Below are 144179 nucleotides of genomic sequence, written 5' to 3'. Positions count from 1 at the left end.
ATAATATGTTTTTATTAGAGATAGCCAACTGACACCAAGCAGTATATTTGCATAAAACACTTACGTGTATGCATGTTCTCAGCTTGAGCATAAGCGGACATCTTTAAGAGGACTTTTCATTGAGAACAGTCTCCTGTTTCTGTCACAGCCATTTTTGCACTACACAAACTCACCCTGCTGAACCATAAATCAGGGGCAGATGCAGATCCTTGACTCAAATGAACCAAAGATTCTGTTTTGGAGGAGTATGGCATTGGAATTTGGAAGCAAGAGCCTCTGATAGGTCTTGACCTGAAAAAGGACATGCATGGGAAAACACACAAAAAAGTTGATTTGTAAAGATAAGGATCAAATAAGGGAACAAGCAGAAAGAGAGGCAAAGACCAAGAAGAGAGAAAGAGGAAGTCAGCGCCTGGTGTTTTGTTTTGAAGATCTATCCAAAACTCATGAAGTCTTATAATGAATGCCCTCTTTGTTTTTTTTATTGAGATATAATTGATATATAACATTATATTAGTTTCAGGTATACAAAATAAAATTCAATATTTGTATATATTGTGAAATGATCACCACAGTAAGTCTAGTTAACATCCATCACCACACCAAAAATAGTTACACATTTTTTTTTCCCTTGTGAGAACTTTTAAGATCTACTCTCTTAGTAGATAGACTTTCAACTATATAATACAGTACATTATTCAAACAGTTTTGTATGGAGTTTTTTACTTGCATTTCATGACTAAGATATCGTCTCTTCCCTGACCTTCCCTACTCTGGCCCTCAAAGTTCACCACGTGAGCTTTACAAATAGCTGCTCTCCTAAGATTTTTTTTTAAGGCACTTTTAATGTCCTACTTTAAGGGCATTTTTTTTAAGTGTCATTTCATTCTTTTTATTACTAATAGGACAGAAACCAGAACCAAAATTGTAAAAGTGAATTAGTGTGATGCCTGGAATAATTATGCTTTTGATACTGTCCCGTCAATCATTTTCACTTATCCTGCATGTCAATCATAGGATGAACAACACTTTCATTTTAAATCTGGGTTGACACTGGCAAATGTCTGCAGTTAAAAGAAGGAAATATGTTAAAATTATGTACTGTTATCACTGATGGCAGTGCCCCAAACAATAACCGTACATTAAATATGTGTCGAAAGGAGGATTTGACTAGCACGTCCTGTGTGAGTCATGACATTTCATGGTAAAGGAAGGTGATGTTTGAGTCCCAAATAACTGACTTTTCTTTTGCAGAAACTAGAAAAAAAATGACAGTAATTCTTTGTAATTTGTGAGCATTATTTCATGGCATTGATAATGGGCAGTAAGGTACTGAGTATCATTTTTCTCAGAGGAAGAGTCAGGTTAGGCCTTTCTTAAATGAAACAATATGCATCTACCACATAAAATGGAACCATACATTGAGTTATGACTGATTCATGAATAATATTAAGATAAAATTGAATACAGTAATAGAATTCTTCAGTCAGTAAGTAAACTCTTCCTTCAATACGGAAAACAAAGCAAATTTTATTATATGAATGGGTGAAAGTTTTTGTCATAGCAGGATGCCCTGTTAAAGGCAAAGGATCGCTAGCTCAAATGCCTATAGAAATTTGACAAGTACATATATTGGTGGATCAGGCTTGGTCTAGATAATAGGAAGTGATGGTGACTGAGACAGTAGAGAAACATGCCTTACTTAAAGCTGTTCAAATTCAAAGAACAAAATAAACTAATACTGTGCCTAGAAAAAAAAAATCCCAAAACACCACTAACAAGACTTCTTTTGCCCAGATTTGGCAATGGCCACCTGTTATAGAACCTTTCTTTGAAGTTAGTAGGCATGCTGCCAACATCGAGCAGAACTGGTCTCTGATGTATTTGTGAGCATTATTTCATGGCATTGATAATGGGCAGTAAGGTACTGAGTATCATTGGTCCTTGTATTCCTCAGAGGTTGCACCTCAAACAACTTGATACTCCACTTTCTTAACTCCTTGGCTTCTGACACTCTGCTATGTTCTACTTTTGTTACGGAAGATGGTTTAGTGCTGTGCATCTCACATCTCCATACATGGGAAAGAGTTCCCATTCCACTGCCTAGAGGAATCAGTATTGGTGAAATGCTTCTGATCCCCCTCTCCACTCTCTTCATTATTTTCTCTCCATCAAGAGGAGCACACAATCTTGACAACAGCCTGATTCTCGGTGGGTGGAGTTGGCTTGTTGAAAATTGTGGTCCAGCCTGGTAGATTTCTTTGTTCCTGAGTTGAGACAAAATAGAACCTCTGTCTCCTTTGGGTCTTGATGCCTGAATGTGCCCAAGATGCTCTGTAGTTTCACTTCTACCCATATGTGTATCCCAGATCTAGACTTGAGAGAAAGTAGTAGGAAGCCCCCATGTTGACTGCAGATCAGTGCTACACCCTCCAATTCAATTTTGCGAGCAACAAAGAAGGTAATGAATTTAGACTCAGCCTTGGCTCTTATTCTATTTATTACTTGGTTCAGGTATTGTAGTGGAGAAACTGAGGAATTAGGCTCCCAGCAACCTAGGGGACCTTATAACCCTGCCTTAGCAAACCAACGGGATTTTCCTGGCCATCTGGCATGTTATATTTCTTCCTTCAATTCTGAGCACATGGACTAAGTAAACTGCTAAAAAATAGTTAAGAAAGCATGGACTAGGTCATTCTATTTCCTCAAGATAAGGGTGATTTATGTAAGATATAGCCAGGGTATGGGACAAATACATGTGATGTTCTTTTGCCTTAACATTCTATGCTTTATCATGATAATTTTTACATACTTGTTATCTTAGTATATCTCTGATGGAGAATAATGGAAGACTATCTCTTGATGCCTTAATGGGAAAGGAAAAGTTGTGTCAGATACAATTACAAGTGAGATAAGCAAATATAAGTGAGATAAGCAAATCCCCTTAAGAGGGAGAAGCAGCAACCAGGTCGTATCCATAGAAATTTGTTTGCCTCACTTAAACCAGAGACTCTGAATTATCACTATCAAGAACTAGTTTTAATGGACAGCCACACCTCAAGAAAGTCTGTTACTAGGGCCCTAGTGATTGTTGGTAAGGACACTCCCCTAAATATGGCTCTGTAAGAGTTGGATGCACTGGAGGAAATTAGTATGCTATATACTTATTCTCCTTATGGAAAATAAGTAATTGGAGATTATGATAACCCAAACTTGGGGGTGTGTGGGGACACCTCAGCCAAGGAAAACTATAAAAAGAGTCAGGGAAGTCAGTAAGGAGGATCCCTGTACTGCTAGCTAGATCAGCAGAACAGGTTTCCTCAATCACCCATATAATTAGATTCCCATTGAAATGCAAAGAAATTGGCTTCTTTACTCTTACCAGAGTACCCTCATCGTCTATATATAGCTTTTGGCTGAGACAGGGCTACTGTAGAGAATGATAATGAGAAAGACTTCAAGTAGTCTGTTTTTCTTGCCCTGTTTACATGTCAGTCACCTGGTCTGAATGGAGACAACATGGCTGGATATGGCAAATTGGTTTTGCAATATTAGCACTTCAAATCCTCAGTAAGCCTAGTGTTGAACTGATAAGGTTACAAAGGATATTGAGGCAGCACTGGAACAGTGATACTCAGGAACCATAAGCTCCTACTGAGGTGCTACAATCGGAACCAGCATCTGGTAACTGTTTACCCAAACAGTCCAAAGTTCTGGGACTGAGAAAGGAGAGTTAACATCAGTGTAAGGAAGTCAAAAATCTTAAGGGTGAAGTTCTTTCTGTACTGAAACATTAAGCTGGATATTTTAAATTTTATTTTTAAAATATCACTGTTTAATGTTTAAATCTATTTAAAACATTTTAAATGTATTCTCATCTCTCTGAATTTAAAGAGCCTTGGCCTAATAATTCCACTGTCTTTTTCCTTTAAATGTATTAAAAGATCAATCATAGGTCCTATATCTCAGTGTATTTAAGAACGACAATATATTCAAGTGTTTCAGGAATTGCAGGATTCATTGTAATTCCAGGAAACCTGGATTTGATGAGGACTAATTTGACCATTGAAGGATATGGAGGAAAAGTACCTGAATTATAAGGTTTGCTAACATTACAAGTTGGATAAAAAAGGACCAAATATATTTCTTAAGATAGATTCACCTTCTCTTGAGTGTATGATTATAATTATTTTTAAACTTTTTGGTGAAGAAGGAAAAGAGTGGATAGAGCTCACATCTTGCAAAGTACAAGCAAGTAGCTATGCCACATGGGGAGGTCTGGAGCAACACAGACCTACCAAAATAAAAATATGGAGCAGCTCCAGATTCCAGGGGAAGTGCAGGTTCTGGTAGGGAAACTGGACAAACAGAGATGGGTCAAGGGGATGAGTGGGTGCTGATCCTTCCCAACAACCCTGTCTTCATTTTCCAATTTGACCTTCAATACTCTCTATGTGAGACATTAACTAGGTTGTACTACAAGTAAAGGAAGTTGTCAACCACGGCAAATGCTATGCTTGTTGTGGTTTCTATTCAGGAAGATCTCTAAATCACTCTTAATCACTAAGTGAAGACATTCTTTCCAAGAACAATACAATTTAATTCCCAGCAGTTGTTTGCCTTTACTTGGCAGTATTAGAAGTTTATTTTCTGCTGTGCTACCACAGGGATATTTAAATTCCCCTACACCAAGTCATAATCTGATAAATAGGATTTAAACAGTGTCTTAGCCTAACTCAAATATTGAATTAACAACCTCACCAATGACATTTGGATCAGGGGTGATTCAGAAAGAATAGTGTAGACTCTCTGACTTCCCTTATTTATTTTATGACTGCAAAGGAATAGACCATTAAATAGAAAACAAATTCAGGTGTTCACCCAGATGTAACCTTTCTGGGGAAACTGGAATCTGGGGGCAACCAGCCTGCTGCAGACCTTTGGTTGATGTCTCCATTTCCAGTTTGGTTCTCCTAATCCTGTTTCTCCTAGTGATGGCTTCTACTTCTCTAGGCTGGTACTACAATTCCAAGGCTTCTGATTTTCCCAGACTTTGGCATGAATGGGTCTTGAAATGTGAAACTATTTACTCTGGTGAGAAGAAACACAATTCACAGCAAGTCTGATAACTCTGTTCTTGGTATTTACTACTCATGCCAACATGAGTACTTGATGAAAAATAGCCATAGAGTCTAATCATTGTGCATACCCAGCCACACTTTTGCAAATATTTGCTAGTGGGTGTTACACTTCTCTGAGGAAGGGATCAAACTCTTCTACTTTAGAAATTGAACAAAAATCATTGAAATATATGATAATAATGATTGGTGTGAACAGATCGCAAGGCAGACTCCAGTGAACTGGTTGACCCAAAAGCAGTTTTGGGCAAATGCCTGCCTAGTATGATCTAGCTCTGTCTGCAGAACTTTGTCAGATTCCCTGTGGCTTCTCACATAGGACCAAGCAGACTGAATGAGTGAAACCCCTGTAATTGTGAAAAATAAAAGTGTCCCATATTTAGTGATGATGAAGAATTCTGTACTAGTTAGGGCTAGATTTAATTGCATGTAACAAAAAATCCTAAGTAGCGACTTCCCTGGCTGTCCACTGGTTAAGACTCTGCACTTCCATTGCAGGGGGTGCAGGTTTGATCCCTGGTCGGGGAACTAAGATCCCACATGCCACACGGTGTGGCCAAAAATTTTAAAAAAAATTCTAAATAATCAGTAGTTTATTTCTCCAGAAGTCTGGATGTAGGGAGCACAGGACTGTAGAGTCCATGGTCATCAGGAACCCTGGCTCCTCTGTTTTGCTACTCAGGTCTTTGTATGCATGCTGCATCTTGGCCCAAGATGGCAGCTGAACCACAAGCTATCGTATTCATATTCTTTTAAGGAGACTTTCCACACAGTGTTTCCACTTTCATTTTAATTAGACAGATGCTAGTTTCATGGCTAAATCTAGCTGCATGGGAGGATTGGAAATACATTTTTCTGTCAAGTGTTCAACTGAGATCGACACTTCAGTTACTAAGAAATAAAGGGAGAATGTTTAGAGTCAATAATAAATATCTATCTCAGATGATATGAAGAAAAATATATCTGTCACATCTAAGAGCTTGACTACTTTATTTTATTTATTGTAAAACAAACTAAATTTCTCCAGGCTTGTCTCTGGAGATTTAGAAACAGGGCCACATTAAAAGTAACAGCTCATGTTGTATGGGCTCTTGGTTTTACCTGCTTTGGTATGTTCCCAGAATCTTCCACAATGTTCTCTGTATTTCTAGAAAAAATAATACCTTTTGTGCTTTCAAATAAATCTAGTCAACTTCCATGGGGCATGCTGGGGGGATTGGAAATATATTATTCTATCAAGTGTTCAACTGAGATCTGCACTTCAGTTATTAAGAAATAAAGGGAGAACAAATACTTGGAGTCAATTAGAAGTATCTAGGTTAGATGATATGAAAAAAAACTTTCTACATCTCCCTCTGCTCACTGGACACAATGCATGTGCCAAGCCATCCTGCTTATTGTTCTAACTCCTACTTCACCTCGTAGGCATCATACCTGTTTGGTTCTGTGCCTACTTAGTCATGAATATTGCACACACATGCAAAACACGTTGCACATATACAGTATTTGAGAGCAAGTTGCAGACATCATTGTTATTTATCCCTAAATATTTCAATGAATATTTCCTATGGTCAGAAATATTATTCTATATAATCACAATACAGTTGTCAATTTCAGTGTATTTATTGTTGATACAATAATTTAATTTAATCTACCTTCCACATTCCAACGTTGTCAGTTTACCCAAAACTTTCCTCCATTATAGCCAAGTTATTCACCTTTGGATTCCCCTTCCCCTAGGACTTCCAAGTTTTCAGATCTTTGCTTAGTCTCTTGGGTCTTAGTTTTCTAAATGGATATATATTCTTTCCCAATGTTTAAAAGTGTTTTTAAAGGGAAAAAATATTTTTTAAAAATTGTATTACTTGGGCTTCCCTGGTGGCACAGTGGTTGAGAGTCCACCTGCCAATGCAGGGGATGCGGGTTCGTGCCCTGGTCCGGGAAGATCCCACATGCCGTGGAGCGGCTGGGCCCGTGAGCCATGGCTGCTGGACCTGCGCGTCCGGAACCTGTGCTCCACAACGGGAGAGGCCACAACAGTGTGGGGCCCACGTACCGCAAAAAAAAAAAAAATTGTATTACTTTATAAGAAAACAATAACAAGAAGTACAACCAGAGAATATATCTTAAAGAAGACCTGATAAGAATTGTATTCCATACTTTCTTTTTGGTTCATGATACTCAAGTGTTTGTAAACCTTTAATCCCTTAACAAAGTAAACTGTCTAACCTTAAATTTCTTTACCCTAAGCAAACCTTTCTCTTCACAGATCAGTGGTTTTTAAATTTCTATTATAGAATCTCCTGGAGAGCCTATAAATAGATATAATCGACAAATTTTTGAGTGCCCAAATATGTGCTGATGCTGTTGTGTGGAAAAGAAAACCATGGAATAGCTTTGGGCTGAGCGATAACACAATATTTATTTAGAACGATTGCTCTGGCTACTGTGCTGTGAATATACAATAAGGGGGCAATGTGGGAAGCAGGGAAGAGTTACAGAGTTATTGCACACGAGCCAAGTAAGAGACGGTGGTGACTTGGATAAAGGTATAAATAATTGACAGGGTGAGAAGTAGACAGATTCTAGATGTACTTTGATTGTGGACTCAATAAGATTTGATGTTTAATTGATTGTGGGATGTGAGATTAAAAGGCAGACTCAAGAGTGACTCCAAGATTTTGGCCTGAGTAACTTTTCTCCATTTTTTAGCAATAAGGATGGACAAATATCAGGTAAATATGATGCCTTAATTGTCTGACAACCAAGTTTATCATGATGTGGTTAATTGCATAAAAATATTTTCTACTAAAATATACTTTAAAAAAACCAGGCAAACAAACAACTTGATTAAAAAAATGAGCCAAAAACCTTAACATACACCACACCAAAAAGATGTACAGATGGCAAATAAACATATGAAAAGGTGCTCCACATCATATGTCATCAGGGAGTTGCAAATTAAGACAATGAGATAGTCCTTATATACTTATATGAATGGCCAAAATCTGGAACACTGACAACACCAAATGCTGAGAAGGATGTGGTATAGTAGGAACTCTCTCTCATTACTGATGGAAATACAAAATGGTACAGTCACTTTGGAAGACAGTTTGGCAGTTTCTTACAAATCTAAACATCCTCTTACCATATGATCCAGCAGTTGCAGTATCTGGTATTTACCCCCAAAAGTTGAAAACTTATGTCCATATGAAAACCTACACATGGATGTTTATAGCAGATTTGTTTATAACTGCCAAAAGTTAGAAGCAACCAAGATGTCCATCAGTAGGTGAATGGATAAATTAACTGTGGTACGTCCAGGCAGTGGAATCTTATTCAGTGCTCAAAGGAAAAGAGCACTTTATTAGGAACCTTCTATTTGTACTGTCTTAGACACTGGGGTGATGGACAGATAGGAGGGGCATTTGTCAAGGAGGGCAACAATTAGGTGAACTACACTGTAGTCCCTCATGTTCTGTTGGAGCCAGGCTTCTGACCTTGAAGGACCCCTGGTCTGAGGTCCCAAGTCATTTACTGTGCTTTGACTGAGTGAGCTTTAACTGCTGCTGAATGAGCTGCTGCAGCTGTGTCTCCTTAGGCAAGAAGTTGCCCTGCCACTTGAGGTGTGATGGGTATGACCATGTATTTGTATATGTTTGTGACTGTACATGGTGGAATGAGGGAGTGAAGAGCAAAGAATTGTCTAATACCTCAAATTCTTTTCCTTTAATCCATTCCCTTTCTATTTTGATGAGATGTCTCTGTAGACAGAGTAGAAGGGACCTATGCTCATTTAGGAAACATTTGGGACTCCAAAGGAGTATAATGAGTAGAAGGTAGCTAGCCTCTGAATTATATAGATCTGAAGTAGAACACTGGAACCACAGGGGTCAGGAAACGGAATTGCAGCAGTCTGCTCCAAGGGCAGGGAATAGAGAAATTTAAAAACTTACTGAAAGTTGGGTACATACCTGGATTGAACCCCAGCTCTGCCACTTAATAATTACATGGCCTCTGGTACATCATTAACCTTATCAACACTCAGCTTTTTCTTCTGTTTAGCGGGGGCAATTCTATGTATATTACAAAGTTGTTGAGACATATAGCACTTGCCATTCAGTGACTGCTCAAAAAATGATAGCTACTATTATTGTATAGCATATTCTCTGACCTATCAACACAATCCCCACCTCACCTTTCCCATCAATACACTTTTGTACTTTTATTTTCTGGTGGCTGACATATTCTTGTCTTGTCTCCTCTATTTGTCCTTAAGTGTTATGAGGTTGGGATTATGTCTTTTAAAGTAGTTCTGGAAACTCTCAGCAAATTTACAAACTGGTAATGTCTAACTCTTAGCCTTCTGCATTCTGCAAAGCACATGTGTTTGCTAGGCTATTAATGTTTATCTTTTGGAAAATCAGCATGCCTTTGGTGAAGAGCCAAGAAGCTAAGTGCTGGATACAGGCCTTTGAAATGAAGAAAGAATAAAGGTCAGATGCTGAGGATGTTGATCTGGAGTTAAATCCTGTTCATAAATGGCTTCTGTAAACACATTTTGGCCAGTGGTCACTGACCTCTTCAGGATTTGATCTTGTGAGACTATTTCCTGGTCATTAGTTCATCAGACTGTGTATTCCTAGTTAGAGAAATCATACAACAACGATATTTATTTACCACATACCCCAAGTCTTTAAATAATACCTAAATATCTGTGCTCAGATTAGTAAAAGACTTCGTGACCACAGCCAGTTTTAGAGAGAAAGAAAAAGTTTACCAATTTAATAATACTTTAGAAGCTTTTTATTTATAGGACTATGATTTGAGACCATAAGTTGTATTTGGTGAGGTCTGGCGTTTTTCAATGAGGGCTAGGACTGTGCCTAAAAATTTGCTTGTGCAGGATGAGTTGAGGGACACACTGTCTTCCTCCTGATGAAAAATATCTCCTCTCCCTCTAAATCTGCACCAATCTGCCTCGAGGCCTCAAATGATTAGAGTCACTTTTTAGTGAAAACCAACAAGCATTTTTTAAAAAGCAGTTACTATGGGCTTGGTGCTTCATTGAGTGAGAATGATGATAAAAATATACAGAAGATTCAGCTCATGTCTTCAAGGATGTTGCAATTATGATTTAAGGCATTTCTTGGTAAAAGTTTTGATTCTCTTAGTTGCAAGTGAGTAAGTACAATTGAAACTAGCTTAGACCAAAAACAAAATCAAAAAAACAAAAATGCAATTTACTGGCTGATTTACATGAACAATGGGAAGGGCAGCAATTGCCTTGGAGCTCGAAAGCTTCTCTCATCTGTTTCTGTTTCTCTCTCAGAGTTGTCTTGGACAGCTTCTTCCTTGTATCTGGAACTATGGCCAGTAGCCATATAAAGACTTGTTACCAAAAAGGATAAGATGTTTTCATTAGTTCCAATTTTAGAAAGTCAAACTACTCTGATGGAATTAGCATATCTCACATGGTTTGTAAGGGTATGGGATAAAAGCCTCTCACTGGAATTACTGAGTTAAGAGAAGTTTCCCAAAACAAGAGGAGTGATGCTATCATCTGGGGACTAATAACACAATATATACTCACCAGCCTCTTCTAAATCCCCATCAATTATTGCTCTTTGTCAGGTGTTTGGAGAATGATTAAGGCAGACAATGAGGCTAACAGAAAAAATATACAGAATAATACAAATTAGCCATTAGCTAATTTACTAACTTGAAAACTATCAAAGGCCAAGGTGTCTGAAGAGAAAGTTGTTTTCTCTCCTAATTTCCTCTAATAATTGAATTCTATATACTGATTAGGTAGAGATTTTAAGGTCTGTATTAATTTTAGAACACTGAATAGGGAGCACAGTGGCAGATAATTTTATTTTTACAAGAGATAATACCAGCATTTTTTGTCCCAGAGATCTCTTAGGCTGTCTTCATTTCTTTTTATTCTTTTTTCTTTATTCTGTTCCACAGCAGTAGATTCCACCATTCTGTCTTCCAGGTCACTTATCCGTTCTTCTGCCTCAGTTATTCTGCTATTGATTCCTTCTAATGTAGTTTTCATTTCGGTTACCATATTGTTCATCTCTGTTTGTTTGTTCTTTAATTCTTCTAGGTCTTTGTTAAACATTTCTTGCATCTTCTCGATCTTTGTCTCCATTCTTTTTCCGAGGTCCTGGATCATCTTCACCATCATTATTCTGAATTCTTTTTTTGGAAGGTTGCCTATCTCCACTTCATTTAGTTGTTTTTCTGGGGTTTTTTCTTGATCCTTCATCTGGTACATAGCCCTCTGCCTTTTCATCTTGTCAATCTTCCTGTGAATGTGGTTTTTGTTCCACAGGCTGCAGGATTGTAGTTCTTCTTGCTTCTGCTGTCTGCCCTCTGGTGGATGAGGCTATCTAAGAGGCTTGTGTAAGTTTCCTGATGGGAGGGACTGGTGGTGGGTACAGCTGACTGTTGCTCTGGTGGGCAGAGCTCAGTAAAACTTTAATCCGCTTGACTGTTGATGGGTGGGGCTGGGTTCCCTCCCTGTTGGTTGTTTTGCCTGAGGCAACCCAACACTGGAGTGTACCTGGGCTCTTTGGTGGGGCTAATGACAGACTCTGGGAGGGCTCACGCCAAGGAGTACTTCCCAGAACTTCTGCTGCCAGTGTCCTTGTCCCCACGGTGAGCCACAGCCCCCCCACCCCGCCTCTGCAGGAGACCCTCCAACACTAGCAGGTAGGTCTGGTTCAGTCTCCCCTCGGGGTCACTGCTTCTTCCCCTGGGTCCCAATGCGCATACTACTTTGTGTGTGCCCTCCAAGAGTGGAGTCTCTGTTTCCCCCAGTCCTGTTGAAATCCTGCAATCAATTCCCACTAGGCTTCAAATTCTGATTCTCTAGGAATTCCTCCTCCTGTTGCCGGACCCCCAGGTTGGGAAGCCTGACGTGGGGCTCAGAACCTTCTCTCCAGTGGGTGGACTTCTGTGGTATAAGTGTTCTCTGTAAGGTCGGATCTTAACAAACGGCACCGCGAAACAGAGGAAAGCTTCAAGTGAGCTTTATTAGGGAGCGCTCCCGGGCGAGGGTCACTGGTTCGAGAGAAAGGGGCCAGAGAAGTCGCGCCCGGGCGAGGGTTGGGCAAGATTTTATAGGGGAAGAAGGGCTAACAGATTCACACACCCCTTGGTGTGGTGAATCTGGGAGGGCGCAGGGCATTTCTTATTTGGTGGTCTTTTCGGGTATCCTGGGGGACCGTTAGTCCCGCCCCTCGAATGGCGGGAAGGCTGGGCTGGTTTCAAAGTCCCCAGGTCAGTTCCTGCAACTGGGTGGTCCGGAACGTCTCCAGAGCAGTTTCTGGAACTGGGTGGTCCGGAATGTCTCCAGGGCAGTTTCTGGAACTGGTGGTCTGATGCAACCTGTGAATCTGATTGTGTTCGCCTGCCTCAGGCCAGTTGGCCTTACATTCTCCAGTCTGTGAGTCACCCACCCAGCAGTTGTGGAATTTGATTTTACTGTGATTGCACCCCTCCTATCATATCACTGTGGCTTTTCCTTTGTCTTTGGATGTGGGATGTCTTTTTTGGTGAGTTCCAGTGTCTTCCTGTCGATGATTGTCCAGCAGCTAGTTGTGATTCTGGTGTTCTCACAAGAGGGAGTGAGAGCACGTCCTTCTACTCCACCATCTTGGTTCCTCTCCTCACTGGGTGATATTGACAAGCTTCTGACTTCTCTGCCTTAGTTTTCTCAGTTGTAGACCAACCATCTCTATACTGTTTTTAGCAAGATTATGCTAACGGTCTGAGATAAAGAAATTCTCCTATTTGGTTCCTTGGAAAGCTGTATATTCTTGTTTGTTTGTTCTTGTTTTTTCTAAAAATTGTGGCACTTGCTTGTCCCACCTTCCAAAAGATCTATGATAAGGAATAGAAATGAGGAGTTGTTCTTCTTTCTGTCAGCTAGCTTAAGGCAGGACAAGGTACTGCTTCAAGCAAAGGTCATGAACCTGCCTTCTCTTTCAAAGACCTGCCTGGCAAAAAGCCAGCTTTGGCTTATGTAGGAGGAGTGACATCACCAGGCGATCAGAACAACAATACTGAGTCAGTGCCTGAATTGGCATGCTTCAGAGTACATTGAAATGGCCCCTGCTCAACAGAGAAGAATGTATGTGGCAAACATAAAAAGCTTGGAGAAAGAGTATCTTTCTTCTCGATACACCCATTCTGCAGTGTTTGTGGTGTGAAATGCTGAGTTAGGTGCAGGAATGCACAAGACATAGGATTTTGCCCTCGAGATTGCTGTTTAGTTGAGAAGACAAGAGATAAATTTGTAAAAACAAAATAGGGTAAACTAAGAATGCAAGAGCTGTACCAAGACTGCATATGATTGAGAGAGACTTGAGTGGTTCAGATATTTAGTGAGTAGGAGAAAGAAATCATCATGAGTTGGTCAATAATTGCTCATGTTTAGCAAATACTTTCAAAAAAATATTTATTAATTTATTTGGCTGCATTGGGTCTCTTTGTTGCGGTGCACAGGCTTTCCTCTAGTTGTGGTGCGTGGGCTCAGTAGTTGCAGTGCACGGGCTCCAGAGCACGTGGGTTCAGTAGTTGCGGCACGCACACTCTCTAGTTGTGGCACGTGGGCTCTAGAGCTCATGGGCTTAGTTGCCCTGCGGTATGTGGGATCTTAGTTCCGCAACCAGTGATCGAACCCACATCCCCTGCGTTGGAAGGTGGATTCTTAACCACCGGACCACCAGGGAAGTCCCGCAAATACTTTTGACAATGAAAAAGATAGTTGGCCTTCTTTGCTTGCCAGTTAGATATAACATTGATGGGGATAATTAATTTTAGGATATGAATAATAAAATTTGCTATTTATTGAGTGTCTATTAGATGTTAGGTACTTTTCATATATTAACTCTAATTGTATGCATAATTTCATCTTTCAATGGTGGGGCAGAGGGGCAACAGCTAACATTACTTGTCAACCAAAGCTATAAGTACAATCATTATCATCATTATGAATTAACATAATATTATCATCATCCTCAAGATGAGGTATTATTACAAAGACATAGACAAGTTAGGGAGATATTAAAAAAGATAAATATGTCAAGTATTGAATGCATGATAAAACGTGAAAAGTCACTGTAGGCTGCAGGAGTTCTAGAAGGTGTTATAAAGGAAGAGGAGAGATGATCTTGGCGTGGTAGACTTTAGGTAGGCAGACTGAAGCAGGAAAATCCTTCTAGGCAAGAGAGACCTGCTAAGCAAATCTGTGGCAATAAGAATGGTTATGTACCTGTGGGACATGTAAGTGATGGCCAGTTTGGTTGGAGTTGAGGGTTCTTTATAATGGCCTACAAGGCCCTATCTGATCTGGATTCCATTACCTCTCTGACCTCATTTCCTGTCAGTCTCTATCTCATTCATTCCCACACCAGCCACATTTGCCTTTTCGCTTATCCTTGAACCTGCCAGATGTCCATCATCTAAAGACCTTTGCCTTTGCTGTTCCTTAGGTTACAAATACTTTTCTCGTAGATATTTATTCTGGAATTCCTCTAAGCATTCCTGTCAAGTCTTTACTCAGATGTTACATACTTGATGGGGCCTGCCCTGATCACTCATTTATAATTTGAGGCTTCCTTGACACTCCGCATCCTTTTTTCTCTTGCACTAATTACCTTCTAATATGCTATGTAATTTACTTATTTTTGTGTGTTTAGTTATTGTCTTTCTCTTCCTACTTGACGAAAGCTCCATGGAAATAGGATGCTTTGAATTCCAATACCTAGAACAGTCCTTGGGACATTGTGATTAATTAGTATGTGTTGCTGTTGTTGCTGTTCACGTAGATTACTAGTGGGATTTAAGACTAGAAAAGTATATTGATGTGAGATGGTGAGTTACAGGAAGACCCAGGCAGAGGAAACCAGTAAAAGTGTTTGAGAGAGGGAATGACATGCATAAAGAGGAGTTTTAAGGAAATTAATATGATAGTGGTAAAGATTTTTCAGGGAGGGAATTGTGGCAGTAGTTTAGAAGCTTAGTGATCTGGGCTTATACAAAAGTATTGACAGTAGAATTGCAAAGGAAAGACTTGATTTATTTTTAAAGAGCATATTTAAAAAGGTAGATCAATCACATGTAGCAACTGATGAGACATTAATATTCTGGGTGTAGAGGTGGGGCAGGGACATGGAAGGTTCTGATTTTTCTCTCCCTTCCCCCCCCCCCCCATTATCTTCCCTCTTCTGTCATCTCTGTGCCATGGAATACTGACACCTATACCTGTCTTACCTGATCAGTAAAGAGCCAGTCCTGAAGATCTTTGGAATATGCAGGATTTGGGCAGTTCAGGCCTGCTGAGTTAACCTTTTACTGTACAAGGGGGAAGTCAAGAGTTCTGGTTTGGCAGTTTTAAGTTTGAGATGCTTCATTGATGTCCAAATGGAAATGTTAGGGGTTAGAAATATGGCTATGGGAGTTTTCAGTGCATACAGTTTATACAAGGTATTTAAAATCATGAGATTGGATGAGATTATCCAATGAGAGACTGTAGGTTAAAAAGTGAAGAGGGCCAAGGACTGAGACATAAGGCTGTCCAATATTTAAAACTTAGAGTAGGAGAATATTCCAGCAAAGAGGATAGAAGGGAAATTAGGAGATTACATAGTCACAGAAGCCATGAGCAGAGAAAGTGTCTGAAGATAAAGGAAGTCAGCTGCATTAAATGTTAATGAAATATTTAAAGGTGAAAAATAGAAGATCATGTGTGCTTGTAGTTGGGACTGACCTAGTGAAGAGGCAGACATTGATGATGCAAAAGTGAAAAAGATAATTACAGGCATTGAGCCCTTGGAAAGGTAAGAAGAGATGGAGATGTATAATGCTTGCATTGTGCAGGAGAGAATGCAGCTAACAGAGTTCAGAGCCCATGGTTTTGAATATTTGGTGGGGAGAAATTGAAGGGGTTGCTGCCAAACAGCTTGTAATCTCCCAGTGAAATAAACTTCATTTGAATTTACATATTTTTTCTTTCTGTCTGGTCAACATAATTCTCTCAATTTAAGGAGAATGGTGAGGGAAGAGAAAATTGGTTGATAAACATAATTAGAGGAATTCATCAACTGAAGATCTTGATGACAGGCAAGATATGTTGCGTTGAGTGTAGTAGACAAAGCAAGCTGGAAAATTAAGAAGGTGTAGGAGTTGCATTTATCATTTCAATGGTGAAGTAACTGCATTTGAAAACAAGACCCCAGGATGTGGCCATGGAAATGAGCACATGACCTAGAGTGAGGAAAGGTCCCTAGGGAAAGAAGGTAATGAAATCTACTGAGCAAAAATTTGAGATAGATTAGCTATGTGTCACTCAGGGTGATGATAGGAGTTAGGGATGAGAAAAAGGCTAAAGGCTTCAATTAGTAAAAGGAAGTGAGAATGATTTTGGCATGTGACAGTGAAGAGAAGGGGTAGAAGGTAGGGTTTAACAGGAGTGGAGAGGCATAATTGTCCAGAAGTCACAGTGGAGAGCACGAGGATCCTGATGTTATTTTGAGGTCTTGATATAATTGAAACATAGGAAAATGATTGAGTAGATTCAGGAAATCCATTTCCCCTGGGGAGAATGGAATTTCAGTAAATGAAAAGCATTTTAAAAAAATCTGAGTGAAGAATATGAAGATAAATGGGTTTTTAAATCTTGGAATGGGAGTTTCCAAAGGAGAATTGAGGAGTGAGCTCATCAGTGGGAGTTTTGACCATAGAAAATAAATCATATAAAGAGGAAAGGAAGGAGAATGTAGGAGACTGAGAATCTAATTGGCAGTGACCAAGAAAACCAAAACCAAAACCAAAAAACCAAACTGGAGGTCTGTGGACATTTCTGACTCTCCAGTGGCCAGGATAATAGCTGATGTTACCCTAGTGAGCATGAAGCTCAAGCATTCAGAGATTAACTGCATTCAGGATGAGCCCGCGGAGAAATGTCTCTTTATGATTCTATTTACGGTTCTTTCTAAAATGTCAGTTTGATTATAGGATCTCCTTTGTTTAAAACCCTTTCAGTGTCCAAGCTACTTAACCTTAAATGAGTAAAGAAGGAGAAAGAAGGAATAAGTTTTGGAGGAAGATGTTGAGAAATATGAAGGAAAACTGTAGAAATGCAGGTCAGTTTTAAGAAGATGGAGAATAGATGAGGAAAAGAAGAAAGATTGGATAAATATATAAACATATTTTGAAAAAAAGCTGTATGATGTTCCTATTCTTAGGATATCAATAAGGAATCAAAGGAGCTAAACCAGTATTTGTTTCTACCAGGTCTGCTCCTTCTTCTGGCTTTAAACTATGACACAGGTAAGTGGAAGAAAGAGAGAGAGTTATAATGAAAATCCACCTGACTTTTGAGTCAGACGGATTAATCTGAATTGGAACAATGGCTCTACCATATATTAGCCCTGACCTTAGACAAATCACTTTACCTCCCTGAACTATAGATTTCTCATTTGTAAAATGAGATGAACAAAATGTACTTCTAGGTTGCTTTGAAAGTTAAATGAGGAAACATGACAGAGTACAGAACATAGTACTTGACATCTGGTAAATGCTCAGCAAATGTCGATCCCACCTTTCTCTTCAGATCTATGACCTTCCAATCTGGTTTTTCTATTACTTCTGTGATCACTACTTCTAGTTTTCCTGACAGTTTCTGCTTCTACCTATCAAAATTCAGTATGATCTTGGATTTATTCTTGATCTTCTCTTTTCTTTAATGGTTCAGTTTCTCATTTTATTCTAATTACTAAATCTATGATATTTACATTGGTGGTTCAGTTTTCTTATGTGCATGTAGAACCTAGAATTACTCACTGCCTTCAGGAGAGTTTACCTGAATGTTCATCTCATCTTCTACCTAAAATTAAACGTATCAGAGAATTAAGTGCCCTGTGTCTGTCACCACATGCAGCAATACAGTCGTCCCCATTTGCTACCTGGGAGGATCCGCTTTCATATTCAATCTAACTTCAGGTGGTGGACTGTTTCCAGAAGGATTATAATTTTGTTTTTCAAATGAGTTAGACTCTTTCTTACCTCTGAGTCCTTCAGTGTTCCTGAACAAATTCATTTTCCCTTTGTCTAGTACTTGGACTTCAGGTAAGTAACTATGGACTTCTGGATCTTTTACAAATGGGAGATTGGTAGTTATTCTAGCTCAGACTATGTATGATTCTGTGAGCCTAGGGATAGCGCATCCTTTCCTGGAGGCCATACAGCTGGTCAGTAGCAGAATTAGGAAGAGAACCCACACCTCCTGGCTCAGAGAGCAGTGTGCTTTCCCATATGCCCCACTTAACTACAGGGGAATAACACCGTACGTTGCCATCTTTCCTCTTATTTTCTCATATAAAAATCAGGTCAGCTAATCAATTCTTTTCACTCTTCTTGCCACCACCCCAAATATCTGGGAATAGAAATGAAACATGGTCTTTAGGCTGCTGATGTGGAATAATGGGTTCCAGGAAACTGAGTTAAGAGGGAAGGTGGTAGAGAAAAATAAATGACAGAAAAGAGAGGTAAACAAAGGAGTTCAGAAGTCTTCTTTGGAAAGCAGGAGGGGTTGTCCAGCATAAAGCCTGGAACTCCAAGGAACTTGCCACTAATGAATTAGGATGTTGAAACACAAGCCTTTTGGTAATGTCAGCAATGTTGACCTTGGCTGTCATATCTTCTGTTTACTGTACATACATATACATAGGCCATAGATAAGTGCAAATTTGTATTTTTAAATGGGAAGATTCCCTGTGGTTTTGCTGCTCTTGGGGTGTGAATCTGAAGACAGGATTGGAACGCTCTCACAATACCCTGTGTTTGTGTTAATCATCCTTGGCATGACAAACGAACAAGAAATTGCCCTTGGGAAATCCCAGGAAAGCTAGGATGAGGGAGGGAAGTACCACATGACTGTTTACTACTGGCAAACTGATATTAGAATTAATTCTTACAGAATGGTGGATAGTGAAGACAACTGGAAAAGCAGAGGAAAAAAAGCAGAAACCAACTCTTTCTTACAGCTTTCTCTTTTGAAATCAACTACCCTTTGGGTCTATCTCTTCTCCTTCTGGGAAGTTATAACCTTTCAGGGGTAAACCCTAATGTCTCACTTGTAGGAGGTTTTATTTTATTTTATTTCATTTTTTAAAACATCTTTATTGGAGTATAATTGCTTTACAATGGTGTGTTAGTTTCTGCTGTATAACAAAGTGAATCACCTATACCTATACATATATCCCCATATCTCCTCCCTCTTGCATCTCCCTCCCACCATCCCTGTCCCACCCCTCTAGGTGGACACAAAGCACTGAGCTGATCTCCCTGTGCTATGCAGCTGCTTTCCACTAGCTAGCTATTTCACATTTGGTAGTGTATATATGTCCATGCCACTCTCTCACTTCAACCCAGCTTACCCTTCCACCTGCCTGTGTCCTCAAGTCCATTCTCTACATCTGAGTCTTTATTCCTGTCCTGCCCCTAGGTTCTTCAGAAAATTTTTTTTAAATTTTAGATTCCATATATATGTGTTAGCATACGGTATTTGTTTCTCTCTTTCTGACTTCACTGTGTATGACAGACTCTAGGTCCATCCACCTCACTACAAATAACTCAATTTCATTTCTTTTTATGGCTGAGTAATATTCCATTGTGTATATGTGCCACATCTTCTTTATCCATTCATCTGTTGATGGACACTTAGCTTGCTTCCATGACCTGGCTATTGTAAATAGAGCAGCAATGAACATTGTGGTACATGACTCTTTCTGAATTATGGTTTTCTCAGGGTATATGCCCAGTAATGGGATTGCTGGGTCATATGGTAGTTCTATTTTTAGTTTTTTAAGGAACACCCATACTGTTCTCCATACTGGCTATATGAATTTACATTCCCACCAACAGTGCAAGAGGGTTCCCTTTTCTCCACACCATATCTAGCATTATTGTTTGTAGATTTTTTGATGCTGGCCATTCTGACTGGTGTGAGGTGATACCTCATTGTAGTTTTGAGTTACATTTCTCTAATGATTAGTGATGTTGAGCATCCTTTCATCTGTTTGTTGCCAATCTGTATATCTTCTTTGGAGAAATGTCTATTTAGGTCTTCTGCCCATTTTTGGATTGGGTTGTTTGTTTTTTTGATATTGAGCTGCATGTGTTGCTTGTATATTTTGAAGATTAATCCTTTGTCAGTTGCTTCATTTGCAAATATTTTCTCCCATTTTGAGGGTTGTCATTTTCTCTTGTTTATGATTACCTTTGCTGTGCAAAAGGTTTTAAGTTTCATTAGGTCCCATTTTTTAATTTTTGTTTTTATTTCCATTTCTCTAGGAGGTGGGTCAAAAAGGATCTTGCTGTGATTTATGTCATAGAGTGTTCTGCCTATGTTTTCCTCTAAGAGTTTTATAGTGTCTGGCCTTACATTTAGGTCTTTAATCTATTTGGGGTTTATTTTTGTGTATGGTGTTAGGAAGTGTTCTAATTTCATTCTTTTACATGTAGCTGTCCAGTTCTCCCAGCACCACTTATTGAAGAGGCTGTATTTTCTCCATTGTATATTCTTGCCTCCTTTATCAAAGATAAGGTGACCATATGTGCATCGGGTTATCTCTGGGCTCTCTGTCCTATTCAATTGATCTATATTTCTGTTTTTGTACGAGTACCATACTGTCTTGATGACTGTAGCTTTGTAGTATAGTCTGAATTCAGGGAGCCTGATTCCTCCAGCTCCATTTTTCTTTCTCAAGATTGCTTTAGCTATTTGGGGTCTTTTGTGTTTCCATACAAATTATGAAATTTTTTATTCTAGTGCTGTGAAAATTGACATTGGTAGTTTGATAGGGATTGCATTGAATCTGTAGATTACTTTGAGTAGTATATTCATTTTCACAATGTTGATTCTTCCAATATAGGGGCATGGTATATCTCTCCATCTGTTTGTGTCATCTTTAATTTCTTTCATCAGTGTCTTATAGTTTTCTGCATACAGGTCTTTTGTCTCCTTAGGTAGGTATATTCCTAGGTATTTTATTCTTTTTGTCGCAGTGGTAAATGGGAGTGTTTCCTTAATTTCTCTTTCAGATTTTTCATCATTAGTATATAGGAATGCAATAGATTTCTGTGCATTAATTTTGTATCCTGCTACTTTACCAAATTCATTGATTAGCTCTAGTAATTTTCTGGTAGCATCTTTAGGATTCTCTATGTATAGTATCATGTCATCTGCAAACAATGACAGTTTTACTTCTTTTTTTCTGATTTGGATTCCTTTTATTTCTTTTTCTTCTCTGATTGCTGTGGCTAAAACTTCTAAAACTCTGTTAAGTAATAGTGGTGAGAATGGTCAACCTTGTCTTGTTCCTGATCTTAGTGGAAATGGTTTCAATTTTTCACCATTGAGAATGATGTTGGCTGTGGGTTTGTCATACAGTGGCCTTTATTATGTTGAGATAAGTTCCGTCTATGCCTACTTTCTGGAGGGGTTTTATCATAAATGGCGGTTGAATTTTGTTAAAAGCTTTTTCTGCATCTATTGAGATGATCATATGGTTTTTATTCTTCAGTTTGTTAATATGATGTATCACATTCATTGATTTGCGTATATTGAAGAATCCTTCCATTCCTGTGATAAATCCCACTTGATCATGGTGTATGATCCATTTAATGTGCTGTTGGCTTCTGTTTGGTAGTATTTTGTTGGGGATTTTTGCATCTATGTTCATCAGTGATATTTACCTGTTGTTTCCTTTCTTTGTGACATCTTTGTCTGGTTTTGGTATCAGGGTGACGGTGGCCTCATAGAATGAGTTTGGGAGTGTTCCTCCCTCTGCTATATTTTGGAAGAGTTTGATAAGGATAGGTGTTAACCCTTCTCTAAATGTTTGATAGAGTTCACCTGTGAAGCCATCTGGTCCTGGGCTTTTGTTTGTTGGAAGATTTTAATCACAGTCTCAATTTCAGTGCTTGTGATTCGTCTGTTTATAATTTCTATTTCTACCTGGTTCAGTCTTAGAAGGTTGGGCTTTTCTAAGAATTTGTCCATTTCTACCAGGTTGTCCATTTTATTGGCATAGAGTTGCTTGTAGTAATCTTTCAAGATCCTTTGTATTTCTGCAGTGTCAGTTGTTACTTCTCCTTTTTCATTTCTAATTCTATTGATTTGAGTCTTCTCCCTTTTTTTCTTGATGAGTCTGGCTAATGGTTTATCAATTTTGTTAATATTCTCAAAGAATTAGCTTTTAGTTTTATTGATCTTTGCTATCATTTTCTTCTTTTTCATTTATTTCTGATCTGATCTTTATGATTTCTTTCCTTCTGCTAACTTTGGTGTTTTTTTGTTCTTCTTTCTCTAATTGCTTTAGGTGTAAGATTAGGTTGTTGATTTGAGATGTTTCTTGTTTCTTGAGGTAGGATTGTATTGCTATAACCTTCCCTCTTATAACTGCTTTTGCTGCATCCCATAGGTTCTGGGTCATCATGTTTTCATTGTCATTTGTTTCTAGGAATTTTTTTATTTCCTCTTTGATTTCTTCAGTGATCTCTTGGTTAGTTAGTAATGTATTGTTTAGCCTCCATGTGTTTGTATTTTTTACAGTTTTTTTTTCCTGTAATTGATATCTAAGTCTCATAGCATTGTGGTTGGGAAAGATACTTGATACAATTTCAATTTTCTTAAATTTACCAAGGCTTGATTTGTGACCCAATATATGATCTATCTTGGAGAATGTTCCATGAGCACTTGAGACTAAAGTGTATTCTGTTGTTTTTGGATGGAATGTCCTATAAATATCAATTAAATCCATCTTGTTTAATGTATCATTTAAAGCTTGTGTTTATTTTCATTTTGGATGATCTGTCCATTGGTGAAAGTGGGGCGTTAAAGTCCCCTACTATGATTGTGTTACTGTTGATTTCCCCTTTCATGGTAGTTAGCATTTGCTTTATGTGTTGAGGTGCTCCTATGTTGGGTGCATAAATATTTACATTGTTATATCTTCTTCTTGGATTGATCCCTTGATCATTATGTAGTATCCTTCTTTGTCTCTTGTAATAGTCTTTATTTTAAAGTCTATTTTGTCTGATAATGAGAATCGCTACTCCAGCTTTCTTTTGATTTCCGTTTGCATGGAATATCTTTTCCCATCCCCTCACTTTCAGTGTGTATGTGTCCTAAGGTCTGAAGTGGGTATCTCGTAGACAGCCTATATATTAGTCTTGTTTTTGTATCCATTCAGCCAGTCTGTGTCTTTTGGTTGGAGCATTTAATCCATTTATATTTAAGGTAGTTATTGATATGTAAGTTCCTATTACCATTTTCTTAATTGTTTGGGGTTTGTTATTGTATGCCTTTTCCTTCTGTTGTGTTTCCTGCCTAGAGAAGTTCCTTTAACATTTGTTGTAAACCTGGTTTGTTGGTGCTGAATTCTCTTATCTTTTGCTTGTCTATAAAGGTTTTAATTTCTCTGTTTTATCTAAATGAGATCCTTGCTGGGTAGAGTAATCTTGGTTGTAGGTTATTCCCTTTCCTCACTTTACATATGTCCTGCCGTTCCCTTCTGGCTTGCAGAGTTTCTGCCGAAAGATCAGCTGTTAACATTATGGGAATTCCCTTGTATGCTATTTGTTGCTTTTCCCTTGCTGCTTTCAAAATTTTCTTCTTATTTAATTTTGGATAGTTTGAGTAATATGTGTCTTGGCACGTTTCTCCTTGGATTTATCCTGTGTGGTATTCTCTGTGCTTCCTGGACTTGGTTCACTATTTCCTTTTCCATATTAGGGAAGTTTTCAACTATAATCTCTTCAAATATTTTCTCAATCCCTCTTTTTTTCTCTTCTTCTGGGACCCCTATAATTCAAATGTTGGTGCATTTAATGTTGTCCCAGATGTCTCTGAGACTCTCCTCAATTGTTATCATTCTTTTTTCTTTATCCTGCTCTGTGGTAGTTATTTGCACTATTTTATCTTCCAGGTCACTTCTCCGTTCTTCTGCCTCAGTTATTCTCCTACTGATTCCTTCTAGAAGATTTTTAATTTCATTTATTGTGTTGTTCATCGTTGTTTGTTTCATCTTTAGTTCTTCTATGTCCTTGTTACACATTTCTTGTATTTTCTCCATTCTGTTTCCAAGATTTTGGATAATCTTTACTATCATTACTCTGAATTATTTTTCAGTTAGACTGTCTATTTCCTCTTATTTGTTTGGTCTGGTGGGTTTTTACCTTGGTCCTTCATCTGCTGTGTGTTTCTCTGTCTTCTCATTTTCCTTACCTTACGGTGTTTGGGGTTTCCTTTTTGCAGGCTGCAGGGTTGTAGTTCCTATTGTTTTTGGTGTCTGCCCCCAGTGGCTAAGATTGGTTCAGTGGTTTGTGTAGGCTTCCTGGTGGAGGGGACTTGTGGCTGTGTTCTGGTGGATGAGGCTGGTTCTTTTCTTTCTGGTGGGCAGGACTGTGTCCAGTGGTGTATTTTGGGGTGTTTGTGAACTTATGATTTTAGGCAGCCTCTGTGCTAATGGGTGGGGTGGTGTTCCTCTCTTGCTCGTTGTTTTGCATAGGATGTCCAGCACTTTAGCTTGCTGGTTGTTTAGTGGAGCTGGGTCTTAGCGTTGAAATGGAGATCTCTGGGAGAGCTTTCACCATTTGATATTAAGTGGGTCTCGGAGGTGTCTGGTGGAGCAATGTCCTGAACTCGGATCTCTCACTTCAGAGGCTCAGGTCTGACACCTGGCTGGAGCACCAAGACCCTGTCAGCCACATGGCTCAGAAGAAAAGGGAGAAAAAGAAAGAAAGAAAGAAGAAACAATAAAATAATATAAAATAAAGTCCTTAAAATTTTTAAAAATTATTAAAAAAAAATTTTAAAGTAATTAAAAAAAAAGAAAGAATAGAGCAACCAAACCAAAAAACAAATCTACCAATGATAACAAGCGCTAAAAACGAAACTAAGATAAACATAAAAATCAGAAACTAGTCAATTGCATACAGTAAACCTCAAGTCTATAGTTGCTCCCAAAGTTCACCACCTCAATTTTGGGATGAGTCTATTCAGGTATTCCACAGATGCAGGGCACATCAAGTTGTTTATGGAGATTTAATCCACTGCTCCTGAGGCTGTACGGAGAAATTTCCCTTTCTCTTCTTCGTTCGCACAGCTCCTGGGGTTCAGCTTTGGATTTGGCCCTGCTTCTGCATGTAGGTCACCCTCTGGCATTTGTTCTTTCCCCTGAAGGCGGGGGTTAAAGGAGAAGCTGATTAGGGGGCTGTGGCTCACTCAGGCCGCGGGGAGGGAGGGGTACGGAATATGGGGCAAGCCTCTGGCAGCAGAGGCCGGCATGACATCGCAGCAGCCTGAGGCGCACTGTGTGTTCTCCCAGGGAAGTTGTCCCTGGATCACGGGGCCCTGGCAGTGGCGGGCTGCACAGGCTCCTGGGAGGGGAGGTGTGGAGTGTGACCTGTGCTCGCACACAGGCTTCTTGGTGGTGGCAGCAGCAGCCTTAGCGTCTCATGCCCGTCTCTGTGGTTCGCGCTTTTAGCCGTGGCTCGCGCCCATCTCTGAAGCTCATTTAGGCGGTGCTCTGAATCCCCTCTCCTCGCACACCCCAAAACAGTGGTCTCTTGCCTCTTTGGCAGCTCCACACTTTTTCCTGGACTCCCTCCAAGCTAGCTGTGGCTCACTGGCCCCCTTCAGGTTGTGTTCACGCAAACAACCCCACTCCTCTCCCTGTGATCTGACCTTCGAAGCCTGAGCCTCAGCTCCCAGCGCCCACCCACCCCGGCAGGTGAGCAGACAAGCCTCTCAGGCTGGTGAGTGCTGGTCAGCACCGATCTGCCGCGTGGAAATCTCTCTGCTTTGCCCTCTGCACCCCTGTTGCTGTGCTCTCCTCCGTGGCTCCAAAGCTTCCCCCCTAACCCACCCACCCCGACTCCCCCAGTGGAGGGGCTTCCTAGTGTGTGGAAACTTTTCCTCCTTCACAGCTCTCTCCCACTGGTGCAGGTCCCATCCCTATTCTTTTGTCTCTGTTTTTTCCTTTTTCTTTTGTCCTACCCAGGTACGTGGGGAGTTTCTTGCCTTTTGGGAAGTCTGAGGTCTTCTGCCAGTGTCCAGTAGGTGTTCTGTAGGAGTTGTTCCACATGTAGATGTATTTTTGATGTATTTGTGGGGAGGAAGGTGATCTCCATGTCTTATTCCTCCGCCATCTTGAAGGACCCCCTGTAGGAGGTTTTAATTTCACAGAGATGTGGTTGAAATCTTGGGTTCTTCCTTTTGTCCTGGGCACTGGCTTTTCTCTGTATCAGGGTCTATGTGTTTACTGATGTTTCACATAGAAATATCCCCAATTGGTTCTGTTCTGTTTACTACTGGCCAGGGGCAAGATGTTCCCTTCATGCCTCCAATCCCACACAAGATATACAAATGCCTCTCCTCCTGTTACGGGGCTAGGAAATTTCCAGGTTTGTTGAACTGTAGGTTGTCCTTGGGTGATGACATGGGATGATGCTAACTCTTGAGTCCATTTGGTCACTGTCATCCCTTCTATTCTACTTCCTGGCATTTGAGACAAAAGATGTTTCTATTTTTTGTTTTGTTTTTTTAAAATTTTCAGAGTGTATTTGAACAAAAATCAGTTTGAATCAGGCAGCACCGAACAGGAAGTAGTTAGAATCCCTTCACCAACAGGAGCTAGAGGAAAAACTGACAGAAGGTGTTTCTTCTTCCCTCCATAAGGACTACCAGCTTTTTTTCCCCCCTCTCTCATCTATTTTTGCGTTATATTGGAATTACTCTTTGCTTTCTGTCTTACTACTCCCAACTTCTCTCTTCTATACTAGGAAGCTGGCACTGCAAGCTCAGATCTCAGAATCTTCCTCTCAGATTTGTTTGCTTCTGTTTTGTTGTAGGCTGGAGGAGGAAAGTTAGCTCTTGAATAAGAGTGAGTGAAAGGGGGAGTGAAATGCAAACAAAGCAACCATACTAATATTTTGAGCTAACATTCTACAACACCTATGCAAATGATAAAGTTAGAGTTAATATCTGCCTTTTCTTAAATGGGACCAGGTGATCTGAGACAAGATTTTTGTTTGTTTGTTTGTTTGTTTTGGTTAGTTTGGTCTACTAGTGAGATTTCCTTTGCTTGTAAGTGACATAAAGCAAATATGAATTAGCCTTATTTAGTAAGGACTTTGGAGAAATAAAATGGCATCTGGTGAGATAAAAGTTATGTTTAAGAAGGGCAGGAATTCAACTGGGTCTTGGGGAGTGCTAGCCCCAGGCTCTACAATGTCCACAGGGCTCTTTTTCTTTGCCCTGTAATTCTTTTTCCTCCGTGTACAGATTGGCTTTCTCCATGAGGTAGAAAACATGATCACTCACTGAACCTTAAATGTAATTTTATAATTGGAGGAAAGAAACTGTGTGCTGTACCTCGCCCCCCCACCCCTCGCCAAGAAAAAGAAGAGAAAAAAAAAGACAACCTGAGTAGGATATTTCTTGACCAAAAATTTATTTTAGACCTTACAAGAACAAATTTCAGAGTCTCTACTGGGGCTTTGTACAGCAAAATAAGCAGCTACTAAGAGGCATATTTTGACAAGGAGTTTTTTTTCAGTTCCAGCAGGTTGGTGGGGTAAAATTGAAAGTATAAGTTGGAGATCAAAGAAAGGAATTAGCACTGATCTGCACAGTAAGAATATTAAATACTTCATTGTGAGATTAATAGTTTTACAAAGTCTGTGGCTAGTAAGAAAAATAAATATCTTCTGCATTATAGGTTGAGATTATACTGTTTTATAAGAATTGATATTTTTACTTTGGAGGGGTGTGTGTGTATGTGTTTCTACCGCTACCTGTTAGAAATAGGAAGAATAATGAGACAAGTTCTGTGATGGCTACTCTTTCAGAGAATTTTAGACCCTTTGGGTTATTATTTCAGACTGAATAACTCAGACCTGCAAGAATATATTGCAGGGAAAAATCAGATGCATCTTAAAGCAAAATAGTTTACTGTCATACTTTCCCAAAAGGCATACAGGGCATCACAGAGAGGGACAACCTGAAGAGAAGGGCATGAGGTTATAGATAAGAGACATACACCATCCATGAGAGGCTACTCTGTCCATTTGTAACTTCTTGGTGGCTTTTCCTTTAGATGTTGTACACAACAGATGACAGTCAACAAATATAACATCTTAGAAAGCTACTTTGCTTCAAGAATATCTGTCTGTAGAAGAAACAAGATAATGTGGCAACACCATGGGTATAGGGTACAGCAAATAGGGTACAGGGAAGATCCCTGTCCATTCCTTGGTCCTGCAGAGATTCCCAAGCCGGCAGACCCATATTTCATCAGATGTTTGGAGTGACTTGCCCAGAGTAGGTTTTTGAAAATCTGAGGAATTCCTCGTCACCTTCCTTTACTATTATCTATATCCCTCCCTTGTGTGTGAGTCAGAAACACATCAGTATTTGCAATGCCCAATTAACTAAGACATATTTAAGCACATTTAACTTAGCAGAATACACGTTTGACCAAAAGTAAGTCATCTGTAACATAATTCGCTTATTCATACTTTTGGAAAATGGGCTTTGTGTGGTTCATGGTCTGGACATCTTCTCCACATAGAGTTACAAAATACTGTGGCAGATGTTATATTAATTATGTAGTTAAATTTTCTCCCTTTTTATGTTGTAATCTTTAGTTACCCCAATCCTCTGTAAAGACTGATACAGCTGTTCAACCTCATGTAGTGATACTTTGTGGAATTAAAGAATGGGCAGTACAGGAAATGCTTACTGAAACAGAGTAACCCCTTTTTTTGGTGCCAGTGCAGACAGCAGTATGCTATTGAGGTCACTATGTCCCAGCAGACAAATCGGTGACCAGCAGTGATGTGATGTTTTCTTAGGGAGGAACTGGGAATACTGGGATGAACCACAATGAGGAATGTGGTGTAATGGCTGTGTGGCCAATACAAGATAAAACATAAGAAAACCGCTTTACACATAGACTTGAGACAGGAAAAATAAACTGGGAAGGAACTTGACATTTGGAGTACATGGTATGATCAAATTCTAAGTCCCAGTTGCAAAATCCCAGGGTAGGGACTTACTGCTCAACTTGGGTAAGATGCTAAGATGCAGATCAACACTCAGAAACCAAAGCAAGGGTTACGCAATAACTTGGCTACTCCTCCAGACATATGAATGGGGAAGAAGGGAGCAGTGTTCAAAATGAGAGAGCACTTGGATGGTCAGCCCCACAGTAGTGCATTGGAGGCTTCTTCTTCCACTGTTAAGCACTGAGTGTGAGGGTATTACTATTTTTGGTGAAGATGACTTTTCCACATGCTGCTCCTCCTTATCATAAACATGGATTATGGAAAGTCGTAGATAAAAGATGATTAATTTATCAAATGGTGTAGTCTCTGTGTTTCATGCCTTTTACTATTTGTGTGAAGTCAGATTTGGACTACTCAGCTCCTTAACATGACAAATTACTAAAAGCCCTCTCACAATCCCAGGAAAAATCAAAAAGGAGACAGAAATGGAAAAATGTTTTTTTAATTCCAAAAACAATGAAGTTTTGATAAGTTCTCTCATGTACCTAATAGAAAGAAGAAAACTGGGAAAACAAAGAAATAGAAACCAAGAATCACCAACTAGAAACTTTGCCCACTGAAAATTAATAAAGGAGCAACATAAACAACTTATTTTTCTCAACTTTACTGCAGTGTAATTGACAAATAAAATTTGTATATATTTAAGGTATACACACAATGGTTTGATTTATGCATACACTGTAAAATGATTAGCACAATCAAGCTAATTAACACATCCATCACATAGTTACCATTTTTGAAGGGGGGGTGGTGAGGACATTCAAGAGCTGCTCTCTTAGCAAGTTTCAAGTATAAAATAGAGTATTATTTATCTAAAGTCACCATGCTGTACATTAGATCCTCAGAGCTTATTCATTTTATAACTGAAAGTTTGTACCCTTTGACTGATATATCCCTATTTTCCCCACCCCTTTCCCCACCCCTTTAGCCCTGGTAACCACAGTTCTCCTACCTGGTTCTATGAGTTCAATGTATTTAAATTCCACATATAAGTAAGATCATACAGTATTTCTCTTTCTCTGCCTGGCTTATTTCACATAGCATAATGTCTTCCAGGTTTAACCACATTGTAGCAAATGGCAGGATTCCTTCTTTTTTATGGCTAAATAATATTCCATTGTGTGTGTGTGTGTGTGTATACACCACATTTACTTTATCCATTCATTCATTGATGGACACCTAGGTTATTGCCATATAGTTTAAAATGGTTTTTCTTTCGTATGTTTTAATTTTATTTAAAAATAATAATAGATGACTAACATCCCCAAGGAAAGGTCTTTTCCAGATCTTTTATGGACAACTGTTCAAAAGTTTAGAGTTCTTTTTGATTTAAGTGGAGTCATATACACTAATAATCTTCATGTTTGATAGTAATTTTTTTAAAATTAATTAATTAATTAATTTGTTCATTTTTGGCTGCGTTGGGTCTCCGTTGCTGCGTGGGCTTCCTCCACTTGCGGCGAGCAGGGGCCACTCTTCGCTGTGGTGCGTGGGCCTCCCACTGAGGTGGCCTCTCCCATCACGGAGCACGGGCTCCAGGCACACAGGCTTCAGCTGTTGTGGCTCGCGGGCTCTAGAGCGCAGGCTCAGTAGTTGTGGCGCACAGGCTTAGCTGCTCTGCGGCATGTGGGATCTTCCCGGACCAGGGCTCGAACCCATGTCCCCTGCATTGGCAGGTGGGTTCTTAACCACTGTGCCACCAGGGAAGCCCCTGATAGTAATTTTAAGTAGCTGTGAGTAGGGTGGATGTTGGGGAGAGTAGAAAAGCAAAGGGGAAATCAGATCTGAGATCTCCTTTCTGTTTAGATTGAAAACAATTGCCCCTGGGCAAGAGTTGGGAGTTTAAAAATTAAACATTTATCTGATATGTAAATTCATCTGAAGATCCAGGATTAAATGGGCAAAGGGTACTATCGAATCTTGAGGTCCATTCAGAGCTTCCTTAAGTAATTTTAATTCTCTACTCACTCTGAGTACCGTGACCCCATAAAAGTCCATGTTGTAGGGAGGGTATTAGCAAAGAAGGGAGAACACTTCAAGTGTTAAGAGGATAAAGATGACACCTCTTTATCCTCTTATTTGTCCCAGCTCTTCACAAAGGGAAAAAGTGAATTCATAGGACGTGAGAGATTTGGAGACAAAATACCAGATAAAACCACTGGGTCATATTAATTAGTTAACTGGTTCATGCATAAATAAATTGTCATCAAATAACTAATGGATTATATTACTCTGCTAGATGCCATTTTGATTGTTGTGACTACAAGATGAGTATAACACATTGTGTCTTATTCAAGGAATTTGCAACCCAATTTTGTCTAGAGACAAAGTTAACATACATGAAAGTTTAAATATTACACAAGCAATAATGCAAGAGGTATCATGACCCAGTGATGCTGGTGATTTTATCATTAAATGGTGGAAGATTGGATGGGTATATAGATGGCTGTACCACTCTGAGAAACCCTATTTAAAAAGTGATGGCAATTTTGAACATAGCAGTGTTCTAAAGTAATAACTGCAGATGAGGAAGGATGGAGACAAGGTAGAAAGCACCAGGACGACTTCCTTGCCTTCAAACTGTCTCCAAAATCTGACAAATAGCATCTGTGACATAAATAATACTGTCTGTTAGGTTTTAAATGGATCACAAAATTTGTGTTTTAATTCAAATCTCACATAGTGCCATTTTCCCGTCTAAAGCATTTTTGGTGTATAGTGGTCTCCATCAGAAGCAGTGGTGACATTGCTAGTCCCAAACCATTTGAGAAGTCCTGAAGCCAGGCATATCATTTCTCCATGCAGAAGTCACTGGTTGAATCATGGCCCTCTTCATTTTCCTTCTGTGCTACTAGTCTACTCCCTTTGCAGAGTCTGCAGTCCAACAGGCCTCTCCTTTAGAGCTTAAGTTCCTCTTGAGAGTGTCTGAGTTGTTCTCTTAAATTAGGCACTCATTAAGATACTGGAACCTAAACTATTGAGTCTCCTGGTTCTCAGGCTTTTAGACCCAGACCAGAACTTATACCATTGATCTCCTGGTTCTTAGTTCTTCAAAATGCAGATCTGAGGGTTTTTAAATCTACGTAATCGCATAAGCCAATTCTTTATAATAAATCTCTTTCTCTCCCTCTCTCTCTCTTTTTCTCTCTAGGTATATGGATATGGATATGGATAGATTTGTATCATATTGATTCCGCTTCTCTGGGGAACACGGACGAACATAGATGTATTCATATAATTAGGAGATAAGATCGGAAAATATGATTTTCTGTTTAAACTAGCCTGGATCAATAAGAAACATACAAAATGAGTAATTGCTGAAATCTTCCCTAAAGTAGCCCATTCTAAGAAATGATTTTAATATGTGGCTGATGATACTGAGGTGTCTCCTACATTTAATCAAAAATAAAAAGTATGTATTGCCAAAAGTCTTTAAAGTAATGATCATAGGTAGCTCAATGGTAAATTTGATATGACATAGCCCCATAATTAAACATGAGCAAGCATCTATGAGGTTTTTTATCACATTTTTTAATAATTGAAGTATAGTTGTTTTACAATGTTGTGTTAATTTCTACTGTACAGCAAAGTGACTCAGTTATACACATGTATACATTCTTTCTGTATATTCTTTTCCATTACAGCTTATCCCAGGAGACTGGATATAGTTCCCTGTACTATACAGTAGGACCTTGTTGTTTATCCATTCTAAATGTAATAGTTTGCATCTACTAACCCCAAACACTCAGTCCATCCCTCTCCCTGCCCCCACCCCCTTGGCAACCACAAGTCTGTTCTCTATGTCTGTGAGTCTGTTTTGTAGATAAGTTCATTTGTGCCATATTTTAGATTCCACATATAAGCGATATCATATGGTATTTGTCTTTCTCTTTCTGACTTAGTTCACTTAGCATGATAATCTCTAGTTGCATCCATGCTGCTGCAAATGGCATTACTTCATCCTTTTTTATGGCTGAGTAGTATTCCATTGTATATATGTAACACGTCTTTATCTATTCATCTGGCAATGGACATTAGGTTGTTTCCATATCTTGGCTATTGTGAATAGTGCTGCTATGAACATAGGGGTGCATGTATCTTTTTGAATTATAGTTTTGTCTGGGTATACTGGCATAGGTTTTTAATTGAGGGAGAAACATAATCAGATTTGGATTTTAAAAAGATATGTTCAGAGAGTTTGTGGGCAGGGGTTTTCAGTTAGGAGACATTTGACTGAGGGAAACCAGTTAGGAAATTATTTTAACAGTTTAAATGAGATGATAAGGAGTTGAATCAAAGCAATAAGAATGGGTAAACAGAGGAAAATTAAGAGGTTTGATTTTATGAGTCACTTCCCTAGAACTCAGTCAGACACATTAATAGGTAAAGCTGATAGCAATCAAAATATTATTGAAGGGGAGCAGAATATGCCACCCCAAAATATGCTACTTTTGCATGCTGATTATTTTAAAGTTACTTAAGGAACAGCTGGTGCAAGGAGGACACTCTGACCTCCTTTGTCCCACTGAAAGCAGGAGATAAATTTCCCTTGTTAAAAGTACCTCTCGGGCTTCCCTGATGGCCCAGTGGTTGAGGATCCGCCTGCCGATGCAGGGGACACGGGTTCGTGCCCCGATCCGGGTAGATCCCACATGCCGCGGAGCGGCTAGGTCCGTGAGCCATGGCCGCTGAGCCTGCGCATCCGGAGCCTGTGCTTCGCAAGAGGTAAAAAAAGTACCTCTCTATACCAGGAAGTAGAGACATGCTTATCACTGGAGATAGGGAATTCAGGGCTGAGAAGGCTTTATAAACAAATCTCATTACTTCACTCATTTGCTACCCCAAGCCCAAATCCCTTTGTCTTGTCAGTGTTTCACAAATGTATTGTCTCCTCATCAAAAAGGTATAAAATCTGCCTGCTCTGGTCACTTCTTTGAGTCTCCTATTTTTAAGGGATCCTGTACCTAGAAAATTAAATTTGTTTTTCTCCTGTTAATCTGTCTTTGTCAATTTAATTATTACCAGCCAAAGAGCCTAGAAGGGAAGAAGGGAAAAGTTTTTCTCCCTGACATTATCTCTGGTGATTCTCTCAATGTATATATACCAAACAAGGTTGTGTTCAGCAGTTTGCATTCTCCACTCTGCAGATAAATAAGAACAATGCTAATATAATATCTTAAATTGAATCTTAGTTCATTTTTGAGCAAACTTCGCCCTTATTCCTATAAAATATTTTTGTTTCTTCATTTTTTGGGGGGGTTTGTTTCCTCTTGGGAAGCATGCTTGCTAGAGCTCTAGAGCTCTGTGAGGTTTAAGGTACTAGTAAACTGTGTCCAAGTAAAAGACTGGAACTATTAGAGGGATTTTTTTTTTTTTTTTTTTTTTTCGGTACGCGGGCCTCTCACTGTTGTGGCCTCTCCCATTGTGGAGCACAGGCTCCGGACGTGCAGGCTCAGTGGCCATGGCTCACGGGCCCAGCCGCTCCGCGGCATGTGGGATCTTCCCGGACCGGGGCACAAACCCGTGTCCCCTGCATCGGCAGGCGGACTCTCCACCACTGCGCCACCAGGGAAGCCCTAGAGGGATTTTAAAAATGGTTGGCTCTGACAAAGGGTGATGTTTAGGGTGATCGACTTGATCTGTATGGTACTTGGGTGTTGGGCAGATTACTCTGTACACTTGTTAAGACCCATAGAACTGTACACCATAAAGAGTGAACTTTATGTAAAATTTAAAAAATCAACCAGAATTTTGGGTTAGGAGAACCCAAGATACTGGGAGAACCCAGACTGTGACAAATTAATTTAACTGTATAACAAATGTAAGGGGTTAGGGATAAAAGGAGCTGACATAAAGAACTTTGGAAAGTAGTGTTTTGATTGGATAATCTAAGTCTAAAGACAAAAAAGAACTATTCACAAGCAGTACACTGGTTGGTAGATTTGTTTCTTATACCAGTATTTCAGCAATTCTGAAACTACGTTATTGGTATACTAGGGATGAACAAATAAATTAATATATTGTTGATAATGAGAGCCAGATTTCTCACTATCAGAGAAAGAAGTTACAAAGGAATTAGAGAGGGCAAGGGAAAGGCTAAAATGAACCCTATGTTGCTAGATTATAGAGTTGGTAATATCATTATTAACTCATTTATTTTAATAGCTATACAGTTATAAATACAGAAATAAACATACATATGTGTGTATACATGGGGTAGTATACATACATATATTTCTTAGGCCTGTCTACTAATGGGACCTAGAAAGAGTGACACTCCAGTAGTAACAAATATATCTAATTCCCAGATCTTGGTTTCTATATACTATTCTTCAATAAAAAGAATCAGGTCTCCTTAGAGAAATGGCTGACTCTCAGTCTGGGGCAAGGAGAATATAAGATTCTGGAGCATCTTATATAGTCAGAAAGTAAGGCCAAAAAAAGAGAAAAATACAAAAAAGGAAGGTAGGGGCATGCCAAAAGGACACAGGAGCCAGTATAAAATAGCTGGAATGGCTAAAGCTGGAATAATTTGAGCAACATAATAAGTAAAAATAGTATAGAGTTATAACCCAGAGAAATAAAATAAACATACATAAGTCCATATTTATACAAATAAATGATTGAGTAACTAAATAATTAATGAACACATAGATGGGGTAGATGGGGAAGAAGGGACTTTCCTTACAAAAGAATTCGATTAATAAGTGCAGAAGATATGAAGGAAATAGAAAGTCACCATTAGAACACCATAGTAATGACTGCTGCAGGCAAGATCTGCTGATAAATGCTAATGTTAGTAGATGCAACTTTAAGAAGAAAGAGAATATTTGCATAGTCTCAAAATGTTTCCTCTAAATATTTATTAGTTTACTGGAGTGGTTTTAATAATTCCCACAAATTGTTTGATATTGTTCTCTCCAGGAGATGGAATTAGTTCCCCTCCTCTTGAGCGTGGGTTGGAAGAGAATATGGAAAAGGAAAGATAACTGTAGAGTGGAGAGAATGGGGCGCTTAACACTTTAATCAAATTATCAAAGTTAACATCACCTAAAATAAGTCATACTGATATCATCACCCCCTGAAATGATATAGTCAGAAGAGCACTTCACTTCTATGGTGGGAAGAGCACTTCACTTCTATGGGAAGAGCACTTCACTTCTATGGTGGGAAGAGCACTTCACTTCTATGGTGATCTTCCCCAAAGAGCACTTCACTTCTATGGTGATCTTCCCCAAAATCCATTACCCAAGTTTAGTCGTGGGAAAACATCAGACACAACATGAGGGACAGTCTACAAGCTACCTGACCAGTACTCCTCAAAATTTTCAAGGACATGAAGACAAAGAAAGATCAAGAATCTCTCTTGTTCAGAGGAGACCAAGGAGACATGGTAACTAAATCAATGGGCAGTCCTAGATTGGATCCTGGGACAGAAAAAAACAATGATTAGAAAAAAATAGCAAAATCAGAATAAAGCCTGCAGTTCAGTTAATAGTATTGTACTAATGTTCATTTCTTAGTTTTTTGTGTGTGTGTGGTTCGCAGGCCTCTTATTGCTGTGGCCTCTCCCGTTGCAGAGCACAGGCTCTGGACGCGCAGGCCCAGTGGCCATGGCTCATGGGCCCAGCCGCTCCGCGGCATATGGGATCTTCCCAGACCGGGGCACGAAGCTGTGTCCCCTGCATTGGCAGGCGGACTCTCAACCACTCGCCACCAGGGAAGCCCAGTTTCTTAGTTTTGATGAATGTGTCACAGCTGTGTAACTTAGGGGAAGCTGGGTGAAGAGTATATGGGACCTATCACTGCGATTCTTCAAATCTAAAATTATTTCAAAATAAAGTTTATTAAAAATTATTGGTTCCAAACAGCTTTCTTGTTCACTGTAAAATAATGTCAGTTTCCGAGGTTCTGGAAGTAGCTCTAAGGACAAGGCAAAGATAAAATTGAATTCTAGAATAGATCAAGAGGCTTTTATCTAGAAATCCTGCCAGAAATGATTCATATATTACCTAATCGTGAGACTTTGATGTCAAAACTTCAAGGAAAATGTTTTTAAATCTAAAAATATCTAAAAGTAAAATGAATACTCAATGATTTAATAAGACACATAAATACTTTGAATTCTCCTAATTATGAATTCTGTCTGAAAGTTTTATAAGCTTTATAAATTTATAAGTTTTGCTCACAAGGCCAATGAAACCCCACTGAAAAAAATGAGACGTTATTCTTGTATTTTTGATAAAACTATATCACCTGACTAATGCTCCACAGTGAACAAAAGGTTTCTAAAAATTTCTGAAATTATCTTGACTGAATGGATGGGTAAAACCAACAGTTTGATAATCGGCATTAAAATAAATGCCAAAGCCTGTTTATATTTAACCCCCAAATGTGAAAAACTAATACTTCCCTTATCAATCTTGCATGCTATTTAAAAAATCCCCAGGAACATGCTGGACATATCTCTAAGATGCTTTTCTTAATATGCAATGAATAAGTTGTTCAAGGTGGATCCTGTACTGCTTCTAAATGCTACTAAGTTCCTTAGAAGATGAAATTCTTATCCCATTTTTTTCTAGGATTTGATCACTTTTTATGGGACTTCTCAGCCATATGGTGCATATAGACTCTTTCAGATTAAAAGAGCAAGGGAGGTTCTCCTGAAGCAGAAGGAGGTATTCCCCTATATTGCCCTGTTTGCCTTTCATACCTGCTTCATCTCTTACATCAAAGTGAAACCCCCCCACCCTTCCTAGAAATGTGTCAAAAAATTTCCCACGTAGTCACAATAATGCATTCTCAAAGCTTGGCAACCTGTTGTGGAGGAGCATTCTTACATGTGATGTAGCCTCAGTCTATAATTGACAGAATGTAATGATTTCAAGACCATTTCCATTATTAAACTGATAACTACACTATAGTACATGGGACAGTAATAAAAGAGAAATACTTGGCCCAATGACTGCTACTCAGGAGCTTACAGTTGAAGACTAATGAAATTGATGTATTTTGTAAAGGTCATAAAATGCATCCACTGCCAGAATGGACAATTAGGTGTTTGTATTTGACATACGCAATAATGGACATGCTCTAAGTGCCATTGATGAGCAGTTTTTCAGTCATCTACATGCTAGATCCAGGGCTAGGCTCTAGAGCTGGATATGATCATATATAATTCACCTTCTTTATCATTAAGGGGTGAGAAAGGCAATACCACCAAGGCTGGTCTCAAGGATGATGACTTGGTTTTGAGCAACACAGCATTCACTTTGTTCAGCTACCAAATTAAGCAAGGAAGTAACGCAAATAAGACAGCCAGATCTAGCATACTTGATGGCTTGCATGCTTCCCGTTGCTTCCTTCTTGCTTATGGAAGCACACTTGAAAGTTCAGCAGGCTTTTCCATCTTCATAGAGTGAGAGATCCACTTAGAGGCACCTAGGACCACTGGCTCACTGCCTTTTATACTTTTATTGTGGGTTGTGGGTGGGAATAGTGAGGCGGCCATGTAGTCCTTAAGGATTGGTATTAATACCATAGAAGGATATGATTTTATTCTACTTAAGCCTTGTACCCCAACATCTGGAATCTGGGTTCCTAGCTCTTTTCTGGGCCAAGCTGCATAATTATGTGACACTTGAAGAGAATGGATGATAAACTAATTTCTTCTGTGTTTTATTTCTTACTGAGCCATTAGATCTACTTAGTACAGTAGGCCTGGCCAGATTCTACCACAGTCCACCACTTGGTTGAGGACATAGGTGGCCAGTCCTTGTTCCTAATTGATTTCTTACAACTCTCAATTGTATATATAGATGCAATTGCCTCTGCAAATTGGCAGCATTACCTTCATTTTCCACTTAAAAAAGTAAGGGGTAAGGAATAGAAGAGAGCTGTTTTAATGCCTTATCCCAACAGATATGACTAAAGTGAAGTCATTATATCTGTCAATATAAGAGCTAAAAATTTATGAACAAACCAACATAAGTCTTAGTGTTACTTTAAAATCTCTGAGAGTAATTTTATTCTCAAACTTTGAAATAAATCATAATGTAGATCACTGCAACCAGATAATATTGTCTCTGAACACGGCTGAGACAGTATTATTTTTTTGGTGTTGTTAAAAAAAAAAAAAAACTTGTCATCCGTTTTCAGAAAAGTTAGCAAATTGCACCCATTTTTATTTCTGATTTTGTATTTGTAATTTTTTTAAATAAAAATTCTATAAGCTTCAGACCCATCCCTAAAAAAATTTGAACCCATCCCTAAAAAAATGTGAACTTTGAATCCATCCCTAAAAAAATTAATAATATTCTATTTTATTAATTTGACACTTTGACACTTTGAACCCATCCCTAAAAAAATTAACAATATTCTATTTTTTGCCTGTTTCCAAATATCTCAGTTTATTCAATATTTTACTTTTTACTATTTTACATTTAATTGTTAATATCCAACAAGGATAAAGTTATCATTATTATTAGTTGATACTTATAACTAAGTACTATGCATTGTTCTACATGCATTACTTGAACACTAACTTAATCCTTTTAATGATCCTATGAGATAGATACTATTATAGTCTGTGTTTTACATGTGAGAAAACAAACATGGAAAGGCTATGGTCTAAAAATCACACAGTAAGTGGCAGAGCTGCGATTTGAACTAAGGCTGTCTGGCTCTACAATCCATGCACTTAAGCTCTACTGCTATGTATATATGGAAGCTTTCAAAGAAATATAAAATATAGAAAGATAATAATATTAGAAAGCAAAAATAGGCATTTTTCATAAAATGGAACCAAAACTAAAGTTATTACTCAAAACGAATACTGTAGAATAAAGTATGTTAAGGGAAAATATGAGCTAAATTTAGCTCTTTCTTTGCAATTCAGGAAGTATGATAAATTTATCACTCACAGGACTGGTGGGAAAGCTGTTGCTTTCCATAGACAAATTGAGGTAAATCTGTACATTTAGGGCCCTGAATCCTATTCCACATAGCACTGCAAATTGAGATCATATGTTACCATAAGGTACCTAAAGACACTTAGGTGTCTTTAGACACCTAAAACACTGCTGCTTACAGATATATGTTCTACAATAATCTAGTTCTAAAATACTATATATGCCAAAGAGATTGCCTGACATAAATGAGATTATTAACCATAACTCATTTACTGAAAAGCTTAACCAGTGATTTAGTCAAACAGAATACAACTTCTATCTCTCTCCATATTCTTAAACTTTATTGAAAGGAGTAACAGTCTCTTGACACTGAAGGAAAACTCTGACAGTCCCATGAACTTTTGTTGACTTTTAAGTAATAGTCACTTTAACCACAAGCAGCAGCTCAGTTCATTAATTGGAGTTTCCAGGTCTATGTAATATTCAAAACTTTGAAGCTGATTTGTTAGCAAATCATCTCTCTTTGCATACTTTGAGTTAGTTTCAGGCTGTTGGTTTTTTCTGTTTCGTTTTTTCAGTGTACTGCAAGCCGCATTCTCTGGTCTAGAGGCCACGAAAAGCTTCCTCCACGGAATGCTTTCATGGTCTTTTCAAAATTCACTGCTAAACCCATTCAACTGCAGTTCCCTTGACTGAGGCAGACAAATCTCTATGCTGGGTGGGCATTTTCAACTTCTTCCATAGCCCTGAGTAGTTTGGTGTTCACCTCCAGCTTCCTGATGCTTGGGTCCACCAGCATCTCTAGAAAGGCCTGTTGGACAGACACAGCTCTGGGCATAACCCTAACCCTAATTCTAACACTGTGCGTGCTGCAACTCTCTTCTGGGAGCCCCCATATTACTCACAAGAAACACTCCTCTGCCTCTTTTCCAGTTATCTGCTGCGGCATAACTAATTACCCCCAAATCTAGTGGCTTAAAACAGCAACTGTTTTATTATAGCTCACGATTTTTTGAAGCAGGGGTTCAGGAATGACTCACTGGGTATTTCTTCTGCTCTGTGTGGCATTGGTGGAAGTCACTCAGGGGTACAACTGGAGGATGGATTGATTTTGAGTGTCTAAGACTTAAATGTTTGGTGTTTTGGTTGGGAATGGCTGGGAAGTTGGCTGTCATCCAGAATGTTTTCCCAGGGCTTCTCTAGAATGGTGGTCTCAGGGTGGACAATTTATTACAGGAAATGTAGTGTTTCTAGAGAACGTTCTGAAAGAGAGGAAGTGGACCAGAAATTGGCACTTAATCATTCCCAATGTATTTTATCATCAGAACAGTCACAGAGCTTATGTAAATTCAGAGAGAAGGAATATAGCCTCTACCTCTCCATGAGACGGCTGTTAAAAAAAAAAATTGTGATCATCTTTGGCCACTGTAGTCACTGACAAGCTCTGTGAGTACAGGTCAAACTCCATGCACTATTTCTGTTTTGATGCTAGAGCACTTTTTAATTTTGTCTTCTGAGAGACAGGCTCCTGTACGCTGTATCGCTCAACTATGCAGACATATTTCAAAACGTTCCACGTGATCCCATAAAAGTCCCTATCAAAAAACTTAAGGTGGATATTAACAAATTGAAGAAGAAAAACCATATGATCACTTCAATAGATGCAGAAAAAGCTTTTGACAAAATTCAACAACCATTTATGATAAAAACTCTCCAGAAAGTGGGCATAGAGGAAACCTACCTCAACATAATAAAGGCCATATATGACAAACCCACAGAAAACATCATTTGCAATGGTGAAAAACTGAAGGCATTTCCTCTAAGATCAGGAACAAGATAAGGATGTCCACTCTCGCCACTATTACTCAACATAGTTTTGGAAGTCCTAGCCACGGCAATCAGAGAAGAAAAAGAAATAAAAGTAATGCAAATTAGAAAAGAAGAAGTAAAGCTGCCACTGTTTGCAGATGACATGATACTATACATAGAAAATCCTAAAGATGCCACCAGAAAACTACTAGAGCTAATCAATGAATTTGGTAAAGTTGCAGGATACAAAATTAATGCACAGAGATCTCTTGCATTCCTATACACTAACAATGAAAGATCAGAAAGAGAAATTAAGGAAACAATCCCATTCACCATTGCAACAAAAAGAATAAAATACCTGGGAATAAACCTACCTAAGGAGGTAAAAGACCTGTACTCAGAAAACTATAAGACACTGATGAAAGAAATCAAAGATGACACAAACAGATGGAGAGATATACCATGTTCTTGGATTGGAAGAATCAATATTGTGAAGATGACTATACTACACAAAGCGATCTACAGATTCAACACAATCCCTATCAAATTACCAGTGGCATTTTTTACAGAACTAGAACAAAAAAATCTTAAAATTTTTATGGAGACACAAAAGACCCCAAATAGCCAAAGCAGTCTTGAGGGAAAAAAATGGAACTGGAGGAATCAGACTCCCTGACTTCAGAGTACATTACAAAGCTACAGTAATCAAAACAATATGGTCCTGGCACAAAAACAGAAATATAGATCAATGGAACAGGATAGAAAGCCCAGAGATAAACCCACACACCTATGGTCAACTAATCTATGACAAAGGAGGCAAGGATATACAATGGAGAAAAGACAGTCTCTTCAATAAGTGGTACTGGGAAAACTGGACAGCTACATGTAAAGGAATGAAATTAGAACACTCCCTAACACCATACACAAAAATAAACTCAAAATGGATTAAAGACCTAAATGTAAGACCAGGCACTATAAAACTCTTAGAGGAAAACATAGGAAGAACACTCTTTGACATAAATCACAGCAAGATCTTTTTTGACCCACCTCCTAGAATAATGGAAATGTAAACAAAAATAAACAAATGGGACCTAATGAAACTTAAAAGCTTTTGCAAAGCAAAGGAAACTACAAACAAGACGAAAAGACAACCCTCAGAATGGGAGGAAATATTTGCAAATGAAGCAACAGACAAAGGATTAATCTCCAAAATATCTAAACAGCTCATTCAGCTCAATATTAAAGAAACAAACAACCCAATCCAAAAATGGGCAGAAGACCTAAATAGACATTTCTCCAAGGAAGGCATACAGATGGCCAAGAAGCACATGAAAAGCTGCTCAGCATCACTAATTATTAGAGAAATGCAAATCCAAACTACAATGAGGTATCACCTCACACCAATTAGAATGGGCATCATCAGAAAATCTACAAACAACAAATGCTGGAGAGGGTGTGGAGCAAAGGGAGCCCTCTTGCACTGTTGGTGGGAGTGTAAATTGATATAGTCACTCTGGAGAACAGTATGGAGGTTCCTTAAACAACTTAAAATAGAACTACCATATGACCTAGTAATCCCACTACTGGGCCTATACCCAGAGAAAACCATAATTCAAAAATACACATGCACCCCAATGTTCATTGCAGCGGTATTTACAATAACCAGGTCATGGAAGCAACCTAAATGCCCATGGGCAGACAAATGGATAAAGATGATGTGGTATATATATACAATGCAATAGTACTCAGCCATAAAAAGGAACAAATTTGGGTCCTTTGTAGAGCTGTGGATGGATCTAGAGACTGTCATACAGAGTGAAGTAAGTCAGAAAGAGAAAAACAAATATTGTATATTAACGCATATATTGGAACCTAGAAAAATAGTACAGATGAGCTGGTTTGCAGGGCAGAAATAGAGACACAGATGTAGAGAACAAACTTATGGACACCAAGGGGGGAAAGTGGCGGGTGGTGGTGGTGGGATGAATTCGGAGATTGGAATTGACATGTATACACTAATATGTATAAAACAGATAACTAATAAGAACCTGCTGTATGAAAAAATAAAATTTAAATGATAAAAAAATAAAATATTTAAAAAAAGAAAAAAACAAAAAACATCAACAAAAAAAAACTGAAGGTGGGAGTAGGGACTCACAGCAGGAAAGCAGCTGTCTCTAAAGAAATCTTTTCACTAATCTTCCCCTCTCCCCACACTCTAATGCCTAATGGTATCCTTGTTTGGTTGAGGGTTCCAGGAGTTGTGCAATGATTCTGACACATTTCCTTTGTAAATTTTGTGCGTGGGATTTGTCTCACCCTGAGTTTGATTTATGACATATAATGTATTGGCACCTAGGTTGAAACTAAGACAGAAAGGGTTTCATTCTAACATCAGAAGAGTTTATGTTTTGCATGATCAGCAAGGCAGAAAGGGATATGGGCCCAATTTGCTGCAAGTGTGCCAAGAAAAAGAAGCCCTACAGTTCCCCAGACATGGCGGAGAGGAATTTGAACCTTTCCTCTCTTGACCCAGCTGTGGCCTAAAAATAGGGTGGTGGAGAGATTGTTTTGTTCCCAGGGCAGGTTGCAGTGGAGGCTTGATCCCACCCTCAGACTGAGAGGTGGAGCTGTGGCAGGAAAGGCAGCAGTTTTGTGGGATGTAAGAGCAGAGGTGGGGTGTCTGGGCAGGGGTGGGGCAGGCCGCTAGGAAGGGTTCAGATTTCACTTGTGTGCCTTGGCCAACTGACTTGAGGAGTCAGTCTAAAAGCGTCCTCCACTATCACTGGAGCCAAAAAATAACTGGAAAGTTGAGGAACTACAGAAAGTGTATCCATCTCAAGTCCTTGGAAAGAACACTGCTTATGGCTGAAACTGATACTTCATAGGCTGTTTAGGAGTGAGACCCCCAAGAACCTACTCAAGTCACAACAGATGTTTGCTAAAGTGACTTCTAAGTCTTATGAACTTAAACTGCTTCTGGACTTATGTGACTGAATGAAGTGTCTAAGTGGCCATCAGAGCTGAATTGAAGAAAGCGTTTCTTAGCTAGCCAGTGCTTCTGTTTACATAGTGACTTCCTTTTAAAGAGAAAATTGTAAAAGGTGAGAAAGAATAACTGTACAGTGGAGAAACCTGACAAATAACTACCTCAGCCAAGTGATCAAGGTTAATAGCATCAGTGACAAGTCATATTGACAGCATGTACCCTTGATGTGATACGGTGAGAAATGGGACTTTACCTCTGTGACCTTCCATCTAAGGACTCATAACCCAGTCTAATCATGACAAAAACATCAGTCAAACCCTAACTGAGGGACATCCTACAAAATATGAGACCAGTGTTCCTCAAACTTGTCAAGTTATTTAAAATAAGTAAAGTCTGAGAAACTGTCACAGCCTGTTGACTAAATGTAATGTAGTATCCTGGATCCTAGAACAAAAAAAGGACCTTAGATAAAAACTAAGGAAATATGAATGTAATATGGGCTTATGTTAATAATAATATGTCAACATTTTTTATCAATTGTAATAAATGTACCATACTAATAGTAGATGTTAATAGGGGAAACTGGGTGCAGGAAATAAGGGAAATAGGGGAAACCGGTATATGGGATCTCTCTGTACCGTATTTGAAACAGTAATTTTTCTGTAATTCTAAGTGTTCTAAAAAATAAAGTCTATAAAAATGTGTGTGTGTGTGTACCACTTGCATATAAAAATATTAAAGAAATATTTAAAGAGATCCAAATCATTAGCCTGCCTGTACTTACTTACACAAATGTCCTATGGCAATTCTTTTTCCCCTTCCCTTCACTTTCTTCCCTCGCACAGGCCCTGAGTATTTTCCCTGAACTGCTGCCGTCTCCTTCTGATTAGTCTCTGTGCCTCAATTTCTTCTCCTTCCTGACCCTGGACCCAACAGTCACTTCATAATTCAGTTTTTTTCTGGTAGTTAATTTTCTGGTTTAAAAATTCCCTAGAGGACTTCCCTGATGGCGCAGTGGTTGAGAGTCCACCTGCCGACAAAAGGGACACGGGTTTGTGCCCCGGTCCGGGAAGATCCCACATGCCGCAGAGCGGCTGGACCCGTGAGCCCTGGCCGCTGAGCCTGCGTGTCCGGAGCCTGTGCTCTGCAACGGGAGAGGCCACAACAGTGAGAGGCCCGCGTACCGCAAAAAAAAAAAAAAAAAAAAAAATCCCTAGAGACCTCACCATTGCTCTCTGTATAAAGGGAATTCTTTCGGGCACTTAATGCCTCCCAGAATCTGGCCCAAAAGTTCTTCTGAGCGCATTTCTATCATTCCTTTTATTAACCAATCCCTGTGCCAGCTCAGAGGTCTTCAGACTTTAAAATATTTTAAGAGAGCAGAGCCTTGTTTTTCCTAAATAAAATGTTATGTAGAAACCCAAGTTACAAATCAAATAAAGACAAGACCTTGGTAGAGCTTGCGTGGAGATAACCTATTCAGTCCCCCTGCCTCAGGATCTGTTGGAAGTCACATGAATACTCCAGTTTCTGGGTCCGTGGCCTACTCACTAGTTCTAGTGCACTGAGCGCCGCTGCTTTCTTCTTGAGTGATTTTATGCCCTTGTTTCTGCCAGTAGATTAACCAAAAATGCCCTTCTTCTGCTTCTGTCACTGTTTGGTCCTGTTAAAATTATTCCTTTTCAAATACTACCTCTTCCAAGAGGACTTCTCAAATTGCCCTGACAGAATTTCTTTCTCACTCCCTTGGGGTTCTTGGCCCTTGACTTGAACTTCTGTTATGACATTTAATCCATACTGATCTGATCAGAATTATCTGATTATACTTATCATCCTCATTAGTCTGTAAGCCCCTTGAGGACAGGAGCTGTGGTTTTCATATCTGTGTGTTCCTCACAATGGGTAGCATGATGCCTGTGCTTAGCAGACTTTTGGTTATTGCCAACTAAAATAGAAGGTAGAGTGAAGAATGAATGTCTTGGATGTACTTTGAGTTGGACTCGTAATTCTGCTCTTTATTCTTAGCCTGCCTCTGACTCTTGATATCTGTTTTCTCCTTTCCCTCTCTTACTTTTTTTCCCACTCATGGATGCCTATCCGACAACTAAATTTGCCAGCTCCCTATGGCTTAGAGAGAGCAATGGAGAAATGTATCTTGAAGGTTATTACACTGTGTCCCCCATTTCCTTATCCCATGGTCTTTACCCAAAGCCTAGTCCAGTACCTGGGACATCATAGGTTTCAACATGTGTTTGTTGGTTTATTGAATGCTTGAGAATGATTTAGAAAGAGGGAGTTTTCTTTTTAAGCCAAAGCTGATTGTGCTCTCAGCCTTTGTTGCTGTAGAGTCAGCTGCAGCTACCCATAGAGAGATTGCAATGATTCTGAAAATGATCTCTGGCATTCCAGTTCAGATCTGGGGCTGCCAGCTTGGCTCTACAACTCAGCCCTCATATCTCAGCCCTCATATCTGACCTCTTATTTACACTGCGTTATTTAGCCTGGTTTTCCTCCTGAATGCTGTTCTTGACAATGATTTACAAATATTTATTCTCAATAAAAATGTTGGAGAGGAGTACAACGTGTGACTTATCCTAGACCCTGCAATCCTCTACAGATGGCCCTAAATACAACCACAGTGATTGGAGCAGCACAGATCACAGCAGGTGGCTCAGTGTGAGAGTGTGCTTGCTTGGTGGATTTTTAAATGGTGATGGCTCCGAGTAAGGATGAGTAAGGTATTATTTTCGGCTTGAGGACCTACCTTTAAAATCATATGAAGGTTGTAGCCTGAATTTCCAAAGTTGTTCACTTGTTTTTCCTACCACAACTTGAAAAACAGAATGCACTATCACACACACACACACACACACACACAAATAAAGGTATTGAAAATGCTAATTTTTTGTTTTAAAATTATAAATACATTCATTGTAAAAGATTCGAATACAAAGATTTGAATAGTATACAAAATATACTGAACACAATGGGAGCATTTGCCCTCTCATACTTAGCTTCTTTCCCAAGTGGTAACTACACATCCAAGTTTGTTGGTCATCTTTTCAGCCAATTTTACACAGACATCTGTATTTTCCTTTATTATTTTTTCTAATATGTACTATACCTAGATTAAACAATATGAATCAGTTAGGACTTAATTTTAACTGCAAGTTCAAAAATAAATCACTTAACCATTTAATCACTTATTTTCATCAAATAATAAAAAGTCCAAGACTGCTGGGAAGATCTACAATGCCATGAGGGACCCAGGCTCTTTCTGTCTTTCTAATTCTATCCTTAGTTGTAGCTTTTGCCCACACATGTCACCTCAAAGACTCCAAAATAGCTGCTACAGCAGCATTTTCTCACGTTCCATATGGAAGGAGGTAAAAGGGCAAAGAGCAATGACTTTTCTTTGGTAATGACCCCTTGAAAACCACCGTGTGCCTGAGAGCCACATGGAGCTTGCAAACCGCAGCTAACGTGGACTCTTAGCACCTATGAGATGACGCCACTTTACCCCAATGGCAGTGCAAGTCCTATCAAAATGTAACAGCCAAAATGTAATAGTTACCTTCCTATCTCTACTTTTACATTAGTTGATATCAGTAATTTGTTTCTCAATTCTTGTTCTTTCTGCTCCAGCCTCTTTCCTTCTTGAGGTAGCAGAAGTTTATTTTACATTTTTATTTTGAAATAATTGTAGATTCACAGGTGTTTACAATATACCCTTTACCCAGTCCTTCCCTATGGTTCCATCTTTCATAATTATACTATAATAGCAAAACCAGAAATTTGGCATTGGCACAATGTACGTGTATAGAGGTAGCAGATTTTTGCTTTCTTTATTGTTTTCTCCTTAAATGCTTCTTGTAAGACTCACAATTTCTTGTGATTAATGCCCAACTTGGGCTGACAGTGTGCAGAAGATACAGTGACACCAAGTGTATTCTGTGCCAGTCTTTCTTGGGCACAAACTTTCCAAGGTAAACATGTCTACAACATCAGGAATCCTTTCTATGTAAACTTTGGCAAGAAAGTTAAAACACACACAGTGCATATAGGATATGTGATTTGCTTAGGAAAATCTCAAAATAAGATATTTGGTAAGCTTTAACATATTTTAATTGTTATCATAGCCAGTAACTATAGAATATAATAATATTACTTTATTTTACTTTATTGTGTTTACAAAGCATTGTGGAATGCTTTGCATTTAACAATGTGTCTTTATATCCATTTTCTCATTTTATTTTCACTATTATGTTGAAAAGGAAATATTGTTTTTCCTATTTAACAAATATAAAACCATGGCAGCTTAGAGACAGTAAAGAAAATGAGTAGAATGGGAGAGAAGACATTCAGTGCTATGATAAGGTTGTCCTACCCCAAATATCTACCAATTTACCAATTCTATTTTCATCTGAATATAAGCAATCTGGTTAAAAATTGAGATGTAGTTTAAGTGTGAAGCACCAGGTAAAGCAGAGCAAGAATGTGGCCATCTACAAACCAAGAAGAGAGCCCTGACAAGAGAGTTCTTACTATAACCCAACCATGTTTGCACCCTGATTTCAGACCTCCAGCCTCCAGAACCATTTTGTTCTTTAAACCACCCATTCTATGGTATTTTACTATGGCAGTCCAACCTAACTGAAACAACCTTTGAGGCTTTGGAATAGTTGTCTCCAAATTTCTATTCTTTAAAGCCCAATAAAAAGCTCATGAACTTACCTACTTACTGATGTCTATGATAGTCACAATTCTAAATATTCTTGTTTTCTTGGTTTGGGGGACACAGAAGAGTAGAGAGATAGGCATTCTGAGACCAGACCTCTGGCTGATACCATAACACCATTTGAAGTGACCCTAAATAAGTTGTTTTTAGAGAATAATAATAATATCAAATGAACAATTTGTTTCCATATTATTGCATTTACACCAAAAAGCCTAAAGAAAATATAATTACATTTTCTGGTCCTGTAGTATTTCTTATTAAGATTTAAGTTGTAATATGAAATGGATTCACCTATTTTTCAACATTCAGCACATTTTTTAAAATTTATTTTTTTCAAGTATAGTTGATTTACAATGTGTTAATCTCTGCTGTACAGCAAAGTGATTCAGTTACATATATATATATATATATATTCTATTTCATACTTTCCATTATGGTTTATCACAGGATATTGAATATAGTTATCTGTGCTATACAGTAGGACCTTGTTGTTTATCCATTCTATGTATAATAGTTTGCATCCGCTAACCCAAGATTCCCAACCCATCCCCAATCCCCCTCCCCCCTGGCAACTGCAAGTCTGTTCCCTACGTCTGTCAACACATTTTAATGTTCCATTACATTGGACAAGGAAATACACTTAGGATTTTAGAAAAACAAAAACTGAAGAAAATGCCTCTGCCACTAAATTGTTGGCCTTATGCCTTAGTCTTCTTTTTAATGCCTTAATCTTTTTACATTTAGGTTCCTTCATTTGTAAAATATAGATAATAACAGTATCTATCCCACAGAGTCTTTGTGAGGACTAAATTAATTGTAAAGTAAGGCATGTAGAACAGTGCCTATCACTGAATTATATGTATTAACTATTATTAATAATGATCATTATATCCTCTTTGGATAATGTGAGGTAACAATTAAAAAGAAATTTAGAAAATTCGAAATATAGAAGGCAATAAAAATAGGGTATTGTCAGGCTTCCCTGGTGGTGCAGTGGTTGAGAGGCCGCCTGCCGATGCAGGGGACACGGGTTTGTGCCCCGGTCCGGGAAGATCCCACATGCTGTGGAGTAGCTGGGCCCGTGAGCCATGGCTGCTGAACCTGCGTGTCCGAAGCCTGTGCTCCGCAGCAGGAGAGGCCACAACAGTGAGAGGCCCGTGTACCGCAGGAAAAAAAAAAATGGTATTGTCAAATATTTAAAGAATAGATTCTAAGTGTTGTGAGGCCTGAAACTTATACAATTTCGGGAGCCCTTCATCAGAAAATAAATACAAACTTACAAATATAAAATTAGGAATGGGAGGTTTCCCTGGTGGCACAGTGGTTAAAAATCCACCTGCCAATGCAGGGGATACGGATTCGATCCCTGTTTCTGGAAGATCCCACATACCGCAGAACAACTAAGCTCGTGCACCACAACTACTGAGCCTGCGCTCTGGAGCCCGTGAGCCACAACTACTGAGCCCACATGCCTAGATCCTGTGCTCTGCAACAAGAGAAGCCACTGCAATGAGAAGCCTGCACAACATAATGAAGAGTAGCCCCCGCGTGCTGCAACTAGAGAAAGCCTGCTCACAGCAACGAAGACCCAACGCAGCCAAAAATAAATAAAATAAATAAATTTTAAAAAATAAAATTAGGAATGAAGGATGCTCACATTAGCACTGTTTGAAAAGACAAAACAAAATAAAGCATAGCTATGTGCCTCAGTAGGTGAATTGTTAAAAAAAAAATAGTGGTACATCCATACAATAGAATACCAAAAAGTTGTTTAAAATAATGAGATATCGACTTCCCTGGTGGCGCAGTGGTTAAGAATCCACCTGCCAATGCAGGGGACGTGGGTTTGAACCCTGATCCAGGAATATCCCACGTGCTGCGGAGCAACTAAGCCCATGCGCCACAACTACTGAGCCTGCACTCTAGAGCCCGCAAGCCACAACTACTGAGCCTGTGCGCCACAACTACTGAAGCCTGCATGCCTAGAGCCAGTGCTCCGCAACAAGAGAAGCCACCGCAATGAGAAGCCCAAGCACCGCAACAAACAGTAGCCACCGCTCGCCGCAGCTAGAGACAGCCTGCATGCAGCAACGGAGACCCAATGCAGCCAAAAGTATACAAATAAATAAATTAATTAAAAAAATAATGAGGTATACATTAACATGGGAAAGACTGCAAGGTGTATTGTTAAGTAAGAAAAGCAAAATTCATTTTGGCAGATAGACTAAGTTGCCTAGCTGATATTCATTGTTTCAATTTTCCTTACTAAGAGATCTTAGTAAACCTTAGTTGGGAGGCAATGTGCAATTTTTCTTTAAGGAAAATTAGGCAAATACCACAGAAAGGCCAAGCAAACTCACAGGGTAGACATTTGGGTGGAAAACTGATATAAATATCTTTCTCTCTGGAAAGGGCAAAGAAGTTTGATTCTCTTGAGTTGTGCCTTTTCTTGTTTCCATCTGACTGTTTCCTCTTCCTGTAATCGTGCTGAAGCCAAAGAACAGGACAAGAGGGGGCAAGTAAATTAGATAGAGTGAAGGACATCTCCATAGGTCATTCCTATTGATTAAGGAAGAGCAAGTTCATCTTAATGAAATTCTCAATCTCACAGGCTGGAAGTAAGAGCTTTCCTTCTACTCCCATTGCGTTAAATTTCTTTCCATCTACGTCCTGAAGAATATTTTGTCATCTCTTCTGGTTATTCTCTATTCTCTCCCCAAGTAAACTGTAACCTCTTTTCAAAAAAAATTTTTTTCAAGACATTTAGAATGCTTTAATTTTTCCACTTAACACCATTTGTATCAGTAACTGCAATATTGTAATTTTTAGCCTCTCACATTACCTAGTCAGTAAAGATTTAATTTTTTGAGGGTACGAGTAAGAACAGGAAGACAGGAGACACAGAATGTCAGACTTCACACTTGTCTCAAAAATTAAAATTATTTTCTTTGCAGCAAAACTATACCACAAACTTCAGTGATTTAGCTTTAATCCCATGATTCATCATCTACTGGATTGGGAGCTTGTGAAAAAGAAAATCTTGCTGTGTTCAGGGTGCTCTTGCCCTGATGATTCTTTTCAGGATCATCAGATGCAAACACATTTCCTCTTGTTCTGTCACGGAAGCCAGGAACACATGTGCTCAAGGCACTTTCTTCCAACTGTGCAGAACACCCTGTTGAGCATCTGGTGGTACTTTCATTGGAGGCTGTGCTGTATGGTAATCTGAGCATCAAAATAGGAAATATCTCTGCCAGAGTTTCCACAATGACCAGTACACTGGATTCAATGAACACATCATCAAAACTGATAACGTATCAAACATTTTCAATATCTAGCCCTCTGGCAGCTACTGAAGTAGCTACGAAAACTGGGCACTTTCCACAATGAAAATCCCCAAGAGTTTGCTTTTTCTCTCTGTTCCAGACCACCATGAATACATATGGTTGCTATTTTTTTCCTGACAAAGAAAAGTTACAATAAAATCTGCTTTCTTCTTAGTTTCAGCAAAAACTATAGTTTTTTCATCACCTATGTTTTGCAGAATTTCTACAAGTTTTTCTCTTTTTCAGTACTAGCCAGCTGGGAGAATGGTCTGGTGAACATCTCTACGTGCTCTGCTCACTTATCCAACAGCCACAAACAAATAGTTTAACTTTTACAACTCCTCAGCCAAGCTTTGAATTTCCTCTGGGAAAACTGCACTGAGCAAAAGGGTTTGATGTTCCTTTGATTGCTGGGAAGGAAATTAGCTTCTTCATTTCTGGTCCAGAATCCATATCCAGCAGCAGTCATCTAAAATTAAATATTTGAGTTATCTGAGACCAATGTTTTCTTTATCTGTGATATCCGTTCGTCTTCCAGGAGTAGCACATAATAATCATAGCCTTGTAATGTCTGGGTGAGAGCAAAAGGGGACACCATTCTCGGTTCAGGCACTCTTGCTAGGCAACTGACATACTTCTTTGCTTTTATCCTTACGCGTTCTTAGAGATAGGGATTATTATTTTCACTTTTCATACAATGAAACAGAGGCTCAGAGAGGTTAGATAATTGATCTTCTAAGTGGTAAAGGCAGGAAACCATCTGGGACTTTATGGACAACGCTAATCTGAGAATAAAAATGCTAATAGGAATCTTTATAAAATTGGTCTGCCTTTTGAAACATTCCTGTCTCTTCTGCCAAAGAGAGGCTGCCCCAAACTTCCTATGAAGTGAACAGAGAAACACTGTGCTTCATTATATCTACATTAACGATGGGCTTTAGCCAAAACTGAAAGGTAGGTGAGGTGAGACTCAGGGGCTTTTCTGTCTCTGTGCTTGGTGGCTGTCACTTAGCTCCATCCATGAGGTCACATCTGACCTGAGTCTGGGCCAGCTTCCAGAATTAAACTCCATTTCCCTTAGTGCTGCAGTCTTAGCTGGTGGTCATGGAGGCAAAGTAATCTCAGAAGAGAAATGTCATGAGGAAGTTTAGTTTATAGAATTTGGAAACAAATACACTGGGTTCAAAAAACATAGGTCCTCCACTTATTAGTTCTGTCACTTTGGATTAAGTACTCATTCCAAAAATTTGGAATATGGAAATTTCCTCACGTGGTTGGTATGAGGATTAGAGACAATGTAAATGAAGGGTAAGGCTCACAGTAGGTGCCATTAAGATGTAGCTATGACTCAGAGCTTCTAGCTGAATTTTTGGTAGATACAAAGCCTGGACTTTTCCAACAACAACAAAAAAAATAGAAGAAAAATTTTAGAGATTTATGATCTTACTAAAGTCAAAAGTATTTACTTAAATAATGTATAGTCACCTCAGCTAAAATGAAAAAATATGTACATTTGGAACTAGTCTTCAACTTGGGCTTACCCTGCCTGCTTTGGACTGTCACCCTAACTTACTCCTCTTTGGCGATTTTCTAGTGGGAGAATAAGATTGGAGCAGCCTCTCTTTAGCAGATGTCCTTTTTGTTGGCACTGGGATCCTGCTGGGAATAGGACACTGTCCAATGTGCATCTTCCTCCCCCAACTTGGAAACAAATGGAAAACTCCCGTGAAAGTGTTGAGAGACAGTTCCCCATGGATCTCTCAGGTTTCTGCAAAATTTGTAAGCAGCACTAACTGCCCTTTCATTCTAGTTTATCTTCTCACAGATTTTGTAGAGGGAAAGCCTTGGAAGATAGAGTTGGTGTCTCCGTGTGGAGCAAAGCACAGCCTTGCATATTGTCCAGTGTTTCCCTCTGGGGCTAAGGTTGATAGATTTGCTCTAAGGCCATAAATAGAGTCAGATTCTCTATGCTCAGGATTCCACTACCTGCTCTGCATCCACTTGGGCTCCCTCTGCCTCAACACCACGGGACCTGGGGAGTAAGGAGAACCAATCTGAACGTAAATCTCTTGCTGCTTGCTATGCTGTGATTAGTGAAGTCCATCATCTCTCATCCAGGATTCTCTTGTCTTCTGCCAGCATGAAACTGTGACAGGCAAACTTGTTAGCTTGAGAGTAGGTAAAAATTCACATCCTTTACAGTTCTTGACGCAGAGCATGTGAAAACACTGAAATGTACAGTTGTCAGGCCAGAGGACTCAGGAATCTCTTCTGATTAGGGAGTGCAGGTGGCTTAGAGAAATTGTGGCAAGAGAGGTAATACCTGAACTGCATTTTGAAAGATGAGTACAAGTTGGCCAAGTGAGAAAGGCTAAGAGAAGAATTCCAGGAAGAAGAAATGAGACATAGTTATGCATATGTTTGTGAGAAATTGGAATATTAGAGCTCAGATTGCAAGGGGATGGGCGTGGCAGGAGGTAATCTACAAAGCAGTCTGAGAATATATTGAGTAAAGAAAGAAGAAAAACTGATTTCTGGATTTTCTGCTCTGCTAAGCAGTCTCATGTGAACGGTCTCATTTTACTAGCACAGCAACTTTCTTAGGTTAGGTATTACTAAACTTTAAGGCTCAGAGAGTTTAAATAATTTCTTTAAGAATAATCAGCTAATAAATACTACAACAATGATGTAAGACCAATGCTCTTTCCATACTGTCTTCAGCCAGTCAGTGAGTAGCGTTTGATTCTTACTCTGTAGGTAACATCAGGAACCATCTGGGTTTTTTCTTTGTTGTTGTTTGTCTGTTTTGCTTTTTCCTTTAGGTCAAGATGTCCTAATCAAGTCCATCATTTAGAAGCAGCATGAGGCTTTTGACAGGCGTAGTCTGGGAAGAGTGAGACTAGTTACGAGATAACTGTAATGTTCCACTTGAGCATTTTTAAGGGGCCTGGAACTGGGTATATGGAGAAGAGAGAATAATTAATGGAGTTTGGAAGTGTAGTATATATTTATTTAACTTTTTATTTTATGTTGGAGTATAGCCAATTAACAATGTGATAGCTTCAGGTGCACAGCAAGGCAATTCAGCAATACATGTACATGTATCCAGGAAGTGTAGTATATTATAAAGGTGAAATGATTTAGAAAAAAGGCACAGAGGTTTATAGCTTGGATGACTAGATGATTTCAATTCACTGAAATAGGTGATTCTAGTTAAGGAATTTTGAGGGGCAACATTATTAAGTTTATAAAATAAATGAGATGACAAACAGTAAATTTCTGATAGTGAAATCTCAGGCAGCTTTTGCTTTATGGAAGATAAGTTTTGGAATAAGAGATGTTCAGTTTTTCATTGAGTGGACAGATTATTGTTTTCATTGGTAATTACAGCCTAAGAATTTAAATCATAAAATCCTGCAGATGTGAGACAGCATTTAACGAAGGTGTTTACCTTGCAGTAAGAAATAAAAACACACACAAAATGTTATCAAGTTGGTTGCCTGGACCTGAGATGGGGTCCTAGTCAGGGCTGAGACCCCTTATCTCAGCCAGGGAAGTTCTTTTTCTGCTAGATTTGCACAGCCAATAACAAAACCAATGCTGAGACTGAAACAGCACAAGTTTTATTCAATGGCGAAAGAATGGAGAAGCGGAAACTTAATTCACAAATCAACTTCTCAACCCACTTGGGATGGAGATACCATACGCATACGAGGGTCGAGGTAAAAGGGAGGGAATTGGAAAGAGTGGGAGGAATATTCATGACTTATCTGAGAACAGGGGTATGGTTTGAACCTGGAACTAATGCAACACTCCTTTTCAGTCCTCTTTTCCAGTTGTTGTCATGGCAACTGTCAACTGTCTTGTCACTGGTGTGTCATTTAGCATGCTAGTATATTACAGTGAGCATATAATGACGATGAAGGTCTACTGGAAGTCAAATCTTCTGCCATCTTGGGCCTAGTTGGTTCTAACCAGTTCTTGTTTTTCTCTTTGCAGCTTCCTCCTGAAACTTAGAGAAGAGCAATTGGTTTCCATTCAAGGGAGGGGAAGGAGGGGAAGGGGTATGATTACAGGGCAACAGACTTGGTCACAAATAGATATTGTAAGAAGGATTAGAATGCTAATTTACCCACTCAAACTTTTACTGTATTTCATTTAGTCTAATTAGTAATTAGTATTTTACTGAAATAATAATTTCTCTCCCCAACTAAATAATTTTGGCTCAAAACAGTGGACAGGTTTTCTTCTTTTCTATACCCTCTCATCATTTCTCTCCAAAACCCCCTCCAAAAATTGAGTCCTGGAAAAGATTTGAAGCAAGCGTGCTCATGAGCAGGAAAAAGACCAACATTTCTTTAACTTTGGTGGTTAACTTTACTTATTTTTTATTCTTGTTTGTAAAAAGAATGAATGATTCATACCATCTGTGGATTTAAGTGAATTCTTCTATTACTTTGAGAAAACATAGCTTTTCTTTGAAAATAAAAAAGAAAAGCTCTTTTACAAAACTTTTTCTCAAGTGAAAAGATTGTGTATATGTGCATAGCAAGTTTTAGATCACTGTTTAGTCAGAGCTCCAGTTAACTGGCTGATTCACCACCACCACTAATGCCAGGATAAAATTTCTCACTTAATGATAAGGACAACTGGTTGAATGTAAACCAATGTTCATTCATTCAGATATATTGCCTAATAACTGACCCATTCTCAAGTGGATTTTTTTTTTTTTGGTGGAAACACACACACACAAATACAAGCAAGAGAGAGAGAAATAATAGCAAAATGGGAGCTGTTACATGGTAGAAGTGAACACTTGAAGGGGTGATTTCTTTATTTATAGGGGTGATTTCTTTATTTATCACCGTGCTATGCAATTTACACCTCAAATTACTGTACAGAAATATTCTAAATGACAGTTTGAATGTTTAAATATGAAAGTAAGGGTATTTCTTTTTACATTACAAGTATGAAATTAGCCATGGTAATGTCACCGGTGGAAGGGCGAGTTCCTCAGTTCTTGTACTCTCGAGGGAAAGAATTCAGTTGAGAGACATAGAGCAGTTCTAAGTAGCAAGAGCTTTATTAAGCAAAAAGAAAGTACACTCCTGAGAAAGGATGAGAGCAGGCTGTCTGGAAACCAGAAGCAGCCCCACAATGGGGTAGGGTTGGGTTTTTTAGAATGGTGGTCCCTCCCAGTGTCCTGCATCATTTGACAAGTTGATCGACAGCTTTAGGTTATATAACTTTTCTCCTAGTGCGCAGGTGCTTACCCATAAGCACCAAAACGAAACTGACAGCAAAAACCACAATGCTGATTTATTACAAATATGGCATAATGAACCTCATGTTGCTTTGAGTCACCTTTTAGATCTTGGTGTGCCTGTGCCAATCTTTGCTAGCGGTTTTATCTTGCTTGGTCCTGATATGGCTGGAAACCTAGCAGTGGTTCTTGGCCACAAGAGGGAGGCTCTCTGGGTGTGTTCTGATCACAGTGTCCAGGTCGGGGAGGGAAAGATGACCCCATCCAAGATGGGGTGGGGCCCGCTTATGTCTGACTAGCTAACTAACATTTCCCCCTCAAAAGTTGGGACCCTAAAATCTTTGGAAAGATGGACTTCATCTCTCTCTGGCTGCTTCCTGCTGAAAAGGGGCATAGAGGGGTTTAGGGTCCCTCCTCTTGCTGACTGTTGGGTTCCTGTCCACTTGTCCTGGGGGGTCAATCCAAAGGTCCCATGTAGAATAATTTTGTCTCTTGGGTATTGATGGGCTGATACCCTTAACTGAGGACCATCTGAGGTTTTATTGCCTGCCACGTCCGAAGTTGCCCTGGGCTCTGTCCCCGTGATGATGGTCCTTGATTTGGGAGCTGGCCAGAGCTGAGGGCCCCTTCATTTCAAGGCCATGATTTGGTCAGGGGCCAACCCAAGGTCCCTTCGGACTTTGGAGCAGTCCCTCTTCCAATGGCCAAACTTGTAGTATTGGGGCATGGCTTATGGGGCCCCTTTGTCTCTGGGCAGTTTGTCTTCCAGTGTTCTGGTTTCCCACAGTGATGACACTTGCTGGGGGAGCCTCCTGGGAGCAACAGGGGGTTGGCTGTCAGACCTGTAATATTGCCAGTAGTTGAGTCTGCCTTTTAACTTTGTGTTTTTCTTTCTCCCTCTCCTTATCCTCTCTGTCTCCATTGTAGAAGACAGAGGAGGCTGCCCTAAGGAGCTCTGTGGAGGTGGTATTTGTTCCCAAGGCCATCTTTTATATTTTCCTCCTTATGTCTGAGGCAGCCTGAGTGATGAAGTGGTCATTTAAAACCAGTTTCCCTGCCTCTGAGTCAGGATCCAAATTAATGTATTTTATGAGCACTTCTCTCAATCACTCAGAAAGTGGAGAGATTTTCTTGTGGTCCTTGGTCATAAGTGGCCAGTTGCCCATAATTAACAGGTTTTAGTTAACAATTATACTGCTTACAGTTAGTTTACATTGTTCATTGTTTATTCCCTCAACTGGGCAGAAGAGAAAGTGGTCCCTTCAGGTTAACTCAAAGGTCAGGGTTAATTGCCTGAACTTGTCTAGATATTTTTCAGGGTCATCTGAAAACTTCCCTAGATCTTGTTTTATCTGAGTGAGATCCTGCATGGAAATTGGAACTCTGACTTTTATGGGAAGCCCGGAAGGCCCTATTACCTCCTGGAGTGGACAAAGTTTTGAGGAGTTATGGGATCCCGGGTAATAGGGCAAAGCATCAGGGGGTCCAATGCTGGGTATAGTGAAGAAGGGTCTGATGATGTTGAACCTCCTTCTTTACCCCAGAAGGGAGTTCCTGTAGACAGGGCTTATTGGCTGGCTGATGATTGTATCATCAGGAGAAGGGGAGGGAACTTTGGTAGACAAATTAAGCATTGCCAAGACAGCAGAGTTTACCCAGCAAGTCTTGCAGAGTTCGGGGTTTTCCCTCAAGGCAAAGAAGACTTGGACATAAGGGACCTTGCTCTACTTGCCCATCTTTTGACAAAGAGGTCAAGTTGGAGAATGGTATTGTAATTTAAACTCCCATTTCAGGCCAGATTTCTCCCTCTCTTAGCTTATATTAGGGCCATGCTGTGTTGCAAAAGAAAATTAATTGTTCCCTCTTTAAGGTTTAGGGATCAAATTTAGCCAGATTCTTTAGGATAAATCCTAAGGGTGAATCTTGAGGGATGGACAGTCGGTTGTCCATCTGAAAGAGAAAAGACGAATGTGCATAGGGGTCTTGATGAGTCCCTCAATTCCCTTATGGCCTTTTGTGGGTGAGACGTCCCTCACCGCTGATCCTGCCGGGCAGAACACATTTCAGTTCTGACCCCAGGGCTACTGTCTAGTGTACCTTACCACATGCCCCATCCTGAAGCCATTGTGGCTTCCCTGAGTCCTTTCTCTGGGTACTTTCCCTGTATGCCTTATGTCCGATCATCAAAGGTCCAAGTTTGGGATGTAGTCCCTGGGATTTAGCATCTTTCCAATTTCATCCTCTCCTCAAGTCCTGTTGACCCTGTTTAAGGATGATCTTAAGGAACAACAAGGAACTATCTTCAAAGTGAGTCTTAGTAAATACAGACCTTAATTAATGAAACTAGGATTTAATATTTAGTGAAACATAATTCTCTCTCTTTTTTTTAATTACCCTCATCTCCATCAAACACAGCCACGACTAATTTGTTTTCAAAATAAGTTTGGTCCATTGACCACATAGGCTCTTCCATACTGACTCCGGTGTAACTTCTCAGGAGTCTCAGATTAAATTCCCAAAAGGCATCTCAAGGCTAAGAAAGCCACACCAAAGGCTTGCCATCAGATTTTGCCTAGGTGAATTTCTCTCTTCTAGAGGTCCCCAAAATATTTAGAGATTCCTGTACATGTCAGGAGACAGTCTTTTTATTTACCTGATAAGGCTGTTCATAACCCAACAGTCTCCAGTTTTTGGAGGGACCAGGCAGAGAGAAAATAAAAATGTTTTAATTTTACCCGCAGGGGTAAATTATCAAATTGTTGTTAATCATAAGTAGCTTGAGGAGAAGGGCTTTTCTAGATCAGAAAAACAAAGATTAGAAACTGGTAATATGTAAGACAAAAGTCATAAAAATTATAATCATGTTTAGCAGTTCATTTAATCCCATGTAATTAATTTTTGTTCTTTTTGAGTCCAGCTTTTCCATTAGTTTTGTTGACCTTGTCTGATGATTGAGGATGATAGTTACAGTGATAATTTTAAGAAGTTTGTGAGATTTCTGTTAAGGATTGTACGATTTGTCCAGTGAACTGGGTGCCTTGATCACTGAGATTGTAGAAAGTATACCCCAGATGGAAAACACATTTTCTAACCATTTCCTTTTCATTGTGAGGGCATTCGCCCTGCAGCCAGGGAAGGCTTTAACCCATCGAATAAAAAAATGAGGTTTGCCAGGGAACTGGGAAAAGCCAAGTGGATTTTGGATTTCCCATAGCCCTGACTGTTTTATTTATAGTTATTGTTTACCCATTTAAATTCTCTGGTTTAGGTGTAGACTGTTGTTATCCTACAAGGACAACAGGAGGGCGAAAGTCTGACAATGACGAGCTAAACTTTTCATAGAAGTGGCCAAGAGAACTTTGTTCTCTTAACAGAGAGAGAGAAAAAAAAATCAAATTCCAGTGTTATATTAGCTTACTATTAACAACAAAATTCAATTACCTAATTAAATTCAATCTAGTCTTAATCCTGACCATTTACAAAATTCTTTTCTCAAAGTTCCTTTTTCACAAACCTTTTATCACTTTCTGGATCCATATTAATTTGTCCCATCTTTTCTCCATACCTAAGCAACCAGCCCTAGGGCAAAATTATTCTCCTCTTTTCCTCAACAAAAATATATGTCCAGTCTTTATATCTTCTCTTGCGTTCAACATATCCTACTTGTTTTACACACTGAAATACTTCCCTTATCACTTTAGCAGCTTTAATTATTATAATTTGTAACCTTTAAAAGACCTTAACAAAACCAAGAAACAAATCATTGAATTGTTATATTAACATTTTCTGATTGGCAAACTTAAGATACTTAAGATTTCTATTGGTCCTTGGCAAGTCAAGTTTTAAATTACTACCCACTTTTTCAAAATTTGCGTTTTACAAAGATGGGGGAGATAAGGTTTCCTGGAAAAGACCAGGTAGGACATTTGCATTTCAAAGACATAGGAGGAGAAAGGCAAGTTCCTCCTAGGAGGATGTCTGTTTGTTTCACAGAAGAAAAGCTTTGCTTTTTTTCCCTCAATACTTACAAGCCTCTTAAAATAGGGGAGGTTTGGGGAGTGGTAAAGTGTTGGTGAACTTTGGATTAGTCAAGGTAACAAACAAGAGCCAGTGGGAGAAAAAGCTACCAGAGTCCCAGGGCCTAAATTCTTAAGAGGGGGGAGGGAGGCCTGAGCCAACTAAATGGATTACCTTTATCACTGAAACAAAAGAAAGAGAAGCAAGTAGAGGTAGTGCTGGAGTGCCACAAGGCAGTGATAACAATACAAGGCAAAAGTTTCCCTCAGGATATGGTCCTTGTGCTGTTGAAGAGGGCTACCTCTCCACAGAAGTAAAAAAGGCAACATCCAACCTGCTGGCAAAGCTGGCCAGGAGGCTCAAGGATCAATAGACAGTCTAAGAAGTTAGGAGAGAATGAGGATATAAGCGAAAACCAGGACAGGAGGGAAGGTATGAAGTCATGACGCTTCCCAAGAGAGATTCGTAAGCCTGCTGAGAAAGGTACTTGACCACTAAGGGCTGGGTTGCAAATCTAGAGGAGGAGGCACAGAGTCCCCCAAATTGGGCCACTGATGCAGTTCCAGTGTCCTGGAACCAGACTGGGACTAAGAACAAGTAGTGACTCCTAAAACTGTGCCACTGTGCACTGGTGTCGCATTGAATCTCAGAGACAGAGTTTTGAGTGAAGTAGAAAAGAATAGCTTTATTGCTTTGCCAGGCAAAGGGAGACACAGGGAGCTCATGCCCTTCAAAACTGCGTGTCCCCACCTGGGAGGATTTGGTGAGGAGTTTTATAGCAATGGTTCAAGGGTGGGGTTGCTGATAACAATCAGAATGTGTGCAGGGCCTGCACTCCTTTAATCTGGCCTCAGGTAGTCTCCTAATGAGCTTTCCTGGTTCCTTTAATCTGGCCTCAGGTGGTCTTCTTTGGGATGAAGAATGCTAACAACTTCCATTTGCTGGGGGGGGGTTTAGTTCTGTAAAGAGCTCAAAGATATTGTTATGTATATCCCTTGAGGTGGAACCAGGACCCTGCCCCAAGGCTGCTCTATTGTTTCCTGGCTGCTCCTCCCTTATCTCTTCTTTCCCTCCCTTCCCTGATTAACGACTGTTTGAAAGGCTTCCGTACCCAGGAGCCCCACTGGGTGCTTCTTGGTTTCAGTAGGGAGGGGGAATTGGGCTCTAGCAGCCACAGAGGGGAAACTCACCTGACCAAGTTGCCAATTATTTGCTGCGCGTTAATTTGGACGTCTGGTGGTCGTCTTGGTGGATCTTCTTGAGTCCAGAGAGATAGAGTGATAGAGGAGAAGGAGAAAGATCAAGGGGAGAAAAGCCTTGGCCTCAGTGGACTCCTTCATGGTTGGAAATTGTATTTCCACCAGGTCCCAAGGACAGGGTCAGCTGCCATCCGAGTTTAATTTGGATCTGCACGGCCTGGGGGATACCCCCTGCCACCCTTAATTGGGGATCATCATAACACAGTAAGTGGACTGAGATTGTGCCCTGTGGGTCTTGGAAAGCAAACAAAGCAGAGATTGAGAGGAAGCAAGTTCTCATGAGAGAGAGAGAGTGAAGTCAGGTGAGACATGCAGTTTACCTTGGCAGCAATCTGAGTCACAGCACCAAATATGTCACTGGCAGAACGGTGATTTCCTCACTTCTTGTACTCTCGAGAGAAAAATTCAGATGAGAGGCATAGAGCAGTTTTAAGTAGCAAGAGGTTTATTAAGCAAAGCGAAAGTATGCTCCTGAGAAAGGATGAGAGTGGGCTGTCTGGAAACAAGAAGCAGCCCCGCAATGGGGTAAGTTTGGGTTTTTTAGAGTGGTTGTCCCTCCCTGTGTCCTGCATCATTTGACTGACAAGTTGATCGACAGCTTTCGGTTATATAGCTTTTCTAATGTGCATCTTCTTACCTATAAACGCCCAAGTGTAACCCGAGCGGGGTGGGGCGGGGAGGAGGGAACCACAATGCTAATTTATTACAAATATGGCGTAATGAACCCCGGTTACTTTGAGTCACCTTTTAGGTCTTGGTGCGCCTGTGCTAACCTGTACTGCGGTTTTGTCCTGCTTGGCCCTGCTGTGGCTGGAAACCTAGCTGTGGTCCTTGGTCACAAGAGGGAGGATCTCTGGGTGTGTTCTGGTCACCAGTGTCCTGGTGGGGGAGGGAAAGATGACCCTGTCCAGGATGGGGGGGGACCCACTCATGACTGACCAGCTACCTAACAGTAATACTTCTATTGGAATTTGAAATACAATTTTTTGAAACTTTGCTTTAAATAGTGGGAGGCTCCAGCCAGAGCCAAAATCAGTTTCAACCAATGACTTTTATTTCTGCTAAGTAAGTTATCTAAAATTTCTTTGAATAAAGGAAAGTGTAAACAACAGATGTGGTAGGCAGTTTTTTAAATGCATGTTTTTTACATGTTCTGCTATTATTTTATTAGCCCTGTATGTCAAACTCCTTTGGACTCCACAAAGTATTCTCCCAGAATTTTTTGTAGCTATATATAATGTTTTAGCAATGGAATCATGGTTTATTAAATGATTTTGGTAAATAATTACTCTATGAATCATTAAAATTGACTGTTAGCACTAACTTTTAGCTGAGTTCCAGGCAGATTTAGATAAGAAATGTTTGACTATGTACTCATTTAGAGTGCAGTCAATAATAAAGTATACAACTTCCAGTTTGATGTGTTCAAAGCTTGGTTTCATAGGAAACCAAGATATTTGTTTGCTAAAAATACTATTGCAGTAATCAAAAGTTTGATCTGCAAACATAAAGGCTTTAGAAGTTAAAGTGAATTTTCCTCTCTAGGGCAGGGTTCATCAGGCTCTGATCCTCATATGTTTTTGTTTTGTTTTGTTTTGTTTTGTTTTGTTTTTGCGGTACGCGGGCCTCTCACTGTGTGGCCTCTCCTGTTGCAGAGCACAGGCTCCGGACGCACAGGCTCAGCGGCCATGGCTCACAGGCCCAGCCGCTCCACGGCATGTGGGATCTTCCCGGACCGGGGCACGAACCCATGTCCCCTGCATCGGCAGGCGGACTCTCAACCACTGCGCCACCAGGGAAGCCCCTCATAATGTTTTATAAAGAACCAAATGGCAAATATTTTCAGCTTTGAGAGCTGTATGGTTTTGGTCACAACTACACAACTCTACTACTGTAGTGTGAAAACAGCCATAGACAAGACATAAATGACTGAGCATGTCTATGTTTCAATAAAACTTTATTTATAAAATCAGGTTATAGACTGTGTTGACTGAAAAAAAAATGCACAGCTTAAAAGTTGAGAGTTATGTTTTATTCGGAGGACATTCTTAGGACTTCAAGCCCAGGAGGCAGCATCTCAAGTAACCCTGAGAAAACTTCTCCCAGGAGATGAGGGGGGAAGCCAGGATATATAGGAGTTTTGCAACAAAGGACAGATAGTCTGAACGTCAAAAGATTATTGTTAATTAAAGAAAGTCGGATATTTCAAGTTAAGGAATTTAGCACTTTTCTATGTATGGGAAGATGCAAGAGTCCCAGGCTCACCGAAATCATTCCTTTGATATGCACCCCAGATATCTGGGGCCAATATCCTGTGTTTTCACATCCTGAGTTTCCTCAAGCTGCACCCTTGGGGGTGGCTGCAGTCTGATGACTAGTAGATGGCAGGTATACTTTGTTTCCTTCCTGAGTTCCCTTGGGGCTCACCATCATGGGTGGCTGCAATTGCGTATGACTGTGACGTCCTGTGTTTACTGATATGGCAGGCAATATTTTATTTCTCACCTGTATTTGGCCAGTGAGCTATAGATTCTGTCAGGGAGGAAGAAATCTTCTTCTACCCTTCTAGGTTCTTCTATGCTGTCCTATGAATTTAATTGACTTGAGACAAGATTAACAGGAGAAAATCAAACAAAAGTTTAATGAGATGTATGCATAGGAGAAACCCAGGAAAACTGAATAACTTATCAAAATGGCAGAAACCTGCACATTATATACCATCTTTAGCTAAAGACAGAAAAGGATTTGTCATGTAGAGGTTTGGGACTTCAAATGGGAGGAAGGCAACTGACATGAAGATGAAAAGGCAAATGTTTGGTAAACAACTGTTTGCTGGGCCATGCAGAGACAATGGGACACAGAGTGGACTCTGATCTTTAGGCCTCGCTTAGAGTTGCCCCCCCACCACCTCTATAGCCCGTGTTCTTTGCAGATATCTCTGGTGATAGCTCAATTCCCTTTATCCAGATTCTTTAGGCAGCTAAGAGAGAGGTAAAAGGAATGACTTCCTGAGTTTTCTGTTTCTTGATTGTTTCAGCTTAAATTAATCCGCATGCCAAAGAGACGTTTTAGGGTGGCAAATTTTGCTCCCCTACAATTGCCAACCCCTAGTTTAAATTATTCTTGTATTTGCATTCAAGCCCCCATTCTCCAGAACCTAGTATAATACTTCAAAGGACATAATTAAGGTTTGTTGAATGAAGAAATGAATTGTTAAAATAGAATGATGAACGGGGCTTCCCTGGTGGTGCAGTGTTTGAGAGTCTGCCTGCCAATGCAGGGGACACGGGTTCGTGCCCCGGTCCGGGAAGACCCCACATGCCGCCGAGTGGCTGGGGCCGTGAGCCATGGCCACTGAGCCTGCGCATCCGGAGCCTGTGCTCCGCAACGGGAGAGGCCACAACAGTGAGAGGCCCGTGTACCAAAAAAAAAAAAAAAAAAAAAAAAGAACAATGAAATAAATATACAAATTCATTTACAAGTTTAACAAGTATATATTCAGTATCAGACACAGGACACAATTCTAGGCTCTAGAGGTACCACAGTAGACTAAACAGGTCAAAAAATAAAATCCCTGCCCTTACAGAAATTACATTCCAGAGGAGCAAGAGACAACACACAAGATAAATAAAAAAGTGTGTGGTATGTCAGAGGTAAATAGCAAGTAATAAAGAAATAAAGAAGGCATGGGGAATAGGGCTTGATAGAATTGCCATTTTAGATTAGGTAGGGAGGGAAAGCTACCTGTAAAGGATACATTTGAGTAAAAGCCAGAAGGAAGTGGGAGAAACATGTTCCAAAAATAAGGAAGAGTAAATGCAAAGGATCTTAAAACTGTATTCGTATTTAAAGGTGTCAGTTCTTCTATATTTTCTTTATATTTTTAACAAAGCACTTTTTCCAAATAAGATATTATTAACATGTAATGAAATGCACCCATTTTAAGTGTGATGAAGGTAGTTAATGATGTCATGGGATCCGTTAGTTCTTGAGTGTTTAGTCCCTCAAAAATAAATACTATCCTAAAATAGCCAAAGAATCTATTCAGAAAAGTAAAGCGTAATCCAAATAAATGAAAAGAGAATTTCTTTTTTTTTTTTTTTTTTTGCGGTACGCGGGCCTCTCACTGTTGTGGCCTCTCCTGTTGTGGAGCACAGGCTCCGGATGCGCAGGCTCAGCGGCCATGGCTCACGGGCCTAGCCGCTCCGCAGCATGTGGGATCTTCCCGGACCGGGGCACGAACCCGCGTCCCCTGCATCGGCAGGCGGACTCTCAACCACTGTGCCACCAGGGAAGCCCGAAAAGAGAATTTCTTACACACATTTTATACTGGGTAACTATTTAGTATGATGGGGTTCAAGTCAGGCTACCCCAGGATGTGCCACTTTGTCATGTGGATTATTTTGAGCTGAAGACAGCCAAGGCCTAACAGACTCAAGAAGAGCTTTTCACCTCCCATTCAACTGCCTAAAAGAATTTAGACAGAGGGCCTGCTCCGGGAATAGGGCTGTCACCAGAGGATAATTACAAAGAGAATGGGCTAGGTATAGGAAGATGGGGGGAGCTCTGCAGGGCCTGTTTCTTCAAGGTCCTCTCTGTCCTCAGTGTCTCTACATGGCATGACAAAAATTTGTTGGCTAAACATCTGCTCTTCCCACCTTCCTGTGAACTCTGTTGTTTGCCTTTGAAGCCCCAGACCCCTACCCTTTTCTTCTTAGCTCAGGATGGCAAATAAGCTTCAATTGCCTGACTGTCTTTGAGCTTCTCATGTCTATGTGAGGCTACCGTAGGTACAAAATTAAATTTGTTTTTCTCCTGTTAATCTCTCTTATGTCAATTTAATTATTAGACCAGCCAAAAGAACCTTGAAGGGCAGAGGAAAAATTTTCTTCTGCTGCAGTAAGAACATCAGTTTGATACAATTTATTGGCTCAGTGACTAAAAAATGACTTGTCTAGTTTCCATTTTTTAGGTCATCTAGTGATTGCCATTATAATTCTCATAATATGCTTAATCCTTGATTTCTTGAGGTAATCTTTTAGACAACTGTGTTGTTATGTATACAGTAGACCTCCCTCTTCACGTATCTAGTGAGCACTTGAAATGTGTCTGATGATGTACTCTAAGTGCCAAATTCACATTAGATTTCAAAGATTTAGAGAAAAAAATGTGAAATAATTTATTCATAACTTTTATATTGATCATATGGTAATATTTTGGATATATTGGGCTAAATAAAATATATCACTAAAATCAATTTTATCAGTTTCTTTTTCCTTTTTAATGTGGCTACTAGAAAATTTAAATTTATAGCGTTAGCTATCACCTCCATCAACTTACATATTATCTTTTTGTGTGTGTGTGTGGTGAAAACATTTTATTTTCATTTTACCAGTGAAGAAGCTATGGCTTAAAGAGGCGAAATAACATGGATAGCAAACAATAGATTTTAAACATCTACCCATTTCAGTAAGTTTAGGAAGTATAACATTTAACCTCTATACTATTTTCCTTCAATATGAGGGGGAAATGCTAAAGACAAGGTGGGGAAGAAACCTCAGTACTCAGGAAAACATACCTCAAGCATGTTATTGATCATTAAAGTGAAGTATCCAATCTGATGATTTGAAAGAACATATCTTCTTATGTTATTATTATGTGTTTGAATAGATATGTTTCATTGCTTACAGTACTCAGTGTGGTATAACTCACTAACCCCTGTTGTTAGAGGGCAGCAGCAAATTGTCAATGAGTCAAATAATTCGTGCTTGTCAGGAATTGAGAGAATGTGCTACATAAACCATCACAGATATTGTAATCATGGGTAAAACTTTAAAAGGAAACATTTTAATATTTTCCTCCGAGTTGATTACTGTTAAACACGTGTATAAAATGTGTATAACTGTACACTAAGATAAAATTGCTGTGTTTCCAGTTATTTCTTCCTTTTTAGTACTTTTTGATCTTTCTATTTTTACTTTTCATCCCTACTCATATTTTGAGTAAGATGACATTTTCATATCTCAATCACTGCTTCCTTTATGCTATTTCTGATCTGTTTTGCTTTTCTTCACATACTTATGTGTATAAGTAAGCTGACACTGCCATTTTTTAAGCTATTGCTTTTTTTTTCTTGTCCTGTGCATCTGCTTTACTTTTCAATTAACAGTCACAGAAATCCAGAGGAAAGTAATAATAATTTGGAAGACAGTGTGAAACATGGAAACGTGGAGAATTATGTATTTTCATCCCACATCCTTCCAAAATATATTTAAGGTGACTTTCAGAAGTACATAGAAGAAGATGAAGAGCAACAATGTGTCAGAAGAAACTATGGAAAATGCACATGAGAGGGAAACAGATGGAAAATAGGAGAGGGAGGGCAAAAAATGTAGACCATTAAATTAAGAAGTGCAGAAGAAAGGGTATGGGGAATAGGCAATATTTAAGGAAATGCCTGATAATTTCTTAGAATTGATGGAAATGTCAGTATGCAAATTCAGAGGCGAAAATATCCAAAGCAAAGCAAATAAAAAGAAATCCACACCTAGAAATATAGTAGTGAAGTTGCTGAAAGCAAAAAATGAAGAGAAAAATCTCATAATCAGCCATAAAAATAAGATGAATTGTCTTCAAAAGTTTAAATGTAACATTAAAAGCTGATTTCTCAACAGGTAGAGTGAAAGTCAAAAGATAATGTAATTTCATCTACAGTATAATAACTGAGGTAGCCAACAGAAGATCCACACTATAGGAAATTATAAAATATAAAAAAGATGTGCTTCAAGCAGAAGGAAAATAATTCCAGATTAAGTCAGAAATGAGCAAAGAATGAAGAACAAACACTGTGGTACAGATGTAAGAAAATACAAATAATATTGGTAATATAAAATTATAACTGTAATGTATCATGGTGCTTAAATACCTTGATGATACAGAGAGAATTAATGTTAGCATATAAGGGAACGAGTGGGACAAATGAAGTTAAAGGATTCTAAGGTCATTGTATTATCCAGAATGAAGGTAAAGTAATTGATAAAAAGTGGCATTAATAAGTTACCTGTAAATATTTTTATTTGCGGAGCAAAATTATTGAAAGAAAGAAAATAGAATACATAATTTACAAACTAGGAAGCAAAATAATAATAATAAAATCCAAAAGAAGGAAATAAAAGCAAAAAGAAAGAGAATAGATAGAATATAAAGAAAGCAAAAAATATAATGGTAAATTCATACCCAAATATATCAGTTAGTACACTTAGTGTAAATGAATGAAATATTTGAGTTATGAGACAAACATGTCAGGCTGGATTAAAAAACCAAAAAATATATATGCTACTTACCTTAGATACATACAACTCGTAAAAATACAGATATCTTAAAAGTATGGAAAATGACTAATTATAACAAAAAAGCTACATAGCTATCTTAATACTTCATAAAAAAAGACTTTAAGAGAAAATAATTATTAGAGTTAAAAAATCCTTTATAATACTAAAAGATTCAATTTACCAGACAGATAAAGTTATATTAAATCTATATGCAGTCAATGACATAGCCTCAAAATATGTAAAACCAAGATTGAGAATTCTACAAGGAGACTCGAAGAGAAATACTGAAATCCACAATCATTATGGGAGGTTTTGACACAATTCTCTCAGTATATGGGAGGAAAAAAAAAAAAAGGAAAACAAACAAAAAGTCAGTAAGTAAGCTTAAGGAATATTTAAACAACATATTTAACAAATTTCCTTAAGTGAATACACATTAGAAAACTCATCCACCAATTGCACATTACACTTTCTTTTTTCTTTTTTTGGTGGTACGCGGGCCTCTCACTGTTCTGGCCTCACCCCGTTGCGGAGCACAGGCTCCGGACGCGCAGGCTCAGCGGCCATGGCTCACGGGCCCAGCCGCTCTGCGGCATGTGGGGTCTTCCCGGACCGGGGCACGAACCCGTGTCCCCTGCATCGGCAGGTGGACTCTCAACCACTGCGCCACCAGGGAAGCCCTACACTTTCTTTTAAAGCACAAAACTTACACAGAAAAGTCCACATACATTTAAAAGACTTAAATCATATAGAATATGTTCTGTGAAGTTAAAATAGAAATCAGTAACAAAATGGTAACTAAAACATCACCTTATATTTAAAAATTAGAAAATCTCTTCTAATTCATAGATTCAATTTAAAAATCCACAGAATAATAAAAACATTTTAATTTAATATAAGAATATTATATATCAACACTTGTAGGTTTTTACTAAAACATCACTTAGAATGATAACCATAGCTTTACATGTATGAGTTAGAAGAAAAGAGACTGAAACTTAATGAGCAATGCCTTCATGTGAGGAAATTAGAAAAAGAATTTAAAAATAAAACCAAAGAGTTTTGTAATGGTGGAGGAGCTTGTATGGGGCTAATCCTAACACAGATAATAATTATAAGCTATAGACAAAATTTAAAAGGTATGTATTGATGCCACTGGAGTGTGATTAAAATCGAGTATGACCCTTGAAAGAAGGTAATTATTCTGGGTGAGATTCTAAAATACATGACTTTTTGACTTAGGGCACAAGGTAGTTAAGAACACAGGCCGTTTATTAGCTTGACAAGTCAGAGGATGGACATCAGGGCTACTAGAGTGGCTGGAAAGAGAGAGGGGAATTTTGGGGAAGAAGAGATCCACAGGTTGTGCAGCCCAAAATTAGGTATATAAACTCAATGAGAATTCTTAAGTGATCCCTGAAGTGCATAGACACAGTAGAGGCTCATGCAGCCCAGACTAAAATAAATAAAGACAACAGCTGAGCAGTGATTTTTAGTTGATGTGGACGTAGGGCACAGAGTTTGGAGCTTAAGACAGCCAAGTTAACTGCTTGCCAAAACAAAACTCTGCAATTTTCAAAAACAAAAAGAATGAGTCCAAAATGTATCCTCTACAACATCCAATATATAATAAAAAACTACAAATCATATGTATAAACACAAAAATATGAACCACAGTCAAAAGAAAAAGTAGTCAAAAGAAACTGATCCTGCTGGAATTAGTAGACAAGAACGTTAAAACATTTATCAAAAGTATGTTCAAGGAAATAAGGAAAAATATGTCTATAATTATTGAACAGATAGAGAATTTCAGCAGAGAAAACTCCACTAAAGGACCAACATTCTGGATCTAAAGTTACAATACAAAAATGAAAACTTTATGGAATGAGCTTAAAAAAATATTGGAAACAAAAGAAATGCCCAATAAATTTGAAAATAGAGCAATAGAAATTATCCAAACTGGAAAACAGAAGAAAAAGTATTGTGCCAAAAATAAACCAGGCCTCAGGGACCTATGGGAAGTTAAAAAGCTGTCTAACATAAATGTAACTGGAGTCCTAAAAGAAGAAAAGAAATAGAAAATGAAACAGAAAAAATATTAAACAAATAATGAACTTACATATATAATGAACTCAGCTCATCTCAAGCAGGATAAATATAAAGAAAATCATGCACATCATAGTCAAACTGTTGAAGAGAAAGAAAAAAGAGAAAATCTTGAAAGCATACACAGGAAAGCAATACATTAAATACAGGAGAAGATTGATATAAGTGACAGATAACTTCTGACCAGAAACAGTAGACGTCAGAAAAAAATGGGACTTCTTTAAAATGTACAAGAAAAAAAGTGTGAACCCTGAAACTATATCGAGTGAAAATATTCTTCAAAAATGAAAAGAAAAGACATTTTCAGATAAACAAAAACTGAGAGACTTTGACATCAGTAGATATACACTACAAAGATTGCTAAGGGAATTTTTTAAGACTGAGGGAAACCAGATAGAAACTTGAAAGATAAAAAAAGCAACAGAAGTATTAAATATGTGGAGCAATGTAAATTATTATATATTCTTTCTTAATCTGCTTAATCTTCTTAATCTGTTTAAAAGATATGAGCATTTAAAGCATTGTATATTAGGGATGGTATAGGTAATATATATATCATAAATACAACATATTTTATGTTAGCTAGCAAAGGAATAGGAGAGAGAATAAAGAAAAATTTGTTTATATATATGCAATTATATTCATCCTGACATAAGAAATATTCATAACATCTCAAGTCCTCATTATTGTAATTTCGGTTGGTTATAGTTTATTGTCTTGTGAGAGGTGACCCAAGCTTTCATCCCTGAAGGGTTGTTCCATTAGCATTCATGCCTGTAATGGGTGTTTTAATTTTCCCTTAATTTGCAGCACAAAATATGGAAGTATTAAGAGTAGATCCAGAGAATTTCTGCATTCCAGACACAGTTTCTCCTGCCCTTGTTGTGTGATAGCAACCTATCATCATTTCTGCAGTCAGGATCAATTACCCTAGCCAGTAAATAACCCCTTCTTGACCCGTTGGTTCATTAACAAGAGTATTCTAAATCCACCAGGTGGCAATATCATCTCCTAGTTTAATGGAATCAATATTACCTTTCTTGGTAGAAGAAACATTATGTCTTTGTGAATTAAGACCTCTAAACAAGCAGAGTCTAGAGCTGTGAGGACAGGAAACCACTCCCGTGTCTAGTCTCAACTCTAAGCCTCTTAAATCCTGGCCATGAGAGAAAAAGGACAAAAATGGTCATCGATTCAGAAAATATACTCTATTATGGAGGACATTACTACAGCCCCTCAAGTGTTTCCTCCAAGCTGGTACCACAGTTCAGTTTTTAAGATATCTCACTGTTGACACAGGTCATCTGTTTAGAGTGACAAGGAACATGATAAATTTCCTAAGCATGAGCTGATTGCCATATTTCAATTGCTGAAATACGAGTTCCATGGTTAGAAACAATTCTGTGTGGAATAACATGACAGTAAAGAAGACATTCTGTGGGATGATGGTTGGTTGTTTTGGCAGAAGTAATATGGTCAGGGAAGGCAAATCCTTTTCAGAGTAAATATCTACTCCACTGAGAACAAAGTGTTGTCCTTTTAGTGATGGAAATGGTCTGATGTAATTAATCTGCTACTGGTTCCCCTGGTGAATCATGCCATATCAAGAGTTCATTGTTGCTTTCTGTTATTGGGAGATTAGGGACTCAGCAGTGGCTATAGCCAAATCAGCCTTAGTGAGTAGGAAATAATTTGATGAGCCCATACATAACTTCTGAGCATGCTTGCATGGCCAATTTATTCATCAGCCAGTTATCAAGTACAGGGGTAGCTGGGGAATGAGACTGATTTATACCCACAGAAAAGATTATCTTGTCCACCTGATTATTAAGATGCAGCTTTGTTCAGATTACTGTTTGGTGAGCATTCAGAAATATCTTCACAGTCTGTACACACTTGGAAAGTTTCTTCCACGTAGCATTTCCTCAGGTCTCCTTTTCATCATTTATCTAGTCATGCTCCTCTCAAGTCTAATCTCCCAGCCAAACCATCAGTCCTTGCTCATGAATTATTATAAAAGTATAATTCTGGTCATCTCTCCTGTCAGATGAAATGAACAGTCAGAATGTTGTCCACTGCGAGAATTTTCTTTTAGCACTCTCAGGGACATCCACGAAAGAGGCTATATGCCTTAACTGTCCATAATGCAGAACACTAAAAGGATAATAAGAAAAGAGTATAAACAACTTTCTACCAATATATTTGAAAACTTAGATGAACTGGACAAATTTCTTGAGAAACTCAACTACCAAACCTGACAGAATATGAAATATACAATCTGAATAGTTCTGTATCTATTAAATAAATTGAATCCAGTGGAGAAAAAAAAAAAGAAATTGAATTCAAAACCAATAACCTTACTCAGAAGTAGCCTCCAGACTCCTAGTTTTTCTGGTGAATTCTATCATATAATAATAATCTTATACAAATATTAAAGAAGAAATAATAATAGTCTTATACAAACTCTCAAAAAATAGAGGAGGCCACAAGACATCCACATTTGCTTTTATAATATATACAATTGACCCTTGAAAAATGCAGGATTTAGGGGCAACGACCCCCCACACTGTTGAAAATTCAAGCATAACTTTTGACTCTCCCAAAACATAAATGCTAACAGCCTACTGTTGACTGAAAGCCTACTGATAACATAAACTGTCGGTTAACACATATTTTGTATGTTATATGTAGTATATACTGTATTCTTTCAATAAAGTAAGCTAGAGAAAAATGTTATTGAGAAAATATATTTACAGTATTAAACTGTGTTTATTGATACTATAAGTTTATTTACATCATCTGTTTACAGGATGAATCATCTGTCAGTACCTATATCAATATTGTCTTAAATGATACAAAGCACTGTAGATTTTATATTGTATTAGTAGTACTAGACATCAAAAGTGAAAAGATAATGTGAAAAAGGAATCCATATTTATAGGTATAATGATTCATGCATTGATAATGAAGAAGCAGCAGTACGATTGCTTTATGGTAAGCTAGTGTAATCCATACTAGTGTTTCATGATGGTATAGCCTATACACTAATGACTAAATCACTATCAAATTTTTATGACATACATTATTACAACCATATTCATAGTTCAGTACTGGAAAAATTGTTACATTAAAAAAATCCGCTTACCTGTGATGATATACAGTTTCTCCAATCATGAGAGGGAGAGGCATACTGTATGGTAATTCATTTTTAAAAGCAAATTTATAAAACAGTAAGAAAACTAACACATTGTTAATTTTATATTAACTATCACTCACCTTATGCCTATGTAAGGATAGGCTATCCACTTCAATACAAGTCTTGCACATGATGTTCTACATGATGAATACTTAGGCAATGATGCTGCTGACACAAAAACATGTCATGCAGTCTTGCTGTACAGTTATTAGATTTTCACATAAAGACACACACATATACAACAAATATATTTATTAACTGTATGGCATGATGACTATTTACTATTTTTTGAGTGGAAGTGGATCATAATAAAGGTCTTTATCCTCACTGTCTTCACGTTGAGTAGGCTGAGGAGAGGAAAGAGGAGGGGTTCGTCTTGCTGTCTCAGGGATGGCAGAGGCGGAAGAGGTGGAGGAGGGGAAAGAGGAGGCGGGAGATGCAGACACACTCAGTGTAACTTTATGGAAGTACATCATAATTTCTGTCTGACGTTACTGCTTTTTCATTTCTCTAAAAATGTTTCTATACGGTACTAATTCTTCTTCAACCATTTCCTTTAGTTTCAGTGCCCATATCAAAGAAGGGTCCATGTTGTAAAAGAAGTCAAAAGCAGTCTTGAATTTCCAGAACCCTTCTGCCAGATTATGTCAATTTGTTTTCTGACACTGCCTCTTCTATATCTTCTTCCTCCTTGTCTGGCAGTGGTTTGGAAGCACGCATGTCCGTTAAGTCGCCTTCTGTTAATTCCTCTGTTGTGATCTCCTTTAGCTTTTGAATTTCTCTAAGATCCATATCCTGAAACCCTTCCCCCCGGCCTTTTTTTTTTTTTTTTTTTTTTTGCCGTATCCACAATCTCTTTCATAATTTCCTTGGTTGGCTCTGTTGTAAATCCTGTGAAGTCATGCACAATATCTGGACACAGTTTTCTCCAGCAGGAATTTATTGTTTTGGGCTTGATGGCTTTCACAGCTTTTTCTATAAAAAATATGACATCTTCAATGGTGTAATCCTTCCAGACTTTCACAACATTCTCTCTATCAGAGTTCTCTTCCACAGCATTGACAATCCTTTCCATAGAGTACCATGTGTAATGAGCCTTAAAGATCTTTATGACCCCGTGTTCTAGAGGCTGAATTAGAGACATTGTGTTTGGGGACAGAAAGACCACTTCAGAGCCTTCAGTGTTGAACTCACAGTGTTCTGGGTGGCCAGGGGCATTGCCCCAAATCCAAAGAACTTTAAAAGGCAGTCCCTTACTGGCAAGGTACTTCCTGACTTCAAGAACAAAGGATTGGTTGAACCAATTCAGAAAAAGCGTTCTCATTGTCCAGGCCTTCTTGTTGTACAACTAAAAGACTGGCAGCTGGTGTTTATCTTTTACCTTCAAGGCTTGAAAGTTAGCAGCTTTAGAGATAAGAGCAGTCCTGATCATAAACCCAACTGCATTTGCACAAAACACAGTCTTAATCTATCCCTTCCTGCCTTAAATCCTGGTACTCACTTCTTCTCCTTACTAATAAATGTCTTTTGTGACATTTGTTTTTTTCCAAAATAGGGCAGATTTGTCTTCATTAAAAACCTATTCAGGCAGATATTCTTCTTCCTCAATGGCTTTCTTAATAACATCTGGGAATTCTTCTCCTGTTATCTTTATATTTGTTAAACCAAACTTCTTTCTAAAATTATAAAACCAGCCTTTGCTGGTATTAAATTCTCTAGCTTTAGATCTTTCACCTTCCTTTTGTTTTGAGTTGTCGTGTAATGACTTCACTTTTTGTTGAATCATATTATAGTCTATAGGTATGCCTTTCTTTTAGCAATCCTGCTCTCACATAAAAGCTGCATTTTCAATATGAGATAAGAAGGTATTTCACAAAAAAATGCAAGGCTTTCCTGCCTCTTGGTGTACCTGCAGTGATGGATTCGCAAATTTCCTTTTCTTTTTTCTGCATTGGTTCTTAGGCTGGATTCATTTATCTTGAAATAGCTGGCAACTGCAGCTGCAGACCTCAAGCTACAGTACATATCAAGTAATTCAACTTTCTCTTGTAATGTCACGACTCTTTCTGCTTCTTAGGAGTACTTCCAGCATCATTAGTGGCAATTCATATGGGTCCCAAGGTGTTATTCAAGGTTTACAGTGTTGCACTAAACACAATGAAAAATATGCAAGAACTGTGAGAGATCACTTTTTACTGCCACACACAATTTATTGGAGAGACGAACTGCTCACTTTGATGATTAGCATCACATGGTGTTTTAAGCAGATACTCATAACACTTGAGTTCATAGCAATAACAACAGGAGGTGGCTATGAAATTATTACAGTAGTACAGTATATACTACAGTTAATTTTATTAAGTTATGATTTAGTACTGCATCTTTATGGTTTTTTTACATGTCTATTGTGAAAGACCTTGTGTATGGTCTGTGTTTGTGTGCATAAGTTTTGATACATTTTAACTTTTATAATAGATCTGTGCATATTTTATGGTAATAAATGATGGACTAGTATCTACATATATTTTATGTACTCATGACATACATAACTTTTTCTTAATTTTTTTATGTTTCTATGGTATGTGGTTCGTCTGTGAGTTTTTTTCAAATTATGCAAAACAAAAAATTCCCCAATATATTTATTGAGAAAAATCCATGTATAAGTGGAGCAATGCAGTTCAAACCCATGTTATTCAAGAGTCAGCTGTATGTGTGTGTGTGAAACAACCACAAACTTTACAGAAAAGAGAAAAAGAGAATTTTTTTCCTGAATTATTTCAGAATAAAATGCAGATCTCATGCCTCTTCACACTTCATGCTTCTGACCTAGAATGTTGGAGGTTAAAGGAGACCCCATGCTGGCAGAGTAATTCACATTGAAATTTTGACCCTGAAGTAGGGCTGCTTTTACATAGTGGGAATAGGGAAGTGTATGTTTTGCGGCTACATAATCCACAAAATTATCCACAGAATTCTTCTTCATACCTGTCTGGTTTTGATGGTAAATGGACAAGTGCAGTAGCCATAACCTGAGAAGGGTATCATGACTGGAAACTTAGACATCTCAATTAATAAGGTGGATAAGGTGAACAGAAACTTTCAGATGGCTCAAAGAAACAACATTTGAAACTGAAGTGAGGTAAATGTAACTAATGAAAGTAAGTGCTATTTCTCTCGAATAATATGCAAATGAAAATACTTGATCCAAGAATTACTACAAACAGGAAAAAATACCTCAACTGAAATGTTTTGCTAAATTTACAAATGGAAGAACCATCCTCTTAAAAGAATCAGGGATATACCTCATTAAAAATTATCATCAGGGAGAACGTCCATGCTCTGGAGCTTAGTATTGGCCATAGGTGATTTGGTCTGAATATCCGCGGATCTAAATCATACTCTAATTTGTATATTCTTAAGCACTTAAATACGGTCAGATTAAATTGTTCTAATCAGACAATTTTTAAAGCAGTGGTTTAATGACTTTGTGCTTAAACCTTTAATTCCAGATGTATTAGGGTAAGTTATCAATTCCTTAACATCAGTAATGGAAAAGATTTGTCAAGTTTTTTTTTTTCATATGGCATTTTATTCCTTGCATCACTGTGAGATTTATGCCAACTTAACTGATTTATTACATGTGTTAATTCTCTAGACACGGAATTGTTGGAAAGTTTTCCCACATACAGTAACAGGTTTTAGATTCTATTAAATAGCTTATGATTTCCGCATGACAATAATTTATGTTATTTGGCGTTATCAAGCTAGTTGACCATAAGAAAATCAAAGGATTCATGTACTACAAGTTTAGACTACTAGTAATATATAACATCACCATGCTGGCAAGATGATAGGATGCTTCTTCTGAAGGAAACTTTAAATAGAGTTCTAATGCTATATTGTGTCTGACAGTCTGATATCATTGGAACCTCTTCACAGTTCAATTTCCATCTCATCTGATTTTTGTTATGAGACATAATTATTAAAAACCATGTCCTGATGAGTATTATAGGAAAACAATCTAGAATCCCAAAACTGTCACTGCATGTCACTGCAACAATTCTTTGTCTAGACAGTTAAGACATGTCATAAATTGTTTAGTAAATTTACAGCTATTTATGTGAGGCAGTTAAGTCCAGCGCTAAACTCTTTACTCTTTCATGGTCAGAAGAGAAATGGTTAGAATGCAATCTTAGAACCTTGAATGTAGGTGTAAATTGTGATGTCTCTGGAAATTATTTCATATGAAGGGTGTGGAAGAAGCTCAATCTGATAAAATAAGGAATTAAATGATTCCTTAGTGGCATATTAGTTTACAGGCTACTCAATTTTTTCACAAAAGAAATCCACTTTAATGATGCAAACTATGCACATAATGACAGAATGTCACAATTCAAATAAAAATCTTCAAATTAGTTTTTTAAAATAAATATTATCTAAGTATCGTTACTTCTTATACTTGTAGCTCTAAGCTACATGCTGAGAGGCATAAGAAAAAAAATCTTTTGTCTTCAGGACATTCATATTTCAACAGGCACATGTCACTTAAAATTTATCTAATTCAAAAAGGAGCTTACTATCTAGACAAACAAATCTGCTGTCTCTCTAACTGTCCCACTTCTGTCAATAACAACCATGCTCAAATCTCAGCAATTCCTTTCTATGTTTAGTTACGTAATATATTTCTCTATTTCCTCCTGCAAACCCTCTATCCCTCCCTTTCTAGCCCAACCAAAGCCTTTAAATTATCACACTTTTGATAGGATTCTCATTCTTGGACTTCTTGTCCTCATTTTTTGCTTAGTTAACCAAATGAATTATCTTAAACGTTTTATTTCACCTTCTTAATCCCTTGTTTTGACCGCCTCTGACTTGCCTATAATATTAGATCCAGAATCTCAGTGTCTGCTCATCACCTCACCTCTACACCATCCCAAACTCTCCCTAGGCTTCTCATTGTTCCTTATACTCACTCAGATATTTTACTCATTCTGGTCCCAAGATCTCAAATTCCATCTCCAGGTCTCTACAACTATGTACCCACCCTCTAAAGCACAACTCAAGCTTCATTTCTCTTCTTTCTGACCTTAGCAGTCCTTATTGATTTTGCTCTTCCCTGGAGCTAAATCATTTAGATTATCTCTCTATGTCTGGAAAACCATGTAAATAAAGTACTTAATACTTATTTAATTGAGTAATACCCAGTACCTATACACAAGTAGTTTAGAATCTGTAAGTTTTAAAGTAAAGCACCAATTTTTCATCATTCCCAGAAAAAGACTGGATTTCAATTTATGGCCACTTTTAGAAAGATAACTTGAAAGAATACTAATGCTCAGAGTGGGATCAGTATAATTCACAGCCTTAACTTTTTGTATGAAATGGAAATATTGAGGTTTGAACCTAAATAGTCCAACAAACTCACCTTATCTTAAATTTCACTTTCCTTTTCCACAATGTATTCTTTGCAGTAGTTTTTCTCATTCTGCCCAAACTGAAGTGACAGCTAAATGGAAAAATAAGATGAGGCATTTTGGAGCAATTTTAAAAAACCTTGTATTTCCCAGCCTGGATTGTGATCAATGTAATGAATGGTCAGTGACTGCCTACACAATACCCATAGTCCATCTCAGAATTCATAAGCACTGTATCATGATCATCAACTTTATTTTCAACACTTGAATATCAGTTAGACCCCAAAACGGTATTTAAATCTTGATTTAGAACTGTAATATTTAATGGGCTGAAAATTTAATAGCATCATCATCATCATTGCCATCATGATAGTCAGCTAATATTTACTGTGTGCTCCTCACCATATTCCAGGTATTGTTTTAAGTGCTTATTTGATTAATTCATGCAATCATCACAATAGCCCTAGGACTCAGGTATTATTATTATATTATACCCATTTTAAAGATGAGGATACTGAGGTAGGACGATGTTAAGTAATTTGCCTAAGGACACACAGCTAGTAATGGCAAAGTTGGGGTTCAGAATCAGGCAATTTAGTGTATGGATTCAGGAATTTTAATAACTTTAGCAGAACTCACAAAAATATACTTATTTCTTTAGTAAAAATCATCATTGGTTTCTAATTCTATTATATTAATTATTACTTATCATAGTCTTTGTCTCTTAATACTAGTTTTTGCCTTTGTCTTACTTGGGAAAAGTTGGAGCCAGACACTTGTCTTACATGGCAAATTGGGTTGCCCAAGTTGCTTAAAGATATTATATTTTTGTTGGGGGAAAAGCTGTAATTAATGTTTAAAATTAGGTTGATTATGGCAGAAGGAAAGTAGTAACCATTTATAGAACTTTTATGTTACCATGGACAAATAAGTTAAACTTTCTGACACTATAGTGATGTGGGCTGAATTTCCTAACCTACGTCAAAATTTATCTATTGAAGTTACTTCATTCCCGTATTATTCTTATAGATCAATTATGTCTGATAGCTCTTTGAAAGGGTCCAAATAACTGGAAGATTAACTAATAGTTTCAATAAAATCAAATAAATCTGACTGGTATTCAGAAAAAAATTCCAAATGACTTTTCTGCCATAATCAGGTAAAGGAATGCATTTTATACTGCTTCCTGTTAAGCATTCATATGTTCAAATTTGGCTCCATTCTACATTCCTGTAAGGAATTGAATGGAATGTGAGCTATTTAATGTGAGTCACTTGGTGGTTTCATTTTTTAATTTGGACTCGTTTGCCCAAATTACAATGGAATCTAGTAAAGGCATAGAAGGGCATAGCATTTTGATATGACCTGAAGGTCATAAAAATACAAAAATCATAGTTGATGAACATAGAGCTACTTACTCATGCTACTTTTTATTTGTAAAGATAAGAGCAAAACCCCAAAATGATAAGCTAGATTGGGTGTCTTTTATGATCCCGCTTGCCTTACTACCATAATATAGTATCAAATGATATTGAGTTTTAGAATTTAAATGGCACTTCAGAATTTTCCTAATAGATCTAGTTTAAATGACAAATAATAAAATAAGCAACCACAAGCAAATATTTTTGTAGAAAAATTAAGTTTCTGTGTCCTTGAAAAGACATTGGTTTGGATTCCAGTTCTCCATGACAGACGGAGCACACACATTTATTGATCCTCCCTCCTGAATCCCACTGCAGTGAACATGAAAATGCACCGAAGGAAACACATCCACAGTAGAATTAACAGGAAGTGTAGGACAGCAGTAGATTAGACTAGAGAGTCTGAAGGCCTAAGGCAAATGAAGTAGGTGTTCCTTATATGAGCAGAAATGAAAACCAATCTGTATCCTAGAGGGACCACAAAGAATCAGCAGGTGTGAGGATTAGGATTGTGTTGTGGGACAGTGAAAATTGAGGTTATTATTTCAAAAACTATATCCTGAACTGCAATATCCTGCATGTAGTCCACCACTCCCATCCTTGTAGACATATAGAGAGGGCAGTTGTGGCAGTAAATAGAGTGGACATAACAGATGTACAGTTTAAAGGGGGCTAGGGTTTCTAATGTGAGACCTAGACTATTTTGGTATGAAATATTTTATTTCGGCATGAAAGTGAATGAGATTTGCCAAGAAACAGCTGCTCTAAATTGTCCAGGTTATTGAGCTATTATCTCTTGGCTTCAAATCGACCCATCTGCACTCTGTTTTGTGGTACTGGAACTGGTATTGCAAACTACGTTTCTCCTTTGTTGGCTTATTTCCTGTTAGGCTCTGCCAATAGGGGGCATTAAGTGGAGACTGTAGAAGGATTTCTGGTGGCATCATCCCAGCAGCGCTTCACCCGGACTGCAGCAGTTTTTTCCAGTAGTAGCTGTCAGTTTTAGTTTGCAGTTTTTCTAACACTCAGAGAAATCAACTTTATTGTGTCCCCTCAGACTTCAACACCAGCTGTGCTAAATCCCCTCCTCAGACATTTTGGGTTTTGGTGTCACACAGCCTTCCTCTGAGCTTCTAAAGCACCAGAACAAGCTGAGGAGTGCCTCCTCCTCTGAATCCCAGCTCCCAGCAATTTCTTCTGAGCTCTCGAGGCACCTGTACTAACCAAGCAATGCTCCTTCCTCAGACATGTAAGCCTCAGTGCCACAGGATCTGCCCTGCACGTATCTAAGTTGTAATAATTCCAACTTCTTCTTTTTCTTCCCCCAACGCTTAGGTGTCATAACTGCTTACTGTAGTTATTACCTTTGTGATAAGTCAGTATTCTCAATTTGCGTTTTTAGTTCTATAATATCTGGTTAATAATTCTTTATATTAAATAATCTTTCTTAAAATAAGTGGGGCTGTTTTTACCTCCTGATTGTATCCTGACTGGCACAGAAATAAACCCCACCTACAAAACATTCAAAGCCAGTGCTCCCAATCAGGCAGGAGGCTGGCTGTCAAAGCAGACAGATTGATTTGTAGAGGAAACAAAATTAATAAACCCAGTCCTTCATTTATTAACAAAACAGAAAAATAAGGGCCATGAGTCATTTGGAAAAAAATATATAGCAAAAAATAGAAAGTCCAATATGCACAGATAGATTAAGTGACACTGTAGAAAGTAGAGATATATTGAGAAGCAGAAGAGAACTTGTAGATAATTATACCTCGCACTCTCTAAATGATGTGAATAGACATTGCAACCGTATTTTTAAAAGCTGATACAAAAAGGAGAAGCTTCAAATAAAGGGTTCTTAAAGATGAAAACTACAATGAGTGTAATTTTTAAAAAGTAATCAATACTTAAAATACACTTATCTAAATTTTAGAGCCTCACAGAATTTCAGAACACTATAGATAAAAAAGGGACCATCCTAAAACCACCCAGAGCCTAAAACAAATCGCCCCAAAAGTAATGAGATTTGGACTTCACATCAGCCTTATGAATGTTAGGGGGAAAAAAAAGGGAAATGTCTTCAAAGAGGAAAGAAAAGAAAAGGAACATAGAATTTTCAACTTAACCAAACTGTCAATAGGTTGTCAAAGTAAAAGCCTTTTTCAGATGTCAGAAAATTTTCTACAATTCACTCTTTTGAAACAGACAAACAATTCACTCTTTTTGAAACAAACCCCACAATGCTTAAGTATTATTGAATTAAAATGAAAAAAGGAACTCAAGAAAAAAGGAAGAAATGAGATCTAAGTAGAAATAGACTTAAATTAGAATAAAAAGCAAAAGAAAATCTAGAAAGTTTGTTATATAGCAAACTAAGGGAGCCATCCCAGAGTTCTAAGGAAGTCACACAGTACCAAGAAAAATAAAGAGAAGAAAATGGACCCCATCACCCACATCTTGTGAATAAGCAGCTGAATGATCTTAGTAGTAAGGTGAAGTCCTAAATTTGTCAACAAGAGAAAAGGAATTCAAAGAAAATACAAGGTATACTCAAAACTACCCAAGGAAAATGCGATCTCAGTATGAAGCAAATTTAAGGGTGGCCTGATTTTGAGTGTTTGATGACATGTAAAAAGAAAGAATCAGTTGACCAAAGACCTACAACTTTCTCCTCAAGGTGCACAGGATTAGTACTTTGCACATTAAATATCTAATCACATACTTGCTTCTTAAGTTACTGCTTTGTAAATTTTAGAATCAGCCTAGACAAGCCCAGAAGATGTAAATACAGTGTATCTATAGAATATAATATAAATTTTAAAATCCTATAAAATGTAAAAGTAATGCTAGTTTTGGTGACAGTTGGGAGGTTCAAGGTGAAGGGGAAAAGATGAAGGAAGTTTACATAATTGTCATTCTCTTAAACATTGTAAATTTAAGAGCTACTCTAAAGCTGAGGATGAAGAAATATGGATCTAGCATAGCAATGAAAATTATATAAGATACCAATAAAAGATTTACTATTACTGAATAAGTGAGGACAGAGACATTTAGCTGTTCACCAAAATCTATGCTTCCCCTTCCACAGAGTTATCTTGGGGAAGCAGCTTTCAGGCTAGGACTATATCTCCTTGCTCGTGTCTTCTTCCTCTTGGTGTGGCTGTACCACTAGCACTTGCCAGTGTCATGAGATCATAAGTAATGTGTATGTTCCTTCCAGGCCAAGGGTTTTGAGAACTGAGTGTGGCTTTTTCACACTCTTTTTCCTTTCTCCTGGTTACATGCAGAGGACAGTGAAGATCTCTGGGATGATAGAACCACAAGACTGAAGGGACGCCACACAAATGGAGGGAAACTGCCTCACACTGGAATGTTGTAGCAAAAAATGTTAACTTCTAATTTACCATGCCATTGAATAAAATAATAATAATAAAATAGGAGTAGAAAAAGTTAAGTGAAAAACTAAATGAGCTAAAATATTTCATCATTCCTAATGGAAAGTCATAAGGTATTGTCAAAAGTTGATAAATCCAGTAACGGAGGCATAAATACATAGGGTAGAATTTTGATGGCAGTCACCAGAAAAAAAAAAAAGATTAAAAGTGGACACCTCTGGAGAGCAGCAGGACTGAAGACTGAAAATGTGGCAGGAGAAAAAGGAGGACTTTTTTTTTGTTTTAACATCTTTATTGGAGTATAATTGCTTTACAGTGGTGTGTTAGTTTCTGCTTTATAACAAAGTGAATCACTTATATATACACATATGTTCCCATATCTCTTTCCTCTTACGTCTCCCTCCCTCCCAGCCTCCCTATCCCACCCCTCTAGTTGGTCACAAAGCACCGAGCTGATCTCCCTGTGCTATGCGTCTGCTTCCCACTAGCTATCTATTTGACATTTGGTAGTGTATATATGTCCATGCCTCTCTCTCGCTTTGTCACAGCTTACCCTTCCCCCTCCCCATATCCTCAAGTCCATTCTTTAGTAGGTCTGTGTCTTTATTCCCATCTTGCCCCTAGGTTCTTCATGACCTTTTTTTTTTCTTAGATTCCATATATATGTGTTAGCATACGGTATTTGTTTTTCTCTTTCTGACTTACTTCACTCTGTATGACAGAATCTAGGTCCATCCACCTCGCTACAAATAACTCAATTTCATTTCTTTTTATGGCTGAGTAATATTCCATTGTATGTATGTGCCACATCTTCTTTATCCATTCATCTGTTGATGGACACTTAGGTTGCTTCCATGTCCTGGCTATTGTAAATAAAGGAGGACTTTTATTGTTTTGTGTCCAACTACACCTCTGTCATTTACTACATGTGTAATTTAGAAAAATTATTTAATCTCTATTATAGTTTTCTTTTGTATAATATGGAAAATATAGTAACTACCTCATAGCTCTCCAAAATATATTATGTTCTAAGCACATACAGAATAAAATAAACTCAGTCAGGTTAGAAAAAGATATATTTCAAAAGTCTAAGCCACAGTAATGGTCCATATGATGAATCACATTTTATAGCTGTATAATATGCATGTATTATAGATACATATGTACAAATCTATGTGTAATCATAAAAAGTCATTTATATTCATATACCTCTATATACTTGTCACTGTACTTTAATAATCTTACTCTATTTCCAAAGGTGCTTTGTATAAGTAGAGTTCTTTTGATTTCTATTTTACCAAAAAAATCATTGAATCTTAAAGGGGAGGCTTGTTACTTATCTTAAAGTCATGTTATTATTAGTTATATTATTAATTAATAATAGTAGAAACAATATTGGAATCATGATTTCTTGACTCTTAATTCAGCACTTTTTCCATAATGTTTGTACTCTACTATTATTAGTAGTAGTTATGATTTTAGTTTGGTTTTGCCTGAAAGGTAAATGACATAATTGAAACTATGAAAATGGATGAGACTGCCCAGGGAGAATGTATTACATGCAAAAAGAAGGAAGGCTTGAGTGATGATTCTCAGGAAGACCAACATTTAAGGGAAAGGTAGACAGCATACAAATGGAGAAGAAATGACCAAATAAATAGGAAGCAAACCAGAAGAGTGAGTGCAATGTCACAGAAGACAAAGGATGGTAATATTTCATTAAAAAAATAAAGTGGTCTAAAGGGTTCAATTATGTTAAAAGAAAATGTACATTGGATTTAAGAATAAAGAAGTCATTTCTGTTTTGGGTAAGACAGATTTCAATGGGGTGGCAGGAGCAGAATGTAGACTGTAGTAATTTGAGGGGGAGGTGGTTTGGAGAATCATTGTTGATAAGAATTTTATCTGTGAAGAAAGGAGAATGTTGGGGAAGTTGGTAGAGGAGAGTGCAGGGTCGTGGAGAGATTTGTTTTTGTGTTTCGTTTTAAGATGATAGAAACTTAACCCAACCAATAAAGAGGAAAATGTTGAAGATACAGGAAAGAAAAATAACATTCGGTAGACTGAGGAGTGTGAGTGAGGGGGCATCCAGAATATAGCTGTCAGAGTACACCTTATACAGAAGGGGGAGATCATTTCCATAAGCAGGAGGGAGAGAAGAAAGGATGGTATGGATGTAAGTAAGTGTGTAGATCTGGTGGGGAAGGAAGTTTGCATAAGATGACTTTTATTAATTTTGAGAAATAATAGAAGATGTATAAAGGAATTTGATGGAAACCACCAAAAATGGAAAAGATGACTGAATTGGGAAACCTAGAAGGATTCTTAGGCAGTATCAAGAATCAATCTATAGTAGGAGAATATGAATTCACAGAGCCATTAAGGTTCGTAGTTTCATGGTTTTCTCCTGTAGCAATAAGCAAATGAGTAGCTGGTATAGGATCAAAATCTTTTAGAAAAAGCACAAACTGACTACCTATTGACATGTGAAAATGCATGTTAAATTCAGGTAAATTGGAAGGCTTTCAAAAATGTCTCTATAGCTCTGATAATCAAAGTTCACCCAAATATCTAAGAAGCAGGTTTACTCATGTCAGACATGCTCCAAGCTATCAGAAATTCATTTATATAACCATTCTGAAAAACTAAACTGGAAACTTAAACCTGTAATTACTACACTGGTTCCAGAATCATGAAAACCTATGAAAAGAAAAATTTTCTTTTCTTCATGATATGTTATGGATTTTGTAAGTACCCTAATAAAATTCTGACAACACAGTTTGCATTGTGAGTAGGGAAATTGCTGAGGCAATGGGTTGCGCAGATTAACTGGTTCCACACCTTAATGCTTTAGATTTTTCAGATTCTTTACATATGCTAGAACTTTAAAAATTTTTTGACCTAAAACAAACACAAAAGTGGTTTTCAAAGTTTAACACAGCATTTAACACTACTTTTAGCATTTTCAAGGTTTAACACACTTGACTGCTCCCTCCTTGTACCTCATCCTTCACTTACCTTCCAAGATAATAATCTCTCCTGAATTTCCACCTTACCTGGCTGCTACCTTACCTTTCCTTCCTGTTTGACTTCACTGTCTTTCTGTCCTCTAAATTCTGAGACTCTATGTTTACTCCCTAGATGCACTCATCCAACTCATGTCTATAAATACCATCTATTGTTGATTACTCCTCAATTTATGCCTTAGCCTAGATTTCTCTTTGGAACTCTAGATTCATATGTCCACTTGACATGTCTACCATATATCTACTTGACATCTCTATGCATATATCTAATAGTCATCTCAAATTTAACTTGTCCAAAAACTAGCTTTTGATTCCTCCCTTCTACCACCACCAATCTCAAATCAGCTCTAACCACATTTCCCCATCTCAGTAAATGGCAACTCCATTCTCCCAAGTTTGTTAGGCCAAAGATGTTTGAGATCCAGGACTCTCCCACCTTTATCTCATCAAGCAGCACATCCTGTTAAATGGGTCCAACAAAACAGATTTTAAATTCATCTGCCACTGATTCATCCTCCACCTCCACTGATATCACCCAAGCTCAAGGCTAGGAGGTTATTTCCAGTGTTTGCTCTTACATATAAAGCTATAATCAAACATTCTTGTACAAGTCTCTGTCTACCTATGTTGTTGTTTCTCGATGGTAGGTAACTAGTAGGGTAAATACATTATGCTTTGTCATAAATTATGGGTGTTTTATTTTAATAGATATGGAGTGATTGCCCTTTAGAAGGTTTGTACAAATTTGCACATCCTCCTGGGGAACATAAGAAGAAGGTAATGTTGATATGTTTGATCTGATTCTTTCTCCCCCTAAATTGAAAGCTATGTCTGATTCATCTCTGTATCCAACACAGAACTGATATTGAATCTTTCCCAGAGATAGTGCAGCAACCCTACAGCTAGGCATTCAGATATCCTGGAGTTTTGTGCTGGCCCTTTATCTAACTAGCCAGTCATTATAGAGCCAATATCTTCACTGCTTCATACCGTATATTCTCTTCACCTGTAAGATGATGAGGTTGGACTAGATGGTCTAAAATTTTTTTCCAACTCCTCATTCTAAGATTTAAATCTTACATAAGAAATGTTTTTAGACCAACTGGTGCTTCACCACATGTTAGCCAACAGTTATTTGTCTGCATCCCTTTATGACTATCCTTTCTTCTCCTCTTTCATTTAATGGAAAATGCTACTTAAAAGCAAAAAGAAAGATATCATTTAAATAAGTATGGGTCATAAAACATATTTCTTTAAAATAAAGAAAAGCTGAAACTCTGAAGAAGACATAGAGAAAATCTCATCTAATTTCTTCATGCTACTGATATGGTAACTGTGAGCCAAAAGGAGGAATGTGAAGTGTCAGAGATTACACCCCTGAGGTTCCAGAGCCCCGAGAGAACCCAGCAGATTTACTCTGTGCATCCACTGCTTATTTCATTATCTTATATTTTTTGTAATATATTTGTAGACAGCAGAGTTTCTAAAGGATTTTGGAAGCAAAGAGTAGCCTATCTGGAGTTGCTCTTCTGTTTGCTTTATTACATTGACTACTCCTGCTAAGTAAAACCTAACCTGTTTATTTCCCTCATATTGTTTCTTGCTAGTTCTCTGGTGTACTCTTGGTTAGAAATGTGGTTAGTTTAGCAGCAGCCTGGCTGTCTATAATTCGGCTGCCAGGAGAGGATTTGTAGCAACCTATTTGAAGAGAGTCTAGTTCCTTCTTCTCTAAAATCAGGAAGGAACATGACTTCCTGGCAGGAGAATTAACTCAGGTGTCGGCGGCAAGCTGCAGCCTGATGTGCTCTGAGCCCATCTGGAGCTCTATGTCTTGGAGAAAAAGGCTTCAATACAGAATTGGGGAGTGCTTAGGATGGGATTCATCATGTTGCTCTCCACTTCATTCCTGACCAGAGGCACATTTGGTCATGTGAGCTTGGAAGTTCTAATGAAAATGTTTTTCAGTTTAAAAAAAAGAGTAATATTAACAGTTGTCATTCACTTTGCTCTTACTGGGTAGAAGGCAACTCTAATAATAATAAATTAAATTTATTATTTCTTCTAATTAGCACAAATCTTATCAGTACACTGCTTCTATACCCCCATGGTAGTGGAAAATTGAAAGAAATCTAGGTGTTTACATTTTAAGAGAAATAGCTAGATAATATGTGGTAGACACATTCCATAGGAGAAAAAATGAACTAGACACTCACATAGCACCATACAGAGATCTTAAAAATAAGATATGAGTAAAACAAAACTAAATAAGAGAATAAGATTTATAGCAGAGTACCACCTATGTAAAATAAAAACTATAATTACAAACACTGTATCCAAAGATACATGCATATTGAAAGACACATACAAACACATTAGAGTGGATGTCTAAAAGGAGAAATGGCTGAAGTGGGGAGAGGAATTTAAAGTAACAAAATAATAATAAAGAGAAAAGCCTTATTTATAAGGAATGATAATGATAGTTTACAATGAAGTCTCTGCAAGTTCAAAAAGATTTTTTTTTTTTTTTCCGGTACGTGGGCCTCTCACTGTTGTGGCCTCTCCCGTTGCGGAGCACAGGCTCCAGATACGCAGGCTGAGCAGCCATGGCTCACGGGCCTAGCCGCTCCGTGGCATGTGGGATCTTCCCGGACCGGGGCACGAACCCGTGTCCCCTGCATCGGCAGGCGGACTGTCAACCACTGCACCACCAGGGAAGCCCTCGAAAAGATTTTTAAATGCCATGGATCATAATTAAAATAATAAGAGAAGTGTGGAGCACAGCTATAGCAGTACATAGAAGAACATTTATAGCCTTAAATTTCATGGTAGAAAATAACTCTCAAAATTAATAATATTTAACTCAAGAAGTTAAAAAATGAACAGCAGGGCTTCCCTGGTGGCACAGTGGTTGAGAGTCTGCCTGCCGATGCAGGGGACACGGGTTCGTGCCCCGGTCCGGGAAGGTCCCACATGCCGCGGAATGGCTGGGTCCATGAGCCATGGTCACTGAGCCTGCGCGTCCGGAGCCTGCACGTCCAGAGCCTCTGCTCCGCAACGGGAGAAGCCACAACAGTGAGAGGCCCGCGTACACGCAAAAAAAAAAAAAAAGAACAACAAAGTAAACCAAAAAATTGAAAAAGGAATAAAAATGATCAGCATAAATTAATGAGAGTACAAAGATATGCTAGAGAATGTAAACAAAGCCAAAAGTGAGTTCTTTGATTAGGACTAATAAAATTGACAGATTTTCTACTCTATGGACCAAGAAAAATTTTAAAAGAAAAAAGGCACAAATAAACAACGATAGAAATGAAAATGGAATGTAACTACAGATTCAGCAGATTTTTAAAAATAATTAGGGACAATATGAAAATATTCTGCATGTTCTTTTCCTCCATGCCAGGCCCACAGCCCTTTTTCCTTTGTTCTAGCTACTGTAGGATTGCAATTTCCAAAAAACCATCAGCACAGAGGCTTTGCTGAGGGCTCCGATGTTTAGAGAAATTAGGCTAAAGCAAAGAGCAACGTAGAATTTTGGAGGGACATACAAGTTGATTCAACTGTCTATTTTGTTTGAATATTTAGTTAAATAGTATAAAGAACAAAATATTTCAAATTAACAAGGCTAGGTGATGAGTACACCAGTACACAAGTGTTAATTATATTATTTTATTTATTCGTAGGACTTAAAAAAGTGCCTAAATGTGATTTTTAAAAAGTAAGCTTTCTCTACTAGGAATGTTTCTCATTTTTTAATTGATTATGCATTAGCTGTTTCCTTCCCTGTGGTTATGTCCTCTGAAGTTTCCTTTCTTTCTGCAAAGACAATTAAATTAAATTCTTTTAGATCTCACATACTTATTGTTCTGAATATATCCTTTTTTCCCCCAACTCAGATTTCTTTTTGATGACTCTGCATTTGGAAACAAGTACTGCTGTATCTTGAGGAGATATCATGCAGTACTTCTGTGCTGTGCCATCCAGTGGCCCTTCAGACTGAAGGACTTCTTTCCCAAGCTTCTAGTAATGTTGTTGAATAAACAACATTACTAGAAGCCTTCAGCCCTTTTTGGAGATGGTTTCTCTGAGGACAGTTGCCTTGCCCAAGTTCAAGTCCCCTTCTGGGGGCAGACCATACTCAATGACTTATCGACACATGAGTATGAAGGCTCAGCCCCCTTACTACAACTCAGACAATTCTAATGGGCCATTCCAACATCACCTGATGTTGCAAGGTCGTCTGAGGCATTATTGTGACTTCACTCCAACCCAACTTCTCCCCTCTTGCCAATCCTGCTTCATTCTTCACAAATGGTGACTGCAAGAGCATACACTTCTTCCTTGCTAATTTATATTATGCAGTCTACCTCCCGTGAAAGCCACTATGACAAGGGGCAGTGTAGCATGTTGGAAAGGGAACAGATATTGAAATCAGATGTGCTTATTTTAATCCTAGCCCTACACCAGTTCTTCAACTTGAACTGCCTGAGTCTTAATATCTTCATGTGTAATATGAGGATAATACTTCCCTCATAGAATTTTTTGAGAATGTTTTTAAGTTCTGAATAGCTATAACAGTGTTGATGTTGCTATTATTAAAATCAGGTAATATCACAGAGTTCAGCAAGAGCAATAATTCTCCCAACGTTCCTTCTTTTTCCTCCCTTCCTCCTTCCCTCCCTTCCTCCCCCCACTTCTTTCCTTCCTTCACTGAAATCATATGTAGGACCCTAATACTTAACTTTTAAAGTACATCTGCAGAGCTCTAGGATTCCTTAGAACTCAGTATTAAAGCCACCAACCTAGAAGCACTCTAAGGTACTGGATCTGGTATTTCCAAAAGAACAAACTAATCATGACACTGTGGTATGTCACAAGCCAGATATTAGTGGCATTAGGCTTCTGATAGATCTCTCCACAACCACTACCCTGAGAAAGTAAACACATATCCTTATCAGAATAATATGAACCTGTTGAAACTTCTATATGGATTTCGGTATATTCCTTAGCACACCATTGTTAAACTTCATTTTTGAGAGGAAAGTATGAATCACTTCTTTGGCGTGAATCATTACTTTCACTTTTCTTAGTTAACTAAATGTTTCTTTGGGCTCCACTATGAACAGATAGTAGTTAGCTTTATTTTTTAACTTTAAAAATTTTTTAAAATACTGAAAGATTACAGTTCTTTGTTTTCTTTATAAGATTTAAGGCTTATTTATTGAGTACCTGTCAACTTCTTTACCGGCGATACTTACTTGGCCTTAAAACAGTCCTTTTAGATTTATTAGCCCATTTCAGAAATGCAGAAAGTATGACTCAGTAAGGTCAAGTAACTTTCCCAAGGTCACAGAGTTAAGGAAGAAAGAGGTAGGATTTGAACTCATATCTGTTGACACCAAGATTTATACCACCTTCACTGTGCCTCTCTCCTTCATAAATTAAATATTTGCTAGTATCCACATGAATTAAGAAAACAATGATTTAAATCAATGATTTAAAACAATCATTTAAAACAATGATTTAAATTTAAACAATGATTTAAATTGAGAATTTAAATTCTCAAACAAAATCTTAATAATGCTGGATTATTATGGCTGAATTATGGTTGAAGATTAAATCTAGTTGTGACTGTTACTTTGTTATTTTTTACAATATAAGGACTGTGATAGTTGCTTAAAATTGAAAACATTTTGTGTGGTATTATATTACACAATGTTTTTTTCTATGTGTAGTACTGTGTAAATTAATGTTTGTAAAGTTTGGGTGTTTTTTGTGTGTGCACCTATGAGAACTGCCAAGTAATTCGGACATATTGCTCAACCTCCCAGTTGTGATGATGAGCTGCCAGGTATAGTAAGAACATTTATACCATCTCTTATGTTTTATATGATATGACCTTTAAATGGTAAATTCCTATGAAGTCACTGTTTCTAGATGTGTTGGAATAGCTGGTACTATACTTAACCCTTTCATCATAAACAACTCTAAAACTGGGCAAAATATATGTGGCAACTCTTTTTAGACCATGCAGGACTGTGATCCTTAAGAAAAGTGTAACATAAAAGGTAAGCCCCACATTCCTTCAGCTTTCTACCTGCGAGTACTTTCCAGACCAGAGTTCAGGGAGGTAGAAGCTAAACTGGAAGGTGATGGTGCCATTTAGCAGAGGTGGTAAAGGTTGGAATTCAGTCCAGCTGAAATAGAGTGGTGTCTCCAAAAAGGGAACTCTTAAGAAACAAATCCCAAAAGTCTTTGAATTTTTGCTTTCTGGCCTTTTGCCGTAAACTGAGCTATGTATGCACACAAGACTCCATAGAATCTAGCAGAAGGTGGCTGATGATGGGCAGAGAGATGAAAGTAAATGCCAGTAGTCATACAATGCTGGTAAACGTTGAATATTTCAATCAGTCAGAGCAGAGAGACCTCACTGAGTTTACTGAGCATTCAGGTAAGACCTATATTAATCTGCTTGGGCTACCATAACAAAATACCACAGCTGGATGGCTTAACCAACACAAATTTGCTTTCTCACAGCTCTGGAGGCTGGAAATCCAAGCTCAGTGTGCCTGCAGGATTGGTTTCTGGTGAAACCACTCTTTCCAACTTAGAGATAGCTAACTTCTTGTTGTGTCTTCACAAAACCACTCCTCTATATGCACACAACCCTAGTGTCTCTTCCACTTCTTATAAGGACACTAGTCCTATTAGATTAGGGCCTCACCTTTATGACCTCATTTAACCTTATTTACATCCTTAAAGTTTCTATCCCCAAATATAGACACATTAGAGGTTGGGCTTCAACATATAAATTTTGGGGAGGGCACAATTCAGTCCATGACATGACCCCCAAATAGTTGTGCTGTAAGACAAAGGGCTGCATACCCAAAACTAAGCTTGATAAAAGCAGGATGACCAGCCAATAATTTTACCACTTTCCAGATCTTGATGGAAGAAATCAATCTAGATTCCCTACCTACCTCACAGTATCTGTAATAAAATATAAAATTACTATATATGCAAAATACTAGTAAAATAATGTTGGAATTAGCTTACAGAAATTTCAAACAAGTATATTAATGTCTTCAATAATTTAAAGGAAAATATAGACAAAATGCATTAAATATGGAATCCTAATAGAGAAATTCAAACAATAAAAAAGAACTAAATAAAAATTCTAGAAATAAAAAATGTAATATCTAAAATGAAAAGTTCACTGGATGGACTTAAAATAAGATTATTATTTAAGATCTTAAAATAAGATTATAGACGTAAGGATCAGTGAACCTTAAGATAGGTCAGTAGAAATTATCTAAAGAGCAAAGAGAAAAAAGGACAGGTCACTAGAGCCCTAGTGACCTGTGGGACAATATCAAACAATTTATAGAGGTGTAATTTTAATTTCATAAAAAGAAGATGTAGAGAATAAGGCCAAAAATATTGGATAAATAATGGCTGCAAAGTTTTCAAATATGTTGACAAATACCAATTTAAAAATCCAAGAAACTCAGCAAATCCCAGCAAGTATAAATACATAGAAAATCACACCTATGGTCATCATAGACAAACTACTGAAAATCATAGGTAAAGAGAAAATCTTAAAAGAAGCCAGAGAAAAAAGAAACATTTCATGTTACAGCAGTAATGGAGGAAATAAAACAAAAAATAAAATGTTTAAAGTACCATTTCAAAGTACCATTTAGAGAAGCTTCTATCTCTCTAAACTCTGGTCTGAAAAGTATCCTTAGAAAACTGGATCAAATATCGAGCTAGGCTTGTGTGATTCTCCTTTCAAGGATCACAATCTTGTACTATCTGAAAACCTAAAATACTTAGGAATTAATTTAAGAACAATGACAACAAAATTCAACTCTACTACACTGAAAATTACAAAACATTATGGAGATAAATGAAAGTGGTCCTAAATAAGTGGAAAGATATACCATGTCCATAGAAAGGAAGACTCAAATTTATTAAGATGTCAATTCTTCAAAATTTAGCAATCAACTGAACACAATCCCAATTGAAATCTCATCAATCAGGTTTTTTGTGGAAGCTGTTTTAAAATGTATATGGAAATGCATAAGAACTAGACTAGTCAAATCGATCTTGCAAAAGACTAAGAAATTTTGAGGACTCACAATATCTAAAACCAAGAGTTACTGTGAAGTTTCAGTAATCAAGATAGTGTGATTTTGGCATAAGAATAGGAAATGAGATCAATGGAACAGAGTTCAGAATCCAGATATATAGAGTTAGTTGACTTTTGACAGAGATGCCAATGCAATTCAAAGCAGAAAGGAAATCCTTTTAGCACATTATGCTGGAGAAACTGGATAAGTTCATAAAAATTATTTTAAAAATTCATCTTGACCTCTACCTCATACCATATATAAAATTTTATTTTGGAAGCGTCATAGACCTAAATGTAAAAACCAAAAGTGTAGAACTTCCAGGAAAAATAAGAGAATGTTTTCACAACTTTGCAGTGGTCAAAAAGCAGTACAGATAAAAGATAAATAGATACAATTGGACTTCTTCAATTAAGAAAATATTCCTCATCAAAAGATACTCCTAAGCCAATGAAAAATCCTGGCAGAAAGCACTCAGTACATATATTTGGTGAAGGTCTTATATCCAAACTATATAAACATCTGATACAACATAAAAACAACAAGACAGCAGCTCAGTTTAAAAATGAACAGAAGTCGGGCTTCCCTGGTTGCGCAGTGATTGAGAGTCCGCCTGCCAATGCAGGGGACGCCGGTTCGTGCCCCGGTCCGGGAGGATCCCACATGCTGCGGAACGGCTGGGCCCGTGAGCCATGGCCACTGAGCCTGTGCGTCCAGAGCCTTGCTCCGCAACGGGAGAGGCCACAACACCGAGAGGCCCCCGTACTGCAAAAAAAAAAAAGAAGTCTTAGAAGATACTCCATAAAATGTGATATTTGAAAAACCAATAAATACTTGAAAAGGTTCTCAGTAGTCATCAGGGATATGAAAATTAGAACCACAATGAGACGCCACTGCACACTCACTAGAATGGCTTTTATTAAAACAAAAACAAAAAAACCAAAACCTTTACCAAACGAAATTTGGTAAGGATATGGAGAATGAATAAACTAATTGTAGAATACTTGTTATAATGGAATATTCTTCAGCAATAAAAAGATTGAACTACTCATACACACAACATGGAAGAATGACAAAAATGTTATGTTGAGGGAAACAAGCAGACACAAAAGAGGACAAACTGAATGGTTCAATTTATATAATGCTTGTGAACAAGTAAAACCTCTGGTGGTAGAAGAATACATTGGTTGCTATTGCAGTAAGTTGGGGAACTTGACTAGAAGAGGGCATGAAGGAAATGTCCAGAGTGCAGGAAATGTTCTGTACCTTGACTGTGATGTTGGTTCCTTGGGTGCATATATTTGTTAAAACTCATTGAACTGTATAATTATGATCTGTGCATTTCACTATATGTAAATTTTATCTCAGTTAGAATATAATAACAGGGGTTCTTGCTCACCTCAAAGATTTGAGAGTATGAATACATAGGAATGCTTGTTAATCTTATTGACATCATCAGTCCTGGAGGAATAATGTCATAAGATAGCTGTCTTCTCCAGTTACACTTTTCTAGTCACCAGACCAGTTATTGAACTGCTTCTACTCAGTTCAGTCAAATCATGAATGATTCCCAATGATCTATATATTTTTCTTTTTACTACCCCTAGATTTTTCATGATACATAGCTTGATGGAGATAATACAACCATTATTATATGATTATATTTGATCTCAACTTGTAATTGCTTAACATATGCACATGCCAAGAACATCTTTTCTAGTCAGGATATATATTAATTCCATTGTTTTTATTAGATGCAGAGTATGTCACAGCTTGGATATATCAAAATTTATTTAACTCTTTCCTTATTGATGGTCATTTAATTTGTTGAATTTTTTGCCATGGTTTGTTTTTTGATACTGAAACTAGTTTTGCAATGAACATTGTATTTGTTTTTATGAATTTAACTCTTGTTTCTATAGATTCCACACTTACTGCAACATTTTACTTACTTTCCATATTCTTAGTAATACTTAAAACTCCATGAAGGCTGACACATGTCTGTAGTAAACTGTTGAATCCCTAGATATCAGCACAATACTTGGTGAATAGTAGGCGCTCACTAAGTGTTTGCTGAATGAACTAATAAATGAATGATATGTATTCATATATTTATTTGGTTGCAAGTCTTAAATAGCAGTTGACTGGCTAGGTAGTCCAGTACATTTAATTTCAGCCCTCTGAAATGAAAAACCTTTGAGAAAAGGCATGCCAGGTGTATAAAAAATTACTAAAAGGAAAACCTCAACTCAATATGATAAATTTATTTGTACAATAAAAAGTGAAAGGATAAATAACAATCAAAGATTAAGCAGAGAAACCTGAGAAAAAACTATTAAACCTAAATGAAAACTAAACTTAGACTTTGTTGACATATGATTTAAGTGAATTCCAATCACATTAAGGTGAGGAATTATTTACTTCAGCTCAATTCAGTTTTAAAGGGAAGTGCTTTGAATTCTTGAATAACAGGGTAGCTTGGGTAAACAAGGACGTTTCATTTTTGTTTTTTATTTAGTTTATTTATTTATTTTTGGCTGTGTTGGGTCTTCATTGCTGCGCACGGGCTTTCTCTAGTTGTGGTGAACCGGGGCTATCCTTTGTTGCGGTGTGCGGGCTTCTCATTGCAGTGGCTTCTCTTGTTGCAGAGCACGGGCTCTAGGTGCTCGGGCTTCAGTAGTTGTGGCTTGCAGGCTCTAGAGAGCAGGCTCAGTAGTTGTGGTGCACGGGCTTAGGTGCTCCGTGGCGTGTGGAATCTTCCCGGACCAGAGCTTGAACCTGTGTCCCCTGCATTGGCAGGTGGATCCTTAACCAGTGCGCCACAAGGGAAGCCCCACAGGACGTTCCTTTGTTTTGTGTAGCTCAACCAGAAATGACAAGGAAGAAGTTAACTCCTGAAGAGAGACAAACCTGGTGTTGTCTTTGACTCAAGGTGCCTTTAGTACGAATCTCTACATACCTGTGAATGTATTTGAATTTCTCTGGAACTTTGCCATCAAGAGGTGTGTTTGTGTGTGTGCACACATATGACTGCTTCTACTATATCAAAACACTAGCAAAGTAGTGCAATTAATGTGTTGAATTAAACAGTCAATGAGCTGTAACTGGAGGTGGAGAGCTAAAAATGCTGACACTGAAGCTCCTAGAAAGAGAGGGCAGTAGAGACTCTATGTTGCTCTCTACTAAAGGAATCTTGAACAACTAAAATGAATAAACAGGGACAACCAGCTTGTGGGTGAAGATTTAAGACTCAGAATCCAAATCTATTGAATGCCAGTCAAGGGATGTGCTTTTAAATGTTAAATGATTGAGCTTTATGAATTAGAATTGCAATTTGAATCATATGCTGTACACCAGCATATACCTTTGTGCTCAACACACTTTAAAACAATAAAGGGCAACAGGGGCTAATTCTATGAGCTAAGAGTAGAGGGATGAATATTGATTTGCTTTCTGTTCCCTCATCTTTCTTAGGGAAAAAATTATTACCTGCCCTTTAGTGCATGACCATCTACTCCAGCCATAAATGTGGTCTCAAGGCCACTTAGGTAACTTTCCTAATGATCGTACTCCACTGGAATGTTGCTCATCTTAGAGTTATTTTGCTTAATGTTTTCTTCTGAATTTGGGGGCCACTTTTTATTTAAAATCTACTTTTCCTTAGATTTAATATAACATTGGCTCTCTTTATACCAGTACCAGTACATTAGTTTGCTAGGGCTTGCGACATTGAAGTACCACAGACTGGACAGCTTAAACAATACATTTTTTGCCTCACAATTCTGGGTCCTAGAAATCTGAGGTCAGGGTGTCAGCAGGGTTTGTTTCTTCTGAGACCTCTCTCCTTGGCTTGTACGTACATGGGTATCTTCTCCCTGTGTCTTCATGTGGTCTTTCCTCTGTGTATGCCTGTGTCCTAACCTCTTCTTTTCCAGGCACCAGTCAGGTAGGTCAGATTAGGGCCCAGGCATATGACATCATTTTAACTTAATTACATCTTTCAGGACCCTATCTCCAAATACAGTCATGTTCTGAGGTATTGAGGACTTCAATGTATGAGTTTGGGGGGAACACAATTTAGCCCATAACAACCAGTACTTTATACCACCACCAGCACTGGTACATGCTGGTCTTTACTACAGTCTGGGTGAGAACTGGCTCACTGTGAACCATGTTGATAGTCTTCTTAGTGAAAAATTGGCCAAGTCCGGCCTCAGAGCGGATTATTTCTCTTGTTCCTTGCTTGCACTGTGGTTTGGGGTGGTGAGGGGCTTGAAGGGGAGATGATGCCAAAGTTGGACTCAGTTAAGGAGTGTCTCAGCCCATGCTTTTGCTCTATGACTCAACTTCCTCTTATCTTTGATCTTGTGGTGCTTTTGGTAGTTTTTTAAGAGATGCCTGAGATTTGGTGCTCATTGGAAAGAAATCCAGATTTATTTTTCCTTTTAAAACATTTACCAAATAGATCTCTTACTTGTTCCATCTTTCTATATTTTGCCCAGCTTTATAGACCCCTGAATGCATGCAGGAGCATAGCTGTGACTTGAGTGATTTTGTTGACCACAGCAATTCTAAAGTCAGTTTTGGATACAGGCTTCAAGAGATACAGTATATCTGCTTATCACCAAGGAAGAAAAAGCTTAATCCATAAACTTTATTTGTTTAATTTTGCCTTTTCTTCTTGTAACCATCAAAAGAGTGATGCAAAACACCCCTTTCTAAATGGAACTCCTTCTGTCTGAAGTTGTTTTATTTAGTTAGCCATCAAACTCTGCCACACTATCCCTGAAGATAATGTTCATTCTTAATAAAAATGCAAATGGAATTTTTCTTTGTAACTAAGGAGATAGTTCTGAAAGCAAAATTCTATATCATGTAAGAGCTATAACATAGTGCCCATAAGTGCTACAGAACATTTTGAAGGGGAGAGATTAGCAGTGAATATCAATATACAGCAAGATTTTAGAGAGGATGTTTGATTTAAATATACCTCAGAGAGTTTGTTGCAACAAAGAGTTTCCCCCAAATAACCTAAAAATGCAATCTAATCCCAATTTAAAAAAAATCCCAGGAGCTTTTTTTTCTTGGTGGAAATTGATAGACTGATTCTAAATTCAATATGGAAATGAAAAGGACCTAGAATCCAAAAATATCTGAAAAAACAAGAAAAACTTGAGGACTTTAACAGATTTCAAGACTTACTATAAATTCACAGCAATTAAGACATGTTGATGCAGAAATAAACATAATACCAATGGAAATAAAGGGTCCAAAAGAAGATTTACACATATTCAGTGACCCGATTTATAACAAACATGCCATTCCAACTCAGTGGGAAAAGAGTTTTTTCAGTAATTGTGCTAGGTCAATTGAATAGCATATAGAAAAACCTGATTTTTATTTCATACCACACATGAAAATTAGTGATTGTCAGCTCAGGCTGCCATAATGAAAAACCACAAATTGGGTGGTTTAAACAACAGAAATTTATTTTCTCACAGTTCTGGAGGCTAGGAAGTCCAGGATCAAGGTTCTAGCATATATGGTAAGACCAGTGAGCATGGGCCCATAGCTGTACTTCTTTTGCTGTGAAGTGAGTTCCTTGACCAGAAACAATGCTATGTAAAAATTCTGTGATGGTGGATGAAGCATTCTGTAAGTCCATGGATGGTAGTTTGGGCAGAAGCATTGCCTGCAGGGAAGACAAATCCATATCCAGATGGAAGTGGTCTGATATAATAACCCTGCTACCAGGTAGCTGGCTGATCACCTAGAAGAATTGTGCCATATCAGTGTTGGTCTCTGCTGCTGGCAGATTGGGCACTCAGAGGTGGCCATAGCAGGTCAGCCTTGGTGAATTGAAGTCCATGTTGCTGAGCCCATGCAAAACCTCCATCCCTGCCACCATGGTCACGTTGTTCATCAGTGCATTGAGAGATGACAGTGGTGGCTGAGGAGAGAGGCTGACTGGTATCCACAGAATGGGTCAGCCTATCTACTTGATTATTAATATATTCCTCTGCTGAGGTCATCCTTTGGTGAGCATTCACATAGGACACAAATATCTTCGCATTTTTTGACCATTCAGAGAGGTCTATACACATACCTCTTCCCCCAAATCCCTTGTCAACAATTTTCCAATTATGTTCCTTCCAAATCCCTGGATATCCAGCCATGAACTGGTATATAATCATACCTCTGGCCGTTATATCCAAGAAACCTACTTTATATATAAAGACACAGATAGATTAAAATTAAACCTATGGAGAGAAGATATACCATGATAACACTAATCAAAAGAAAGCTGGAGTATCTATATTAATTTCAGACAACGCAGACTTAAGAGTAAGGAAAATTGTAAGTGATCAAGTGGAGCATTACATAATGATATAGGAGTCAATTTTCCAAGAAAACTTTAATGTGTATGTGCCTAACAATAGAGCATCAAAATATGTGAAGAAATAGATGAATTTATTAGTATAGTTAGAGACATCTAACTACAGAAGAGAAGATACATCCCTTTATTAATAATTTCAGGTCCTGTAGGCAGAAAATCAGAAGGAACGTGGTTGAACTGATCAGCATCATCAATCAACTGGATCTGATTAACATTTATAGAATACTTCGTAGAACAACAGCAGAATATACATTTTTCTCAAACTCACAAAGAAAGAATGTGTTCAGGACTTGGCACTTTCACTGCTGTGGTCCAGGTTCAATCCCTGGTCGGGGGACTAAGATCTTGCAAGGCGGGCAGCGTGGCCAAAAAAAAAAAAATAATAATAATAATTATGTGATAAATTCTATGAATAGTGACACAAAAGAGAGACATTTAACTTCCTGAAGGCAGTGATATTTAACTTAATATCAAAAGCATAGATACGAGTTTATCCAGGTGAAAGTGAGAAGAGGTGACCAGCAATAATCTGGACAAAGACATGCACAAAACTTAGGAGGCACATGGTGTGTTCAAAGAACTGAGAAGTTCTTTATATAGTTGGAGCATATAATTGAAAGTTGATTAGAGATTAAAATGGAAGTAAGCTAGGATTGAATCATAAAATGTTTTGTAAACTCTGATAAGAAGATTAAACTTCTTCCTAAGGACAATGAGAGGCCAATGAAGGATTTGAGCAAGAAGGAAACATGATTGTATTTCTATTCTAGGAAAGACATGCTGGCTGGAGTATGAAGGATGGACTAGAGTAATGTAAGACCACAAGCAGGGAGGACACCAGTTTTTGTACTTTGGCAAATAGCTAATGAGAAATGGTGATGGTCTAACCAAGGGAAGTGAGAAAGATATAAAGAAGGGGACATATTATGGATAGAAGTCTCTGAATTTATTACTTCTGAATTAGTGAAGATAATTTCTTGTTTTCTAGCATGAGCAAGTGACTGAATTTATAAGGCAATGAAGGAGGAGGAGTTTTGTGTAAGATGACAAAGATCTTGTTTTTCTCTTTCTTTTTATTGAAGTATAGTTGATATATGATATTATATAAGTTAAACGTGTACACTATAGTGATTCACAAATTTTAAAGGTTATACTCCATGTATAGTTATTATAAAATGTTGGCTATATTCCTTGTGTTGTATGATATATCCTCATAGCTTATTTTATACATAATAGTTTGTACCTCTTAATCCCCTACCTTTATATTGCCCCTCCTCTCTTCCCTCTCCCCACTGGTAACCACTAGTTTGTGCTCTATATCTGTGACTGTTTCTTTTTTGTTGTATTCACTAGTTTGTTGTATTTTTTAGATTCCACATATAAGTGATATCACATAGTAGATATCTTTCTCTATCTGACTTATTTCACTTAGGATAATGCCCTCCGGGTCAATTCATGACGTTGCAGATGGCAAAGTTTCATTAGTTTTTATGGCTGAGTAGTATTCTATTGTGTATACATCCCACAGCTTCTTTATCCATTCATCTGTTGATGGACACATAGGTTGCTTCCATATCTTGTCAATTGTAAATAATGCTGCTATCAACATTGGGATGCAGGTATCTTTTTGAATTAGTGTTTTCATTTTCTTTGGATCTGTACCCAGGAGTGGAATTGCTGGGTCATATGGTAGTTCTATTTTTAGTTTTTTGAGAAACCTCCATGCTGTTTTCTACAGTGGCTGCACTGATTGACATTCCCACCAGTAGGGTATGAGGGTTCCCTTTTCTCCACATGCTTGCTAACATTTGTTATTTGTGTTCTTTTTGATGGTAACCGTTCTGACAGGTATAAGGTGACATCTCATTGTGCTCTTGATTTGCATTTCACTGATGATTAGCAATGTTGAGCATCTTTTCATGGGCCTGTTGGCCATCTGTATGCCCACTTTGGAAAAATGTCTGTTCAGGTCTTCTGCCCATTTTTTAATTGGATTTTTTTTTTATGTTGGGTTGTATGAGCCATTTACAAATGTTGGATAGTAACCCCTTATAGGTCAAATCATTTGCAAATATTTTCTCCCATTTAATAGGTTGTCTTTTTGTTTTATTGATGATTTCTTTTGCTGTGTAAAAGCTTTTGAGTTTGATTAGGTCCCATTTGATTATTTTTGCTTTTATTTCCTTTGCTTTAGGAGACAGATCCAAAAAAATACTGCTATGATTTATGTCAAAGAGCACTATGTCTCTTTGACTCTATGACTATGTCTCTTCTAGGATTTTTATGATTCCCAGTCTTACATTTAGGTCTTTAACCCATTTTGAGTTTATTTTTACAGATAGTATAAGAGAATGTTCAATTTCATTCTTTTACATGTAGCTGTCTAGTTTTCCCACCACCACATATTGAAGAGACTATCTTTTCTCCATTGTATATTCTTACCTCCTTTGTTGTAGATTAATTGACCATAAGTGTGTGGGTTTATTTCTGGAATTTCTATCCTGTTGCATGGATCTATGTGTCTGCTTTTGTGCTGTACCATACTGTTTTGACTACTATAGCTCTGTAGTATACAGCAGTCTGAAGTGAAATCAGGGAAAATGATTCTGCCAGCTCTGTTTTTCTTTCTCAAGATTGCTTTGGTAATTTGGAGTCTTTTGTTTCCATACAAATTTTAAAATTATTTGTTCTAGTTTTATGAAAAATGCCCTTAGTATTTTGATAGGGATTGCATTGGGTAGTATGGCCATTTTCACAATATTAATTTTTCCAATCTAAGAACATGGTATATCTTTCCATCTGTTCATGTCATCTTCAGTTTCTTTCATCAGTGTCTTATAGTTTTTGGAGTACAGGTTTTTACCTCCTTAGGTAGGTTTATTCCTAGGTATTTTATTGTTTTTGTTGCAGTGGTGAATGGGATTGTTTCCTTAACTTCTCTTTCTGATCTTTCATTGTTAGTGTATAGAAATGCAACATATTTCTGTATATTAATTTTGTATCCTGAAATTTTACTGAATTCATTGATGAGCTCTAGTAGTTTTCTGGTAGCATCTTTAGGATTTTCTATGTAATGTCATCATGTCATCTGCAAACAGTGACAGCTTTACTTCTTCCTTTCCAATTTGTATGCCTTTCATTTCCTTTTCTTACTGCTGTGGCTAGGACTTCCAATATGATGCTGAATAAAAGTGCTGAGAGTGGACATCTTTGTCTTGTTTCTGATCTTAGAGGAAATGCTTTCAGCTATCCATTCTTCCTGATCTTAGAGGAAATGCTTTCAACTATACCATTGAGTATGACGTTAGCTGTGGGTTTGTCATATATGGCCTTCATTTTGTTGAGGTATGTTCCATCTGTGTCGACTTTCTGGAAAGTTTTTAATCATAAATGGATGTTGAATTTTGTCAAAAGATTCTGCTGCATCTATTCTTCATTTTGTGAATGTGGTGTATCACATTGATTGATTTGTGGATATTGAAAAATCCTTGTATTCCTGGGTAAATCCCAGTTGATCATGGTATATGATCCTTTTAATATGTTGTTGGAGTCAGTCTCCTAGTATTTTGTTGAGGATTTTTGCATCTATGTTCATCAGTGATATTGGTCTGTAGTTTTTTCTTTTTGGTATCAGGGTGATGATGGCCTAATAGAATGAGTTCAGAGGTGTTCCTTCCTCTGCAATTTTTTGTAATAGTTTCAGAAGGATAGGTGTTAACTCCTCTAAATGTTTGGTAGAATTCACCTATGAAGCCATCTGGTCCTGGAATTTTGTGTATTGGCAGTTTTTAAATTACTGATTCAATTTCAGTATTGGTAATTTCTCTGTTCATGTTTTCTATTTCTTTCTGGATCAGTTTTGGGAGATTGTACCTTTCTAAGAATTTGTCCATTTCTTACAGCTTGTCCATTTTATTGGCATATAGTTGCTCATAGTAGTCCCTTATGATCCTTTGTATTTCTGTGGTGTCAGTTGTTACTTCTCCTTTTTCATTTTTGATTTTATTGATTTGAGCCCTCTCCCTTTTTTTCTTCATGAGTCTGGCTAAAGGTTTTTCAATTCTGTTTATCTTTTCAAAAAAACCAGCTTTTAGTTTCACTGATCTTTTCCCTTGTACCTTTTGTCTCTATTTCATTTATTTCTCCTCTGATCTTTGCTCTTTATTTTCATCTACTCCATGTCTTGGGGTTAGTGCCAGACTACTGGCAAGCAGAGCTGTGTCCTGGAGTCTGGATGCAGGGCCCAGGGATCCCAGAGTTGGTGTCAGGTTGCTGGTGGTGGTGGGGAGGGGGAAGTTCCTGACATAGTTAGGTATGGTGTCTGGGGTGTCCTGAAGCTTGTGTTGGCCTACTGGTGGGAAGGGCTAGGGTCCAGCTGGTCTCAAGGCAGGTTGAACCCACAGGCTGTGGGATTGTGGTTTTGTGGTTTTTCTTGCCTCTGATGTCTGCCCCCTGGTGGGTGAGGCTGGTCCAGGGGCTACAGCAGGCTTCTGGAGGGTAGGGCTGAGGCCCAGGAAATTCAGGGGCTGGTGCTTGCCCACTGGTGGGTGGAGCTGTGTCCTGGGTCCTCTGGTGGGTTGGGCTCTGTCTAGAGGCAGCTGTGTACTCAGGAGTTCTGTAGGCAGCCTGTCTGCTGATAGGTAGGGCTGCGTCCACACCCATTTAGTAGCCGGGCCTGAGGCATCATAGCACTGATGCCTACAGGCTGTTGGGTGGGGCCAGGTCTTGGCTCTAAAGAGCTAGAGGGAGGATTTCAGAATGGCACCCAGGAGATTGGTTCAAGATGGCAGAGTAGAAGAATGTGCACTCACTCCCTCCTGTGAGAGCACCAAAATCACAACTAACTACAGAACAGTCATCAGCAGGAAGACACTGGAACTCACCAAAAAAGATACCCCACATCCAAAGACAAAGAAGAAGCCACAATGAGATGGTACAAAGGGCACAATCACAATAAAATCAAATCCCATAACCACTGGGTGGGTGACTCACAAACTGGAGAACAATTATACCACAGAAGTCCACCCACTGGACTGAAGGTTCTGAGCCCCACGTCAGGCTTCCTAACCTGGGGGTATGACAACAGGAGGACAAATTCCCAGAGAATCAGACTTTCAGACTTTGAAGGCTAGTGGGATTTCATTGCATGCCTTCAACAGGACTGGGGGAAATAGAGACTCCACTCTTGGAGGGCACACACAAAGTAGTGTGCACATCAGGACCTAAGGGGAAGGAGCAATGACCCCATAGGAGACTGAACCACACCTACCTGCTAGTGTTGGAGGGTCTCCTGCAGAGGTGGGGGGCAGCTGTGGCTCACTGTTGGGACAAGAACACTGGCAGCAGAAGTTCTGGGAAATACACCTTTGCATGAGCCCTCCCAGAGTCTGCCATTAGGCCCACCAAAGAGCCTGTAGGCACCAGTGCTGGGTCACAACAGGCCAAACAACCAACAGGAATGGAACCCAGCCCCACCCATCAGCAGACAAGCAGATTAAAGTTTTACTGAGCTCTGCCCACCAGAGCAACATGCAGCTCTACCCACCACCAGTCCCTCCCATCAGGAAGCTTGCACAAGCCTGTTAAATAGCTTCATCCACCAGAGGGCAGACAGCAGAAGTAAGAAGAACTACAATCCTTCAGCCTGTGGAACAAAAACCACATTCACAGAAAGACAGAATGAAAAGGCAGAGGACTATGCACTAGATGAAGGAACAAGATAAAAACCCAGAAAAACAACTAAATGGAGTGGAGATAGGCAACATTCCAGAAAAAGAATTCAGAATAATGATAGTGAAGATGATCCAGGACCTTGGAAAAAGAATGGAGGCAAAGATCAAGAAGATGTAAGAAATATTTAACAAAATGTTTAACCTAGAAGAATTAAAGAACAAACAGAGATGAACAATACAATAACTGAAATGAAAAATACACTAGAAGGAATCAATAGCAGAATAAGTGAGACAGAAGAATGGATGAGTGACCTGGAAGACAGAATGGTGGAATTCACTGCCACTGAACAGAATAAAGAAAAAAGAATGAAAAGAAATGAAAACAGCCTAAGAGACCTCTGGGACAACATTAAATGCACCAACATTCACATTATAGAAATCCCAGAAGGAGAAGAGAGAGCAAAAGGACCCGAGAAAATATTTGAAGAGATTATAGTCAAAAAGTTCCATAACATGGGAAAGGAAATAGCCACCCAAGTCCAGGAAGCACAGAGAGTCTCAGGCAGGAAAACCCTAAGTAGAAACATGCTGAGAAACATAGTAATCAAACTGACAAAAATTAAAGACAAAGAAAAATTATTAACAGCAACAAAGGAAAAATGACAAATAACATACAAGAGAAGTCCCATAACATTAACAGCTGATTTCTCAGCAGAAACTCTACAAGCCAGAAGGGAGTGGCATGATATACTTAAAGTGATGAAAGGGAAGAACCTACAACCAAGATTACCCAGTGAGGATCTCATTCAGATTCGACAAAGGAATCAAAAGCTTTACAGACAAGCAAAAGCCAAGAGAATTCAGCACCACCAAACCAGCTCTACAAGGAATGCTAAAGGAACTTCTCTAAGTGGGAAACACAAGAGAAGAAAAGGACCCACGAAAACAAACCCAAAACAATTAAGAAAATGGTAATAGGAACATATATATTGATAATTACCTTAAATGTGAATGGATTAAATGCTCCAACCAAAAGACACAGGCTTGCTGAATGGATACAAAAACAAGACCCATATATATGCCGTCTACAAGAGACCCACGCCAGACGTAGGGACACATATAGACTGAAAGTGAGGGGATGCAAATGGAAATCAAAAGAAAGCTGGAGTAGCAATACTCATATCAGATAAAATAGACGTTAAAATAAAGAATGTTACAAGACACAAGAAAGGACACTACATAATGATCAATGCATCAATCCAAGAAGAAGATATAACAATTATAAATATATATGCACCCAACATAGGAGCACCTCAATACATAAGGCAAATGCTAACAGCTATAAAAGAGGAAATCGACAGTAACACAATAATAGTGGGGGACTTTAACACCTCACTTACACCAATGGACAGATCATCCAGACATAAAATTAATAAGGAAACAAAGCTTTAAATGACACAATAGACCATATAGATTGAATTGATATTTATAGGATATTCCATCCAAAAACAGCAGATTACACTTTCTTCTCAAGTGCACAAGGACCATTCTCCAGGAGAGATCACATCTTGGGTCACAAATCAAGCCTTGGTACATTTATGAAAATTGAAATCATATCAAACATCTTTTCCGACCACAACACTCTGAGATTAAAAATCGATTACAGGGGGCTTCCCTGGTGTCGCAGTGATTGAGAGTCCACCTGCTGATGCAGGGGACGTGGGTTTGTGCCCTGGTCCGGGAAGATCCCACATGCTGCAGAGCGGCTGGGCCTGTGAGCCACGGCCGCTGAGCCTGCACGTCCAGAGCCTGTGCTTTGCAACGGGAGAGACCACAACAGTGAGAGGCCTGCGTACCACAAAAAAAAAAAAAAAAAAAAAAAATCGATTACAGGGAAAAAAATGTTAAAAACACAAACACATGGAGGCTAAACAATATGGTACTAAATAATCAAGAGATCACTGAAGAAATCAAAGAGGAAATCAAAATAATGAAAACATGATGATCCAAATCCTATGGGACACAGCAAATGCACTTCTAAGAGGGAAGTTTATAGCGATATAATCCTATCTAAGGAAACAAGAAACATCTCAAATAAACAATCTAACATTACACCTAAAGGACCTAGAGAAAGAAGAACAAACAAAACCCAAAGTTAGTAGAAGGAAAGAAATCATAAAGATCAGATCAGAAATAAATGAAAAAGAAATGAAGGAAATGATAGCAAAGATCAATAACACTAAAAGCTGGTTCTTTGAGAAGATAAACAAAATTGATAAACCTTTAGCCAGACTCATCAAGAAAAAGAGGGAGAGGACTCAAATCAATAAAAGTAGAAATGAAAAAGGAGAAGTTACAGTGGACACTGCAGAAATACAAAGCATTAAGAGACTACTACAAGCAACTCTATGCCAATAAAATGGACAACTGGAAGAAATGGACAAATTCTTAGAAAGGTATAACCTCCCAAGACTGAATCCAGAAGAAATAGAAAATATGAACAGAGCAATCACAAGTAATGAAATTGAAACTGTGATTAAAAATCTTCCAACAAACAAAAGTCCAGGACCAGATGGCTTCAAAGGTGAATTCTATCAAACATTTAGAGAAGAGTTAACACCCATCCTTCTCAAACTCTTCCAGAAAACTGCAGAGGAAGGAACAGTCCCTAACTCATTCTCCAAGGCCACCATCACCCTGATACCAAAACCAGACAAAGATACCAGAAAAAAAAGAAAATTACAGATGAATATCACTGATGAATATAGATGCAAAAATCCTCAACAAAATACTAGCAAACAGAATCCAACAACACATTAAAAGGATCATACACCTTGATAGAGTGGGATTTATCCCAGGGATGCAAGGATTCTTCAATATATGCAAATCAATCAATGTGATACACTGTATTAACAAACTGAAGAGTAGAAACCATATGCTCATCTCAATAGATGCAGAAAAAGCTTTTGACAGTATTCAACACCGATTTATGGTAAAAACTCTCCAGAAAGTGGGCATAGAGGGAACCTACCTCAACATAATAAAGGCCATATATGACAAACCCACAGCCAACATCATTCCCAATTATGAAAACCTGAAAGCATTTCCTCTAAGATCAAGAATAAGACAAGGATGTCCACTCTCACCACTAGTATTCAACATAGTTTTGGAAGTCCTAGCCATGGCAATAAGAGAAGAAAAAGAAATAAAAGGAATAAAATTGGAAAAGAAGAAATAAAACTGTCACTGTTTGCAGATGACATGATACTATACATAGAGAATCATAAAGGTGCCACCAGAAAACTTCTAGAGCTAATCAATGAATTTGGTAAAGTTGCAGGATACAAAATTAATGCACAGAAATCTCTTTCATTCCTATACACTAGCAATGAAAAATCTGAAAGAGAAATTAAAGAAACACTCCCATTTACCACTGAAATAGAATAAAATACCTAGGAAAAAACCTACCTAAGGAGGTAAAACCCTGTACTCAGAAAACTATAAGACACTGATGAAAGAAATCAAAGATGACACAGATGGAGAGATATACCATGTTCTTGGATTGGAAGAATCAATATTGTGAAAATGACTCTACTACCCAAAGCAATCTACAGATTCAGTGCAATGCCTATCAAATTACCAATGGCATTATTTTTTTTACAGAGCTAGAACAAAAAATCTTAAAATATTTCTAGAGACACAAAAGACCCTGAATAGCAGAGCAATCTTGTGAAAGAAAAACAGAGCTGGAGGAATCAGACTCCATGACTTCAGACTATACCACAAAGCTACAGTAATCAAGACAATATGGTACTGGCACAAAACAGAAATATAGATCAATGGAACAGGATAGAAAGCCCAGAGATAAACCCATGCACCTATGGTCAATTAATCTATGACAAAGGAGGCAGGGATATACAATGGAGAAAAGACAGTCTCTTCAATAAGTGGTGCTGGGAAAACTGGACAGCTACATGTAAAAGAATGAAATTAGAACACTCCCTAACACCACACACAAAAATAAACTCAAAATGGATTAAAGACCTAAATGTAAGACCAGGCACTATAAAACTCTTAGAGGAAAACATAGGAAGAATTCTCTTTGACATAAATCACAGCAAGATCTTTTTTGACCCACCTCCTAGAATAACTGAAATAAAAACAAAAATAAACAAATGGGACCTAATGAAACTTAAAAGCTTTTGCACAGCAAAGGAAACTATAAACAAGACAAAAAGACAACCCTTAGAATAGGAGAACAATATTTGCAAACAAGTCAATGGACAAAGGATTAATCTCCAAAATATATAAACAGCTAATGCAGCTCCATATTAAAAAAACAACCCAATCAAAAAATGGGCAGAAGACCTAAATAGACATTGCTCCAAAGAAGACATACAGATGGCTAAGAGGCACATGAAAATTTGTTCCACATCACTAATTATTAGAGAAATGCAAATCAAAACTACAATGAGGTATCACCTCACACCATTCAGAATGGCCAGCATCAAAAAATCTGCAAAGAGTAAATGCTAGAGAGGGTGTGGAGAAAAGGGAACCCTCTTGCACTGTTGGTTGGAATGTAAACTGATACAGCCACTATGGAGAACAGTATGGAGGTTCCTTAAAAAGGTAAAAATAGAACTACCATATGACCCAGCAATCCCACTACTGGGCATATACCCTAAGAAAACCATAATTCAAAATGAGTCATGTACCACAATGTTCACTGCAGTTCTATTTACAATAGGCAGGACATGGAAGCAACCTAAGTGTCCATCAACAGATGAATGGATAAAGAAGATGTGGCACATATATAAATGGAATATCACTCCGCCATAAAAAGAAAAGAAATTGAGTTATTTGTAGTGAGGTGGATGGATCTAGAGTCTGCCATACAGAGTGAAGTAAGTCAGAAAGAGAAAAACAAATACCATATGCTTAACACATTTATATGGAATCTAAAAAAAAAAAAACAATCCTGAAGAATTCTCCTGAAGAATCTAGGAGCAGGATAGGAATAAAGACACAGACGTGGAGAGTGGACTTTAGGATATGGGGAGGGGAAAGGGTGGACTTGGACGAGGTGAGTGAGAGTGGCATGGACATATATACACTACCAAGTGTAGAATGGATGGTTAGTGGGAAGTAGCCACATGGAACAGGGAGATCAGCTCGGTGTTTTGTGACCACCTAGAGGGGTGGGATAGGGAGGGTGGAGGGAGACGCAAGAGGGAGGAGATATGGGGATATAGGTATATGTATAGCTGATTCATTTTGTTATAAAGCAGAAACTAACACACAATTGTAAATCAATTATACTCCAATAAAGATGTTAAAAACAATAATTGCTCTATGATTTCCAGTATCCATTATTTCTTACCGCAGTCTGCTATGGCTTGATATTATGATACTTAAAAAAAAAACACTTATCTTAGAAAAATTTCATTAAACTCCCCCACTTTGTATTCTGTTTTCATTTTTTTACCTTCTCATATATGAACTCTACAATATAATATTATACTTTATTTAAATAATAACTTGTCTTTCAAAAACAACAGCCTGTTGCTGAGGATAAGTCCCTGTTGACGATAGTTGAGAGAGGAGAGCTCCCTTCTTTCACCCAGCCTTGACTTGTAGGATGGGGGCTCTCTTATTGACACAGAATCTTGAGAATACTGAGGATCTGATTCTCCTTTCCAATCGTGCAGTCATGTTTACATAACAGGAGAGGCAAGCCAAAATGACAGGCTACTTTCCCCACCAACACCAAGCACGTAGCTCCTATAGTGAGAGTGTCATTGAGAGAGAAGCTTGACATTTTCCCCACCCCCAAGCTCCAGATCCTTGGCTCAGAAATGTGCCTGAGTGGAGAAGCAGGTCATAAAATAGACAACTCCTAACATTTTCCCTAAGAAACTGACTTTATTTGCGACAGAACATGGAGAGGTTCAAACCTAAAGGAAGAACAGTGAAAGTTGTGATGAAAGGCAATGGAGAGGAGATTCAAAATACAGGATAAACTGTAGGCTGACTGGTTTTCAGGAGAGAACCAGGGACTGAGACAGCTCCATCTCCCACCCTGTTTAAATTTTGTCACAAATTATATCTTTACACTTTGTTGTCATTAACATAGGTTCATAATTACTAATTTATGCATTTGTCTTTTAAGTCATGTAGAAAATTTTAAAAGGAGCTAAAAACCAAAAAATATATATTAGTACTGGCTTTTAAATTTATCTATGTAGTCACCTTTGCCAATGTTCTTTATTTCCTCATATGGTTTTCAGTTATTGTCTAGTGTTCTTTCATTTCATACTGAAAACTTCCTTTAGCATTTCTTGTAAGTCTGGTCTACAAGCAAAGCAGTCTCAGTTTTTAAAATCTGGGGATGCCTTAATTTCTCTGCCATTTTTGAAGGATAGTTTTGCCTGATAGAATTCTTGCTTGACAGCTTTTTTTTTTTTTAAGAATTTTAAATATGTCATCTCACTGCCTGTTAGACTCCATGGTTTCTGATGAGAAATTCACTGTTAATCTCATTGAGAATCCCTTATACATGACCAGTCACTTGCTGCTTTCAACATTTCTGTTTGTCTTTGTCTTTCATTTGATTTTAGTATGTCATAGTGTTGATCTCTGCATTTATGCTGCTTGGAGTTTGCTGAGATTTTTTGTATGTGTAGATTCATATGTTTCCTCAAATTTGTGAGATTTTCAGCCATTATTTCTTCAAATATATACTTTTCCCCTTTTCTTTCTCTCTTCCTTCTAGTGCTTCCATAAAGCATATGTAGATTTGATTAATGGTGTCCGGCAAGTCCCTCAGATCTTGTTCCCTTTTCTTCATTTTTTTTTTTTCTTCCTGGTCCTAAGACTGGATAATTTCAGTTGTCTTATTTTCAAGTTCACAGAGCCTTTGTACCTGCTCAAACCTGCTATTGAATACCTCTGAAATATGTTTATTTTATTTTAGCTATTGTACTTTTTATCTCTAGTCTCTATTTGGCTCCTTTGTAAAATTTCTGTCTCTTTATTGATATTCTTATTTTGCTCATATATCACTTTTAAGATTTCCTTTAGTTCTTTGTCCATGGTTTCCTTCAGCATTTTGAGTATATTTACCACAGTTGATTTAAGTCTTTATCTAGTAAGTCTAATGTTTGGGCTTCCTCAGGGCCAGATCTGCCAACTTATTGTTTTCCTTTGAATGGGCCATACTTCACTGTTTCTTTGTATGACTTGTGATGTTTTTTAGTTGTTGTTGTTCAAAATTAGGCATTTTGAATATTTACATGTGATAATGCTGGAAATCAAATTCTCTCTTTTCCCCAGGATTTTCTGTTGTTAATCATTGAAGGCTGAAGCCATCCAATTGTTTGGTAACACTTCCAAACTACTTGTGCAAAGACTATATTTCTTGTCATGTATGGACACTAGAGTCTGTTCATTATTTCATTTGTCAGTCAGTGACCTGACAGAAATTTCTTTACTGGAGCCAGGATGATGAAAATAAATATTACTCTCTCATTCTTTGAAGCTTGGCTCTGAGCTTGATTACTTCTTCATCACTATGCCAGGCTGCTTAGAACTTTGTGTTAGGCTTTATCTACTGGTTGAGTAGAGCCCAGGACATACAGGTCTGTCAGAGGTATAAGCCTATGGTTCTCTCAGGTCTTTTCTGATCATGTGTCTGGTTCTGAGTACTACTCCTACCTCAGTAAATGAGGTGGCCCTTCTGAGCATTTGCCTTTCCTTCTGCTCAGAATTCTTTCCAAAGATATTCATAAGGCTCACTCTCTTACTTCATCCTGGTCTCTGTTCATATATCTCTTCAGAGACGATTTCCTTAACACAGAAGTCCGCTCTGGTCAATCTCTATCACTTTACCCTGCTTTGCATTTCATGATAGTACTTATCACTTTTTAACATATTATATAACCATTCTTTATTGCCTTCTTCATCTACTTTAATGTAAACTTGATAAAAGCAAATATTTTTACTTTTTACTCACTGCTGTATCCCCAATGCCTAGAATAGTGTCCAATATGTAAGGATCCTTCAAGAATTACTTATTAAATGAACAAATTAATAGTTGGAAAACATCACTAATTAATAAATTTAATTTCTCTCAATTATCCACATAACTTATTTATTTTTGCCAAGACATGGTAGAAAAACGAGAACTAAGAAGTTTTTTTTTAATTTTATTTTACTTAAAGAAGTTTTATGAAAATGAAATTCTTGAAAAATTGAGCTTCAATATTAGAAACTTTTTAAAATAAATAACTTAAATTGATACACATTTTCTGTTTTATATTTTCATGCAGTTTTATTATCTTTAATACAGTCAATTGTTCAAAATATAACAAGATTTTTTCATGTTTACATCTTTGTAAGAATTTTTCCTATAACATAATATACACATATATACTTTATCACATTACATGTCATGAAGAGAATTGTTACATTCATAATCTGGGGTCATAACCACATGTCTGTCACATGTAATGTTTTATTTTTCTTTAATCCTACCTTAAACCAACTCTCTCTATGATTTTTTTAACTTATCCTTGTTCTAAGTACTAATACTTCTGAAATAACAACTTTGATTGTCAGCTATAGTTTTTAAATATACAATAAGTTAAGTATGTGATTATTAAAACCAAAACCTTGTCTATGTATGCTCAAATCAGGCCTAGTACCCTCAGTGTAACAGCATTTGGAACAGAGTGATGGAAAATAGGGCAATGGATTATGGCATCAAATGAACATCAGTGCATCAGTGAAGGTCTCTGAGGCTTGATTTATTTTGAAAAATAAATTGAAAAATTAGAGGCTGAAATGGATGGTCTCTAAGTTCTTGTCCTTCTCACAGTCTTTCTTCTAAGAGTGATGACTAGATCTAGAAAGACTACTCAGGAAAGACCAAAGCTTGTTTCCTGGCACCCCAACTCATACATGAATAATAAATGGCTCCACTGGGCCTTTTCTGAACCCTTACATCCTAGACAATGAGAAAATAGGGGTTTTATTATGTAATTCCAACCATATCACATAAGTAATAGTACATTTGCACATGTAATATGAAACAAAAATACAAAGCAATTAATTACTGTTCCTACAGTATACCTCATTTCTCTGGAAATGTTCTTATACTCTTTGAGGGGGTTGAATTATCTGGATGAATATCTTTCATTTTTCCTTCCATGTAGGGACCACCTGATTTTCTTAAAATGTTCTCAACTAGAACTTTCCTGAGGACCATATCCAGATCAAGCAGCCAACAAAGAGCATTTCACATGCATCGGAAAATTTGCTAAATGCTCTCTGGACACATACGCTCTTTCCAAGGCTTATGCTGTACTAGGGGAGACCTGGTCATCCACAAGCATCTCACAATCATTGCAAAGTTTTTCATAGAAAAAAATAGTATTGATACCACATATTTGTACACCCTTTCTATTTTATATGCTATGTAAACTGATTCACTATTTTATTTTTACAAATATGAACTAATTTTCAGAATAATTCTTTGGGGAGGAGCAGCTATTATTAACTCCTTTTGTAATATAAGATTTATAAAAGAATGCTGGAAGGTCCAAGATAACTTTGGGGAAACTTGGTTTTCATTGGTGTCCTTATGCCCTATGGACATAATTACCATTTATTTCTGGAAAAATGATAAAGTATGAAATGCAAAAATATATTGATAGGGAAAATAGGAGGAAACATTTGAAGTAAAATTGTCCTAGGCATTCTGGTTACCTGGTTATATGGCTGCAGTCTAGGAAAAGATGAGCAAGTGGAATTTGCAGGTTTCATCGATCCCTTAGTTTCCTGATCAATTAGTTGAGCCATTTTAGTTACCAGTTTTAGAAACTTAATTCAAACTACCTTATGCAAATAATAAGAATAGAGTAATTTATTGAATCACATAATAGAGAAACCCATGAGTAGAGCTGGTCAGACAGGTTAAGTTCAGGCATTCAAATATTATTTTCAGGATTCTCTCTCTCTCACACACACACACACATACACACACACACACACACACACACACACACACACGCATTCACTCACTTTCACATGTAGGCCATCTCCCCATAGTTGCCAATAGTAGCTGAAGATTACATAATCCTTTCATCTTTAACAAGGCCATCAGAAAAATAATTTATCTTTCCTAATACATAGATACATGTATAGATAAAATTCCTGGAATTTTGTTGTTTGGATCAACAGAATCTGTGCAACACAGAACATAGTATAATCCCTTGAAAGAAGGAGATAGTGGGTATTATCTCTCTCCACCTCAACCACATGCACTGAAACTAGGTGAGGGAAACATCCTCCAAAAAACACCAGAAGAAGAGGGAAATGTGTGCTGTGAGGTAAGGTAAGATAAGATAAAACAGCAAAATCTCCACTAGGCTTGTGTTCCGCCAGCCACTAAGGGTTAACATAATGTCCTCAAGCAGTTACAACTCCAAAGGGGGATCCCAAACCTCAGAAAGTGTTGAGTGGACCATAGAAAATTACAGAGAATATAGCACTATGGTCTATAATTTAGGATTTTTATCTCCATACTTTTGAACTTTTTCCTCAAAAAGAGCAGTTTCATTCTGTAACTGTCCAGAGGACTCTGTGGGTCCTGCTGTGAGCTGCCCTAGAAATGGTGCTAAGAGAGCAGGGACCAGGTACCAAGAGGACGAGGGAGGTTAGTGCCCCCAAAGATAGGATAGGCTGCTGCTGCCCTAGAGTTTTGATAATGGAACTCCCTGCCAGTGGAAGTCATTTCAGAGAAGAGCCCTTGCAGATGGGAGCAGGTGTTGGGAGCCTGTGTCAGGAGCTACTGCCAAGAACAATTGCCAAAGTTGCTGCTGGGAAGCCACTTTGGGAGCAGAAGGAAAAACTGTCAAAAATCTTAGCCACCTTTTCTTCCCCCCATCTAAACTGATGTTTAATTTTAAATCCTTCACTCAGGGGGGCAAACCCCACAACAACAACCAAACATTTCTTGACAGCCAGAGTATGTCTATTTCACAGGTGATCTACAGGTGCCATGTTGTGTGCACCTGGGGAATTACTACCTGCTTTTGGATAATAAGACACAAGATACTAGTAGCTGACATTTGATCTCAGAACTGCTAAACATTCTTTTGAAGAGTTGATTTTTTAAAGTTCTTCTTTATCTTTTATTTAGCCATATTTATCATACCACTGTAAGTAAACACAAGGGTCTAGCGTGAGGGTAAGATCATTGTTCTTTCTAAATACCATGTATTTATATCAGTATCTAATTGATATGTAAACACAGATCTCAGAAGACTATATATTTCTATGTATTCCACTCCACAGTAAAGAATCAAATTCTTTCCCTTCATCACTCACTCAGTTAATATTTATGTACCCCCTCTCAGCAAAAGATGAAATAAAAATTTAAACTTCATATTTCTGATGTGATTGCCATCTAGTGGAGGAAAGAAGTATGTAAATGAATGTTTAGAAAACAACTGTAACAGGAATAGTTGCAAATTGTTGTCCGGAGAAGCTCAAGGGAAAAAGCTGCCTTTGCCCAAAGAACTTGGGTAAAGCTTTACTGAAGATGACACATTTCATCTGATCTAAATGAATGGAAGGCCTAGCAATTCTAACAGGAATGCAAACCTACTGCAGAACTGGGAATTGCATTTCATATTTCAAAGTGTTACCTAGGAAAAGAGGGTTGTGTATATTACAATTTAAATGAAGAAATAAGGTAACTGGGTCTCAGAAGTGTACAGGCTAAATGCCAGATGAATGTTTTGGAAAATATATTTAGTGGACTAAAGGAATATTTCAAATGCTTGATATGTACTTCATAAATATGTACAGTTTCCTCCCAAAGTTTGATATGATCTATTCCTAGATGATGTGAATTAAAATTAACAAATAGAACTGATTTTATCTTTTACTTTTCTAGCCTCTGTTCCTTCTCACTCACTATAATTTTCCTAGCTTTCTTCTGAAGTTCATAGCAAGCAGGAGAAACAAGGTCCCATTGCCTGATTGTTACCCTTTACAAAACTATTACTTAGTAAATAACAGATTCTCAGCATTTGGTGAAAGTTATTATGTCATAGGCACTATACTATGTAATTTACAGATATTAAATTATTTAATTCTCTTTAAAATACTGTAATATAGAATTGAACCCATTTTTTAGTAAAGAGACTGAAGTTCAGCGACTTTAACCAAGTATCACATAGCTAGTGGGTGGTGATGTTACCACCCTAGCCAGGCTCTCTAGTTTCTGGTGATTTCAACACTAAGGGAAGTGGAAAATGTAGTGTAAATTGCTTTAAGAATAGTTGTTTTGCCTTTCTGCACCAACACTCATCGTGGTGCCACCAGACGCACCTTCAACATGCGGAACGACACCAGCGAGTTCATGGACCTGTGCATGCCGCGGAAATGCTCGTCCAGCTACCGCATCATCACTGCCAAGGACCACGCGCCATCGAGATGAACGTGGCCGAGGCTGACACAGTGACAGGCACGTTCAATGGCGAGTTTAAAACCTATGCTATCTGCGGGGCCATTCACAGGATGGGTGAGTCAGATGATTCCATTCTCCGACTGGCCAAGACCGACGGCACCGTCTCAAAGAACTTCTGACTGGAGAGGATCACAGATGTGGAGTATATGTCATAAATAAATAGTGAAAACCCACAAAACAAAACAAAACAAAACAAAAAAAGAATACTTGTTTCAAGATGACTATTTTATTACTTTCTTAGCTCAAGAAGAATAATTTTGTCCTCCCAAATATTTTTCCCAAATCATAAAATGCCTTAATATCATGATAAATTTCATGCTTATTTTTCCCCAAACATCTAAAGACATGACTAAAACTAACGTCATGCAGAAATATTTTAGTGAATCACAAATCACCATAGATCCCAGATAACCAAATACTAACTCATCCTCCAGTAGATCAGGTGTATTCCTGAATGTGGAAGCCAGGACATCTTAGTTGTTTATAAGCTTTTTCAACTGCTTATTAATTTCTTCTACATGATCTCCAAACTCAAAATTTTGTAAACCCTAAGTGATCCTTTCAAAACACTGAAGAAACTGTGGAGACATAACCCCACCTCACTCCTAAGTGCTTTTATTAACATGCAATAAAATTAAACACCCTGTGAACTCGCTTGTATGTGGAATCTTTAAAAAGCCCCAAACTCACAGAACAGATCAGATATGTGGTTACCAGAGGTGGGGATTTGAGGAAGGGGGCAACTGGATGAAGGTGGTAAAAAATGCAACCTTCCAGTTTGTAAGATAAACAAGTACTAGGGATGTAATGTACAACATGATGACTATAGGTAACACTGCTGTAGGGTATACTTGAAAGTTAAGAGAGTAGATCCATGAGTTTTTATCACAAGGAAAAAACAGTATTTTCTTTTTCTTTTATTTTTTTGCATCTATATGAGATGACAGATGTTAACTAAACTTATTGTGGTAATCATTTCACAATATATGGAAGTCAAATCATTATGCTGTACACCTTAAACTTATACAGTGTGGTATGTAAATTATATCTCAAGAAAGGTGGAAAAAAGAATTAAACGCAGTTTTTATCAAGTCACTGATACATAAAGAGTTGGTGGGAGATCTGCCAGTTAGGTCCTGGGCTATACATAATATGACAGTTTATCTGGTTCAATAAAGTATCTGATAAAATAATAATGGCACAGGTCATGTAACAGCTGGTAGCTCTCATTACAACTCCCACTCTTATATTGGGTATTACAACCTAGAGCTAAACTCTTAAATGTTTCCCAGCTTCCTTATTTAGTTGACCACCAACCAACAGTTGGATAGAAATGGTAAGCAGAGGTAGGGGATTCTAATGACAAGAACCCTGGGAGGAGAAATATGAAAGGTGGAGGTCCAGTTCAGGTTTGTCTGACTTGCTATATGATATTGGACAAACATCAAGCTTCTCTGGACAGATTCCAAATCTGTAAAGGGGGACTGATGATCCTGCCATCTCTACCTGTAATGAATGTGAGACTAAAGCATGGTGATTAATGTGAAAAGACACTCTAGTTATAAGGTATTAGTTTTTTCTTTTTTGATTAGCCATAAATAACTGCATTTTACCCTTTCTTGATCAGTGCAGACTCTCTAAAAAGATACTGTAAAATCATTAACTAAAGGTATTAGTTACCTATTGCTGTGTAACAAATTATCACAAAACTCAGCAGCTGGAAAAAACCACAACCATGTATTATCTCACATAGTTTCTGAGGGTCGGGAATCGGAAAGTGGCTTACCTGGGTGGTACTGGCTCAGGGTCTCTTATGAATTTGCAGTCAAGCTCTCAGACAGGGCTGCATGGATGTCAGTGTTTAGCCAGAATTGAAGGATCTGGTTCTAAATTCACTCAGGTAGTCGTTAGTAGGCCTTGGGTCCTCAGTAGCTGCTGGTCAGATAACGCAGCTTCTCAGTATATGGTCCTTTCAACTCTATTGCCTTATAGCATGGCAGTTGGCTTTCCCCGGGTGGAATGAGAGAGAGAGAGGGAGAGGAAGAGGGAGAGAGAGGGAGAAAGAGAGCAAACATACACCTACGATGGAAGTCTTTTATAAACTAATCTTGGAAGTGACATACCATGCATAAACTCATACAGATCCACCCAGGCACAATGTGAGAGAGGATGACACAAGAAGGTAGATTCTGCAGGTAGGGATGATTGGGAGCCATCTTAGAGACTGGTTACCACAGGAAAGTAGAGACAAGACTAAGTAATAGAGCTTGGCAACTCAAAGTGTGGTCCAGAGGTGAGCATGTTAGGGATGCACAATCGCAAGTCCCACCTCAGACTACTGAGTCAGAATCTGCATTGTGAGACGTTCCCCACGTTATTCATATGCACATTGAAGGGAGAGAAACCCTGCTGCCTGAATGCATGAATGTGATTCTTTTTTTTTATCTTTTTAAAAATTGAGATATAGTTATACAATATTATATAAGTTACAGGTGTACAACATAGTGATTCACAATTTTTAAAACGTTATACTAATTTATAGTGATTATAAAATATTGGCTATATTCCCTCTGTTGTACAGTATATCCTTGTAGCTGATTTTACACCCAATAGTTTGTACCTCTTTTTTTATTTTTTTTTGTACGCGGACCTCTCACTGTTGTGGCCTCTCCCATTGCGGAGCACAGGCTCAGTGGCCATGGCTCACGGGCCCAGCTGCTCTGCGGCATGTGGGATCTTCCCGGGCCGGGGCACGAACCCGTGTCCCCTGCATCGGCAGGCGGACTCTCAACCACTGCGCCACCAGGGAAGTCCCTAGTTTGTACCTCTTAATCCCCTACTCTATCTTGCCCCTGCCCCCTCCCCTCTCCCCACTGGTAACCTCTAGTTTGTTCTCTATATCTGTGACTGTTTCCTTTTTGTTATATTCACTAGTTTGTTCTATTTTTTAGATTCCACATATAAGTGATATCATATAGTATTTGTCTTTCTCTGTCTGACTTATTTCACTTGGCATAATATCCTCCGAGTCCATCCATGCTGTTGGAAATGGCAAATTTTCATTCTCTTTTATGGCTGAGTAGTATTCCATTGTATATATATACCACATCTTTTTCATCTATTCATCTGTTGAGGGACACTTAGGCTGTTTCCATATCTTGGCAATTGTCAGTAGTGCTGCTATGAACATTGGGGTTCCTGTATCTTTTTGAATTAGTGTTTTCATTTTCTTCAGATATATACCCAGGAGTGGAATTGCTGGATCATATGGTAGTTCTATTTTTAGATTTTTGAGAAACCGCCATATTGTTTTCCACAGTGGCTACACTGATTGACATTTCCACCAACAGTGTATGAGGGTCCCTTTTTTCCACATCCTCCCCAACATTTGTTATTTGTGTTCTTTTTGATGATAGCCATTCTGACATGTATGAGGTGATATCTCATTGTGGTTTTAATTTGCATTTTCCTGATGAAGAGTGATGTTGAGCATCTTTTCATGTGCCTGTTGGCCATCTGTACATCTTCTTTGGAAAAATGTCTATTCAGTTCTTCTGCCCATTTTTTAATTGGGTTGTTTGGGGTTTTTTTGATGTTGAGTTGTATGAGCTGTATATATATTTTGGATATTGACACATTATTGGTCTTTTCATTTTGCTGATGGTTTCTTTGGCTGTGCAAAAGCTTTTAAGTCTAATTAGGTCTGAATGTGATTATATTTCCTTGCAAAAACCTGATCATTTTTAACATGTCCTAACAATTTAAACCCTGACAATGAAACTAGCCTTAACTTTGGGAGAAATATCTTAATAAGAGTATTCACTGGCATGACTTTTTGTCATCTTACATTAAGACATGTTTATATGTCATAGATTTGTCACAGACAGTATCTCTAGTTAAATATTTTTCTTCTCATTTCTCTGAAAAGTGGATAAGCCATATAGTACCTTATTTTATTTATACATTTATATACATTGTTTATTACTTCCCAGCTCTGTTGGACCTTACCTCGTGTTCTAAATAGAAGGGCAACCAAGAGAGAATTTAGAGTACTATTTGACACAAGTTTGTATGTTCTGTATCTATGTGAAACAAAACAAAATTTTTATTTTAAAAGCCGGTGGCAGCTTAGGGTAAGAACTATTTTTGGGAAAAATATCGTCATAAATGATTTATACAACAAAGAAGATTATTGTATAGTAGAGGTTGGCAACCTTATTGTTAACGGATCAGATAGTAAATATTCTTTTTTAAAAATTTTATTTATTTATTTTTATACAGCAGGTTCTTATTAGTTATCTATTTTATACATATTAATGTATATATGTCAATCCCAATCTCCCAATTCATCCTAACCCTCTCCCCTCTCCCGCTTTCCCCTCTTGGAGTCCACGTTTGTTCTCTACAATGTGTCTCTATTTCTGCCTTGCAAACTGGTTCATCTGTACCACTTTTCCAGATTCCACATACATGCGTTAATATACAATACTTGTTTTTCTCTTTCTGACTTACTTCACTCTGTATGACAGTCTCTAAGTCCATCCACATCTCTACAAATGACACAATTTTGTTCCTCTTTATGGCTGAGTAATATTCCATTGTATATATGTACCACATCTTCTTTATCCATTCATCTGTCGATAGGCATTTAGGTTGCTTCCACGACCTGGCTATTATTAATAGTGCTGCAATGAACATTGGGGTGCATGTGACTTCTTGAATTATGGTTTTCTCTGGGTATAGGCCCAGTAGTGGGACTGCTGGGTCATATGGTAATTCTATTTTTAGAATTCTATTTTTAGGAACCTCTATACTGTTCTCCACAGTGGATGTATCAACTTATATTCCCACCAACAGTGTAAGAGGGTTCCCTTTTCTCCACACCCTCTCCAGCATTTACTATTTCTAGATTTTTTGATGATGACCATTCTAACAGATGTGAGGTGATACCTCATTGTAGTTTTGATTTGCATTTCTCTAATAATTAGTGATGTGGAGCAGCATTTCATATGCCTCTTAGCCATCTGTATGTCGTCTTTGGAGAAATGTCTATTTAGGTCTTCTGCCTGATTTTGATTGGGTGTTTTCTTTAATATGGAGCTGCATGAGCTGTTTATATATTTTGGAGATTAATAATCCTTTGTCCATTGATTCGTTTGCAAATACTTTCTCCCATTCTGAGGGTTGTCTTTTCATCTTGCTTATAGTTTCCTTTGCTGTGGGAAAGCTTTTAAGTTTCATTAGGTCCCATTTGTTTATTTTTGTTTTTATTTCAATTACTCTAGGAGGTGGGTCAGAAAAGATCTTGCTGTGATTTATGTCGAAGAGTGTTCTTCCTATGTTTACCTCTAAGAGCTTTATAGTGCCTGGTCTTACATTTAGGTCTTTAATCCATTTTGAGTTTATTTTTGTGTATGGTGTTAGGGAGTGTTCTAATTTCATTCTTTTACATGTAGCTGTCCAGTTTTCCCAGCACCACTTATTGAAGAGGCTGTCCTTTCTCCATTGTATATCCTGCCTCCTTTGTCATAAATTAGTTGAACATAGGTGCAAGGGTTTATCTGTGGGCTTTCTATCCTGTTCCATTGATCTATATTTCTGTTTTTGTGCCAGTACCATATTGTCTTGATTACTGTAGTTTTGTAGCTGTCTGAAGTGAGGGAGCCTGACTCCTCCAGCTCCGTTTTTTTCCCTCAAGATTGTGTTGGCTATTTGGGATCTTTTGTGTCTCCATGCAAGTTTTAAGATTTTTTGTTCTAGTTCTGTAAAGAAATGCCATTGGTAATTTAATAGGGATTGCACTGAATCTGTAGATTGCTTTGGATAGTATAGTCATTTTCACAATATTGATTCTTCCAATCCAAGAACATGGTATATCTCTCCATCTGTTTGTGTCATCTTTGATTTCTTTCATCAGTGTCTTATAGTTTTTTGAGTAAAAGTCTTTTACCTCCTTAGGTAGGTTTATTCCTAGGTATTTCATTCTTTTTGTTGCAATGGTAAATGGGATTGTTTCCTTAATTTCTCTTTCTGATTTTCCATTGTTAGTGTATAGGAATGCAAGAGATTTCTGTGCATTCATTTTGTATCATGCAACTTTACCAAATTCATTGACTAGCTCTAGTAGTTTTCTGGTGGCATCTTTAGGATTCTCTATGTATAGTATCATGTCACCTGCAAACAGTGACAGTTTTACTTCTTTTCCAATTTGTATTCTTGTATTTCTTTTTCTCTCTGTTTGCTGTAGCTAGGACTTCCAAAACTGTGTTGAATAATAGTGGTGAGAGTGGACATCCTTGTCTTGTTCCTGAACTTAGAGGAAATCCTTTCAGTTTTTCAGCATTAAGAATGATGTTTGCTGTGGTTATGTCATATATGGCCTTTATTATGTTGAGGTAGGTTCCGTCTATGCCCACTTTTTGGAGAGTTTTGATCATAAATGGGGGTTGAATTTTGTCAGAAGCTTTTTCTGCATCTATTGAGTCGAGCATATGGTGTTTATTCTTCAGTTTGTTAATATGGTGTATCACATTGATTGATCTGCGTATATTGAAGAATCTTTGCATCCCTGGGATAAATCTCACTTGATCATTGTGTATGATCCTTTTAGTGTGTTGTTAGATTTGTTTGCTAGTATTTTGTTGAGGATTTTTGCATCTATATTCATCAGTGATAGTGGTCTGTAATTTCTTTTTTTGTAGTATCTTTGTCTGGTATTGGTATCACGGTGATGGTGGCCCTGTAGAATGAGTTTGGGAGTGTTCCTTCCTCTGAAATTTTGTGGAAGAGTTTGAGAAGGGTGGGTGTTACCTCTTCTCTAAATGTTTGGTAGAATTCACCTGTAAAGATGTCTGGTCCTGGACTTTTGTTTGCTAGAAGATTTTTAATCACAGTTTCAATTTCATTACTTGTGATTGGTCTGTTCATATTTTCTTTTTTTTCCTGGTTCAGTCTTGGAAGGTTATAACTCTCTAAGAATTTGTCCATTTCTTCCAGGTTGTTCATTTTATTGGCATAGAGTTGCTTGTAGTAGTCTCTTAGGATGTTTTGTATTTCTGCAGTGTCCATTGTAACTTCTCCTTTTTCATTTCTAATATTATTGATTTGAGTCCTCTCCCTCTTTTTCTTGACGAGTCTGGCTAAAGGTTTATCAATTTTGTTTATCTTCTCAAAGAACCAGCTTTTAGTTTTATTGATCTTTGCTATTGTTTTCTTTGTTTCTATTTCATTTATTTCTGCTCTGATCTTTATGATTTCTTTCCTTCTACTAACTCTGGGTTTTGTTTGTTCCTCTTTCTCTAGTTCCTTTAGGTGTTCCTTTAGGTCAGAGTGTTTGAGATGTTTCTTGTTTCTTGAGGTAGGATTGTATTGCCATAAACTTCCCTCTTAGAACTGCATTTGCTGTGTCCCATAGGTTTTGGCACTTCGTGTTTTCATTGTCGTATGTCTCTAGATATTTTTTGATTTCCTCTTTGAATTCTTCAGTGATCTATTGGTTATTTAGTAACGTATTGTGTAACTTACATGTGTTTGTGTTTTTTATGTTTTATTTTCCCTGTAATTGATTTCTAATCTCATAGGGTTGTGGTCAGAAAAGATCTTGATATGATTTCAATTTTCTTAAGTGTACCCAGGCTTGATTTGTTACCCAAGATGTGATCTATCCTGGAGAATTTTCCTTGTGCACTTGAGAAGAAAGTGTAATCTGCTGATTTCAGAAGGAATGTCCTATAAATATCAATTTGATCTATCTGGTCTATTGTGTCATTTAAAGCTTGTGTTTCCTTATTAATTTTCTGTTGGGATGATCTGTCCATTGGCGTAAGTGAGGTGTTAAAGTCCCCCACTATTATTGTGTTACTGTCGATTTCCTCTTTTATAGCTGTTAGCATTTGCCTTATGTATTGAGGTGCTCCTATGTTGGGTGCATATATATTTATAATTATAATATCTTTTTCTTGTATTGATGCCTGATCATTACGTAGTGTCCTTCCTTGTCTCTTGTAACATTCTTTATTTTAAAGTCTATTTTATCTGATATGAGTATTGCTACTCCAGCTTTCTTTTGATTTCCATTTTCATGGAATATCTTCTTCCATTCCCTCACTTTCAGTTTGTATGTGTCCCTAGGTCTGATGTGGGTCTCTTGTAGACAGCATATACATGGGTCTTGTTTTTGTATCCATTCAGTGAGCCTGTGTCTTTTGGTTGGAACATTTAATCCATTCACATTTAATGTAATTATCGATATGTATGTTCCTATTACCATTTTCTTAATTGTTTTGGGTTTGTTATTGTAGGTCCTTTTCTTCTCTTGTGTTTCCCTCTTAGAGAAGTTCCTTTAGCATTTGTTGTAGAGCTGGTTTGGTGGTGCTGAATTCTCTTAGCTTTTGCTTGTCTGTAAAGCTTTTGATTTCTCTGTCAAATCTGAATGAGATCCTTGCCAGGTAGAGTAATCTTAGCTGTAGGTTCATCACTTTTAATATATAGTGCCACTCCCATCTGGCTTGTAGAGTTTCTGCTGAGAAATCAGCTGTTAACCTTATGAGAGTTCCCATGTATGTTATTTGTCATTTTTCCCTTGTTGCTTTTAATAATTTTTCCTTGTCTTTAATGTTTGTCAGCTTGATTACTATGTGTCTTGGCATGTTTCTCTTTGGGCTTATCCTGCCTGAACTCTCTGCTTCCTGGACTTGGGTGGCTGTTTCCTTTCCCATGTTAGGGAAGTTTTCGACTATAATCTCTTCAAATGTTTTCTCGGGTCCTTTCTCTCTCTTCTCCTTCTGAGCCCCTATAATGCGAATGTTGTTGCATTTAATTTTGTCCCAGAGGTCTCTTAGGCTGTCTTCTTTTCTTTTCATTCTTTTTTCTTTATTCTGTTTCACAGCAGTAAATTCCACCATTCTGTCTTCCACATTACATATCTGTTCTTCTGCCTCAGTTATTCTGCTATTGATTCGCTCTAGTGTATTTTTCATTTCAGTTATTGTATTGTTCATCTCTGTTTGTTTGTTGTTTAATTCTTCTAGGTGTTTGTTAAACATTTCTTGCATCTTCTCAATGTTTGCCTCCATTCTTTTTCCAAGGTCCTGGATCATCTTCACTATCATTATTCTGAATTTTTTTTCTGGAAGGTTGCCTATCTCCACTTCATTAAGTTGTTTTTCTGTGATTTTATCTTATTCCTTCATCTGGTACATAGTACTCTGCCTTTTCATTTTGTCTATCTTTCTGTGAATGTAGTTTTCATTCCACAGGCTTCAGAATTGAAGTTCTTCTTGCTTCTGCTGTCTGCCATCTGGTGAATGAGGCTTTCTAAGAGGTTTGTGCAAGTTTTGATGGGAGGGACTGTTGCTGTGCAGAGCTGGGTGTTGCTCTGGTGGGCAGAGCTCAGTAAATCTTTAATTTGCTTGTCTGCTGATAGGTTGGGCTGAGTTCCCTCCCTGTTGGTTGTTTGGCCTGAGGCGACTTAGCACTGGTGCCTACAGGCTCTTTGGTGGGGCTAGTGGTGGACTCTGGGAGGACTCATGCAAAGGAGTACATCCCAGAACTTCTGCTGTCCTTGTCCCCGCAGTTGCCCCCCAGCTCTGCAGGAGATCCTCCCACACTAACAGGTAGGTCTTGTTCAGTCTCTTATAGGGTCACTGCTCCTTCTCCTGGGTCCCGATGTGCACACTACTTTGTGTGTGCCCTCCAAGAGTGGAGTATCTGTTTCCCCCAGTCCCATCGAAGTCCTGCAACCAAATCCTGCTAGCCTTCAAAGTCTGACTCTCTGGGACTACTCCTTTCTTTGCCAGACCCCCAGGTTGTGAAGCCTTACATGGAGCCCAGAACCTTCAGTCCAGTGGGTGGACTTCTGTGGTAAAATTTTTCTCCAGTTTGTGAGTCACCCACCCAGCGGTTATGAGATTTGCTTTTATTGTGTTTGCGCCCCTCCTACTGTCTAATTGTGGCTTCTCCTTTGTCTTTGGATGTGAGGTATCTTTTTTTGTGTGTGTGATACGCGGGCCTCTCCCATTGTGGAGCACAGGCTCAGGACGCGCAGGCTCAGCGGCCATGGCTCATGGGCCCAGCCACCCTGTGGCATGTGGGATCCTCCCGGACCGGGGCACAAACCCGCATCCCCTGCATCAGCAGGCGGACTCTCAACCACTGCGCCACCAGGGAAGCCCAAGTTATCTTTTTTGGTGAGTTCCAGTGTTTTCCTGTCTATGATTGTTCAGGAGTTAGTTGTGATTCCAGCGCTTTCACAAGAGGGAGTGAACGCAAGTCCTTCTTCTCAGCCATCTTGAACCAATCAATCAGATAGTGTTTATTCTTATCTTGAGGGCCTGGCAATAGGATCTCTGTTGCAACTACTCAACTCTGCTGTTGTTGCATAGAAGCAGCAATAGGCAATATGTAAATGAATGGACCTGACTGCATTCCATTAAAAGTTCATTTACAAAAACAGGCAGCTTGTCCATAGCCATAGTTTTCTTACCCTATTATAGTAGATGCTCAGACAATCCCCTGTTTTGCACCCCTTGGCATAGCCATGTAAATCAACGAATATTTTTTGTTCTTTTGAGAAGAGAGAAGATTAATAAATTATGCTTAAAGCAAGGTAGACTAAATGTCCTTAGATATATTTTCAAACTTACACCCTGGAGAAATAAGTGATAGTTAATTATCATTTAATTAAAATCATTTAATGTAGGAATTCTGATTTTTCTTTTTCATATGCATGGCTCCAGGAGGTTATTAGGCAATTCCTTGTTCCTATGTGTTCACAAGGCAAAAGGAAATTATAAAAGCCGTACATTGTCAGTTCAAGAATTCTACCCTAGGAAGGCCTTCTCTTCCTTTGGGGTGTCCCTAATCACTAAGGAGCAAAGCCATTCCCATGGCCCAGGACTTCCTTCTTTAGGCAGAGTGTTGAAAATACTGCAAAGAATATCTGTATATTCTATAGATATTGAAGTGGACAGAGAACAAAAAATATATAGTCTCCTTTCACTGGTCTTAACCTCTTGACATTCTGAAATTTTCATTGTGCTTCAATTTTTAAAAATTAGAGTACTTCCCAGAGAGACAGAGCATTCTCGAATTCGGCAAATTCTAAAACAAAGGTGACAGAATTCACCTATGGGAGTCCAACAAAAATCTGAATAATGGTAGGAAGCTGCCCCCATTGTACTGAATAATAAGGTAAATAGTTTCTTTACAATGGATAATGAGAAAGAGAAAACATGAGCAGAGGAAGACAATGGTATAAAGCTAGGGACTTGGCTAAAAGACCCATGGAAATTTCCTGGAAAAGAGATGGCTGAAGAGCTTCCCAGGAATGGAGATACTCAATGTTGAATTTGGCATTGCTAATTGCTGCAAAGTAACTACACGCTCGTCCGCAGCCATGACCACCAGATTCTTCGTAAAAGTAATTGGTAAAAAATCATTATTCAGGCTCCTTTAGACTTTATGTAAGTAGGTAATTATAAATAATCAAGGAAGGGGCTGTTTCACACTACCTGAATAAAATGTGAGACAGAGCTAGGGCAAATGGAAAGAGGAAATTGGAGACAAAGGTGACCATGAGAAAGTTAGCCTGTCTCTAAACATTTTTCAGACAACTTTGGATTCCCATAAGTCATAGGTTTAAAAAAATTGTTAACATACTTGTTTAGTTTGTAAACAATCATAACACAAATTACACTCAATTTGTCAAATTCTTTAAAAAGTTTTTTTAAATGGAAGTATAATTGATGCACAATATTATATAAAGTTACAGGTATACAACATAGTGACTCACCATTTTTAAAATGTTATACTGCATTTATAGTTACTATAAAATATTGGCTATACTCCCTGTGTTGTACAATATATCCTTGTAGCTTAATTAATTAATTTATTTATTTAAAAAATTTTATTTATTTTTGGCTGTGTTGGGTCTTTGTTGCTGCATGCGGGCTTTCTCTAGTTGCAGCAAGTGGGGGCTACTCTTCCTTGTGGTGCTCCGGCTTCTCACTGTGGTAGCTTCTCTTGTTGCAGAGCATGGGCTCTAGGTGTGTGAGTTTCAGTAGTTGCAGCACGTGGGCTCAGGAGTTGCAGCATGCAGGCCCTAGAGCATGCCAGCTTCAGTAATTGTGGCATGAGGGCTCAGTAGTTGTGGCTTGCAGGCTCTAGAGCACAGGCTCAGTAATTGTGGAGCACAGGCTTAGTTGCTCCGCAGCATGTGGGATCTTCCCAGACCAGGGATAGAGCCCATGGCAGGCAGGCAGATTCTTAACCACTGCATCACCAGAGAAGTCCCTTATTTATTTTATACATAATAGTTTGTACCACTTAATCCCCTTACCCCTATCTTGCCCTTCCCCCATTCCCTCTCCCCACTGGTAACCACTAGTTTTTTCTCTATATCTGTGAGTCGTCAAATTCTTGAATACGCTTTTCAGTTTATGAATGCTTTTATAACAACTCTCCAAGTTAATGACTGTTATTCCTTTGGTGATATTTAGTTGTTATGACTGATTCCATGGTTGATGGCCTTGTGTACAGGTTCCAGGTTTTAGACATCATAATGACTGGTAATGGGACTTTACTTGTCTCTCAGGTTTTCCAAGTCTGACAAATTTTTGGACAATGTTTACTTGCATAGCTACATTTCCTAAGCCTGGTGGGGTTTTTGAAATCCAACAAATCTCTTTCAAATAACTTCTCTAACTAGCTTTGTGAAGTAGGTCATGGCTATATTATCTAAAATTATTTAGACCTCAGGGTATCAGATGACTCCAGGTGACTTCTGCATTAAATACGTGAACCTGATAATGAAGAGAGCAAACACAGAATATATTAGCCACTATACCTGTACAATATATAAGCAAAAATTAAAAAAATTCAGTTGTCTATTTTGATGCTAAAGGCTGTCAGAATTACATTCAGTTGCCTCACTGATGTTTAATATTTAATTATGCTATAACTGATATGTTTGAAGAGCAGAACTAGTAGGGTGCAATTAAACAGCATCTTGATCTTTTTCCTACAATGCCTTTAAAACTCATTCTGTGTAGCTAGTTTGGGAAGTGGTGAAACTTCAGAAAGGCTTATCTGCTCTCTCTTAAATAGTCTCCCAAACTGTCTTAGTCCAGTAATTAATATGCCCATCCCAGCATTATAATTGAAACTCCTAACTTCACTTAAAGTTAAGACTTTTCCCCTCTTCTGAGAGGTAATGTAGATTTGGAAGCTGCAGAGTGAAAGGGCTTACTGTTGTCTTCTGTATTCCCCCATGCTGCATGTCTCCTCTCCTCCTCTGGCTAGGCTGCCTCTGCTCTGCCAAAGTCAAAGCAGGGAGGGAAGAAAAGGAAGGAACAATAAAGGCTTTGAATGAATTCTTGTAAGCAACATAAAGGATTTCTAACTTTGGAAGGAGGCATAGGATGCTTTGTGGGTTCTTTAGAGACATCCCGTCACTAGGGAATCTCTCATCTGCATTTCTTTGACACTGATGATACACTTTCCAGCTGACTGTCTTCAGTTACTCCTTTGCTGTGTGCTTTTCTGAGGTCTAAGGATAGTGTCCTTAATATACTCTTTATTGGGGTTCCATAGTCCCTCCAATTAATTCTCTTCATAAAAGTCCTGGCTGGAAGCCTGCAAACTCTTAAACATGTGCTCTGTCTCCATTTGGTCATATACATGAATTTTTTATATATGTAGAAGGAAGTACAAATATAACACTTCCCTCTACTCTGTTGGCACCAGACTGCTTCAGCCATATGTCATTCTTTCGAATTTTCAGGTGTGATTCAAACATAAATCCACTGTCTCTCTCAAGTGCCAGAAGGCACATTATAGGCTGGAATGTGGTCTGCTTTAAACTTTCATTTAGGGAGTGGAAATGGAGAATGATGGTAGTGGTCTGACGCACAGCTTACTGCCAGTTCTTTTTAAAGAAATTATCTCTAATTTCTACTCTTTTTTTTTTTTTTTTTTTTCGGTACGCGGGCCACTCACCGCTGTGGCCTCTCTGGCGGTGGAGCACAGGCTCCGGTCGTGCAGGCACAGCGGCCACGGCCCACGGGCCCAGCCCCTCCGCGGCATGTGGGATCCTCCCGGACCGGGGCACGAACCCGTGTCCCCCGCATTGGCAGGCAGACTCCCAAACACTGCGCCACCAAGGAAGCCCTAATTTCTACTCTTTCACTCCAGTTTTAAAACATTTATAATCTTGAGAAATATGGGCAATAGGTTGATAAACGGGTTTTTGATCATTTCCTTTGCAATTCTTGTATATTTGGCTCAGTGCCTCACTTTGGAATATAAAAATACTTCCAACACGTTATTTTATTCTGGATATTTATTGCCTCAGCCAAAACTGAGAAAAGTGTCCCATTTTTAATATTTTATCACAATAACTTAATCTAAATATGGCTTTATACCAGGTTTCAATAGAATGAGTTCTACTTTATCTGAAAACTTCCTTGAAAATTCAAATTCCTTTCAGGACATTTGGCTTGTATTGGGGGGAAAGGGGGGAGTATGTTTAATAACTATTCTTTTTATTAGTAATCTCAGTCACAGAAGCAATATATGAATATTTTTATTCATAAAAAATAAAGTAATTTAGAAAAATGGAATAGTTCCCTTTGACTAGTCCCTTTCTAAAAATAATTATTGCTATAAACTTGTGTATTCTTCCAAACACTTTCTAGGCATTTGTATATAAAAGTTTAGATTTATAGACCATATATATGTATATATATGTTTGTATATGTGTGTACATACATGTATATATTATAAATATGTATATTTATATGTTTATATATTATATAAACATATAAATATGTATATATAATTATATATTTTTATATATTGTATTTTTATGTACGTTTGTATTATATTTATGTTTGTGTGTGTGTTTTATGATATGTTTATTCCTTTTTTCTTTATAAATTCTAATATATGGTGCATGCCATTCTTTAATCTGTTTCTTCCCCCTGCTGCATTGTACTTGATAGTCTGGATATAAAATAGTTAATTTAGGTATTTTCCTAATGATGGAAACTTTCAATTATTGACTATTACAAATACTTTTCACTAATACAAAACCATTCCTATATTTGCCTCTTTGTAAAGATGTGCAAGTGTTTTTTCCAGACTACAGCCACCTAGAAAAAGAATTCCTAGGGTTTTGGATTCGTGCATTAAAAGATTTTAATGGATATTGTCAAAATTTCCTCCATATACTGCACCAATTTGTACCACTGCCAGTAGTATATAAGAATCTCTTTCCCGGGACTCCCTGTTGGCATATTAAGAATCCACCTGCCGGGCTTCCCTGGCGGCACAGTGGTTGAGAGTCCGCCTGCCGATGCAGGGGACATGGGTTCGTGCCCCGGTCCGGGAAGATCCCACATGCTGTGGAGCAACTAAGCCCGCGAGTCACAACTACTGAGCTCACGTGCCACAGCTACTGAATCCCGCGCACCCTAGAGCCTGCGTGCTGCAACTACTGAAGCCCATGTGCCTAGAGCCCGTGCTCCGCAACAAGAGGAGCCACCGCAATGAGAAGCCTGCGCACTGCAACGCACAGTAGCCCCCGCTCACCACAACTAGAGAAAGCCTGTGCGAAGCAACGAAGACCCAACACAGCCAAAAATAAAGTAAAAATTTGTCTTGATATCTTTCAATAAGATGGCAAGACAATTCAGTGGGGGAAAGAATAAACTTTTTAAGAAATGGTGCTGGGAACTGGATATCCATATGCAAAAGATAAATTTAGATTCCTACGTCATATATATAGAAATTAACTCTAGTGGATCAAAGTCTTAAATAGAAAAGCTAAAACTATAAAATTATTGATGAAACGTAGTAATCTTTATGACTTTAGGTGAGGCAATGGCTTCTCAGATATGACACCAAAAGCACAAGGAACAAAGGAAAAATGTTTAAATTGCCTACCTTAGATTATACTTCTGTGTTGCAAAATATATCATCAAGAAAGTGAAAAGTCAACTCATAGAATGTGAGAAAATATTTGTAAGTTATGAATCTAATAAAGAGACTTGTATGCAGAATATATAAAGAACACTTACGGGACTTCTCTGGCAGTGCAGTGGTTAAGACTCCACGCTTCCACTGCAGTGGGCACAGGTTTGATTCCTGGTCAGGGAACTAAGATCCTGCATGCCTCGTGGTGTGACCAAAAAAGAAAAAACTGGGTAAAGGATATGAATAGATGTTTCTCTAAAAAGCCATACAAATGACTAACAGGCACATGAAGGATGATCGACATCAATCATTAGACATTAGGGAAATGCAAATCACAACCACAGTGAGATACCACTTCACATCTATTAGCATGGCTATAATCAAAAAGACAAAAAAATAACAAATGTTGGCAAGCATGTGGAGAAACTGGAACCCTCTTTATTGCTGTAGGAAGTGTAAAATGGCACAGCCACTTTGGAAAACCTCCTGTCAATACTTGAAAATTTTAAACATAGAGTTATCCTTTGTCCCAGCAATTCTACTACTAGGTACATTCTCAAGAGAAATGGAAACCTATGTCTACACAAAAACTTGTATAAAAGTATCCATAGCAGTATTATGCATAGTCATTAAAAAGTGGAAGCAATTCAATTGTCCATCAACTGAAGAATGAATAAACAAAACATAACATATTATACAATGGAATATTATTCAGCCATAACAAGGAAGAAAGTTTCTTCCTTGACACATGCTACAAAATAGGTGAACTTTGAAAGCATTGTTTTAAGTAAAAGAAGTCTGTCACAGAAGACCACATATTGTATGATTCCATGTATGGAATGCCTAGAGTAGGCAAATCTACAGAGATATAAAGTAGATTAATGGTTGCCTGGGTCTGTGGGGGGGGGGTGGGTGGGATGGGATAGAATATGGGAAACGACTGAAAATGGGCATGGGGTATCTTTTGAGGTGATGAAGTGATCTAAATTTAGATTGTGGTCATGGTTGCACAACTTTATGTGTGTACTAAAAAAACCACTGATCCATATACTTCCAATGGGTGAATTTTTTAGAATGTAAATTATATCTCAATAAAATTGTTTTTAAAAAAAGAATCTCTTTCCTCCATAAAACTGCCAACACTTTTTACACTCAAATTTAAAATATTTTTACTAATCTGACGAGTAAAAGATAGTGTCTTTTTGTTGTTTTAAATATCAAAACATTTATTTGTTGCCACCTCTGCTGCTTCAATTTAGGAACACTTGAAATCAAAGTCATGTTAGGCATCTTATCAGTTGAGATTATGGGATGTGCACAGGGTCTAGGATGTCAAGCTCATGAAAAAGTAAAGGGTAGACATAAAACTAATCTGGGCCTGGAAGATACACTTAAAATCTTGAGTTCAAGGAAGATGGTAAGGATGTGAGACAGAGGCACTTGTGGACACAGATGCAGTCGACTGTAGGGTAGCAACAAATGAAACCAGCCAGTCCAGCAAAAACCAGGAAGATACTGATAGCTAGGTAGGGCAGAGGTCAAATGCCAGATGAACAGACTGTTCAGAGCCATCAAATATAAAGGGATTGACAGAGTTGACTAATTAAAATGCAGACTCACAGGTAATCTGGAAGTAGGTCTAGAAATCACATCTAGCAATAGTCCAGGCCCAATCTACAGGGGAACCTTAAAACCTCTGCAAAAACCTCTTGTGAGAACCATGATGGGGAGGGAACTATAATCACCATAAAAGAACCACCACTCAAGTATGTTATGTAAAGGTTAGCAAGGAAATGCATGTGTCACGAACAAGGAGTGGGAGAACAGACTAGACTTCAATTTTTCCTTGAAATAGAAACCCTTAGTTTCCAGTGCAAAACTTGTTGCAGGGAGGTCATATTTGCTCCAAGAAGTTGGCTATACATTCTTCTTGCCTGCTTTCTCTAAGAGATCATGTCCACACCTTGTGTCTCTTATCAAATTTTATAAACTTCCATGGTTTTCTGTTTCTATATGCTGGTTTCCACGGAAAGTAGGTTAGTATCCCTTTAAGTTCTTTCTCCAATTATATCATTAGTTAAGTCCTCTGGTATTATTTACCTTGGCCCAAACGTTATAATTAATTAAAGTCAAAGTTACCTCAAGTGACTAAGTGGGCCTGTATAAATCACAAAAGTCCAAATCAACTGCATATCTATCTTTCCAACCAGCTGATGAAATGGCAACGCAGTGGAACCCTCCATTACCATTCATCAGGTGTCCTATAAACTCTGCTGCTCTTTGGCACCACCTCCAACATTTTGTACTTATGCTAATGGACTTGGAGGTGATGGAGTTTGGGTGCAGGAAAAAATGAACACTTGTAAAACAACATAAATCCACATCCAAGTGAAGAATGCCAAAAAGATGACTTGCTCTTAAGTAAGGTATGTTCCCAAACTATACATAATGCGCCTAAGGTTGGATCTCAGAAAGCCAATTACAGAATTCTGGGCTTCTGAAGCTTCTTGAGGAGCTACTTGTGTCTATAAAATCTAATATACTTATCTATTGAGCCCTGTAAGAATGTGTGGAGTCTTTCCTGGCCAGTCAAACCATTTACTAGCATGGGAACTCTGTGAGAAAGTGTTGATAAAGGTTTCTTCCTTGAATGAACTACAAAAATAGGATTGAGTAGACAACAGGGTAAAAAGATAGTATTGATACCTACTTTTGGACATTTAGAATTGTTTTATTCCTTGTGGGTCAGTCTTTGATAGCAACATACAGTGAAGTTTCACAACAATTTAATAAGTGGAAAATCCTCCAAGATTCTGGCAATTGGTTGACTGATCGTCCTTGTTTTTATTGCTTTGAGTTTTATTTCTCTGGGAGGTTTTTGCATAGGAAATTGGGAGAGACTGCACTGTAGATGTCTTCTTCAATCAACAAAACATATTTAAACTTTAAAAGTACTCCTCACCTGACTTCTCTAACTACAGAAACAAAAAGAATTGAACAATCTTCTGCTTGAAGAGAGAGACCAAAGAAACAAAACCAAGCAGACATTTGGAGACATGGGAAGAGAAAATGACTACATGATTTTTCATCTAGGACAAGTACTGGCTCATGAGATATATACGCGAATCAAATTTTACTGCAACAGTGCAATGAAGAAATGGCTACAATTGGAGAGAGAAAATCAAAAAGGAGAAAGAGAAGAAAAAGAGAGAAGTTATGATTTTTAGAAGTGACAGCAAATCAGCCAAAAAGAAATTATAATGAAAATAAAAGGAAACAGATTCCTTGACAGCAGAAGGAATTCAATCCATCATTTATCAGCCACCTGATACAGCAAAGAAATGGGCTAAGTGCCAAGTGTTCTAAAATGACTAAGATCTACTTTTTTTATAACTGTTCCCTTTTATTGAGAACCCCCTATGCACTACAACCTTACATATGTTTTCTTACATTGTCACCATTTTTTTCTTCTTTGATATTACTATTTCCATTTTATAAAAGAAAAAGCTGAAGCTCAAGTGTTTAACTTTCTCAAGGATATAACAGTAGTAAAAGATGCAGCTGGAATTCAAAACTAACCCAGGTTTATCTAACCCAAATTCATTTTCTCTCCAGTATACCATGCAAGCTTCTCAAAGTCAGGAATCAGATAAGTTTATAAATAATACAAGAAGTGATCATGGGTGTAGCTGGCAAGGAACTAAGAAAGAAAAACTAACATGGACAGGATACCTAGTGGAAACACCAGTGTTAGCATATATAGTATTTCAATATTATCTTAGTTCTATTGAGACACAGTAACTGGTATTGATAATGATAATCCCAAAACATAAAAAAAAAAAGCTCAGTTTTGTTTTATATCCCCTAACTCCTAAAGAATAAGTTGTAAGATACAGTTTAGGATTTCCTGTAGAATTTCTTCAATTTCCCACCATCCCACCTACAAACATATTTAAGTTTGTGACCTTTCTTATTTCTTCTCTCGAAAAGATTCCTACCCCACTCATTACCTCATTCAGTAAATATTTAGAGAGTCCATGCTGGGCTCTAGGGAGAAAATGGAGAATATTCCTACCTATATGTATTCACATTCAAGAAGTGGGCATAGTTAATAAACCAAATATATATATATGTATCATATCACATACATATATGATATATATTATATATGATATACCATATGTTATACATATAATTTTATATATAATATATTTTTATACATACATTTTTATACAAAAATGGAATTCAAATAAAGTCTGTAGTTTAGTTAGTAATATATTTTCAATGTTAATTTTTTGTTTTTGTTCATTTTACTATGCTTATATAAGAAGTTAACATTGGAGGAAACATGTTGAGGGAGAAAAGGAAACTTTTGTTTTAAATTAAGAGATTTTTTTTTTTAATAACAGTTTTAGATTTACAGAAAGATTGAGCAAGTAGTACAGAGAGCTCCCCTATACTCCCCACCTCCCTGCCATGGTTTCCCCTATTAACATCTTGCATTGGTGTGGTACATTTGCTACAATTAATGAACCAATATTCATGCATCACTAATAACTAAAGTCCATACTTCATAAGTCAGAAAGAGAAAAACAAATATCATATATTACCGCATATATGTGGAACCTAGAAAAATGGTACAGATGAACCGGTTTGCAGGGCAGAAATAGAGACACAGATGTAGAGAACAAACATATGGACACCAAGGGGGGAAAGTGGTGGTGGTGGGGTCGTGGTGGTGGTGTGATGAATTGGGAGACTGGGATTGACATACATACACTCATATGTATAAAATACATAACTAACGAGAACCTGCTGTATAAAAAATTTTTTTAAATAAAAAAATAAAGTCCATACTTCACATTAATTTTTGCTTTTTGTGTTGTATAGTCTATAGGTTTTGGCACATACAGATATCATGCCCACCTTTACAGTGTCATACAGAATTGTTTTTCTGCCCTAAAAATCCCCTGTGCTTCACCTGTTTTCCCTCCCTCTCTTTCCCACTCCCAACCCCTGGCAACCCCTGATCTTTTTAGGGTCTCTACAGTTTTGCTTTTTCTAGGAAGTCGTGTAGTTCCAGTCATACAGCATGTAGCCTTTTCAGACTGGCTTCTTTCACTTAGCAATAAACATTGAAGCCTCCTCCATGTCTTTTTGTGATTTAATAGCTTATTTCTTTTTATCACTGAATCGTATTCCACTGTATGGATATACCACAGTTTGTTTATCCATTCACTCAGTAAAGGACATCTCCGTTGCTTCCAATTCTTGGCAACTATACGTAAAGCTACTGTAAACATTTGTGTGCAGGTTTTTGTGTGGACATACATTTGCAACTCAATTGAGTAAATACCCAGGAGCATGATTGCTTGATTGTATTGTAAGACAATAGTTTTAGTCTGTTTAGTTTTGTAAGAAACAGCCAAACTGTCTTCCAAAATGGCTGTACCGTTTTGCATTCCCACCAGCAATGAATGAAAGTTCTTGATGCTCCTCATCAACATCTGATGTTATCGTCTTGGACTTTAACCATTCTAATAGGTATGTAGTGGTATCTCATTATTGTTTGAATATGCAATCTCTAATGACATAAGTTTAGCATCTTTTCATATGCTTATTTTCCATCTACATATCTTTTTTAGTGAGATGTCTGCGTGTCTGTTCAGATTGTTTGCCCAGTTTTTAATTGGTTGTTTATTTTCTTATTGACTTTTAAGAGTTGTATGTATATTTTGAATACAAGTGCTTAATCAGATACATGTTTAGTAAATATTTTCTCCCAGTCTCTAGCTTTACTTTGTCTTTTGTAGGTAAATATTTCAATAAAAAGCAGAGATCAGCAGCATTATCAAAATTTGCCCTCTTTGGCTATACTGTGTAAATACATATATGTCACTGTAAACATTCCAATTGTATTTTAAGTGGGGTTAGATATTTTGCAGAGCCATCATGAACAGAGCCTTTTTGTTGATTG

The 144179-nt window shown here is 38.0% G+C and overlaps 2 pseudogenes; one reads left to right on the top strand and one right to left on the bottom strand.

The window, feature by feature from the left end:
- Positions 1–52724: 52724 nt before the first annotated feature.
- On the bottom strand, positions 52725–53611 carry LOC132518356 (probable ATP-dependent RNA helicase DDX4; annotated as a pseudogene).
- A 10443-nt stretch (positions 53612–64054) lies between these two features.
- Positions 64055–122389, top strand: LOC132518173 (small ribosomal subunit protein eS21-like; annotated as a pseudogene).
- The last annotated feature ends 21790 nt before the right edge of the window (positions 122390–144179 follow it).

Source organism: Lagenorhynchus albirostris, chromosome 3 (assembly GCF_949774975.1).
Source record: "Lagenorhynchus albirostris chromosome 3, mLagAlb1.1, whole genome shotgun sequence".
Taxonomy (NCBI): domain Eukaryota; kingdom Metazoa; phylum Chordata; class Mammalia; order Artiodactyla; family Delphinidae; genus Lagenorhynchus; species Lagenorhynchus albirostris.
Note: the sequence above shows the minus strand (reverse complement) of the source record. Positions and strands in the feature narration are given on the sequence as shown.